Raw genomic sequence first — 135,425 nt, forward strand, 5'->3', positions numbered from 1 at the left:
ACACTGTCTTGCTTATTAATGCCTTTGTGATCAATGATCTGCCTTCACCAGATGGCTGGCCTGGGTTAAGAGTACAATTTGCGCTCACAGAACAAAGCAAAGCTAACTGGCCTTCCCAAGAATTGAACCTGTGACCCTGACCTCATTAACTCTAGAAGACAGTTAACCCATCACAAACTTGCATGGCCAGCTGCATCATAAATAAAGCCAGGAAAGACCACTGCCTCTGTCACAATGACACTCTGGTGGAGAAAAAGTCATTCTAAATGTACTAAAAACTTTTCAAAATGAAGAAAAATCCTGACTGCAATCATTTAGGGCAGCCTGGAATTCAGCAGTGTCTTAACAGCCCTGCTGATCTGTCACAGTCTTCCCTAAGAACATTAGCTGTGGCCCCCACCTGAGACCATAAATGGTATTGGCAATGGCGTTTGGAGTAATGATGCTTCCTCTTTCAAAAATGGTGATCTTGGGACTATGGCCTCTCCTTTTAATTTCTCCCAAGTGAGGAAACAGCCCATTGTTAACAAAGGGTTAACAATTATATACTAGAATTTTCACAGATTATTCCTTGAATCCGGCTTATCCTAGATTTAAATAATAATCAAGTTTTCAGGTAGCCTGTTTCCCCCTCCCTGTCTCCTTATCTTCCTTCTTGCCAGCCAATCCCTCCCCAGGTGAGTGGGGTGAGGCCACTGGGCCTGCAGATAAGGTCGTTCTTACCTTCCCTGGTACAAACCAAAATGCCTTTTTAGCAAGTTGTCCTTCCTTTTTTGAATTCCTCTTAGCAGTCGCTACCTGCTCTTAAATTCCATTCTAACAACCGTTTCTAGTGGACTAAGTATTTACTTCTGATTGAAATATTTTTTACAGTGTTTCAGGGATGCAGTTTCTGTCTTTTCCTCACTTCATATTGAATACAGTACCAGTTTCAAAAGCAAGTTTTTTGACATTTCGTCTTAATCCCCAAAGTACGCCACTTGAAAAACACTAAAAACACCTGAAAGACTTGGTGAAGATGTTAAAATCTGACTGAAATATTTATGTTTCCATTTTTGACATTTTAAATGGTATCACTTTTTCACATATAAAAGCTTTTACATATGGTTGTTCTATTTGGCTTCTTAAATATGTCTGATAACGTGTGACTATAAAAACATCTCTTCAGGGTTGTTACTCAGTTTTTCTTTTCCACAAAGTTACTTAAAATGTATTTTTTTACTTTAGAGAAGAGTTTACAATCTGGTACTTCTCATATATATGTGAAAATTATACATCTATGTAAACCTAAAATATGCATATGCATCTGCCTTAAAGCCACCAGAACAAATTAATATCTACATTGATTTTGTTCTTATTTCTATGAATTTTCACATCAGGATAAAAAGGAGCCCCTGAGTGGCAGCTCATGCTTGCAATCCCAGCACTTTGGGAGGCTGAGGCAAGGTAGGTAGATCACTTGAACCCAAGAGTTCATGACCAGCCTAGGAAACAGAGACCACATCTCTATAAAAAATAATAACCAGATGTGGTGGCATGTGCCTGTGGTCCCAGCTATTCAGGAGGCTGAGCTAGGAGGATCACTTGAGCCCAGGAGGTAGAGGCTGCAGTGAGCCATGGTTACATCACTGCACTCCAGTCTGGGTGACAGAGCAAGACCCTAATAAATAAATTTCAAAAAACACAAATGAATAAAAGAATAAACAGGACACGAAATGTAAAGGTAGCCAAGTTTTGTATCTGCCTGAACATACAAATGACAATGACCATTCAATAGGTGGGCCATGTCCTGATGCTCACAAAAACTGTAACAATCCACTAAGGGTCAAGTGGTAGACAGAATTAATAAAATAAGCATAAAACACAGGCTTGCTGCAACTGTCCACAATATCATTAGCTGCAAAGTAATATTTTGAGGGCCAGCCTAAGGATGAAATCTGATGTTCAAAAATAAATGCAACTATATCTATATTTGTTTACATCACATCTTAATAAAAAATGACTGATGAACAGAAACATATGGCTATTCAAACCACATAAACCATGAAACTGCTGTTCTTTGTCTAACATATCATCATGATCTACACAAATTCAGATTTTTAAATTGTCAGCTTTGAAAACACTAACCTTAATTCAACAAATAAACTGTTTAAATATATGGTTAAAAGTTTAAAGCCCCATGCACATAGGAGTATCCCAAGCTATAATGCAAGAGCAGTGACATATTTATACATTTTTAGGCACCTAACGTGATTAGGGTAATCACGTTATTTATGAGTTACACTCCTACATATAATAGCAATAATGCAAACCAGACACCGTAAGAGTTTTAATCTAGAAGATATAAATGCAAAAAAAAGTGAAATTTGCCTTTATTATATAAAAGCATCTATTTGTGTATTCTAAGTATTATTTATAAAATATATTTCCTTAAAAATACCTTAATTCTTCTTGACAATATGTTTCAAAGAGGGAAGTCCTAGAAATATCAAAATATTAAAATTAAAATACTGCTAGAAATACACATAGGAAACGTGTAAAGAACTGAAAAACCAAACAAAAAATAAATGATAATAGGATAGTTGGTGGTGGTTTCTTAAAGTACTTTACAAAGTAAATACTTTTACTGCCTTGTGATTTTAAGACCAATCAATACACTATAAAGTACTCTTTTGTAGCTCGTAAGGCTTCATTTTGTGCCTTAACAAAAGCTGACATTCATTCGTAATGAAGTCTTTTTATAGTTACACAGCTATTTCATGTCTCTAAGGAAGATATATTAAACCTTTGGGTGCTCAATAAAAATGACCAATTAATTGACTCTATCACAAAAACCTGAGAAGCTATTACAAAATATTTACATCAAAGACCAGCTAAAGCCAGAAAGAATTACATTATGCTTCCTTAACTTCCCCAAGTTGAAAACTGACTTGAAATGAGTCATTTCAAAGGAAACTATAAAAGATGTACCACAATGTAAATTCTCAATATCGACATTCAAATTTATGTTAAGGAAGGAAGGAAACATCTTCAGAAATCACTATAAGGGAACATCAGAAAGCTGTGGGGGTTAAGAGGGCAGACAGGCTTTAGGATCACAGAGAACTCAGTTTGAATCTTTGCTTCATCCCTCTCTAAATTTAGGACCTTGGGCAAGTTAATAAAAAACTCTCTGAGTCTTAATTTCAATTATCAAATGTAAACACAAGGCCTACTTATAGGGCTGTTGTGAGAACTAAATTAGATAACATATATAAATAGACTGCTTAGCACACAGTAACATGACCATGATAAATACTCAATACATGATCGTAATTCCCAAGAAGTGTTTAAGAACCTATTTTTAAGTGTAATTTAGTATTCAAATTCCAACTGATGTTGTAAACCATTCGAAGAAAAAAATATAAAGATTCAACAACAGAGTTTTCTTAAATGCACTTAACCTGCTTATCCTTCATAAGTGCTTTTCAAAGTGTAGTTCCTGACCCATTAATGGGATGTGAAATCATTTAGCGATCTCAACCAGCATTTTTTAAATAAAATAGAATAAAAAAATGAAAGAATGCACTGCACATTCCAAGTCTAAGCATTACTTTATGAATTTTTAAATTACAGATATTTACAATGTATCGTATACTGGGTGGCAAAGCACAATGCATCTCTTACTGTGCAAAAATAAAAGTTTAGGCTGGGCGCAGTGGTTCACACCTGTAATCCTAGTATTTTGGGAGACCAAGGCAGGAAGATTGCTTGAGACCAGCCTGGGCAACACAGTGAGAACTCATCTCTTAAAAAACAAAAACAAAAACAAAAAAAGTTTAAAAGCCATTGCTTTACCTTAAAATAATGAAAATAAAAATTAGCTGACACTGAGTGCTTAGTTTGTACTAAACATTGTGCTATGCCCACATTATTTTATTTGATCCTCACAAAAATGTTCTAAGTAGGATTACTTCCTCCATTTTACAGATGAGGAAACTGAGGCTTAGATTAAATCACTTGTCAAGGATGCAGAGCTAGTAGCTAGTAAAGTCAATGCTCAAATTCAATCACCTACCTCGAGAACTTGTGTATTTAACCACTCCCGTAAGTACTAGGTTGCAAAATGTACCTTTTCTTTAGGTAAAAGTTACCCAAAAGGTAGACTTTCTCATGAGGTCTAATTCCAGTGTGATTTTCTGGGGGTACAGTGTCTCCTGGAGAAGGTTGTGTGATTCATGGGAGAAAGCTCTGGGCGTGAGATCCAGCTTCTGTCCCTGGCATTGTTGCTTTAGTGGCAAGGAGCTGGCAAGTCATTTAATCTCGCCATGTCTGGATTTCCTCACCTACAAAACGGGAATGATAATATCTGCCCTGCCTCCCCACAGGCCATTGTGAGAAACTACATGCACATACAACAAGTGAAATGTTCTATTGTGCTACTCAGTTACCCGAGATGATTAAAAACGATGAAAAAAACCACCCAAGAGGCCCCATTCTTGGAAGAAACACACATCAACTATGACTGAAAAAGGAAGGTCACCAAGCTTTCATAAACTATATGTGGAAAACCTCTGCACAGTTCTCGGCACACAGTAGGCCTTCAGTAAATGTTCATTGAATAAAAAGAAATAAACAAATTCCATCTGTACACATTTTAACCACTTGTATTTTTTTCACCTATTCATTCTTTCTTTCCACGACTACATACTGAACACCTACTGTGTGCCAGATCAGAAATATGGACCACAAAAAAAGACTAAAAGATTGTCTCTTGCCCTGGAGAATTTCAAATTAATGTCAACTAATTGGTCTGAAATTGGGTAAGAGAAAAACTGTAAAACACAGCTTCCTCATCTAGCGATAATAATAACTTCCATTTATTATAGTGCTTTGTAGTTTATGAAGAACTATGAACTATTATGAAGAGCTAGCTTTTGTTTCTCACACCAATTGCCTATTGTCAAGTTGGTGTTAGCTTCCTCCTCCAGATTCAGTGGTCGGTAAGTACTGCTAAGTCTTTAGAGTGAAAGTTTCTCAATGTGTTAGAGATGACTGCAAAATTAAGCTTTTGAATAAAATGCATTTTAAATAATCAACAGTGGAAAGGGCGATCCAGTAGCATGATTTGTTCCCTGCCCACTTCTGAGTTGAAGTGATCTGTAATGCAACCATATTACATTTTTCAAAATGTTTCTTTTTCAAAGCTGCCTTTGAAATTTTTTTCATATAGGCAATTTTCTCTTGAATATACTGAACAAGGATTCCCTTTTCCCAAAGGATAAAGGCGATAGTAGTGAAGGACTCTTTTCTTTGTTGACTTTCTAAAAATTACTCAAAATTGACTGTTTTATTCAGATTCCTGAGTCACAAACAATGCCAAAGAACTGTAAACCATTTTTTATACAATTTCACAATTACTATAGGTGATTTTAAAAGGAAACATTGATTTAACTCACCACTTAATGAATCAAAAATTTGCCACAGGATATTTACTAAGAATCTTTTTCTAAAACTGCCTTATCCTTTGTATTCTAACCACTCCCTCGCCACCACCACCACTTACCACCCCCAATACACACACATACACACACACGCACACACACACACACACACACTCCCTCCCTCCCTCACCTACACCAGATCAGTTTCCCAGCCATTATTCCTAAAACCGTATTAAAATTTCAAAACACATGGTCGTACTTACTAGGTTTTCTTCCCCATCCCCCTCCACTGAATCTGTCTTGAAATATATATCCTCTCTTAAAATTCAGAATTCAGAAAATGATTACGATGTCTCTAACTCAAGAACACATATTATAAAATTCAAAGTCGGCTTCTGTTTACTGATAATCATGAAAAAAAAAAAAAAAGAAAAGCCATACCCCACCCACCGTATCCGTAGGGTTAGGAGGTCCAATCTCGCCACTACAGAGCTCTGCAAGAAAGGACGATTATAGCGCCAGGAAAACCATCGCAACAAGCCCTGGCCGAAGATAAGGAAAACACATTTTACACCACGGGCAGCGCGCAGTCTCCTGGCCCCGGCCCTTGGTAAACAGGGGAAACCTTTGTCTTGCCTCAGCCATCAAACTGGCGGCTCATCAGAATTGGGGCAACAAGAGTTTGTGCGAAACGGTCTGGCAGAGGTTAAACAAAGCAATGCAGCTCTGGGGGCGGTGGGGAGAGGGCTCAGCCCGGACAGCGTCCGCGATCCCGGACGGCGAGGTCTGGCTCTGGCCCCCGCCGCGGTCGGGACCGAGCCAGGGACCCGGGGACAGGATGCCGAGGCGCGGTAAGGGGAGAAGGCAGGCGAGGTCCCATGTTCTCCGCAAGTTCCCGGGGCGCAGCCTGGCGGCAGGTTCCAAAGCGCGCAAGCCGCGCGCAGGTTCCTCGGGGAGGGTCCGCACCTCCCACGCTGGGACGCCGCCCTGAAGTCCACCGCCCGCCCCGCCGAGCCCACGCCCCCGGGGCCAGGTCCCCTGGAGTCCCGGGGCGCCGCGGGGGCCCGGCCCAGAGGGGCGCGAGTGGAGGGCAAAAGCCCGCCCCTGTCCCCATTGTCTGGTTCCGGCCGCGGGCCGAGCAGGCGCTCACCTGAGGTCCCTGCCTGGCGCTCCGGCTGGCAGAGCGGCTGGCCGGCGACCGGCGGTCCCAGGCGGGCGTCGGACTCGGCGGCACTGCGCGCTGCAGCCTCCGCATCAGCAGCCGCCGCGGCAGCAGCACCAGCAGCGCACCCGCCTCTCAGTCGGCAGTGGCCTCCATTGCTCTCCCCACTGCCGCCACCGCGCGGCACTGCGCGCCCGGCCCCGCGAGGCGTGGTCACATGCTCCGCCGGCGCCCCGGGCGCTCGGACCCGCGCCGCCGCCCCGCCCGGCTTAGCCCAAGGACCGCTGAGCGCGAGGCGCCGGCTTCCTTCTCGCGCCCTCCGGGAGTGGCGCGCACCGGATGGCTCCCCTCCCCAGGGGTGCCCAGAAACCCGGAGCGGGCCCGAAGGAGGGGCGTGGGGTTGACCAGTGCCCCCCGGCTTCTGCAAAGCCTGACTCGAGGGAGGGCTGAACGCGTGGGGTCTGAGGTTACAGTGGTGGGCTCACAGCGAGGCTCATCCTGCGTGGGGCAAGAACATTGGACCATCAGTCACCACCCCACCGGATGCGAATTCGGCCCCTGTTACGCGCAGTAGCCACACTAATAAGAGATACCGGGAACCCAGGGGAAGTTTCGCCCTGCGGAGTCCTAACCATAATAAATGGCACTGGGACTCCTGAGAGTTGAGTAAGTTGGAAAATGCCACCTAGAAATAGAAAGGCTAGAAATTGTTTTGCTGAGTCGCTGTACATCTTAACGGAGTGACATTGACATTGGGCATTATTGTCCCCAGCCATAATGAAATTAAATATTGATTATTTATGCTTTAAGCAAAATAATTACTTATCTTCTCCTTTTGTGGGCTAACGAAGAGAACAATACTTTTCCTTCATACTTTTTGCTATCACTATGCCAATGCAACTACTGGAAATCAGTCTCTGGAGATCTCTTTAGTTTACTATATATGCAAGGATGCTAAAAATAATTGAGTATCATTATTAAACAGGAAATTTTAAAGCAAAACTACCAAAGATGCAAAATACGAAATATAGCCCTAAAATATACCCAGTTTTGAGCCAGATGTCCCAAATGCCAAAAACAGCACTAGTGATTTCTTTTTTCTTTTCTTTTTTGAGATGGAGTTTCTCTCATTGCGCAGGCTGGAGTGCAGTGGCGCGATCTCGGCTCACTGCAACCTGCGACTCTCGGGTTCAAGCGATTTTCTTGCCACAGCCTTCTGAGTAGCTGGGATTACAGGCGCCCGCCACCACACCCAGCTAATTTTTGTATTTTTAGTAGAGACGGGGTTTCACCTTGTTGGCCAAGCACTAGTAATTTTACTGCATGACTTAAAAGGAGCAACGTTCCGACTGGGAGAATCTAGGGCATGTTACCTTATCCAACTGGTTTATTCTAGATAAACATTTAAATCAAATATCAGTATAATATATGAAGTTGTATTTTGGTGACTATAGCTATTTAGTTCAGTGTGTACATATCCTAAACTATGTCTGCTTTATTCCAAATTAGAATAATGTAGAGTTTTAGAAAGGGTTGAACAGATTTCTTTTGATTTGATTCTAGTAGCGATAGAAGTTCCCAGAAGCTGACCGGGCGCGGTGGCTCATACCTGTAATCCCAGCACTTTGAGAGGCCAAGGCGGGCGGATCACCTGAGGTCGGGAGTTCAAGACCAGCCTGGACAACTTGGCGAAACCCCGTCTCTACTGAAAATACAAAACTTAGCTGGGTGTAGTGGCGCATCCCTGTAATCCCAGTTACTCAGGAGCAGGAGAATCGCTTGAACCCGGGCCACAGAGGTTGCAGTGAGCTGAGATCGCGCCACTGCACTCCAGCCTGGACAAGAGAGAAACTCCGTCTCAAAATAAAAAGAAAAAAAAAAAAAAAAAAAAAAAGAAGTTCCCAGAAGCCAAAAATCAAATCTACGCAGAACATATAGCTGGGATCATGTTCTTGGTATATATTATGGTCTTGCCATCTACATGAAAACACACACAAATGTTCATATAAAAATTCAAATGTTCATAAGTCAAATGTAGGTCTATCTTTTCATTTTGTAGGACAAGGCACCCCAATTGATATACACCCAAAAAATATTGCCGGAGTTCTGGAGAAATGATGCTCATATTAGAGCATTCTAACAACTAGACTTAGCGTCTCATGGGCCTCAGAAATTGGAATCAATCAGGCACCACTTTTGACAGGTGCTTTTCTCCCTCACTTTTCAAATACATTGGTTCATAGCAACTATATCCAGGGCTATAACAAGATTGCGTGGCACCCTAACCGCAAGTATCAGTCCACTTTTTCGATAGCTAACTGCCCACCAGTGGAAACATTTTTCAGAGGCCATAACACACACACACACACACACACACACAAAGATGCAGAACATCTAGAATTTTTTTTTTAACACTTAACCATTTAACTGCTGTGTGACGGGTTATAGAAAATACGTGGGAAATAAATTTCATAGTTAGACCAGTAGTTTCAGCTCTAGGGATACTTGCACTGTAGGAGACATTTGGCAGTGTCTTGGACACATTTTTGGTAGTCTACACTGGGGATGGCAGGTGCTACTACTGGGCTTCTACTGGGTAGAAGCCAGAGATGCTGCTAAGAATCTTACAATGCCCATAACAGCCCCCACAACCAAGAATTATCCAGCCCCAATTGACAATAGTGCTAAGGTTAAGAAACGCTGAGTTAGACCAAGGACTTCAAAAGCCTCTCCTTTCTGTAATCCACCATGTGTGTGTATCATCCCTTTCCATGACTTTCTGTCCCTCAGCATGAGTCCACTGGATAATTCAATTAACTTCAGATATTTCCTCAAATTAGTAAAATGGGAATAACAGTTCAATTTCACATATATTTTAAATTATCATTATTATTGTGTCTGAAAATTAAGTAATGGAAAAATATAATAGGCAAATACTAACAGAAGAAAACATGGAGACAACTGCAAATCTTTATGCAAAATAATCAATTTGGACCCCTATCTCACTATATAAAAAATTAACTCAAATGGATCATAGATCTAAAGGTAAGAGCTAAAACTATAAAACGCCTAGAAGAAAATACAGGCATAAATCATGTCCTTAAGTTAGACAATGGTTTCTAAGATGTGACATCAAAAACACAAGCAACGCAAGAGAAAAATAAACAATATCAAAATTTATAACTTTATGTTGCACATGGTATCATCAAGTGAGTGAAACTATGATGCTCGGAATTGGACAATACATTTACAAATCATATATTGTATCTAACAAGGGACTTGTATAGAGAATACATAAAGAACTCATAACACTCAATAATAAAAACACAAATAACCCAATTTTATGATGGTCAAAGGATTTGAATGGCCGTTTCTCCAATGAAAATACACAAATGACCAATAAGCAAATGAAAAGATGCTTAACATCATTAACCGTCAGGGAACTGCAAATCCAAATCACAATGAAACACCACTTCACACCTAGGGTGGTCATAATAAAAAAAGACAAATAATCACAAGTGTCGGTGAGGACATAGAGAAACTGGAAACTTCATATATTCTGATGGTAGAATAACCAATGACCCAGCAATTCTACTCCTAGATACATACCCAAGAGAAATGAAAACATATCCACACAAAAACGTATACATGAGTGTTTATAACAGCATTATTTAGAATGGCCAAAAAGTGGAAACAACTCAAATGTCCATCAACTAATGACTGTATTAAACAAAATGTGGATATCCATGCAGTGGAATATTATTTGGCAATAGAAAGGAAGGAAGTACTGACTGATAGATACACGCTACCTGCATGAACCTTGCATGCAACATGGGTGAACCTTGAAAACATTATGCTAAGTGAAAGAAACCAGACTCTAAAGACCACATGTGATATGACTTCATTTGCATCAATGTCCAGACAGTCGAATTTATAGAGATAGTAGTAGATTATGATTGTGGGGAGGAGGAGTTGGGGTAAATGGAGAGTGACTGTTAATGGGTATGGTGGTGTGGCTTATTAGAACCTCTGCCTCCTGGGCTCAAGTGATCCTCCCACCTCCGCCTCCAAGTAGCTGGGACTATAGGCACATGCCACCACACCCAGCTAATTTTTTTTTTTTTTTTTTTTTGTAGACGTGGGGTTTCTCTGTGTTGTCCAAGCTTGTCTTGAAATCCTGGGCTCAAGTGATCCACCTGCCTCAACCTCCCAAAGTGCGGGGACTATAGGCATGAGCCACTGTGCCCTGCCAGTGTGGGACTTCTTTTGGTGATGATGAAAATGTTCTAAAATTGCAATAACAGCTGCACAATTCTGTAAATATACTAAAAGTCATCAAATCATGTAATTTAAGTGGGTGAATTTTATGGCATGTAACTTACATCTCAATAAAGTTGTTACAAAATAGAAGACAGCATAAGTTGCAATATTAGTGTCTGATAAAAGAGATTTCAGGGTAAAAAGTATAAGTGCTAAAAGTTGCAAGCCAACAAAAAATATGTAGCAGTCCTAAAATGTATGTATCTAACAACAGAGCTTTTAAATTACTGGCAGAGTGAAAAATAAATTAATAAAAATAAAATTATTGCTTTAATTAAAATTCCTTAAACAGTGAACAGTAAAATAAAATTCTTGCTTTAATTAAAATTCCTTAAATAGTAAAAAAAGTTAATAAAATTATTGCTTTAATAAACTACAGATAGTTCCCAACTTAGGATGATTTGATTTATGTTGTTTCAACTTTATGATGCTATGAAACCATTCTGTTTTTCACTTTCACTACAGTATTCAATAAACTTCGTGAGATAGCCAACACTTTATTATAAAATAGATTTGTGGTAGATGATTTTGTCCAACTAATGTGAGTGTTCTGAGGATATTTAAGGTAGGCTACACTAAGTTATAATGTTTAGTAGGCTAGAGGTATTAAATGCATTTTCAACTTAGGGATATTTTCATCTTACAATGGGTGTATCAGGACATAATCCCATCATAAGTCAAGGAACATACTATATTTAAGGCAAAAGCTGAAATAAAAGGAAAAGGAAAGAACTCTACTCTCACAGTGAGAGATATTTTTTCTTGGAATTAACTTATCAAGTAGACAAAGATAATTATAGGGAGAATTCACAAACTTGGTATCTTTTAGCTCTTTTGTCCCAGCTGCTCCAGACACTGAGCAGGGAGGATCCCATGAGCCCAGGAGTTTGAGGCTGCAGTGAACTCTAATCACACTTCAACCTGGGCAACCAAGCAGGACCCTGTCTCAAACAACAACAACAACAACAACAAAAAGATAAGAAGTGCATACCCAACAAACGAAAAATATGCATTTTGCACAAAAATTTTTGGAATGATCACAAAAGTTAAGCAAGTGTTAAACCAAAACATAACAAATTTCAAAAAGCAAAATCCATACAGGCCACATTCCTTAATCAAAATTCAATAAGTTAGAAGGTTGTGACAAAATCCTATCTACTTAAAAACTTTAAAACTTCCTTTTAAATAAATAACTTTTTTATTAAAAATAGGGTGAACATACTTTCCAGTTCACCCAGGAGAGCCTCAGTTAACACTTATTTTCCTCACATAACACCTATACTGTCATGCACTGCAAAATGGTATTTTAGCCAATGAAGAACTGTATATACAACAGTGGTCCCATAAGATTACAATACTGTATTTTTACTGTGCCTTTTCTATGTTTAGATACACAAATACCATTATATTATAATTGCCTACAATATTCTGTACAGTAATATGCTGTACAGGTTTGTAACTTAGGAGCAATAGGCTATATCATGTACCTACCCTAGGTGTGTAGTAGGCACCACCTAGGTTTGTGTAAGTACACTCCATGATGTTCACACATGATGAAATCTCCTAATGGCAAATTTCTCAGAACAACAAATTTCCTGTAGTTAAGTGATGCATAACTGTATTTTGCTCTCCAAAGTGTCCCAATTTGGATGATAAGTTACATGGTGACCCCAATAAAGAATAATCCAGAACTGAAGTTGGAATCTACTTAGAAAGTAATGCCAAAAGCTAATGACCAAAAAAATCCTGTGGGGGTACAGTCGAAGAGGTTCTCAGAGGAAATTTTGTAGCCTTTAATGCATTAATTAGAAAATAATGGAGATTAAAAATAAACTGAACATATAACTCAAGAATGTGAACAAAAGACAAAGAAAGCAGAAGGAAGGAAGGAATGAAAGCAGGAGTTAATGAAATAGAAAACAAATCGAACAGTAGATTTTACCAACAAAATTAAAAGTTGATTCTTAGGAAAACAAAACAAAACAAAAAACACAGCCGGGTGCAGTGGCTCATGCCTGTAATCTCAACACTTTGGGAGATTGAGGCAGGAGGATTGCTTGAGCCCAGGAGTTTGAGGCCAGTCTGGGCAACATAGAGAGACCCTGTCTCTACCAAAATTTTTTTTTAAAAACCAGGTGTGGTGGCACATACCTGTAGTCCCAGCTACTGAGGAGGCTGAGGTGGGAGGATCACTTGAGTCCCGAAGTCCAAGGCTGCAGGAGCCATAACCACACCACTGCACTCCGATCTGGGCAACAGCAAGACCAAAAAAGGAAGAAGAGGGAAAGGGGGAGGAAGGGAGGGAGGGAGGAGTGGGGGGTGGAGAGACAGAGAGAGAGAGAGAGAGAGGGGGGGAAGGGAGGGAGGGAGGGGGGGAGGAGGAAGGGAGGGAGGGAGGAAGAAGGGAGGGAGGGAAAGAAAGAGAAAGAAAAAGAAAGAGAAAGGAAGGAGGGAGGGAGGGAGGAAGGAAAAGAAAGAAAGAAAAGAAAGAAAGGTTGACTTATTTCTGATCTATCAGTCAAGAGATACAAGAAATAAACATCTCACAAGAAAAAGATAACTAAAGTATGGATGACCTTTTAAAATGTACATTAGAAAATTTTCCAGAAAAAATTTAATTACCAAGCTGACTTAAGGAGGGGGAGAAAATCTAATTTGTAGAAGAAATTGAAAAGGTAGTCAGATAGTTTCCTCTAAAGAAGACACCCACCCAGGTGATTTTCTGAGTCAGTCCCATGTAATGCAAAGAATTCCAGAACATGGGAAGAGAGAGGTTTTACCATTTGTTCTTGGAAGCTAGGCTACTATGACATCAAAGCCAGACCGTGCTGCTTGCACTGGACGGGAAACTGTAGGTCAGCCCCACTTCTGAGCATAGATTTTTAAATCTCAGTAAAGTACTAGAAAATAAAAACCAGTGGTGCATTAAAAATAATATTATAGTTCGGGCAATGGATAGTGGTGATAGTTGTACAACATTGTGAATGTAGTCAATGCCACAGAATAGTACACTTAAAAATTGTTAAAATGGTAAATTTCATGTATATTTTACCAAAATAAAAAATGTAACATTTTGGGGGGAAATTTTTCTACTAATCCTCTTGTTTCTGCATATCTTTTGAGCAAAGGCTCTGGCAGTTTTTCCTAGACTGTCTTTTCCAGAATATTTGTATAGCAAACAGTTTTAGGAGAAAGAGATAATGTCATCCCCAAGCAGCTGTCTCCTCCCAGGGTAAAGTTGGGGCAGGTTTGCCTGCAGCCCCTTGTAGAAAGAAGGCTGAGTTTTCCTGAGTTCCAGTTCTGTAGCCTGTGATGTATACTCACTACATGGGCAGTATCCATCTAGGCTGACTTGCATTGTCCCTTTGGGATTTGGTGACATGAGGAACTGGTGCAAAACTCATGCTACCCGCTGTGCAGTAGCAAGGAACTTTGTCTCTGACCCAGAAATCTTGGGTCTTCTGCTAGCATCCAGGAAACTGTGGCAGGCTACCTTGCTAGTTTGCAAGCAGGGTAGAATCTCAGATAGTTCTTTACCATTTGGGCAACAAGGATAGGCTGCTGACAGAGTACTTGCTACTGAGAAGAGAAAGGATAAGGTCAGAGGATGTGGGAAGATTGCGCAGGATCTGGTAGTGAGTGCTGTTGCCCAAGTGTTGGGTGAGGGGGAAGAAATAGGAATCCCCGACTGTCCTACCTGTTAATGAATGTTTAGAGAATGAGCAATGAGAGGAAGCATTGAAACAAGCTGCCTCATGGTGCTCTCCTCCTCAGACAGGGTAAGGAGGGGATTTTATCACGACAATGGGCAGCAAGCCCTGTGGCTCCAGTCAAAAGACAATATGGCTGTGTCAAGGGGTTTCCAAAGTGGAAATAAATGGTGCCAACAGTAAGGATATGAAATTTTGGGTTTGTTTGGTTGAGTCTGGACCGTTAACCATTGCCAGCCACTTGAAATTAAAAGTAAACACAGGCTGGACATGGTGGCTCACAACTGTAATCCAAACACTTTGGGAGGCAGAGGTGAGTGGATCCCTTGAGCCCAGGAGTTCGAGACCATCCTGGGCAACATGGCAAAACCCTATCTCTACAAAAAAAACAAAACAACACACACACACACACACACACACACACAAATTAGCCAGGCATGGTAGCACGTACCTGTAGTCCCAACTACTTGGGAACCTGGGATGGGAAGATCACTTGAACCTGGGAGGTTGGGGTTGTAATGAGCCAAGATCACACCACTCACTGCATTCCAGCCTGGGGGACAGTGTGAGACCTTGTCTCAAAAAAAAAGGAAACAAAAAGCTTTGCTTACCAGGAAGGAGCTACCTTCTCCCACTGCACCAGAAAATCTCTCCCTCCTTCTCTTTCCTGAGTTTAGGAAAGTCCTGCTACTTTAAGGAACCAAATGATTGGGTCTAGGTCTTCCTGTCCCCAAAGAGGACATACACTATATGAATATACTGAGGTACTTCAGGGAGGGGAGAGACTCTCATTTCTCTGGCTCTTCTGGATTCAGGCAACTGAATCGCCATCCTACCGGGTCCAGTGGTACTCAGATTTAATTCATGGGACGTGGGTAGGGTTTGAGGTGAGGTAAGGGAGCTAATGTGACCTTATGGGGAGGACCTCTCGAATTCATTCATTCTACTTTTGTTGCTTGTACATCTGAACATATAATAGGAATTGATGTGTTATATATTTATACTTCACATCCCATAAGTGCCCAAGAGGGTTATCCCAAGCAGGGAAGAGATAAAGCAGAGATGTGCTACTGAGACAAACTCCCTGCCGTTTGTCGCCAGCACGTGATCATGAGTGCCTCTACCCTCTGATTTAAAAGTTTTTACCATATAGTTGATGTCCTGTTAGTTGGTAAGTCAGAAGCCTCAGTCTCAGGCCAGGCACAGCTCACACCTGTAATCCCAGCACTTTGGGAGCCTGAGGCGGGAGAATCACTTGAGGCCAGGAGTTTGAGACCAGCCTGGGTAACATAACGAGACCTCATCTCAATAAAAAGAAATTTAAAAATTTGCCAGGCATGGTGATATGAGCCTGTAGTCTTAGCTACTCAGGAGGCTGAGGCGGGAGGATTGCTTAAGCCCAGGAGTACGAGGCCGCACTGAGCTATGATTGGGCTCCAGCGTGGGCAACAGAGTGAGACCCTCTTTTGTTTTTTGACAGAGTCTTGCTCTGTTGCCCAGGCTGGAGTGCAATGGTACAATCTCAGCTCACTGCAACCTCCACCTCCTAGGTTTAAGCAATTCTTGTGCCTCAGTCTCCCCAACAACTGGGACCACAGGCACACACCACCATGCCTGGCTAATTTTTGCATTTTTAGTAGAGACAGGGTTTCACCATTTTGGTCAGGCTGGTCTTGAACTCTTGACCTCAAGTGATCTGCCCACCCTGGCCTCCCAAAGTGCTGGGATTACAGGTGTGAGCCACTATGCCCAGCTAAGACCCTGTCTCTTATCAAATAAAATAAAATAAAATAAAATAAGCCTATCTCAGTGCCCCTGGCTGGGGTGTTGCCATACCTACACCAGCAGAGGTGGCTGGTAGTCCCCAACAATATTCAGAGGGTTGCTTGCCTAGTCAAGTTTCCTGGGATAATGTAGGCAGATTCATGATGCTTCTGACACCCAGGGAACAGTATTGGGGAGACCCTTATCTCTGGGCCCCCAACATCAAAAAGGAGGCTCATCTCTCTGTTGGATGTTTTTGGAGACAGTATGTGTCTCACTTGGGCATTCTATTTGGTCCTTTATATCAGCTAACCCACAAATCAGCATTTTTTGAGCAGGGCACAAACCGGTAGCAATGAATGCTCTCTTTGTCCCCTAGATCCTACATTGCAGTCTGGCAACAAATCATATGGTCTGCCTGAGGCAAGAAACTGCAGTGGCAGGCAATCTGACCTGCTGCCGTATCTGTCATCCCTGTCCACGTGCTATGAAAACAAACTCATGTGGGTGTGGCTGCTCTTGAACCATTTTGCTGTACCTATTGCTGTTAATGGCAGCCCCCAAACATGGACTCCACCTTGTGCACGTACAGACACACAGACTAGCACAGTGTTTTTTCAATCTGATGGATACAAATTCATATGCATCTCCTCTCTGCGGAGCAGCTTTGGGTGGTGCCATGTGTGACTATCAAGGCTGCAACTACTCAGTGACATAGTCCATGTGTCTTTGTCTTTTTTTTTTTTTTTGAAATGGAGTTTCATTCTTGTCATCCAAGCTGGAGTGCAGTGGTATAATCTTGGCTCACTGCAACCTCTGCCTCCTGGTTCAAGCAATTCTCCTGCCTCAGACTCCTGAGCAACTGGAACGACAGGGGTGCACCATCATTCCTGGCTAATATTTGTATTTTTAGTAGAGTCGGGGTTTCACCACATTGGTCAGGCCGGTCTCGAACCCCTGACCTCAGGTGATCCACCCCCCTTGGCCTCCTAAAGTGCTGGGATTACAGGTGTGAGCTACCACACCCAGATAGTCCATGTGTCTTAACCAGCCCATGATCCACAAAACCCAAACTGGAGTGACTGGTGACCTTTTGGGTTATATGTTTGTACGTGGGGGATACAGAGCCATGGACTCTCTCAACTGTGGACGAGTGCTGCTTTCTAGCTCATCTATTGTCTGCTTGTCAATGGCATCCGAGATTCTCAGGTCAGCCTAAACTGCATGTGTTATGATGGGTAACAGATTGGCTTTAGACTACATTCTGGATGAATAAAATAACACCCTCTGCTCTCGCAATGGTGGGTGTTCACAGTTGGCTATGTCTAGGCTCCTGGGAGGCATGAATGAAGCTAATCTTGCTAACTGGCCTCTTCTTGCTGCTTGGAATCCTATTGATATTCACCTTAATTAAATGCTGTATGAGACTGATTGAACAGGTTTGGTTCTAGCCTGTTGTTTGGATTAAGCAGGTGTTGAAGTCTTATCCTTGATGCTGGAGGTGCAGCTGGGTGGGAGGTGATTGGTTCATGGGGGCAAAGTTCTCATTAATGGTCTAGCACTATTTACCCCTTGGTTCTGTATAGTGAGTGAGTTCTCATGAGGTCTGGCTGTTTAAAAGTGTGTATCACCTCTGCTCTCTCTCAGTCCTGCTCCTGCCATGTAAGAGGCCTGCTCTCGCTTTGCCTTCCACCATGAGTACAAGCTCCCTGAAGCCTCCTCAGAAGCAGATGCCAGTGCCATGCTTCCTGCATCTGGCAGAACTGTGGCCAATCAAACCTCTTTTGTTTATAAATTACCCCGTCTCAGGTATTTCTTTATAGCAGTGCGAGAACAGACTAATACAATGGCGGTACAATTCACTTAGCTGTTTAGTGTGACTTTGGGTTATTTAAGTGGAGATATTGCATAGGTACTGATATGGTTTTGCTGTGTCCCCCACCCAAATCTCATCTCGGATTGTAATCCCCATGTATGGAGGGAGAGACCTGGTGGAGGTGATTGGTTCATGGGGGCAGATTTTCCCCATGCTGTTCTCATGATAGTGAGTTCTCACAAGCTGATGGTTTAAGAGTGTGTGGTACTGCCCTCTTTGTGCTCGTGCTCTCGCTCTCTCTCTGTCTCTGCTGCCACCATGTGAGATGTGCCTTGCTTCCCCTTCGCCTTCCGCCATGATTGTAAGTTTCCTGAGGCCTCCCCACCCATGTGGAACTGTGAATCACTTAAATCTCCTTTCTTTATAAACTTTCCAGTCTCAGGTAGTATCTTTAGAGCAATGTAAGAAAGAACTAATGCAAATACTTAGATATATGTGTCTAGAATTCAGAAAAAAAGGCAGAAACCGAAAAGATAAATTCTGAAGTTAACAAGAGAGTAAGTAGAGATGAACTATGTAGGATACTCCTACATTTAAAAGTTGAGAAGATATTTCACAACTATGTGAATAAACCTAACACTACCGAACTGTAGACTTAAAAATGGGTAAAATGATACTCTGTATGGTATTTACCACACACAAAAAAACCTCATCAAATAAAAAAAAAAAAGGAAATGTTAGTGAATATAATAAAATAAACTGAAAAACCAGTAAGAACCACCAGGATGGTTTGGTATTGGGGAGGCAAAATGAAGAATATGGTTTGTTTTGTTTTGTTTTTTTGAGATGGAATCTTGCTCTATCTTGCCCAGGCTGGAATGCAGTGGCGCCATCTCGGCTCACTACGGCCTCTGCCTCCAGGGTTCAAGCAATTCTTCTGTCTTAGCCTCCCGAATAGCTGAGACTACAAGCGTGTGCCACTGCACCCAGCTAATTTTGTATTTTTAGTAGAGATGGGGTTTCACCATGTTGGCCAGGCTGGTCTCAAACTCCTGACCTCAAGTGATCCACCTGCCTCGGACTCCCAAAGTGCTGAGATTACAGGTGTGAGCCACCACATCTGGTCATTATTTTTGTTTGTTTTTATTTTTTTGAGACAGGGTTTTGCTCTTGGTGTGCAGGCTGGAGTGCAATGGTGCGATCTCGGCTCACTGCAACCTCCACCTCCCAGGTTCAAGCAATTCTCCTGCCTCAGCCTCCTGAGTAGCTGGGATTACAGACACCTGCCACCACACCTGGCTACTTTTTGTATTCTTAGTAGAGATGGGGTTTCACTCTGTTGGCTAGGCTGGTCTAGAATGCCTTACTTCAGGTGATCCACCTGCCTTGGCCTCCCAAAGTGTTGGTATTACAAGTGTGAGCCACCACGCCTGGCTAAAGAAATTTTTTTTTTTTAAAAATGGAAAAATCAGTGTGTCAAATGCTGCTGAGAAATGGAGTAAATAGAAGACTGATGATGATCCATCGGATTTGACAACATGGGGATGGTGTCTTGATAAGAACTGTTTCACTGGAGTAATGGGAATGTAAGCATGATTGGAGTAGTTCAAGAAAGAAAGGTGGGTGTTAAGGGGGAGATGACATGAGTTAGATAACTCTTTTCTGGGAATTTTTGCTATAAAGCGTACAAAAATGGAATGGTAGGGCCTTGGAAGGTTTTAAAATGGGAGATTAAAAATGGGAGGTATATATGCAAGTGAGAACAAGCCAATAGAGCAAAAATGACTCAGGAATTTTTTTTTTTTTTTTTTTTTTTTTAAATTTGAGACGGTATCTCACTCTGTGTTCAGGCTGAAGTGCAGTGGAACAATCGCGGCTCACTGCAGCCTCAACTTCCTAGGCTCAAGTGGTCCTCCCACGTCAGCCTCCCAAATAGCTGGGACTACAGGCACACGCCACCATGCCCAGCTAATTTTCAAAAAATTTTCTGGATTAGGTCTCCCTATATTGCCCTGGTCTCGAACTCCTGAGCTCAAGTGATCCTCCTGCCTCAGCCTCCCAAAGTGCTGGAATTATAGGCTAACCCACCATACCTGGCAGAAGTCTTTTTAGTAGAAGAGATGGCTACTGATCACAGCTAGTGATCACAGCTAGAATGGCTAAAGGGTGGAGATGGTTCATGTCTTAATAAGAATAAAGAAAATTAGTTGGATAGAGAACATACTGATAGATTTGGAGAGTGAGAAAGTTCTTTTCTATTGTTTCCATTTTCTCATAGTAAAAAAAGAAACAAAGTGAGAGAATAGAAGATCTGAATAAAGAGGAGAATACTTGTTGGGGAGAGGTTAAGTGTGAATTGACCAGGACAATGTGTAAGGATTGCCACACAGTGCTGTGGGCCTTTGATTTTCTGGGCCATAAATTTAAAGTAAAAAGAGTCAGTGAGTATAGATGCAAGCAGCTGGAGTAACTGGAGATAAACAGTATTTTTCAGATCAGAAGGACAAGAATTTAGGGGATGTGCAAGGACAATGATGTCTATGCTAAAGTAGAAAGTGAGGGTGATGGGCCAGGAGTGGTGGTTCATGCTTGTAATCCCAGCACTTTGGGAGGCTGAGGCGGGTGGATCATGAGGTCAAGAGATTGAGACCATCCTGGCCAACATGGTGAAACCCCATCTCTATTAAAAATACAAAAATTAGCTGGTTGTGGTGGTGCGCATCTGTAGTCCCAGCTCCTTGGGAGGCTGAGGCAGGAGAATGGCTTGAACTCAGGAGGTGGAGGCTGCAGTGAGCCAAGATCATGCCACTGCACTCCAGCCTGGCAACAGAGTGAGACCCCGTCTCTAAATAAATAAATAGACAAACATTAAAAAAGAAAGTGAAGGTGATGAAATTATAGATGAGGGACAGATGATAGAATCAATTGTCTAAAGAACCTAGTGGAGTCAAAGAATTGTTGGTATAGGCATAATCAAAACAGTAACCTAGAAAGAGGGGTGAGTTAAGATGCTAGAAATTGAGACTTTGGAGGTGATGACAAGATCTAAAGCAGTGTTCTTCAAAACTATATGTTAAGTACCATTAGTGGGTCATGAAATCAGTTTGATGGATCAGTCTCTTAAATTAACATTATTAACCCTGCTGAACATTACAGTCTTCTAGAGGACCTTGAAAACACACACACAAAACAAAACCACCATCCTGTCATTCTCAGTCACATGGAAGGTGGAGGACATTGTTAATTAAGTGAAATAAGTGAGAAACAGAAAGTTAAACACTGCATGTTCTCACTCATATGTATAAGCTAAAAAAAAGGAAAAAGTAGAAGAGAGGATACGAGAGGCTAGGAAGTGTAGGGGGAAGGGAGCAATAGGGAGAGCTTTGCTAAAGGATACAAAATTATAGCTAGATAGGAGGAAGAAGTTCCTAGTATTCTCTACCACTGCAGGGTGACTGTAGTTAATATATGGCTTCAAATGTCTAGGAAGAGGATACTGAAATGTTCCCAACACAAAATGATAAATGTTTAAGATGATGGATATACTAATTACAATGATCAGATCACAATACATGTATTGAAATATCACTATGTACCTCATAAATATGTACATTGTATGTCAATTTTTTAAGTTAAAAAAATTTTTAAAGACCACACTTCAATTGCAGATTTTCTGATGTATTTGGTCTGATGTAGGGGTTCAGACATCAGTTTTTTGTTAAAATTCTCCAGATAACTACAATGTGCAGGTATGGTCAATAACCATTGGCCCAAGAAGATAATGACATAAAAAGGTTGATGACAGAACTAATGGTAGATAGTAAGCCACTTGCTAAAATCTTCTAAGAATTAGGGAGAGAAGTATGAGATCACTTGTATGATGAATTACAATAAGGTAGGGTAACAGGTGTCATAGTCTAATGGGAGTCAATGTGCTCAACAAAGAGCATTTGCAAGTGAGAAGAGAGTATATTCATACACACACACGTTTAACCATTTTGTGGACGGATAACGAAAATAAACTTTGACTACATTTCTTATTATTTTGAACTAAATGGAAATAAAAGTCAGTTAAGAAAGGTGCCTGGCACCTACGTTCAGGGATTTGCCTATATCTCACCATGATAAAGTTTGATTTGAATAAATTTAATTTTAGAATTAAGAATATTGCTAATATAAAATTATAAAAACCTTACTTGTAAGAAAGAGAAAATAAATTGACTAGAAAGTTTATTGGCAAATCTAGGTCAAGCTCCATAATTTAAAATTATTTAAAACAAAATTAAAAACATCTATAAAAAGTGAGAACATTCAGTATTTTAAGATAAAACTGTTTTTCAAAAAAAATCATGGTTATGAAAACAACAATTTGGCAGACTATACATTTTTAAATTATAGAAAACATTAAAAATAAAATATCTAACAAAAATGTCTTGGTGTTGTTTTGGGGGAAAAGGTGGGGACAAATATTTTTTATTTTATTTACATATATTTTTTAAAAGATGTCCATATGGTATTGCAAACAGTCCCACGTCTCTTGTATTTTGCTATAATATATGAATTCACACATATGAATTCACACAAAGGAGATGGGATACATAAAATTACAAAGGCGGTAGAAAAGCAAACCAGCCCACATCCTAATACACACTAAAAAGGTCATACTTCAGATATATACGGCATATTAGTTTTAGAAAAAGAGCACTGCCCACCCCCAGGTACACACACACACACACACACTTCACTTTATTAAACCACAAGAGGAAACAAAATATAAATAACTGATCTTTCACTTTCCTATGTTAGTTTTTATGTTTTTCGATCATAATGAAATATATTAAGAACAGATTTTCTGCATGATTGATTTTTGTATCTGACATTCTTTTCTGTACTTCTGTTGTTTCATTAACATAGGTATACACCCAAATTCTTTAAAATTACAACTTTGAAAATTAATTATAAAAAGCTATTTTCCATGTATATGCCACAGTTTGGCGTTAAAACGCCATTTTGGGGAACTGGTAAATTATAACACACAGGTTTAGAAGAAAAAGAGTGGTATCACTGAATGTATACTGGAATTTAACAAAATGTTTTACTGTATTTGCCTCATACACTTTTTTTTTTTTTTTTCTGAGACAGAGTCTTACTCTGTCACCCAGGCTGGAGTGCAATGGTGCAATCTTGGCTCACTGCAACCTCCACCTCCCGGGTTCAAGCAATTCTCCTGCCTCAGTCTCCCAAGAAGCTGGGATTACAGGTGCCCGCCATAAAGCCTGGCTAATTTTTGTATTTTTAGTAGAGACGAGTTTCACCATGTTGCCCAGGCTGGTCTCAAACTCCTGACCTCAGGTAATCTACCCGCCTTGGCCTCCCAAAGTGCTGGGATTACAGGTGTGAGCCACCGCACCCGGCCTACCCATATACTTTTATACTTTGAAACCTTAGATTAATACACTGAGGAATTTTATTTCCTAGAAAAATGCCCCAAATTTCCGTTCTATTGTTTTATACAAAATTCTGCATATAGCTTTTAGTTTGCTTTTGATAGAATCTGTGTTACACAGAGAGTCCATGTGATGATAGTTAAAATAATATTTTACATAATATATAAATGTTTCTTTCTCATCATAGTTCTTCTAGATGGCAATAACACATTATATATGGTAATCATTATTTTACCAAGATCTCTGCTATTATAAGACCAGACCTGAATATATTCCCCTTGACAACAGACAGTATATCTATGAAATAATTTTAAGAAAAAGTTAAGCATGACAGCATAGCATCAAAGTTGATCATTCTTTGTGAATACATTAAGATATGGGCTAAACATAGGCATGAAAACTAAAAACAAGTACTGTAAGAATATTTACATACATATATCATGGGTTATTAAGAAACAGATTATTAAAGAATAATGTGAATACATTATATTAATTCACAGTATAAACATACTTCTAGTAATTTAATTCATGAATAAAAAAACATAGATATAACATTAGGCACTATTAATACATATTCTTGTTCTGTCATATATATGAAAATATACATACAGATATAGTTCTTTTAAACCAAACTTTTTAACATATTCACTGATTTAAATAAAAGTTGACAGAGGTAGAATTTGTGTCCATGTTCATGATTTTCAGCAACAAGTACTTCAAATATTTCATTACTGTTCTGTTCTTCTAAAAATCCACATAGGAACTCATTGAAAACCATTATTCTGAAAGGCGGGAAATTGAAAAGTGGGTTAAGAGAAAAATGATGAAGTTATTCAACATATTCATAAAAAACTGAAATTCAGTAATGTTTTAAATGAAATTATAGAATCTAATAAAACTCTGTGACCAGTTACATTTAAGAAGTACTGTTCTACTTCTTAAAATTCAAGTACTGTTTTATTCATTGTACTTTATTCACTTATTTATTTATTTATTTATTTAGAGACAGGTTCTTGCTGTGTTACCCAGGCTGGAGTGCAGTGGCATGATCATAGCTCACTGCAGTCTTGATCTTCTGTGCTCAAGTGATCCTTCTGCCTCAGCCTCCAAAGTAGCGGGAACAACAGGTGCACATCACCATACCTGGCTTCTTTTTTTGGTATTTAGTAGAGACAAGGTCTTACTATGTTGTTTAGGCTAGTCTCAAACTCCTGAGCTCAAGTGATCCTCTCACTTTGGCCTACCAAAATGCTGGGATTACAGGTGTGAGCTACTCTGCCTGGCTTATACTTTTGTTTAAAAAAGTGATTTTTGTTTATTTATATGTCTCTGTATTTTATGTTTCCTCCATGAATCTGTGTGATACTGCATTATAATAAGAAATACAAACTGGGTGCAGTGGCTCATGCCTGTAATCCCAGCACTTTGGGAGGCTGAGGCAGGAGGATCGCTTGAACCCAAGAGTTCAGGACCAGTCTGGACAACATAGTGAGACCCAATATCTATTTAAAAAAATACAAAAATTAGCTGGGTGTGGTGGCACACACCTGTAGTCCCAGCTACTCAGGAGGCCAAGGTGGGAAACTGCTTGAGCCCAGGAGTTCAAGGCTACAGTGAGCTCTGATGGCACACTGCACCACTCCAGTCTGGGCAACAGAGCGAGACCGCGAGACCTTGTCTCTTAAAACAAAAAAAAAATACACACAGAAATATGGTCATATGTTCCATAATGATATTCTGGTCAATGACAGACTGCATAAAAGGCTGTGGTCCCAAAAGATTATAACAGAACCAAAAATTTCCTATTGCTTAGTATTTAGTATGCTATGCTTTTAATCATTATTTTAGAGTGTACTCTTACTCATTAAAAAATAAAAGTGAACTATAAAACAGCCTCAGGCAGGTCCTTCAGGAAGTATTGCAGAAGAAGGCACTGTTATCACAGGGGAGGACAGCTCCGTAAACATTATGTCCCTTGAATACCTTTCAGTGGGGCACCATGTAGAGGAAGGAGACAGTGATATTGATGATCCTGACTCTTTGTGGGCCTAAGATAATGTGTGTGTTTGTGTCATTGCTTTTAGCAAAAAACTTTAAAAAGTAAAACAAAAGATTAATTTCATAAATAGAAAAAAAGCTTATATAATAAGAATATAAAGAAAAAAACATTTCTGTACAGCTATGAAATCTGTTTGTGTTTTAAGCTAAGTGTCACTATAAAAGGGTCAAAAAGTTAAAAAAAATTAAAAAGTTTATAAAGGAAAAAAGTTATAGTAAGCCAAGTTTAATTTATTATTGGAGAAAATTAAAACAATAAATTTAGTATAGCTAAGTATACAGTGTTTATAAAGTCTATAGCAGTGAACAGGAATGTCCTAGGCCTTCACATTCACTCACCACTCACTCACTGACTGACCCAGAGCAACTTCCAGTCCTGCAAGCTCCATCTGTGGTAAGTCCCCATATAGGTGTACCATTGGTTATCTTTTAAACTGTATTTTTACTGTACGTTTTCTATGTTTAGATGCACAAATACCACCGTGTTACAACTGCCTACAGTATTCAGTACAGTAACATGCTGTACAGATTTATCGCCTAGGAGCAAGAGGCTATACGATACAGCCTGGGTATGCAGTTGGCTATATACCGTCTAGGTTTGTGTAAGTACATACATTCTATGACATTTGCGCAATGAAAACACCTAAAACAAATTTCTCAGAACATATCCCTTGTTGTTAAGCAATGCGTGACTGTATATATTGGGTCTCTGCCCCTGGTTCTTGGTCCACAGCTCCTTGTAATCTCCACAGTGATAACTGTGTCTTTTGCAAGCAAATGAGATGACTGGTGGCTAGGGGCCCCTAGACAGCTTCAGGACAGGAGCTGATCACCACAAAGTCCAAAGCATGATTAGAGAATTGGGCCACTGACCCCACACCTCAACCTCCAAAAAGAGGAGAAGGGCTGAAGGTTGAGTTTATCACCAATGGCTAATGATTTAATCGATCATGCCTACTTAGTGATACCTGCATAAAACCTCCAAAAACTGGGTTCAGGAATCTTTCAGATAGCTGAACACTTGGTGATGCTTAGAGGGTGGTGCGCCATGAGAAGGCACAGAAGCTTTGAGCTGGTTTCCTAATAATTTGCCCTATGCATCCCTTCCATTTGCCTGTTAATTTGTATCCTTTGTAATAGCCTTTTCAATGAGCAGGTAAATGTAAAATGTTTCCCTGAGTTCTGTGAGCTGCTCTAGCAAATTAATAGAATGTGATGAGGGGGTTGTGGAAACTTCATCAGTCAGAAGCACAGATCACAACCTGGGACTTGATTGGCATCTGAAGTCAAGGGGAAGGGATTTGTGGGACTGAGCTCTTAATCTGTGGGATCTGACACTATCTCCAGGCAGATAATGTCAGAATTGAGTTAAATGTTGAAACTGAGATCAGTTGGTGTCTGCTGGAGAATACGGTGCCTGAAGTGGTGTGCTGAGTGGTGTACGAGAATTGGAAAAACAGTTTTGTTGGTTTTTCCTACTCAAATAGCATGCATTAGATATGATAGTCAAAAAAGAAAGAATAAAAGTTGGATTATATATTTTAAGTATTAAGAGACACTAATCTGAGATGCCATTTTATAGTTGAGCAATTCATTTTTTTTTTCCTTGAGCAATTCATTTCTGAGTGCTTGGGGAAATCCCTTAAAATTAGTTTTGGTGACAATATTTAGAAAATATGAGTGGAAATGGATTAGTAAATAACAATCTCAACATACCTCAAAAATTAATTGCAAATTATTACAAAGTTATAAATTACGAGTTTGTTAATGGTTATAGAAGTTTTCTAATCCGCATGTACTAGAATCATTGAAATTTTAAAAAATGGAAAATAACAAGTGTTGGTGACGATGTGGAGAACAGGAACCCTCATGCATTGTTGGTGGAAATATAAAATGGTGCAGCATGTGGAAAACAGTTTGGCAGTCCCTCAGAAAGTTTAACAGAATTGCCACATGACCCAGCAATTCTAGTCTTAGGTATATACCAAAAGATTTGAAAACAAGGACTAAAACAGATACTTATACACCAATGCTCACAGTAGCATTATTCACAATAACCATATGGTAGAAACAACCCAAGTGTCTTTAACTGATGAAAGGATTTTTAAAATGTGGTATATCCTACATCTGGATGAACCTGGAAAATATTATTCTAAGTGAAATAAGCCAGACACAAAAGAACAAATGTATGATTTCACTTATATGAAAATGTAAAATAGGCAAATTCATAGAGACCAGAAAAGTAGATTTGAAGTTACTAGGAGCTGGGAAGGTGAGGTCTGGGGATTGGAGAGTGATTGTTTAATGGGTACAGAATTTCTGTTTGGGGAGATAAAAAAATCTTAGAATTAGATAGTGGTGATGGGTGTGGTGCCTCTAGTCCCAGCCACTCCCGAGGCTGAGGCAGGAGGATTACTTGAGCCCAGAAGTTTGAGGTTTCAGTGAGCTATGATCATGCCACATCCTTCCAGTGGCAGAGTGAGACCCTGGCTCAAAAAACAAAACAAAACAAAAATGCAATGTCTAATTCATCACAGTTTTAGGGATTGCAGGAATCTACGTTCCACATCAGTAGTTCTTACAGTGCAGTCTGGGGATCCCTGAGAGTCCCCAGTACTCTTTCAGGGACTCTACAAAGTCAAGCTTATTTTCAAAAACCAAGGAATTATTTGCCTTTCACTCTTATTTTCTTACAGGTCTACAGTTGAGTTTTTCCAGAGCTACATGACGTGAAGAGACAGAAGTAAATATTTTAGATTTGTGGGCCACAGGGTCTGTCAAAAGTACTCAACTCAGCCACTGCAGTAAAGCAGTCTTAGACAATCTGTTAACAAATGGGTGTGGTTGTGCTCCAATAAAGCTTAATTTACACAAATAGGCAGTGGTATGGATTTGGCTTGCAGATCCTAGTTTACCAACCAACCCCTGATCTAAACTGCAGCTATGAATCAAACATGAGAAAATGTCTGTGTCACACTCTTACAAGGCTTTGTAACAAGAAGGTGAACCAACACTGGATCACATGAAAATAACACAGCAATTCAAGAAGGACACAGTGACTACAGTGAACACTGAGAAGTGGTCCTCAAGGTGAAAGAGAAAAATAAATGCCTTAATCAAACACAAAAGCAAAAGCAGAGCAATCAGGAATCATTTAAACCTAGGTTCTACAAACATGAGGGCATCAGTATATTAAAGAACAGCACATAACTAATGTTCACAATGAGGATTCTGAGTCAGAGGAAATGTTTAATTATCTTCTATATATTTCTATCAAAAGAGGCAAAGAAATGTATCAATTTAAACAAGACTGGGATAACTATTTCTGTCAATGAGTATGCATTTTCACAGTCACTACCTGTCAAAGCCTGGGTCTGACTCACGTTTCTTTCCCATTCATTCCCATCTCCAGTGAATCAGCACGTCCCTTTGATCCTTCCTCAGTCAAATGCGTCCTAGCACTTTACAACTACTCTGGAAAACAGTTTTGCCATATCTACTAGAGCTTGAACATACATATATCCAATGATCCATCAATTTCACTTCTAAGTATAACCATAGCACTATTTGTAATAGTCCAAACTGGAAACTACCAAATGATTATCAAGAGAAGGAGGAGTAACTGAATTGTAGTAAGTTTCCATAATGGCATTCCATACACAGCAACAAGACTGAACAATCTACAAGTACACACAACAATACGTACTGCTGAGAAAAAGAAGCCAGGAACATGATTTCATTTACAAAATGTCTAAAAGTAAGCAAAGAGAAATCTACACTTTTAACAGTCAGGACAGTTACTTTTAGACCAGGGCTTATGACTGACACCCAAGAGAGGTTAGTTTGTTTTGTTTTATTTTGTTTTTTTTGAGATGGGGTTTTTCTTTGTTGTCCAGGCTGGATTTGAACTGGGCTCAAGTAGTCCTCCGACCTCAGTCTCCTGTGCCAGGCTTTATATTTTATTTTATTTTTTTGAATGGAGTCTCACTTTGTCATCCAAACTGGAGTGCAGTGGCGCGATCTGGGCTCACTGCCACCTCTGCCTCCTGGGTTCAAGCAATTTTCCTGCCTCAGCATCCCGAGTAGCTGGGACTACAGGCGTGCGCCACCATGCCCAGCTAATTTTTCTATTTTTAGTAAAGACAGGGTTTCACCATGTTGGCCAGGCTGGTCTTGAACTCCTGACCTCAAGTGATCCACCCACCTCAGCCTCCCAAAGTGCTGGGATTACAGAGGTGTGAGCTACCACGCCTGGCTTGTTGTTTTTTCGATTTTCATGCAGGTTACCTGGATGTGTTCAATTTGTTCATTGAAAAACTTCATTGAACTATGTATCTATGATACGGTACCTTTCTGTATATATATCATAGTTTACTTTAAAAATTCAGTCCTAGTTTTCAATATTATGATACTAATCCTGAACTACTATACTGCTTATTTCATACCACTTACTGGACTCTCTACCTCTAGTTCCTATCCTTTCCAATATGGTTGAAAGACAGGTGTGAAATTAATCTACCAGAAACAGCTCTTTCATCTTGACCCTTCCCTTGTACCCATCCTATACGTAGAAGGACTGACCTTCATGGTTTCCCTTGACTTACAGAATAAAGTCTATAATCTCTAATTTAGCTTCACATTCAATATAATACTCTATATATTCCACTCTAAGTTCCAAACCTTTCTCCCTCATTATTGCCCCACAGCCTGCCCTTCCTGCCAGGTTGGGACTACTGTGCCATGTGTACTCCTGTTTCTATGCTTTGTCTACATTTTTACTACCTATTATTTGTAGCTTGAATTTAGCCCTTCATCAAAGAATATCCTGTGATAGCTCATATTGTCATTTAACGTTATGCTGTAGATGTCTTCTCTTTTTAAATTCGGGTATAATTTACATACGATAAAATGCATGGGCCAGCCTGTAGTCCCAGCTACTCAAGAGGCTGAGGTGCGAGGACTGCTTGAGCCTGGGAGTTTGAGGCCAGCCCAGGCAAGATAGTGAGAACCCTTTTTTTTTTGGAGATAGTGGCTTGCTTTGTCATGCAGACTGGACTGTAATGGTGCAATCGTAGTTCACCGCAGCCTCAGCCTTCTGAGTTCAAGCCATCCTCCTGCCTCAGTATCCTCCCCCACCCCCTAGCAGCTGGTAGCTGGGACTACAGGCGTGTGTCACCATGCCTGGCTAAGTTTCGTATTTTTTGTAGAGATGGGGATCTCACTATGTTACCCAGGCTTGTCTCAAACTCCTAGCCTCAGGTGATCCTCCAGCCTCAGCCTCCCCAAAGTGCTGGGATAACAGGTGTGGGCCACTGTGTCTGGCCGAGACCCCATCTCTTCAAGAAAAAAAAAAAAAAAAGCACACACTGTAAATGGTCAGTTTTATGAATTTTTACAATTGTATATCCCCACATAACTACTATGACCAAGATACAGAACTTTTCCATTACTCCAGGAAGTTCTCCTGGACGCCTTTCCAGGCAATCTCCCCTCTCCCGATGAAGAAAACAACTTTCTGAATTTTTACAACCGCAGATTAGTTTTGCCTGTCCTTGGTGTTACATACATACCTTTCTGATAATTACGCATTTATATGTTCAGGAGAATGTGAAGGAGACCTCAGAGTGGAACTAAGGGGTGGTGTAGGAAGACCATGTCGACGCATCTCTTGGATTGCTCGTTCTCTATTAGTAAAGATCAAACAAGAGAGAGAGAAACGCAAGCACAAGGAAAAATAAAATAGTAGTATACAAATATAATAGTTATTAGCAAATTTGTAATAAATTATTTAATTAGTATTATTATTAAATTTAAATCCTATGTTTTTGTACAATTTTTAAGTAGTGGATAAAAGATTTCAATTAAAAAATTAAATATTATATGTACAGTGAGGAGCATTTTGCTTCTAAGGTATTATTTTAATGACAGCCTGCTATTCTGACATGGTTATAACATAATTGCTTTGAACAATCTCTTATAGTACATATTCTTTAAATTGAAATCTTTTATCCACTACTTAAAAATCATACAAAGACATAGGATTTAAATTTAATAGTAATGCTAATATACTAGTTACACTAATTATATATATACTAATATACTTATTCTATATACACCATATACTATAACACTAATGTACTAATTACATATAATATATAAGATAATATATAATATATAATACATATATGTAAATACATTATAAAATATATAATACAATATATATTATAAAATATATAATACAATATATAATATATTATAAAATATATAATATGCAATATATATTTTATAAATATATATTATAAAATTGCTTTGAACAATCTCACAGTACATATTTTAATTGAAATTTTTTATCTACTATTTATATATTATATGAGATATATTCTATATATTTATGTATTACGTAATATATATTAGTATATTATATGTTATGTATTATAATATGTATCTCATATATATAATATAGATTAGTATATATTTTAATTATAATACATATTATATATAGTGAAAATAAATAGGATACCAACTGAACACACAGATAGACACACACAAACACTAGATGATGAGATGTTAAACTCAAAAAGGCTAATGGTGAGTATGGAGGGCAAAAATTTACAGATAAATTTTCTTCTTTATACTTAAAAAAATTATAACAAACCTGTTTAATGTGTTCTTAAAAATTAAATGCCTACATGCTAGGCCCTTCTGTGGGATTTGGTTCTGGTAACCACCCTTGGCTTTCATGACACTACATTTCCTGGTTCTCTTTCTACCTAGATGATCTTTCCTTAGCTGTGTTACTGGATCCTTTTCTCCTGCCTATACTTTGATGTTCCCCATAACTAGGTTTACTCGTTCTTCTTTTGTTTTTTTTTTTTTTGTGTGTGACAGTCACTTGCTCTGTTGCCCAGACTCAAGCACAGTGGTACAATTATACCTCAAACTCCTAGGCTCAAGTGATCCTCCCACCTCATCCTCCTGAGGAGCTGGGACTACAGGTGCACACCTTCATGCCCAGCTAATTTAAAAAATGTTTATAAAGATAGGGGTCACACTATGTTGCCCAGGCTGGGCTTGAACTCCTGGCCTCAAGCGATCCTCCTGCCTCAGCCTCCTGAGGAGCTGGGACTACAGGTGTGCACCTTCATGCCCAGCTAATTTTTTAAATGTTTTTAGAGATAGGGGTCACACTATGTTGCTCAGGCTGGTCTTGAACTCCTGGCCACAAGTGATCCTCCTGCCTCAGCCTCCCAAAGTGCTGGGATTACAGGCACGAACCACCATGCCAGGCCTACCATATCATCTTGCACATATAGCTAGCCTTCTCCCATCTTCCTGCCTCAAAATTCCCAAAAGTCAGATTGGAAAGAATCTATTGTCTCTATTATGCTTGCCTTCCCTGTGTCTGGGTCTGTCCCCACCAAGAATGGGGATTATGTTGCCATCTCCTTTGTGGGCTATTTATAGTCTCTGGACTAGACTCTTTCTGCCTTGAGCTCTTCAGTGTCTGAGATTTCTAATTAGTTCGGTGCTTCTCAAGATTTCTTCATTATTACTCTCCCAAAGGAACTTTTCTAGACTTTTTCCTCCCCAGATTATCCCTCCACCCCATGAAATTTTAATACACTGCTTATGTCCTGGCCCTTTGGAGGGACATAAACCATTCTACTAACTTATACTACCTAAAATTTTTTTGCTACCTCTATCCCCTACCCCCAAGAAACAATTTCTTCCTTTGGAGGACGGGAGGTAATATTGCACCCATGAGAATGTATGATGTAGGTGGATAGTAAAGAGCAAGAAAGACATGGTCATGAGGCTCAAGGTTTCATTGAGGCCTAGAGGCAAAGAAAAAGGGGAGGAACTGTGGGGAGGTCTATAACCCTGGACAATAGAAAGCTTGATTTAGGACTTCTGATTTGCAGAGAATTTAAGTTATCACTAAGAAATGGAAATCATTATATATGTATAGTTTAGTACATTCAGAAACTAGATCTTCTAAATTACAAGAAATTATCAATCCTGCTTTCCTGTCTCTGCTGCTACCTAAGGCCTAATTTTTTGTTGGCTGGTTTGTTTTCTGAGACAGGGTCTCACTGTTACCCAAGCTGGAGGGCAGTGGCACGATCACAGCTCATTGCAGCCTCAACCTCCTGAGCTCAATCAACCTTTCCACTTCAGCTTCCTGAGTAGCTGGGACTACAGGCACCCATCATCATGCCCCAGCTAATTTTCAAAAATTTTTTTGTAGAGATGGTGTTTTGCCATGTTGCTCACGCTGATTTCAAATTCGTGGGCTCAAGTAAATCCACCTGCCTTGGCCTCCCAAAGTGCTGGGATTGCACAAGTCCTTTATGAAATTGTAAATATTGATTTCATAGCACACACTTCAAATAGCAAATCACCATAAAGTTTTGATGTAAATAGGTAAGAATAACTCAAAAACTGATCTAACAAGCAACTTGGCCACTATTTGAGAATGAAATCTCAGGAATGCAGACATCTATGGTGTTAACATAGTAGGAAAGAGTAATGGAAGAAAAGTAACGTGGCAATTGATTTGCAAGTTAGACTTTGATTTAAAGCAGGTCTCTTTCAGGGTTTGTAACACCTGGGGATTAAATTTTTCCTGGGGATTAAATTTTTCAACATAAAGCAAATGAACCAAATTATGAGTGAATATGAAAATTACTAAGCTGTAGGGAATACATTGGAGAGGTTAAGGGTACAGGTTTTAGAATTAAAACCTGTTTGGTTTTACTCTTGGTCCTACCATTTACTATTTATGTGATCTCAGTTTCCTTTATGTAGGCATAATAATAGATTGTTGGTGGGATTAATCAGACACTTATATAGTGTCTGGCCCACATCTGTTAACTGCTGTTACTATCTTCAATATCATTACCTTTATTATGATTTGTATGTGGAACATCCTACTTGAACCATGCATTTCGGAGCTCTTGTACGGATTGTTGTTCCTACTCTACACTCTCTGAAATAACTGTGGGCTCTAATTTTTCCCTACAGAATGCTACAGGAAATATTTATACAACACTTGCTATTTTACCTTATTTTTCAGATTAAACAATTTTATTCAATAAATATTTATAAAGCATCTGCTATGTAATACTTGCTATTTTAGTTACTGTAGAGCTGTTATCGTCCCCAGTACTTGTTGCCTTTTTTAAAAGGAAGAATTGCCAAAGAAATGTACTTTATGTATTAGCAAGTTTGCTATTTGTAAGCCATATTAAATACTTTCTGAAGTACGATAGAGAACACATAAAAACACTGTCAAATGTTTAAAAAATTTGTCTTACCGTTCATATCTTTCAGTTGAGATCTGCCTTTTCAGGGCATCATAATCTGTTTGTAACTGTGCCACTTTAGCTCGAAGCATGGTGTTTTCCCGGCTTTGACTAGTTCTTAAAAACAAATTTAAAAATCCAGAAATGAATGTTCTGTTTTGTAAAGTCAAGTGCTGTGGTTTTTTAAATTAATAAAGAGAAGATCAAGACCTTTCAACAAGAATTCTCTAAACTTGTAGAGCTTTTATCACATTTTCTTTTTCATTCCTTTATTTATGAAACATTTACTGAACATCTATTACATACTAAGCACTAAAGCAATGCTAGGGATACAAATTTGAATGGGACATAAACTGTAATATCAAGATGTAAAGTGTCGTCAATGGCTCTTTCTTGACGCTTGCCTTGGAAAGAGAAATATTAATATTTTTAATACCTTTCAAAAGCTCATTCTTCCATGCGTACTCTACCCTGGGTTTCCTTCCCTCTTCCTACAAATACGTCTAAATCCTTCTATTGTAAAAGTATGACATCATCAATCTCTCCCAAAGTAATCAATACACGTAATGTGGGTCAAATCTCATAGCCTTTTTAGAGTCCTTTTTCCTAATCTACAGCATAAAACACAGCCACCTCTTCTTCTCCTGAGAATGCTGTCTTCACTGACTCCTCTGTCCATTCCTCAAATGTAGGTGTTTTCCTAATGTTTTCTCTTCTCATTACTCTGCCACAGTACCACCTCTGTAGTGAAGATATACAGGTCTGCACCTCCCAACACGATGTTTCTCCTGAGCCAGTCTCCTAAATTTCCAAAAGCAGCAGACATATAAGCCAAATATTTTGGTTTTGTACACCCTTCATATGCTTTTTGTTTGTTTGAGACAGAGTCTCGCTCTGTCGCTCAGGCTGGAGTGTAGTGGTGTAATCTCGGCTCACTGCAACCTCCACCTCCTGGGTTCGAGTGATTCTCGCGCCTCAGCCTCCTGAGTAGCTGGGACTACAGGTGTGCACCACCACACCTGGCTAATTTTTTTTTTTTTTTGTATTTTTAGTAGAGATGGGGTTTCACCATGTTGCCCAGGCTGGTCTCAAGCTCCTGAGCCCAGGCAATCCACCAGCCGTGGCCTCCCAAAGTGCTGGGATTACAGGTGTGAGCCACTGCACCCGGCCTATCCTTCATACTCTTAACCTTTCCTCCACTTCAAAAAAATTAAAAAATTATCCTTCACAAGCAATTGTCTTTGCATAAATTGACTTGAGACACTTACAATTTGCTTTCAGAAAGGGTTAACTTCTCCTTAAGTAGCTGGATTTCTGTATCCTTCTCATGGGAGGTTAAGTGAGAATGAAATTCTTTATCTCTGTTTGTAGCCAACAATGATTCGAGGTTTTTAACTGTATGTCTCTCATTTGACAGTTGTTTTTTCAATAGGTCTGACTCTGACTTTACATTTTCTAATTCCACTACAACCTACATGAAAAACAAAGTGAGATTACTTCAGTACAATTTAAATTTACTCTGAAAAAATTACGTATATGACAATATAGCTCTGTGGAACTAGTCATCCATCACTTGTTTCATTTTGGGTATTAGTTAAAGACTATGAACCATTTCTTTAAGTATAAGAAAGACACTTTATTTTCAAAATAATCTTTGTTACTATGGGCTTATTTGGCTATAGGATCTACTCCAATCCTCAAATAGTTTTCAGTCATGGTACCTCGTCAAGAGAGGGTTATTAAGATAAAATCATAAGGGCAATGAGATCCTTCTGGTTGAATATGCTTACTCTGACTACATGATCAAGTCAGTATTGCAGCTTCTCAGTACTTGAAAATAAGGATACTACTAGATGAGTGAAAATTGAAAACAACCATGTTTGAAAACAAACACTAGGTTATTTAAAGTAATGCCTCTGTTTGGGAGTGGCAAATTCTAGCTAAATAGACTTGTTTAATTAAGATTTAAACACCTTGAGATTTTTATCGGGAAAAATATTCTATTTTGGAAGCACTGAACCGTTCAATCCTTCATTCAAGTCTTACTTTTTTTTTTTTTTTTTTTTTTGAGACAGGGTCTCACTCTGTTGCCCAAGCTGGAGCGCAGTGGCACAATCTCTGCTTACTGCAGCCTCAACATCCTGGGCTCAAGTGAACCTTCCCCGCCTCAGCCTCCCAAGTAGCTGGGACTACAGGCACATGCCACATTCCTGACTAATTCTTTGTATTTTTTGTAGAGATGGGATTCTGCCATGCTACCCAGGCTGGTTTCAAACTCCGGAGCTCAAGCAATCTGCCTGACTTGGCTTCCCAAAGTGTTGGGATTACAGGTATAAGCCTTCGTACCTGGCCTCAAGTCTTACTTTTAAACAGAGAAAGAATGTAGTAGGATATGCTCCTAATTTATAATCAGAAAATTCATAATTTCCTAAATAGCCATCTATTCCAAAACAGCACCCACTTTCATCACTACGTTTGCCTGAGAAATCTTGCAAAGAATCAAGCAGTCAAATCTGGTTGTCAAAATCCTGTAGTCAAAAGTAACTACTGTAGGCCGGGCACAGCGGCTCACGCCTATAATCCCAAAACTTTGGGAGGCCGAGGCCAGCAGATCACTCGAGGTTGGGAGTTTGAGACCAGCCTGGCCAACATAGTGAAACCCCATCTCTACTAAAAATACAAAAATTAGCCAGATGTGTCAGCAGATGCCTGTAATCCCTGCTACTCAGGATGCTGAGGCAGAAGAACTGGTTGAACCCAGGAGGCGGAGGTTGTGGTGAGTCGAGATCGCGCCACTGCACTCCACCCTGAACGACAGAGCAAAACTCCATCTCAAAAAAAAAAGTAACTACTCTAAAAGGAAACAAATATATGCATGGTGTGGTGAATGCTAAAGTAAAACAATTAGAGTAGGGTTCAATAAAACAATTTGCCAAGACAATTTCTCTTTCTTACCCTCTCAAACTCAAGGTTTTTGGAATTCAGTTGCTGGGTCATAATATCTTTGCCTGAATCAAGTTTAATGCAAAGTTCTCTAAGAGATGACAAGTCATTTAATACTGTTGCTTTCTCATCTTCTTGATGTCTCAGCTCTTCTTCTAATCGAGACATGGCTTTTGCCATTGATGAGATCTGAGATTCATAAGCATGATGGGCATTTATGTGCTGAAAAAAGAAAAAGAAACAAGTAAAAAGTTAAAATAACCCAAACATTTTAAGAACCTGAATGTGTACAGCCAACAATCTCACTTTAGAAAAATATGACAGTCAATTTTTGCTTATTTTAAAATACTCTCAGGAAGCTGCCTACTATTTAAAGATGACCTATTTAATGCTTAACAAAAGGAATTGTGTATAATTATTAATCATGGTAACTGTGTACCTCATATGTATATTTATATATTTGGAAGATGTAAAAAAGAAAGTTATTGTGTCAGGGGGTTGTGGATATGAGGAATTTTTGAAATTGCATTAAATTTTTCCTTTATACATTATCTTTGTTATAATAATGCCATTTCAAGAAAAAGTAACATATATACATATCACTCCTCAACTGTCTTCAGTTAAATTCTAAATTCCAAAAATGGGGTTTATTTCAAAACTAAATACCCGAAGAAATTTAAATTTAACTTAAATAATAGTAAGTAACTTTTTAATATTTTAATAACTGAAATAATGAAAAAAATTTCAAATACTGATACATTTTTTTAAGAAGAATCCACAGTTGAAATTTCTCACAATTTGAATTATGAGTAATAAATACAAACTGATATAAACTCTACTTCTGGGTTTTGGGAAGAATTCTGCATTTGAAAAATAAAATTATTGCAACAGGCTATTAAAATGGTCGGGTACAGTGGCTCACGTCTGCAACCCCAACACTCTGGGAGGCTGAGGCGGGAGGATCACTTGAACCCAGGAATCTGAAACCAGCCCGGCCAACATAGTGAGAACCTGTCTACAAAAAAATACAAAAATTAGCTGTGTGGTGGCACATGCCTACAGTCCTTGCTACGTGGGAGTCTGAGGCGGGAGATCACCTGAGCCCAGGAGTTCAAGGCTGCAGTGAGCTATGGTCAAGCCATTCCACTCCAGCCTGGCCGACGGTGCAAGACTCTGTCTCTTAAAAAAAAACTCCACGAATCCACACTGAAAATCTAATATTGTGCTGTGAAGATTCAATCAACTTCAACAATCGCAGAAAAGTATTTAGATTTTTTAATGCATTACTAAAAGCTCCCCTAAACAAATACTTTATTGTGAAATTGGCTTATACTTTAGTAAAAGCTAATTTCATATACTACATAAGAACACGAACAATAATAAAAAACAAAATAATTGAAGATTAGTTGAGAATAGTTGCTGAAAAACTCTTCTGAAGGTTGAAAAGGATTCCTTTAACTAGTTATTATACTCTTCTTAACAGAAAAACTTTTAGAGACAGTGTATTAGTTCCCTAGGGCTGCTGTAACAAACTACCACAAATGAGGTGTTTAAAAAAAAAAACAGAAATTTATCCTTTCACAGTTCTGGAGGCTGGAAGTCCAAAATGTGGGTGTTGGCAGGGCTGGCTCCTTCCAGAGCTTCTGTGGGGGAATCTGTCCCATGCCTCTCTCCTAGCAACTGGTGGATACTGCCAGGGCTTGGGGTTCACTGACTTGTAGACATATCACTCCAATCTCCGCCTCAATCTTCACACAGCCTTCTCTGTATATACGTATCTAAATTTCCCTCATCTTTGAAGGACACCCATCATTCTCTGGGTTAAGGCCTGCCTTAACCCAGCACAACCTCATCTTAACTTGTTCATATTTGCAAAAACCCAGTTTCCAAATAAGGTCATGTTGACAGATACGGGGGGTTAGGATTTCAACGTATCTTTCTGGTGAACACAATTCTCCTACCCTCTGGTCCCCCAAAATTCATGTCCTTTCCATATACAAAATACATTCACTCCATCCCAACATTCTAGCATCAACTCTAAACCCAAAATCTCATCTAAGCACCATCTGAATCACATATGGGTGAGACTCTGAATATGGACCACATTGGGACAAAATTCTCCTCCATGTACAGACCTATCACACTGGAAAACAAGTAAACTGCTTCCAAAATAAAATGGCGGGATAGGCATACAATAGACAGTCCCACTGTAAAAGGGAGAAAATAAAGGAATAAAGGAGTTACTAGTCCAAAGTCAGTCTGCAACCAAGCAGGCCGAATCCATTAGATTTCAAAACCCAATAATAATCATTTGTGCCTTGTTTATCTGGTGCTCTGTCCTCTGAGCCAGCCAGGGTGGCCCCACCCTGTGTCCCACAGGGGCAGTGGCCTTGCCCTCTGAAACCAAGGAGACAGACAGTAGCTCCATCATCTGGACCTGTCTGGGCTTGTGGTGGTAGCCACAGCCCCACCAGACTCTGAGCTGCCCTTGGTGGCCTTGCTGGTCTCTGAGCTACCCTTAGAGTCATTCTGTCCTTTTTTTGAAGGTGAACTAGCAGCCAACTAGCTCTGTTGGTCTGTTTTCTGCTAGTAGGATCCCAGAAGTCCAATAGCCTTCCTTCATTTCATCCCATTTCTGCTTCTTTCAGTCAAAGCTGGCAGTGATTCTGCTGAGATGACTGATTGGATTCATGAGTCACATATCTAATCTCTTCACCAAGAGGTTTTCTAGTCACACTCTACAGCATACTGTCTGGATAGGCTAAGAATTTTCAAAATCATCAAGTTCTGGTTTCTTTCCTTTTTGTTTTATTGAGACAGGGTCTCACTTTGTCACCCAGGCTAGAGTGCAGTGCCACAATCTCGGCTCACTGCAGCCTTGACCTCCTGGGCTCGGTCCCCCAAGTAGCTGGGACTACAGTCACGTGCCACCAGGTTCAGCTAATTTTTTTGTATTTTTTGTAGAGACGGGGTTCTGCCATGTTGTCCAGGCTGGTCTCGAACTCCTGAGTGTAGTTTTTTGGTGGATACAGGTGGATTGCTTGAGCGATCTGCCTGCCCTGACCTTCTAAAGTAGTAGGATTACAGGTGTCAGCTACCACGCCCGGCTTCATGTCTTGGTTTCCTTTTTGCTTTTTAGTTCCTTCCTCCATTTCTCTCTTTCCTCTCACATTTTACTACAAGTAACAAGGAGAAACCAGGCTGTCTCTTCTGCACTTTGCTTGGAAATCTTCTCAGCTAAATATCTGAGTTCATCCCTTATAAATTCTACTTTTCTCCCAACAGTAGACCATAACTTAGCCAAGTTCTCTGTCACTTTATAACAAGTAACATCTTTTCTCAACTCTTTCTGAGACATCACCAGAGGAAACATTCATATTTCTGGCAAAATTCATCCATGACAACATATGTATTCTGTAAATAACAGAAGTTTTCTTTACAGCTCTCACTTCTTCTGAGTCTTCATCACAATTGCCTTTAATGTCCATATTTCTACCAATGATCTCTTCAAGGCAATCTGGGCTTTTTCTGTCAAGCACTTCAAAACTCTTTCAGTCTCTACTCATTACCCAGTTCTAAAGCCACTTTAATATTTTCAGGTGTTTGTTGCAGCAGCAAACCACTTTCTGGTGCCATAATCTGTGTTAGTTTCCTAGGGCAGCTATAACAAACTGCCACAAATTGTGTGGCCTAGAAAAATAGAAATTATTCTCTCATAATTCTGGAAGCTAGAAGTCCAAAATTCAGGTGTTGGCAGGTATGGTTCCTTCTGGAGATTCTGAGGCAGAATCTGTTCTTTGCTTCTCTCCTAGTTTCTGATGGCTACTGGCAGTCCTTGACATTCCTTGACTTTTACACATATCACTCTAATCTTTGCCTCCATCTTCATGTGGTGTTCTCTCCTATGTCCAAACATCCATTGTCCTATCCACTATGACCTCATTTTAACTTGACTCCATCTGCAGAAACACTTTTTCCAAATAAGAGACTGGGGGTTGGTACCTCAATATATCTTTTTGGAGACTATAATTCTATCCGCTACAGATAGTCAATACTTTCTCCTGAAAGATAAAAATTATAAGACTACACAAATAAAACAAAAATGATAATAATGGCCAACTATTGTATATCAATCTAACCCTGGGTCCCTATACTTTAACTGAACTCACATTTTTTATTATGAGATTTTTATAGACTGTCTTTATGACAAAATCTTATTTAAATCTACATGCAAAAAAAAAATGGTGGGCTCTTACCTTATATCATTTGTAAAACTTAACTCAAAATAGATCAAAGACCTGAGTATATGAGCTAAAACTATAAAACTCTTTTTAGAAAACATAGGGGAAAAGCTTTATGACACTGGAGTTAGCAATGATTTCTTGGATATGACACCACAAGTATAGGCATCAAAAGAAAAAAATAAATTGGACTTCATTTAAATTGAAAACTTCTGTACATCAAAAACTGTTCAAAAGGCAACCCACACAATGGGAGAAAGTATTTGCAAACCACATATACACTAAGGTATTAATATCCAGAATATATAAAGAACTTCTACAACAATTTAAAACAATCTGATTATAAAAAATGAACAAAGGATTTGAATAAGCATTTCTCCAAAGAAGATACAAAAATCGTTAATAAATAAATGAAAAGATGCTCAACATCACTAACCATTACGGAAATGCAAACCAGAAGCACGAGATACTGCTCCACTCCCATTACGATGGCTCTTATAAAACAAAAAATTAAAAAATTACAAGTATTGGCGAGGATGTGGAGCAACTGGAACCCTCATGCGTTGCTGGTAGAAATATAAAATGGTGTAGCACCATGGAAAAACCACATGGCTATTCTTAAAAAAATTAAATACAGAATTATCATATGATTCAGTAATTCCACTTCTGGGTATACACCCAAAAGAACTAAAAGCAAGCACCTGAACGGATATATTTGTATACCCATGTTCACAGCAGCATTATTCACAACAGCCAAAAGGTGGAACCAAATCAAATGTCTATTGACAGACGAATGGCTAAACAAAAACGTGGTACATACATACAATGAAATGTTACTCAGCCTTAAAAAAGGATGAAATTCTGATACATGCTACACAATACGGATGAACCCTGAGGTAAAGTAAACCATAAGGCTAAGTGAAATCAGTCACAAAAGGACAAATATTGTGTGATTCCACTATATGAGTTACCTAGAGTAATCAAATTCACAGAGATAGAAAGCAGGGTGACAAATAATGGTGACAGTTACATAACATTGTGAATGTACTACTACCATAGAACTGTCTACTTAAAAATGGTTAAAATGTGAAATTTGATGTATGTATCTTTTACTACAAAAAAAGTAATGGGGCTTGTATGAAAATTAAGAGAATGACAGAAATTTACCACTGAACTTGATTTTATCAATGTTTACAACCTCAGGTCAATAAAGTATCTTTGAGGCCGGGCGCGGTGGCTCATGCCTGTAATCCTAGCACTTTGGGAGGCTGAGGTGGGTGGACCATTCAAGGTCAGGAGTTTGAGACCAGCCTGGCCAACATGGTGAAACCCCATCTCTACTAAAAATACAAAAAATTGGCCAGGCGTGGTGGCGCGTGCCTGTAATCCCAGCTACTCAGGAGGCTGAGACAGAAGAATCACTTGAACCCAGGAGGTGGAGGTTGCAGTGAACCGAGATTGTGCCATTGCACTCCAGCCTGGGTGACAGAGTGGGACTCTGTCTCAAAAAAAAAATAAATAAATAAAAAAATAAAAATAAAAATAAAGTATCTTTGAATGTTTTCTGTTTCACCAAATAACATCTTTACAAAACAAATAAATATATTACCTCTTGAATTTCTTTTTCTAATAGCTCCACTCTTTCTCGAAGATGTCTCCTCTCAGTGTCAATAGAAAGAAGTTCCAGTCGAACTGAGCTGCTTTCTCCCTCCGCTTGATGGGCTTTGACCTCCCAGTCTTCAGCACGGTTATGAAGCATCTGAAATCTATCTAACAAATCTTGATTTTCTTTTTCCTGGTTTAATCATAATAAAATTGTTTCTAAATTAGTAACTGTCACTTACTGGAACACCCATGTCATAAACACATACACACACAGAGCATTCTGTTCTAATTTAGGGAGCATTAGTTATCTGTGCAGGTACCACACTAAAATCTATGGGAAAAATAAAGGCAGTAGGCAGGATCTCTACTTTAAAATGTTTAATATCTAATTGTAGAGGCAGAATAAACCAACATGAAAAAGTTAAAAAAAGAAAAACCCTCAGTCTTAAATCCAACCTAAATAGCATTTTTCACCTTGGCAGCCATTAAGCTCTCCCATCGTGACACCTCTGTTATGTATTTATGAACTCTGCTCTTCATTTCTTCTTTTTCTTGCACTGCTGCTTCCAATTCCAATGAGATTTCCTACAAATAAAATAAATTAAAGACAATCTAAAATGAACACACCACCAAATAAATTTTATTTATATTCAAATAATTCCTTTGGAATTGGAGAATAAGATAGAGTAGGACAAAAGGAAAACTGTTCCTAAGTGTTATTTTCACATATTTTTCCTGGCAGATCTCATCTTTTTAAAACTTTTCAGACAGAGTCTCATTCTATCACTCAGGCTGGAGTGCAATGGCGTGATCACAGCTCACTGCAGCCTTGACCTTCTGGGCTCAAGCAATCCTTCCACTTCAGTCCTCCGAGTAGCTGAGACCCCAGGCAAATGTCACCATGCCAGCTAATTTTCTTTTAATTTTCTGAGATGAGATCTCACTATGATGTCCAGCCTGGTCTCAAACTCCTGGGCTCAAACAATCCTCCTACTTTGGTCTCCGAAAGTGCTGGGATTATAGGCGTGAGCTACCACGCCTGGTCTGATCTTGATTTTTTAACCAAACCTTATCACACATTTCCCATAATAGTCCTGATCATGTATCTGGTATTTACACTAAGGGCTAGCTATGGTCAGGGGCTGACATTAAAAAAATTCATATTTCATCAATATGCTTTATGCTGAATAATACTGAAAACAATTTTTTTAAAACATAAAATATTTAAAACAGGAAAATCACTGGTCTTCTCACTATAATCTGTTAGGAAACCAGCACAAACAAAACTAATACCTTTCAGTATTTGTCATTCTAAAACACTCATTCATTTAACTACAGGTATATTTCAGAGCAGACAGAAGTAAGCACAAATAATTAAAACCTATCCTGAGTCTTTAAAACACAGAAACTTTGCTCTGGGAGTGATGCTGATGTCCTCACCCATTGGGTGACAATGATTTCTGACATACAGAATTTCATGCTCTCAGCTTTAGGTTTCCTTGCAACAAAGACCAAAATGGTGAGAAGATCAGTTGCACCCATTAGACACCCTGTGATATATAGCAGCATTCCAAGAAACTTTATTTTTTTAGATGGAGTCTCACTCTGTTGCTCAGGCTGGAGTGCAGTGGCGCGATCTCGGGTCACTGCAACCTCCACCTCCAGGTTCAGGTGATTCTCCTGCCTCAGCCTTCCGAGCAGCTTGGATTACAGGCGCGTACCACCACGCCTGGCTAATTTTTGTATTTTTAGTAGAGATGGGGTTTCACCATGTTGGCCAGGCTGGTCTCAAACTCCTGATCTCAAGTGATCCACCCACCTCAGCCTCCAAAAGTGCTAAGATTACAGGTGTGAGCCACTGCGCCCAGCCTAAGCTACATTTTTTAATACCCTGATAAACACCATTGTCCTTAATGAATTATTTATATCACTTATTTTTATGTAATTAAATTTTAGAAAAAAAATTTAGAGCTTTAATGTTTAGCAAACAATGGATAGTATAAAACTATCAAAATTTATGCATTGTGTTCGTACTTGGTTTTCTCTTGCTATTGTAGCCAGGTCATCTTGCAATCTTCTGTTTTCCTTAAAAGCAATTTCTCTAGATCTTCCTACTTCATCGAGTTCTTTGTGAGCTGCATCAAGCTGGCGCCGGAGGCTGTTTATCTCACGATCTCGATTAACTAATGTTTCTTTTAGCTGGCTGTTAAATGAGTGATGTGAAAATAATAAAGAAAACTTATAAAAACTGTAGTTCATTTAAAAGAAAACTTATGGTCTAAGTATACTTAGAATACAAATATACTGTGATTATAAGAAATTATAACTGCTGCATTAAGATACCTATTAATTAGGTAGAACAGATATTTTAGAGCTCTAACCAATAATTACCTGCAAATGAAGTAAAAAAAAATAAATGTATTAATCCAACAATCAAGTAAACACAGAACACTTTCAAGTGTTAAAAGTTGAATAGCTTGAGCCCAAGAGTTCGAGACCAGACTGGGCAATATAGGGAGACCCCGCTTCTACAAAAAAATTTTTTTAAATTAGCTGAGCGTGGTGGCACATGCCTGTAGTCTCAACTACTCAGAAGGCTGAGGTGGGAGGATCACCTGAGCCTGGGGAGGCCAAGGTTGCCGTGAGTGGAGATCATACCACTACACTCCAGCCTGGGCAACAGAGCGAGACCTTGTTTCAAAAACAAACAAAAAGTAAAGCATAGATTGAATTGGCAAATACTTATTAAATGTCTATATCCCCACTATTATATAAAATGTTAAGGATATGTAAAATAAATAAGCAACTTTTTTCTTGAAGTGGCTTACAATCTGCCTGGAGAGACTAGACATAAAACGTAAAATTTTGTGACAGCGCTCAAGATAGGTTTAGATGGAGAATAAATTCAAGATTGGCTACTAAGTAATTTAAGTTTTAATGATTAGGCTCCAAGTGGCATAATTACAGTAAAAATAAGGAACAAGTAGATATATAGGAGAATAGTTAATAAGACGTAAGTGTTTATATGTGGATGACAGAAAAGGAGAGGTTAAAGAGGATAACATATTTTCAAGCTGGAGACTGAGAAAATGATGCTACCATTGACAAAAATGGGGAAATTGAAAGAGAAATTCTTCTATTGCTACATTGCTACTGAATAGATAAAGCTGTATTCACTGAAAATCTCCTAAAAAGCTGGATGTAATTTCATTAATGACTTACTTCACAGCTGATTCACACTCTGAGATCATTAGCTTCATTTGAGCAACAGTTTTCTCCTATAGAAATTACAAAAATGTGTAAGATTTTAAACCAAAATGTCTTTAGCTAAATTTATATAACTTGTCATACTCATATAGTTCAAATATGCAGCTCAATTATATAAAGTATGCCTAAAACAAAGCTCCAAGTGAACATATCTCCATGTCCCAATCGTACTTCACATACTGGCGTGTTTTGACCTACCCTTGGATAGTTTTCTTGAGTTTGCTTTAATGAGATCTGATAAAATCACATTCTAGAAATAGATAAAATTACATTTTGAAGATTAACATTATTTGAAAAAAATGATATTTAAACATTAGAAAACATGGTCCTGGGTCTTAGAAACTTCTACATGGCCAATAATAATTGCATATTTGGGAAACTTCTGGTTCTAAGATGGTGGTGTAGTCACAAGCTGACTTCATTCCTCACAAAAAAAATCAAAAATAAATATACAATGTTAACATTATCATCAGCACTATCCCAGGACTCAAATACGAGGACAAGTCAGTTCCCGGGCCACAGAGACGTAAAAAACCTCTGAGCACACAATGACAGAATCGAATTTGCACATCTGTGATGTCCGTTCCCTCAATCTGCCTGGCACCAAGTACAAAGGAAAATCTCCTCTAATTCATGGTTTCTACACTGGAAAAAGTGAGATTGAGGTGGACAACCAGCTTTTCTACTATTTTGCGTAATTTGGCAGGAGACCTGTTCCATGCCTCAACACACAGGAAACATCATGGATACCTGAAGGGAGACATGTCCCTGAGGAAACCCAGAGACAAAGTGGTGAGGTAGGACTAACTCCTCATCCCTGGAAACTCTTCTCTGTTACTCGGCCAAAGACAGCAAATCAGAGTGGTAGTTCAGTAACACCATGCTGTAGGAGGTACATTCCACAGGTCCCCTGGGCACAAACCCTTAGCCAGCCCTTCGACACTGCTGGGACATCCCCTTTGGGACCTCCCCCATCCCAGATAGGTAGGGGTCTGAGCATTCACTAAAGCCAAGGCAAACTTGGGCTTTAGCCACCATCTAGTGACAAAAAGGAGGCAGTAACCTATGAAAAAAAGTATAAGAAATTCAATAAAGTTTGAAGAATCTCTAAGCAAACATAACCAATGAAAACCAAAACAAGCCAGGCTGGGTGTGGTGGTTCAGGCCTGTAATCCCAGTACTTTGGGAGGCTGAGGCAGGTGGATCACCCGAGATCAGGAGTTCGAGACCAGCCTGGCCAACATGGTGAAATGCCATCTCTACTAAAAATACAAAAATTAGCCGGGTGTGGTGTTGCATGCCTGTAATTCCAGCTACTTGGGAGGCTGAGGCAGGAGAATCGCTTGAACTCGGGAGACAGAGGTTACAGTGAGTTGAGATCATGCCACTGCACTCCAGTCTAGGTGACAGAGCAAGACTCTGTCTCAAAAAACACAAACAAAAACAACAACAAAAAAACAAGCCAGATAGAGAAGACTGGAGTAAATAACTAATCCTTCGAAGACACAGACATACATCCACAAGAAACAACAGCAAAGAGGGAACCATGAACTCTTCAAATGGACAAAGCAAGGAACCAGTGATTGATCCTGACAAGACAATGACACCTGAGCTCTCTGGCCAAGAATTCAAAATTGAGGTATCAAGGAAATTCAGTGATCTCTAGGATAACACAGAAAATTCAGAAATTTATCAGAAAAAAATTTTTAACATATTTTTTTTGAGACAGGTCTCATTCTGTTGACCAGGCTGGAGTGTTTGGAGTGCAGTGTGTAATCACGACTCACTGCAGACTCAACCACCTAGGCTGAAGGGATCCTCCTGCCTCAGCCTCCCATGCAGTTGGAACCACAGGTGCACACCACTATACTTGGCTCATATCAGAGAAATTTAACCAAGAGATTGAAATAATAAAAAATGGCAAACAAATCTTAGAATTGAGAAATACATTTCCTGAACTGAAAAATTCATTGGAGGATCTCAACAGGAGAATGGATCAAGCAAAGGCAAGAATCAGTGAGCTTGAAGACAAGCTATTTGAAATTACACAGTGAAAGGAGAACAACAACAACAAAAGAATAAAAAGGAACAAAAATTGCCTACAAGATAGAGAAAAATACAAAACCGAAGGATTACTGGTGTTCAAGAGGGAGTTTAGCAAGATCAAGGGGTAGAAAGCTTACTCAAAGAAATAACAGAACACTTTCCAAAACTTGAGAAAGACAAATTTCCTGGTGTAGGAAGGTCAGAGAACACGAAAGAGATTCAACCCAAAAAAGACTGCCCCAGGCCGGGCGTGGTGGCTCAAGCCTGTAATCCCAGCACTTTTGGGAGACGGGCGGATCACGAGGTCAGGAGATCGAGACCATCCTGGCTAACACGGTGAAACCCCGTCTCTACTAAAAAATACAAAAAACTAGCTGGGCGTGGTGGCGGGCGCCTGTAGTCCCAGCTACTCGGGAGGCTGAGGCAGGAGAATGGCGTAAACCTGGGAGGCGGAGCTTGCAGTGAGCTGAGATCCGGCCACTGCACTCCAGCCCGGGCGACAGAGCAAGACTCCGTCTCAAAAAAAAAAAGACTGCCCCAAACATGTAATAAACTCTCCAAGGTCAAGGACAAAGATAGGATCCTAAAAGCAGGAAGAGAAAAGCAAATAATATATAAAGGAACTCCAATTCATCTAGAAACAGACTTCTCAAAAGAAACCATACAGGCCAAGAGGAAGTAGACTATCATTTTCAAAGTGCTAAAAGAAAAAAACTGCCATACAAGAATATGTTATCCAACAAAAGTGCCCTTCAATAAAGTCCTTCCCAGATAAACAAAAGCTAAGAGAATTCACCACGAACAGGCACATCTTAAAAGAAATGCTAAGGGAGTTCTTCAATTAGAAAGAAAAAAACTAATGTGCAAAAAGAAAACATTTAAAGGTATAAAACCCACTGGTAAAATTAAATACAGAGACAATCCCAGAACACTCTAATACTGTAGTTGTGGTATACAATCCACTTATAATTCTAGTCTGAAGCCTAAAAAACTAATCTATCAAAAACGATAGCTACAGCAACCTGTTAAGAGACAGGCAATACACAAATCTGCAAATTAAGACAACCATAGGTCAAAATGCAAGGGAGATAAAGTGTAGAATTTTTTTTAGTTATTTCTTTGTGGGTTTTTTGTTTTGTCTTTTTGTTCGTTGTTTGTTTTTTAGAGACTGGGTCTTGTTCTGTCACCCAGACTTGAAGTGCAATGGTGTGATCATAGATCACTACAGCCTTAAACTCCTGGGCTCAAGTGATCCTCCTGCCTCAGGCTCCTGAATATCTGGGACTACAGGTACCACCATGCCCAGCTAATTTTTTTATTTTGGTAGAGATGGGGTCTCATTATGTTGCCCAGGCTAGTGTTAAACTTGTGGCCTCAAGCAATCTTCCCATCTTGGTCTCCCAAAGTGTCCGGATTAAGGTGTGAGCCAACATGCCTGGCCTTCTTTGTTTTAATTCTGTGTGTGTAATCTAAGATAAGTTGTCAGTTCTTTAAAATAACTTGTTATAAGATATGTTTTGTAAGCTTCATGGTAACCACAGTGTAAAAAGCTATAAAAAGCAATTAATTAAAACATACCACCAGAGAAAATCACTTAACCACGAAGGATGACAATAAGAAGTGAAGAAAGAGAAGAGTTATAAAACAACTAGAAAAAAAGCAAAAAAAAAAAAAAAAAAAAAAAAAAAAGGCGGCGTTAAGTCCTTACATATCATTTACAACACTGAATGGAAACTGACTCCATTCTCCAATTAAAAGACTGAGTGTTTGAATGGTTAAAAATAAGACCCAACTATATACTGCCTATAGGAAGCCCATCTCACCTATAAAGACACAAATAAGACTGAAAGTGAATGGATGGAAAAAGATATGTCATGCAAACAAAAACAGAAGGAGTAGCTTTACTCACATCAGACAAAGTAAACTAGAAGTCAAAGGCTATAAAAAGAGACAACAAAGATCACTACATAGAATTATAAAGGGGTCAATACAGAAAGACGGTATAATAATTATACATATTTATGCATCCAACACCAGAGTTCCCAAGTATATAAAGCAAACATAAATAGATCTAAAAAGAGAGACACACTGCAATACGATAATGGTAGGGGACTTCAGCACCCCACTATCAGTAATGGACAGATCATGTTGACATAAAATCAACAAAGAAACATTGGAGTTAATCTGTACACTAGACAAATATGCCCAACTGACATTTGCAGAACATTTCACCCAAATGCTACAGAATAAATTCTTTTTATCAGCACATGGAACGTTCTACAGAATAGACCATAGTTCACACCATAAAACAAGTTTCAACAAATTCAAGAAAGTAGAAAGCATATCAAGTATCTTTTCTGAACAAAACGGAATAAAACTAGAAATCAGTAAGAGAAACACTGGAAACTACACAAACACATCAAAATTAAACAACAGTTGCTCTCGAATGACCAATGGGTCAATGAAGAAATGAAAAAGGCAATAAAAAAGTATTGAAACAAATGAAAAGGGAAATATAATGTACCAAAATCTATGAAATACTGCAAAAACAGAGCTAAGAGGGAAGTTTATAGCAATAAATGTCTGTATCAAAAAAGCTGAGGCTGAGCATGGTGGCTCATGCCTGTAATCCCAGCACTTGGGGAGGCTTAGCCAGAGGACTGCTTGAGCCTAGGAGTTGGAGACCAGCCTCGGAAACATGGTAAGACACCGTCTCTACAAAAAAATTAAAAATTAGCTGGGCATGGTGGCACATGTCTGTAGCACAAGCTAATTGGGAGGCTGAAGTAGGAGGATTGCTTGTGTCTGAAAGGTCAAGGCTGCAATGAGCCATGATCTTGCTACTGCACTTGCCCGGGCAATAGAGTGAGACCCTGTCTCAAAAAAAAAAACAAAACAAAAAAACCAACAAGAAAAATCAAGACTTCAAATAAACAACCTAGTGATGATGTACCTCAACTAGAAAGACTTCAAATAAACAAACTAGTGATGATGTACGTCAACCAGAAACTAGAAAGGAACTAGAAAAGCAGGAACAAACCAAACTCCAAATTAGTAGAAGGTCAGAAAGAATAAAGATCAGAGCAAAAATAAATGAAATTGAGATGAAAATATAAAAGATCTGCTGGGCACAGTGGCTCACGCCTGTAATCCCAGCACTTTGGGAGGCCGAGGTGGATGGATCACGAGGTCAGGAGATCGAGACCATCCTGGCTAACATGGTGAAACTCCATCTCTACTAAAAATACAAAAAGAAATTAGCCAGGCGTGGTGGCGGTCGCCTGTAGTCCCAGTTACTCGGGAGGCTGAGGCAGGAGAACGGCATGAACCCGGGAGGTGGAGTATGCAGTGAGCCGAGATTGCGCCACTGCACTCCAGCCTGGGTGACAGAGCGAGACTCCATCTCAGAAAAAAAGAAAAAGAAAATACAAAAGATCAATGAAATGAAAAGTTGGGTTTTTAAAAAGATAAACAAAAATCAACAAACCTTTAAGGCTAAGAAAAAAAGAGACAAGACCCAATAAATAAAATCAGAAACAAAAAAGGGGACATAACTGTGACCATAGAAATACAAGGAATCATGAAAGACAATTACAATCACATGCCAAAAAACTGGAAAACCTAGAAGAAATGGATAAATTCCTGGACACTTATAAGCTACCAAGTTTGAACCATGAAGAAACAGAAAACTTCAACAAACCAATAACAAGTAATAAGATAGAAGCTGTAATAAGAAGTCTTCCACAAAAGAAAAGTCCAGGACCTAATGGCTGTACTGCTGAGCTCTACCGAACATCTAAAGAAGAACTAATACCAATTCCTGCTCAAACTCTTCAAGAAAATTGAAGAGGGTGGAATACTTCGAAATTCATTCTACAAGGCCAGCATTATCCTGATACCAAAACCAGACAAAGACACAACAAAAAAAGAAAACTACAGGCCAATATCACTGATGCACATAGGTGCAAAAATCCTCAACAAAATACTAGCAAACTAAATTCAACAATACTTTTTAAATAAATCAAAAAGATCATTCACCGTGATCAAGTGGGATTCATCCCAAGGATGCAAGGATGGTTTGACATGCACAATCAATAAATGTGATACATTAACAGAAGAACAGAAGCCATATAAATCATTTCAATAGATGTTGAAAAAGCATTCAATAAGTTGCAACATCCCTTTACTGTAAAAACCCTCAACAAAGGGTACAAAAAAAAATACCTCAAAATAACAAAGGCCATATATGACAAACCCTAGAGTCAACATAATATTGAATGGGGAAAACTTGAAAGCCTCTCCTATAAGATCTGGAACAAGCCAAAGATGCCCACTTTCACACTTTTATTCAACATAATCCTAGAAATCCTGGCCAGGGCAAATAGTCAAGAGAAAGACATAAAGGGCATCCAAATTGAAAAGAAGAAGTCAAATTAGCCTTGTATGCAGACTACATGATCTTGTATTTAGAAAAACTTTAACACTCCACTAAAAAACTGCTGGAACTGATAAGAAAATTCAGTAAAGCTGCACAATACAAAATCAAGATTACAAAAATCAACAGCATTTTTATACTCCAACAGCAATCTGAAAAAGAAATCAAGAAAAAAATTCCATTTACAATAGCTGCAAAGAATAGAAAACACCTAGAAATCAATTTAACCAAATACATGAAAGAGCTATACATGGAAAACTACAAAACACTGATGAAAGAAATAGAAGAGACCATAAAAAAATGGAAGGATATTCCATACTCATGGATTGATGGAATTAATGTTGCTAAAATGATAATAACACGCAAAGCAATTTACAGATTCAACGTAATCCCTATTGGAACACAATCAACATTCTTCACAGATACAGAAAAAAAAAAAATCCTCAAATAAATTGGAAAGACCCCAAATAGCCAAAGCAATCCTGAGCAAAAAAACAAAGCTGGAGATCACACTAACTGACTTCAAAATATACTATATAGCTAGCCAATCAGCATGGCACTGGCATAAAAACAAGACACACAGACCAACAGAACATACTAGAGGACCCAGATATAAATCCACACATTTAAAGCCAACTCATTTTCAACAAGATGCCAAGAACATACAATGGGAAAAGGGCAGTCTTTTCAATAAGTGGTGCTGGGAAAACTGGATAACCACATACAGAATAATGAAACTGGACCCCTATCTCTCACCACATACAACACTCAAATCAAAGTGGATTAAAGACTAGAATCTATGACCTGAAACTATGGAACTACTAGAAGAAAATGTTGGGGAAATGCTCTGGGACATTGGTGTGGACAAATATTGTTTGTGTAAGACTTTAAAAGCACAGGCAACAAAAGTAAAAACAGACAAATGGGATTACATTAAGCCAAAAAGCTTCTGCATAGCAATGGAAACAATTAACAAAGTGAAGAGACAACCTACAGAATGGGAGAAAATATCTGCAAACTATCCATCTGACAAGGGATTAATAAACAGAACATACAAGGAGCTCAAACAACTCAACAGCAAAAAAAACCAAATAATCCAATTTTAAAATGGGCAAAGATTTTCATAGACAGTTCTCAAAAGAAAATATACAGATGGCCAAAAAGCATGTGAAAAAATGCTCAACATGACTAATTATCAGAGAAATGCAAATTAAAACTACAATGAGATATCATCTCACCCCAGTTAGAATGCCTTTTATCAAAAAGATGGGGAATAACAGATGCTGGCAAGGATGTGGAGAAACAGGAACTCTTGGACACTGTTGGTGGGAATGTAAATTAGTACAGCCACTATGGAAAACAGTGTATGAAGGTTCCTCAAAAAACTAAAAATAGAACTACCATATGATCCTGCAATTCCATTATTGAGTAAATATCTGAAAGAGAGGAAATCAATATATCGAAGAAATATCTGCCCCTGGTATATATACACAGGAAATATTATTCAGCCATGAAAATGAATGAAATGCTGTCATTTGCAGCAACACGGAAGGACCTGGAGGTCATGATGTTAAGTGAACCATGTCAAGCACAGAAACACAAATATTGTTTGTTCTCACCCATATGTGGGTGATAAAAAGTGGATCTCATGAAGGCAGAGAGTAGACTGGTGGTTACTAAAGGCCAGTAAAAGGATGAGGGAGGAGGCGTGAAGAGAGGTTGATTAATGAGCACAAATACACACTTAGAAGTAAGACCTGGTGTTCGAGAGATATCAGTAGGGTGATTCTAGTTAACACTAATCCAGCACACATTTCAAAACAGCTAAAAGAGAATAATTCACACATTCCTAGCATAAAGAAAAAAATAAAGTGATAAATATCCCAATTACCCTGACTTGATTATATGAATGTCTCAAATTATCACATGTAACCCAAAAATATGTACATCTCATATGTACCAATAAAAGCACATAAACTTTTTATTCATTCATTCATTCATTCATTCACTCATTCATTCATTTAGAGGCAGAGTCTTGCTCTGTCACCCAGGCTGGAGTGCAGTGGCATGATCTCAGCTCAGTGCAATCTCCGCCCTTGGGCTCAAGTGATCCTCCCACCTCACCTTCCTGAGCAACTGGGACCACAGGTGCACACTATCACGCCTAGCTATTTTTTTTTATTTTTGGCAAAGATGGGGTCTCACCATGTGGCACAGGCTTGTCTTGAACTCCTGAGCTCAAGCAATCCTCCCGCCTCAGCCTCCCAAAGTGCTGAGATTACAGGTATGAGCCACCATATCCTGCCAAAAGTAAATAAACCTTTAAAAAAAGAAATGCATACGTGAAAATACAATAATCTTTTCGGGCTAAGGGTAGTGGCCCATGCCTGTAACTCCAATTGCTGAGGTGGGAGGATTCCTTGAGCCCAAGAGGTAGAGGCTGCAGTGAGCTGTGATCATGCCACTGCGCTGCAGCCTGGGCAACGGAGTGAGATCCCATCTCAAAAACAAAACAAAAAAATCTGTTCTGTTTGGATGCTGGAGAATTATATTAAATGATCACATACTTTATTAGCTAGGTTTTCTTGCAAATTTGCAATCTTTTCTGTCTTCTCATCTACAGTCTCCTGGAGAAAGTCTTTTTCTTTATCAATAACACCAATGGTCTTTTTCATTACATGAGCCTCCTCATCCTGTGAAGTCATCTTAAGGTTTAATTCATCTGCAAATGAAAAGAAACGTTTGTTAGACAAAGTATATTAGGATTAGCAGAAACAAAATTTAAAACATTTACCTATTTTTTCCTCCAGTATTTTAATTTGTGCTTGGGCTGATTCAAGTTCACCTCTTTTAATGGAAAGTCGGTGCTGATAGTCATCAACTGACCGCTGTAGCTGCTCAATTACTATCCTAAAGAATCAACAGACAAAAACACATGGTATTCTTTCTCTCTCATGGAAATACTTTTAAAAAATGAGATTTCTTAAAAATATTTTGACGTCTTATTTTTAAAGTTTTTGTTATTTTTTATTTTAAAGCTCTTCCAGTATAATCTATGGCATTATATATTATTTCTAGCTGTCCACTATTCTCTAAAACGGTTCCATCTTCCTAAAAATAATATAGTATAAAAATCAAATTAATTGTGTGTTCTTTTCTAGAAGCTTCTTGGTAGTTTTAAAGCTCTTCTTAGTTTCCTAATGTTAACCCCTTTTCCTTTAAATCTTTTTCTAATAGTGGAGGCAAAGGAAAAATCCTGTTCTTACAGTATGACCTGGCATTTCAAAGCACTATCCATAAATTCTAACCATCCCAACCAGTGAGTTATTTTTTTTGTTTGTTTGAGACAGGGTCTCCCTCTGACACACAGGCTGGAGTACAGTGGTAAGATCTCAGCTCACTGCAACCTCTGCCTCCTGGGCTCAGGTGATCCTCCTACCTCAGCATCCCTAGAGGCTGGGACTACAGACGTAGACCACCAGACCTATCTAATTTTTCTATTTTTAGTAGAGATGGGGTTTTACCATGTTGCCCAGGTTGGTCTCAAACTCCTGAGCTCAAGCAATCCATCTGCCTCAGTCTCCCAAAGTGCTGGGATTACAGGCATAAGCCACCATTCCCAGCCCTGACCTGTCAGCTTTTAATATTGCTTCTTATTCTGACTTTTTGGCTGAGTAGTCAAATGGAGTCACAGAAAGCAGGGAAAGTAGGCATTTCCCGCAGTACAATGGGGATTTAAGATTAAAGACTTCGTTCAGGGAGCAAAAGAAAGGATGTACAGAGGCCTATGTGGTTAACAATAAAGACGGTTTCAGAGAAATCTGTTACTGATCAGTAGGATTATTTTTCAGAAGTACTGTTCCTGGAAGGTTTAACAGTAAAAAATCGCTTTCATGTCATGCAGTCTTCAGAACACTTTTAGCCCTGATCTGGGAGTTCACAATCCTGCCTTGCTGAAAAGACATGGCTCTCATCTCAGAGTATTTATCAGGAATTTCCATGGATTCCTTTTAGGTTTCCTTTGAGGAATAAGACATGGAAAAAGATACTGAGGAGAGCTTAGCTTAGAATCGCCTAAAGGAAAGGAGGTTTGAATTCCAAAACCACTAATAAGATGGGATATCTTTATAGAAATGAAGTTTTACTTGGCAGTATTGAGGTATTCTGAAAGACAAAACACATGACCTGACTGTTCTAATAGCAAGTGAATGATGATCAAGAGGTAGGGAGGAGAGTCAAGTTGGGACTGATTTATTTAGACTTGCAAAACTAAACCAAACCAAATTAGAAAGACACTAGGTTCAAGCAATCTTCCTAAAATTATGTGTGAGGTTCGGGTTCAGGTGACTGCACTGTATTCAAGCTATTCCTAAAAGCTAGAACTGCTGTTCCATGGGATATAACAACAGAGAGTGGTACTTTGTACACATTAGCTCATTTATTCCTAGAACAGTACCATAATTAGGACGGTTCCATAATTAGAACTATTATCCCAATTTAATACAAACAACAAAAAACTTGTCCAAGGTCACCAAGCAAGTAAGGGCAAAGAAAAGATGCAAATTAAGGCTACTCTAACACTATAACGATGTTCTTCTACTACATCGTAATGCCTTATCTGCAGAATATAGGAAGGCCAACATCCTCTATGTGAAAGAGAAAACGCCTGCCAGGAAGCTATACAGAGTCCTTTCAAAAATAGAATGGCCCGCAGAATCCCTAATGAAGGACACTGAGCAGTTGGCAGTGCTTGAAATTCCAGGTAGAAATGTAAAGACTGCTTTATATCTAACTTCATAAAGCGGGGTGACTTCCTAATGAAAGTGGGGTTGACAAAGGCAGGATCACATCTTGATATACATACATATAAAGGAAGCCCTTGGGTGAGTCCTAAAAATAGCTTTGTTTTTTTATATTCTAGCGTAGAAAGAAAAGAAGACGAGACTCGATACCAGACCTTGAATTTAACTTTTCTGACCAAAGTTTTGCAAAGATAAAGGTTCTCTCAACGAAACAGTTGAGGTGTAAAAGTCACAGGAAAGAAGAGTTGAGTGACTGCCGTTATTAGTTGTTCATAAAGGTGTTTGGAAAGGAAATTTTGAGAATCAAGTTAGGAAAAATGAGCCAGTTTCTTAGCTTCGAAAATGCTATAAACGTAGCAAAGGGAAGTAACAACTTTTCACCAGAGAGTGAAGCAATAAAAATGAACTTAAGTTCTGGCTCTCCACTTAGCAGATGTGACTGGGTAGAGGTCCATCTCTTTGAGCTTCAAATTCCTCAGTTATATTACATTACACGGAGCTATGCATGATCTCATTTTAGGGGACAAAAGTAATTATTTCCATCATGATGCAGTAAATTTTAAACAAAGACAGCATCTTAAAGGATCCTCTGTTCCTAAGAAGTGTTCAAGTTCTAAAATGGAGCTAAAGCACCATCTAAGGTAGGTTTGGAATTTTAACGACCTATTAGAAAAAAAAAAAAAGAGAGAGAGAGAGACTGATGTGGTACCCCTGTTTTTATTTTAGATTTCTCCCAGTAGTCTATAGTTATAGCCCACCACTAAGAAAGATGAGTAAGTATCATCTCTTGATCAGTCAGAGAGGGAAAAGAAATTAGGCATGGATTTTCTTTTAGATTTCTTCATGGGGATGATGGTTGTAACTGGTGGCCCTAGATCCCTTGACCCTTTCAATTCTAGATCCACAAACTCAGCTATCCTCACTCAGGGTTCTGGTTCCTCTTTCTTTCCTGGTAGAAAAAAAATGTTAGGAATGCCCAGAAGACAGTTCTTAAGCATCCCATGTGACTTATGAGTCTTCTTTCCCTTATCTAAAATGGTTCTCTTGAGCCCAAGAGTTCAAGAACAGCCTGGGCAACATTGTGAGATCCTGTCTCCAAAGAAATTTTTAAAACTTAGCTGAGTGTGGTGGTGCATGCCTATAGTCCCAGCTACTCAGGAGGCTGAGATGGGAGGATTACTTGAGCCAGGAGGTCAAGGTTTCAGTGAACCATGATTGTGCCACTACACTCCAGCCTGACAGAGTGAGACCCTGTCTCAAAATAAGTAAAATAAAATAAAATGGTTATAAATTACCTTAACAAATAAATACTTCTCATGGGAGACTAGTTACATTTGGTTTTCTGAATACAGCTAAAGAAATCCTAATAAAACAACTAATATATATGGGCTAGAGTTTATGGGTCATTTCCAGGAAAATCTGCTACAGCATCTATTTGATACTAGATAAGAGTATACCCTCTGGTTTTGGACAAATGCAGATAAAGACTAAGGTGAACTGAGAACAGTCTGACAGTATTTTCAGCTGCAGGATTCTCATTGTGTAGAGCCTCACAGCTGGCAGTTGTGAGGCTTAAGGATGTTTACTAGGGGGTTGACTGAGAAAAGTGAGTTGTCTAACTGGGCTGGAAACAATTTTTCCTTGAGCAGGGGTTGACAAACTACAGCCGGATGCCAATTTCTGCAAGGCCTGAGTGGTATTCATGGTTTTTACATGTTTAAATGACTAAAAAAATTTTTCAACAGAAAATTATTATTTAGCGACATATGAAAATTATATGAAATCCAAATTTCAGTGTCCATAATAAAGTATCCAAATACAACCACACTACTTTGTTTTATATATTGTCTAGGGCTACTTTCAAGCTACAAGGGCAGTGTTAAGCAGGTGTGACATAAACTATGTAGCCCACACAGTCTAACAGGGTGTCCAAGCGAGATAATAACAGTCACGGGTTCTTAGGTTCTGTTTCTGATTGGGCCAGTAAAGTCTCTTCCTCATCCCTGTTTTGCTTATTACTAGAGACAGACTAAAAACCATGGCTTCAGGCTGCTGAAAGCCTAAAACAAAACAAAAGAGACAACAACAAAATATGGTGGGTTGGATAAGCTTGGTCTAAAATACTGACTCTTGTCTATTTACAAAAAAAAAAAAAAAGACTGTTGACCTCAGCTCTAAAGACTGGCTAGCATGCTCTGGGAGACTATCCTTCCTGGGTAGACAAAAGTTCCTTTACAGCATTCTGTAGCTTTGATCTAGGGTATAAAATGCCAGATCTATTAAATGCTGCAATTAAAGGGAGATGACAGTAATTTAACTTTAAAATGTGGTTAAAAAGTAAGATTTTATATTATGCGCTCTGAAAATAGACAAAGAAACTAGACAAAAGATTCTCCATTTGGACAACTAAACTGTGCTTAGGCCAGACGTGGTGGCTCACACCTATAATCCCAGCACTTCAGGAGGCTAAGGCGGGTGGATCACCTGAGGTCAGGTGTTTGAGACCAGCCTGGCCAACATGGTGAAACCCTGTCTCTACTAAAAATACAAAAATTAGCCGGGCATGGTGGCAGGCACCTGTAATCCCAGCTACTCGGAAGGCTGAGGCAGGAGAATTGCTTGAACCCAGGAGGTGGAGGCTGCAGTGAGCCAAGATCGTGCCACTGCGCTCCAGCCTGGGTGACAGAGCAAGACTTTGTCTCAAAAAAAAAAAACAAAAAAACAAACAAAAAAAAACATGATTATGCTTGATATAGAAAAGCCTGTTTGTTGGTAATAAAATTTGGTGGAAAAGGCCTGACACAGGAAGGGAAAAAGAAGATGGGTATCTCAGGGGGATGGAAAGGAACATATGCCTTATCTATCTGAGACAGTCTCACTCTGTCACCCAGGCTAGAATACAGTGGCATGAGCATAGCTCACTGTAGCCTTGAACTCCTAGGCTCAAGCAATCCTCCTACCTCAGCCTCTCGGGTAGCTGGGAATATAGGCACACGCTACCATGCCTGGCTGACTTTTGTATTTTTTGCAGAGATAAGGTTTTACCACATTTCCCAGGCTGCTCTTGAATTCCTGGGCTCAAGTGATCCTCCCACCTTGGCCTCCCAAGTGTTGAAACTATAATCCCAAAGTGTTGAAATTACAGGCACGAGCCACCATGCCTGGCCCTGACTCTCAGCTTCTACAATGTCTTCATGTCAAGGAAAAGAGAACATAATGTGATCAAAGGAGTAGCAAGAGCTCTATTAATCATATTGAAAGTGGCAAAAGGTTTGGATAACGTGGTTTTACTTCCCAAGAGTGCTGGGTATGATGGTTTGTATTTGGTTTTGCTTTGGACTTGGATTCAATGGTTTCAACTCATGGTTCTACCAATACTCACTGATACGGAGAATACGATTGATACACTTTCCTAAGAGACAAGATAAGTTATATTTTTCTGTTACAGTGAAACGAAGTTATGAAATAATGTCATATCCCCAGGTTATACAAGGTAACCTGGTAGAAAGGTAGACAAAAATTCTCACTATGGGCCAGGGACTGAATTACTCCTAGGTGAGGGAAGAGGCAGATTGAGCTCATAAGAGAAAAGGATATTAGTATTAGTACAAGAAGTAAAACTCCAAAGGAGCTATAGGCTAGGTTATCCAAGAGACGGCACTGAGAGCTCTGCCTTCTAAGACTGGAAAAAGCCTCCTATGAGGAAAAGAGGTGTTTCAGCTATAACCTCAAGGAAAAACAAAATGGATTAAATGCTAGATCCAGTCAGCTGGACACAAAAGTGAAAAGTAAAATTCTGGATGACAAGAATATACCATGTTATCTGTACTTTGGAGCTGAATCCAGACATGAGCCAGAGGGCATACTGGTCCATTCAGCTCTCCTCTTACAGAAAAAAGCAAAGAAAAAAGCAGTATCTACTTTAGTTCTTCCTGAGGTCTAACCTATCAAAACTATCGTCAGAGAAGCAAAAGAGCAAAACTGGAGATGTTCTGTATGAGTCACTAATATAGTATTCCTTAATTAACTAGACACACCCAATTCTTGGTCTTATTTCATTAAGTCATTAGATAATCAGAGAACCCTTATGAACTACAGTCACAGACTTTTCCTAATTCCTTTGATTCTCATATTTGCTCTGTTTACTATATACTTCTGTGATTCCTAGTTTTTTGTGTATTGGATCTGCGTCTTTTTTCTCATCATTTATTTTTGTTCTTTAGAGTTCTGGGTGACTTTCACGAGTTTGTTTTTTTCTATTTCACCAACTCAGTTTTCTGCAATATCCAATGCCATTCACTAACTTTTCAGTTTTAATTTGTTAAATCTTTTTTTAAAAGTGTCATTACTATATCCTTTCTGATCTCAAGTTGTCACTGTTTCATGACTAAGTGTTTCACAGATGTAATGTCTTGCTGACATGTGAAAATCTTTTCCTGATTCTGACTGCAAATGTAATTTAGAGAGAAGTGTTTCCTCAGATTCTTCAGAGTGGTCCCCTTTTCCCGACCTTCAGTATCTTTTTAGTTATTGCAGCTACCCTGACCAGAAAAAAAGCTTTGTTTGCCTTTTGTTTCCTTGAGTCTTCTGTATTCTAAATTAATTAATGACTAACAAACAACCTAGTATGCTAAGGTAATACTTATTGTATTTCTCAGCCCCATATTAGTCATCTAAACTTTTTGATTTTATGTAAAAAGTGTTTCTTAAATTTGGTCTCTGTTCTCTGAGTTCATTACCACTGCTTCAGTCCAGATCCTTGGTCTCCTTTCTTTGCCATCAATCTCTAAGACTTGAAATCCATGTTCCATATTTCCACCAGAGTTAGCTTCCTAAAAGGAATACTATTCATATGTCTTACCTCCCTACTTAAAAATTTCTGTTTCTAAGTCAGAAAAGGCTAAAAATAGGAGATAAATTCTCTGACTTTACATTTCACTGAAACAGGCAAGAAAGAGAAAGAAAATGGCATAGGTAGTAAACAATTCTGTAATTTCTAGTAATCTTACACTATGGAATACAAATGATCTGAAGTATTTAATAGGATTTCAAAAGGAAGGAGGTTGAAAAACTTTGCCTGCAATCATAATAATCTGTGAAATTTCTTTTAAAAAACACAGATACCCAAAACCTACCCAAGTAGATTCTCAGTGAATTAGAACCTCCCAAAATCAGCCCCTTAAATTCATACTTTTCAAAAGCTCCCAGGTGAGTCTGCTGCAAAGCCAACTTCTAAAACTACTGCTCAAAGGCCCAGTCCAAAATGCTATGGTTATAAACTTTACATAACCACAAACACGTTCCCAAAAATGAAATCAGAAAATTTTGAATAAACTTACCTAAGTGAGTTCACCTCTGTCTTCTGATGAGATGAGTCACCAGCCATATGGCTAAATTTTTGAGCTTGGACTTTTAATTTGTTCTCTAACGACTCTATTGTTTCTTTCATTATTAACACTTTAGACTTTAATTCATATTTTTCGCTTTCAAGCTATAATTTAAATTAAAAAAATAATAGGTATACATCTTAATATGTTAATTGTATTTTTCTTAGGCACTCTTTAATAATATTTCTGGAAGAAAACTAAGAACATAGATTTAGTTTTAAAAAAATTTTAGAAGTCACATGTACAGTTTAGGTTCTAGGAGTCAGAATGGGTGTAAACTTTCTCTCTCCTCACTATCACTAAAGATACAAACAAAATATAAAAAGCATGAAGAGAAAAGAATGTATCTATAACAGCAATGAAACAGGAAGGGAAACCACTGGTAGCGTGAAAATTTTGGGGCATTTCTAAAACACAGTAAGTAAATAGGACTGAATTGAGGGGAAAAAAACACAGCACAAAACATTGTAACCCAAACACAAAGTGGGCAAGATTTATGTGAAGAAACAGTATAATTTTCCTGAAGAGCACAGAACATAACCTGACATAATGTAAAGGCACACAATGTTTCTTGATGGGAGCACAATATTGTAAATATAATAAAATGTCCTCAAATAATTGTAAATTCAATGGAATTCCAATACAAATTCTAACACATCCTTTTTAAAAACAGGGATGGCTTAGATTTGATTCCAAATTCATTTACCAAAAAAAAAAAAAAGAAAGAAAAAAACCGGAAAAATTTTTGGAAAAAATACAAGTACACTTGCTTTTTGAGATATCAAAACAAACTATAAAGTTACTATATGGGAGGCTGAGGTGGGCGGATCACGAGGTCAGGAGATGGTGACCACCCTGGCTAGCACGGTGAAACCCCATCTCTATGAAAAAATACAAAACATTAGCTGGGCATGGTGGTACATGCCTATAGTCCTAGCCACTCGGGAGGCCGAGGCAGGAGAATCGCTTGAACCCGGGTGGCAGAGGTTGCAATGAGCCGAGACCGCGCCACTGCACTCCTGCCTGGGCGACAGAGCGAGACTCTTTCTCCAAAAAAAAAAAAAAAAGTTATTATAATTAGAACAGTGACGATTTAACATACAAATGCACAAGCAAATTTATGAAAGTGAAAACAGTAAAAAAAAAAAAATGTACAGATGTAAATTTAGAAAAGATAGCATTTTTGTGAAGTAGGAAAAGGATATACTTTAAAAATAAGAGTAGTGGGCTGGGCATGGTGGCTCACACCTTTAATCCTAGTACTTTGGGAGGCCAATGCATGAGGATCACTTGAGGCCAAGAATACTGCTTGAGACCAGGAGCTCGAGACCAGCCTGGGAAACATAGTGAGACCCTGTCTCTACAATAACATTTTTTTAAAAATTAGCCGGGCATGATGGTATACCTGTAGTCCTAGCTACTAGGGAGGCTGAGGTGAGAGGATCGCTTGAGCCCAGGAGTTGGAGGAGGCAGTGAGCTGTGATCATACAACAGCACTCCAGCCTGAGCAACAGAGCAAGACTCTGTCTCTTTAAAATAAATAAGTGTAGGGACAAATACTCATTGGAAAAAAAACTTAGCTGGATTTCTTCTTTATTTTACATACAAAAATAAATTCTAGATGGGAAAATGATCTATATTTAAATATTAAAACCAGTAAATATTAGTAATAAATGTAAGTCTTCCAGTTAAAACTGTGGACTGATCACACGTACTTTATCTCACCTCCCTCTGTAACCACTGCTAAAATGACAGTAAAGGAATAAGAATACACAGCTCTAGAAGCGAGGTTTTTAGAAGAAAAAAACTGAAACTGATGTTTGTATATTCAAAACATATTTAAAGGCGTAAGCCAGAGACACTGGAGCTCTTGACAAAAATTAGCAATAGGGTCAAAGAAAATCGGTAACAAAAAGCAAAGCAAACCAAAACAAAGTCAATTACTAACTAAAGGAAAAAAATTTACAAGAAAAAAGGCAGTTTTGCCGGCCTTATGATCAGTCCCCACTACACCATCTTAGCACGCACGAAAGCAGCCACAGACAATATATAAATAAATAAGCAAAACCGTGCTGCAAAAAGAGACTTGAGGCTGCATTTGCCCTGGGGATTGTATTTTGCTGAGCTCCATCATATCCAGCACATATCTAGAAAGGGAATTGCTGGCTCATAGGGTATGCCTTTGCTAGATAATACCAATTTTTTTGGAACAGATATGAAGTTTGCACTCCCAGGAGCTACACATATTTGCTAATACATGTTACAACTTGTTAATTTCTCATGCCTTGATGTAAAATTATTTTACTGTTTTAATTTACATTTCCCCCATTATTGAGGTAGAATTATCTTTTATTAGCCATTTGTATTTCTTCCTCCGTGAAGAGTTTATTCATTCACACCTTCTGTTGAGGCTTTTTCAGGGGAGGGGGATTAAATGTGTAACAAATTGTTCTATCAGTGGCTTGTCTTTTCGATTTATAGTTAAGTAGAGAAACAAAGATGTTTTTGTCAATGTGGTCCCACTTATCAGTGTTTTCCTTTAAGGAATAAACTTATTCGTGTTTGTGTCTTGTTTAGGGGCACACATGCTGGCACCAGACACCTGCTAGCTGTGTGATCTTAGGCAAGGTTCCCCTCTGCCTCAGTTTCCTTATTTGTGAAATGAGGACAATATTAGCATTTACTTTATGACTGTTGTGAAAATTAAAATAATTGGGTATAAAATGTTGAGAAAAGTATCTGAAACATAGTGAATGCTATATAAATGACTGATATTATTATTTCTCCAAGGTCAAAAAGATCTCCTGTACTTCTTTTAAAAATGTAGTAATATCTTGAACATTCAAGGCTGCAAGTAACCTTTAACTGATTTTTGGGTATGGCACATTTGAGTTAGGATCCAATTTTTTCCTTCTAAAATATGAATAGCCAACAGTTTGAGAATCAGTGAATAATCATTCCTTTTCCCATTGATCTGAGTTACTTCACAGATCAAATTCTTAAATTTGTGGGTTTGCTCTCTACTGGGTTTGATCAGTTTCTCTCAATCCCTGTTGTTTTATTATTTCTTCTTTTTTTTTTTTTTTTGACACGGAGTCTCGCTCTGTAGGCTGGAGTGCAGTGGCGCCATCTTGGCTCACAGCAAGCTCCGCCTCCCGGGTTCCCGCCATTCTCCTGCCTCAGCCTCCCGAGTAGCTGGGACTACAGGCGCCCGCCATCATGCCTGGCTAATTTTTGTATTATTTTTAGTAGAGACGCGGTTTCACCGTGTTAGCCAGAATGGTCTTGATCTCCTGACCTCGTGATCCGCCAGCCTCAGCCTCCCAAAGTGCTGGGATTTCAGGCGTGAGCCACGGCGCCCGGCCTTTTTTTTTTTTCCTGAGGCATGGTCTTGCTCTGTCACCCAGGCTGAAGTGCAGTGGCATGATCTCAGCTCACTGCAACCTCTACCTCCTGGGTTCAAGTGATTCTCCTGCCTCTGCCTCCCAAGTAGCTGGGACTACAGGCATGTGCCACCTCACCTGGCTAATTTTCATATTTTTAGTAGAGATGGAGTTTCACCATGTTGGCCAGGCTGATCTTGAACTCCTAACCTCAAGTGATCCTCCCGCCTCAGGCTCCCAAAGAGCTAGGATTACAAGTGTGAGCCATAGAACCCAGCCTATTATATATTACTATGACTCTAAAGGCTTCACATCTGGGAGGGCAAGTCTAGCACCATGTTCTTTAAAATTTCTGTGATTCTTGGCTTTTTGCTTCCAAGTAAATTTTAAGATCTATTGTCAATTCTTCCCCCTCACCTCCCACACAATCTTACTGGGATTTCAACTAGAGCTACCTGAACTCTATAGATCAAGTTGGGGAAAATTTATGTTATTTTTATAACCTTTTTTATAAACCTGATATAATCCTCCACTTACTTAGGTTTTATTCAATGACTTTCAATATGGTTGCATAATGTTTCCTATAAAGATTCTGTAAATTTATCCATAGATAAATTGTATTATTCATGACTACTAAAATTGTATGCATTTTCCTTTTATTTATCTTGCTTGGGATGTGTCATGCTTTTGGAATTCATTTTGAATCAGAGGGTTCCTGTGTTTTCATATCTACAAAATCATCAATCATTATCTCTTCAAATACTGTCTCTCCTACATTCTATTATATCCTCCTTGAGTTCTAACTAAATATTAGTCTGAATATTAGATCATCTCAGGCTATTCTCCAACATTTTAACTTTTAAAATATTTTCTTATTTGTTCCTTTCCAATGACTTCTAGTAATTTCTTCAGATACATTTTCCAGTAATTAATATTACTGTTTTTAGCTTCTGGTCAAGCTGGAGTGATAGGGACCAGATTTACTCTACTGCCTGAAATAACTAAAAAGTTGGATGAGATATATGAAACAATGGTTTTCAGGGCACTAGGCATCAGGTAATGATGACCAGTGACCCCTGAGAGACAGGAAACAAATGTGATGATCTTTACATTTGCCCCAGCTTATTGCCTGAAAAATTTCCAGACTGTGACACAGGGAAAGGAACCAACATGGAACCCAGTGGTCTGCCCTAAGTTCAGAAGACAGGCATGAGGGTCAAAGAAGGCCAAAGCAGCTAAAGTTTGCAGGACAGGTATTAGAGGAGAAGTGCAAAGAGTGAGAGCTACACAGATCTATAAAGGGTACCCTTTAAGTTTTTGGCTGAGTAGAGCTCAGCATAGAGAAGACTACCCAAGGCCAGGGAAAGAACCAGGAACAAACTAGAGAGAACAATACTCAGAGCTCATGCAGGGCCAGGAAAAGTTCATGTGCCCATCAGTCATTTGGAAACCTCATAATTCACAGGATAACAGGCAGTGTACTCAAAAGGGTTTTATCTCAGTAGTGAAACAAAATTATTCCAAGACTAAACGCTACTTTGATCCCACCTAACAAAGCTTAAAGGCAAGACTGAAAAAGATCAGGCTACTTCCATATAGTTTAACTGCATCCCAGAAAAAACCTCAAGAGTATTTCATAGTAATACAAACTATCTAGCAACCAAGAAGGTAAGAGTCACAATGTCTGGCATCCAATCTAAAATTAAATTACCAGGCACACAAAGATACAGGAAAATATAAACCATGATGAGGTGACACTTCAACCAACTCAGATGACAGAATTAGAAGGCAAATAAATTAAGACAGTGAAGGCATAGTAATAGAAGCTAGCCAAAACAAAACACATCAAAGGTTGACAAACTATTGGGTACTATGCTCACTACCTGGGTGATGGGATCAACTGTACCCCAAATCTCAGCATCACACAGTATACCCATATAACAAACTGTACATGTACCCCTGAATCTAAAATAAAAGTTGAAATTATAAAAACAAAAACATACCAAATTGTTAAAAATCCTATCTCTAGAGAGAGTAATAAGGAATGGAAGTGAATTTCTCTTTTTACTCTACGTTGGTATTATATAATTTTTTTTTTTCTTATTTTGGAAACAGGGTCTTGCTCTGTCACCCAGACTGGAGTGCAGTGGTGTGATCACAGCTCACTGCAGCCTTGAACTCCTAGGTTCCAGTGATCCTCTTACTTCAGCCTCCCAAGTAGCTGGGACCACAGGTGCCTGCCACCATGCCTGGCCAATTTGTAAATTTTTTGTAGAGATGGGGTATCACTATCTTACCCAGGCTGGTCTCAAAATCCTGGGCTCAACTGATCCACCTGCTTCACCTTGGCCTCCCAAAGTGCTGGGATTATAGGCATGAGCCACTATGCCTGGCCTATATGATTTTTTTTATAACAGCAAAATAGCAATAATTATAGCTAATACCTACTAAGAGCTTACAATATGCCGGGCATGCTTCTAAGTTCTTTATATGCATTAACTCATTTAATTTTCACAAAAACCCTAATGAGTAAGTACTAGCACTATTCTTATTTTACAAATAAAGAAATCAGGGAACAGAAAGGTCAAGCAACTTGCCTGCAGGTAATAGGAGGCAAAGATGGATCTGAACCCAAGTAATCAGCCTTCAGAGTAAACACTCATAACTGCTGTTATACAGCTTTTCTAGTATACTATTGTGTGATTTTTTTTTAAGGAGTTGTAGTCTTGCTCTGTCGCCCAGGCTGGAGTGCAGTGTCGTCATCATGGCTCACTGCAGCCTCTAACTCTTGGGGTCCAGTGATCCTCCCACCTCAGCCACCCAAGTAGCTGGGACTACAGGTGTGCACCACCATGCCCAGCTATTGTATTGTGTAAAACAGTGTATTAGGCCGGGCGTGGTGGCTCACGCTGTAATCCCAGCACTTTGGGAGGCCAAGGTGGGCAGATCACAATGTCAGGTCAGGAGTTCGAGACCAGCCTCGCCAACATGGTGAAACCCCATCTCTACTAAAAATACAAAAAAAAATGAGCCAGGCATGGTAGCACGCAACTGTAGTCCCAGCTACTCGGGAGGCTGAGGCAGGAAAATTGCTTGAAGCCGGGAGGTGGAGGTTGCAGTGAGCTGGATTGCACCACTGCACTCCAACTGGGGCAACAGAGAGAGACTCCATCTCAAAAAATAAATAAAAAAAAATTAAATTAAAAAAATAGTGTATTAAAACTATAATTGACATAATTATTCATATAACACAAGATACCCCCAAATCCAGTTTGATACATTACCTGATGATTAACACATGTCAAATGTTCAATAGTTTTCTCTAATTCTGATTTTCCAAAAAGACTCATTTCTTCAATATGCTGAAAAAGAATGTTAAAGAAATGTTCATTTATATCAGATAACAAAACAAAATCACAACAGTAAGCAATGTAAGTCTACAGTTCTATTATATTGTATTTGTGCTTTCATAAAACACAAATAATTTAGAAAGAAAATCACTAGACATTTTACAAAAATGATGGTTTGTGGTTTAAAAAAGGTACAATAGGTTCTCATCCTTTACACTCTCCACCTCCATATGTGATTGTAGTGGAAGACACAGATTAGTAACTATTCATTTATAAAGATTTATATAGATTAATCCATAATAGGACAACTATAAAAGGACAAAACTAGCAGGTTAAATAAAAAGCTCAGGAGTATGCCCTCACAAGAGGTGATGTAAGAGAAACAAAATGCAAAGGAAGACAAGATCAGGAAGACACAGGAAACAGAATACTACAAGGCCATGCAAGAGATGCAAGTTTCAATAAGGGGCTGGTCAACAGTATAAACACAGGGACTATTTTTCTGGTTACATTACTTTATCCAACTTACTGCTGCTAAGTCTAGGATAAGCAATATAACTTAATGTTCACTGAGAGTTTTTCTAGCATGGATTCATATTTCCATCCATGTTATTCATTAAAAAAGAAACAGACACATCTGATGTTCGGATTATATATTTGGTTGAGTCACTGTATTGTATGTATTTATTGAATCACTCAACTAGTATTGAATACATACTCTATACCAAGCACCAAGCAACGTATCAGGAATATAGTAGTGAGTACAGCAGATAAAGTCTCTGACATCATAGATACTGTAGCTTAGTAGAAAAGACAAAACCTAAATAAGAGCTCAAAATAAAATCCATGAATATTCTGCTAGGAAAAGGAACTTTATGCCAAAATATCAAAAGGGAATCTAGATTCTAGGGTTCATTTCCCATTAAATGACATGATGTTTGACCTGGACTTAAAGGATAAATAGGAATTAGCTAGACAAGAAGAGCGGAAGATGTGACGGAATCTTTCAATAGTCTATGTAGAAGGCTGGCGGCAAGAAAAAGTCCATTAAGCACGGAGTCTTGTGAACAGGGGAGATGAGTTTAGGGGAAAAAGGCTAGACCTTGAGGTAGGCGAAGGCCAATCACTGAAGTCCTCAAAAAGTTAATGGATTTTAAATAGGAAGTGATATGATCAGATTTATATCTTTGAAAGATAACTCTGACTTCAATGTGAAATATCGATTTAAAAGAGGAAAGACTAGTACAGGGGCCAATAATACAATAATGCAGGTAAGGGAGAACAATGACCAGAACAGGATGGTAGCAGGGGAACAGAAAGAAGTAAACAAATTCAAGAGACAGTAACATGAGCTCAGAAGCCAGATTCCTTGTAACTCATAGCTGGATGACCTTGGGCAAGTTATTTAAACTCACTGTAACTCGGAGACCTCATCTGTAAGCAGTACCTATTTAAAAAGGCTATTATTATAGGTCAGGTGTGGTGGCTCATTCCTATAATTCCAGCACTTTGGGAGGCCAAGGTGGACCCCACCTGAGGTCAGGGGTTTGAGACCAGCTGGCCAATATGATGAAACCCTGTCTCTACTAAATCGCTTGAACCTGGGAGGCAGAGGTTGCAGTGAGCGAGACTCCCCCTCAAAAAAAAAAAAAAAAAAAAAAAGAGGCTATTGTGAAGATTTACTGAGACAACCCATGTAAAAAGCACTTAATAGAACACGACCTCTCACATGGGAAGGGCTTAATACATGTTAAATATTTTTCAAGAGATAGCACTGATAGGACTTGGTGATTGAGAGATACGAGCTTTCAGGGAGATCTTAGTGATGGATGATGCTTGGATTCGACAACTGGTTAGATAGTGGAATAATGGGAAACACTGGAAAAGGTTTAAGGATTGAGATAAGTTACTTTTTTAAGTAAAAGATCTGTTGTAAACTCACAAAATCCTGCCTCCTACAACCCAGAAGGATTCTGGTAATACGAATGTTGCTTTTTCCAAGTTTTCAGTACTACTGTATTTAAAAAATCCTATTTTTACATTCTTTGGTGATTTCAAAAGATATGGAAAAGGGTAAGTCAGTAGCTTGCGCTAAAAGCTGCCATACAGCACAGAAGTTTCCCATTTGGCAATTTTAACACTTATTTTTATAAGAAAACACTTTCTGGAAGGCAGTATTCCAAAAGATTCCAATTAAAAGTATTCTTAAACTGTTATATTTAGGGTGAAACTTTAACTGAACATTGTGACATAAAGACTTGCTTATAATGCTTAAATGTTTTTATTTCTAATTTTAGGTGCTACTTTCAAAGCATTAATTCAGTAATATTGACTGCAATTAAACTATGGACTCCATAATATTAGGATTTAGTACTTATGTGCTAATCATTGTTAAGTGCTTTATATGTATTAATAAACTTATATTTTTGGAGATTATAAAAGAAACTATAAAGTACTGACCCTAGATATGGCACCAAATGTACAAGCAACAAAGAAAAAAATAAATTGGACTTCATCCAAATTTAAAAATTTTGTTTTTCAAAGACATCACTGAGAAAGTGAAAAAATGACCCACGGAATGGGGGAAAGTATTTGCAAATCACATATCTAATAAGGGACTGTATTTAGAATATATAAAGAACTCTTACAACTCAATAATAATGAGATAACCCAATTTAAAAATTGGCAAAGAATCTGAACAGACATTTCTCTAAAAAAGGATTTAAAAATGGCCAATAAGAATATGAAAAGTTGCTCAACCTCATTAGCTCCAAGGCAATGCAAATCAAAGTCACAATGGAGACTACTTCACACCCACCAGAATGACTATAATACAAAAGGCAGATAGTAATGGTGACAGAAATTAGAACTTTTATTCACTACTGGTGGGTATAAAAACAGTTTGGCTTCAATGGTTAAAGACAGACTTACCATATGACCAGGAATATACCCAAGAGAAATGAAAATATATATCCAGACAAAAAGTTGTATACAAGTTCCTAGCAACACTATGGATGAATCTTGAAAACATTATGCTAATGAGAGAAGACATTTTAAAATCACGTATCAAATGATTCCATTTATATGAAATATCCAGAGTAGGCAGATCCATAGAGACACAGGTGGCTGCCTGTGGCTAAGAGGGGATGGGAGAAATGGGGAGTGACGCTAATGTTCTTCAGAGTTTCTTTTTGTGGTGATGAAAATGCTCTAAAATTGACTGTGGTGATGGTTACACAAGTCTATGAATATACAGACAGTCCCTGGTTTACATTTTTGACTTTGCTGTGGGTTTATCGGGACGTAACCCCAGTACAAGTTGAGGAGCATGTGGACTTAACAATGGCTTAAGATTTTTCAGTGTAAGACTTTACAATGTGTTTACTGGGGTAATAAATGCGTTTTTTCCAAGTTACATTTTTTACTTACGATGGGTTTATTGGAATGTAATCCCATTGTAAGTCAAAAAGCATCTATGCTAAAACGAATGAATTGGTATACTTTAAGTGGGTGAATTGTATAGTGTGTGAATATCTCCGTAAAGCTGTTACAAAAACAAACAAAGATAATGTCTTCCCATATGAGAAACTTCCGATTAAGTTCAGGGATTGGTGAACTTTCTCTGTAAAAAACAGTAAATATGTTAGGTTTTGTGGGCCATACTACAAAAGAAGCTACAGACAATACAGAAACAAATGAGCAAGGTAATCCAATAACGTTTTCTCAACAAGAAAATCTTCTTCTTAATCCATTCTTAGCTCACAGGCCATACATAAACAAAGTGGTCTGGATTTGGCCAATAGTAACTTCACAGGAAAATCCATACAAAGACCTCTTTTTCTCAACAAATTACTTTTCAAAAACGTGTCAATCTTCTTACCTCTAATTTTTCTCTTAAAGCTTCCTTTTCTGCCATAATTCTTCTTAAGTCAGATAACGCAAGTTCTTTTTCCTTTTCCATAAGACTAACAATATTATGGGGTGCTGTGGTTTGGGTGGATTCCTTTCTTAGGGCAGATAATTCTTCTTGAGCCTTAAAGAATGAAAAGATATAAATTAAAAAGGCACTTTGGTAAAAGATATAAATAAAAAATACTTTGGATATGTTTTCAGTTAAAAAAGGCATACTGAACAAATGCTACCTTTACTCTCTTCCCAAATCCCAACAAAATGAGAGTAGAAGGATAATAGTAAGAATGAGAGTAGAAGGATAATAGTAAGAATAATAAAACGAAAAAGACAAGGGGATTGAGGGAGGCACCAGCCACAAAATGTGGAAGCTAGACAGCAGACAAGCAGGAATTAACTAGGCAGACCCAAGAAAGCTGCTAGCGATGGGGAAAACTCAGAAGTGGATCAATTTACACTGCAGAATCCCCCCCAAAAAACTCAGTAAGTGACTCTTTCAACTTGACCTTTAACTTGCATGCCTCCTCCCCTTCTCAAAATAGCAGTAGGATTTCATGGGAGATGGGTATGTGAACAAATTTAGGTAACAGACACCATGCTCTGCTCAGACTTACCTTGCCCTCTAACAACTGAGGCTTTGTTAATGCGGCCAAGCTGAATACCAATTCCCTCTTCCTAGAGAACAGTATTTAGAGACTAAGTCCTAAATAGCCAATATATCCAAATAGTGGGTGCTACCTACTGTTTTGACAGACATTTCCCCACATGTCTGAATTCCAAGCATAAATTTGGCTCAGAGTCAGGCTGAGACCTGTTCCAGGTAGTTTTAGAAAAAGGAGACTATCTCTAACTGATCTGACACATTGATAGGCTAGAAAAGGGAAAGGATAAATATGAAAAAATAAGAGAAATCTGTGTTTTAGAAATAGAATGATAGTAGAAACTACTACTGCTAATTTTAATTATGAAGAAATATCACAGGTCCATATATTATAGTAATGTGAAGGATATATACGGGCTCCATTATAGTTAACTGGTTCTATACAATCTGTTGGCTTAATTATAATAAATTTCTTACTTCATTATATAAGACACTTAGTTTATCTCTTTCTGCTGTCAGTAATTTAACATTTGACTGTATATCCTCCATATATTTTTCAAATCTTTCCAGCATACGCTGAAGTTCATCTCTTTCTCTTGTGATCTGATGAATTTCTGAATTGTAATCACCCTGAAACATAATTAAAAAACAAAAGTTATCATGTTATAATCATCACCACATGGTTGTCACAAGAATACTGACGATGAGATTAACTGAAAGATGCTACCAGACAAAAAGAACACAAGTGCCTTTAATTAATTAAGGAACACGGTTTTAAAAATCTATGATGAGAGCAGATGAGAGCACTGGCAGTACTGGGCAAATTTCCTGACCTTCAAGTTCCCAGAAGAGACTTTGATGCCAATGATGGGACTTGATCGGATCCCATGAGATGCTTCAACTTTTATTCTCCCAAAGTTGTTTATACTAGTGGTACTTAAAGTATAATCCCCAGACCAGAAGCATTAGCAGTATCTAAAAGCTTGTTAGATATGCAAATTTTGGAGTTTGAAGCCCAACCCAGGCCTACTTAGTCAAGAAACTTCGGGGTAGGGCCAAGTAACTGTATTTTATCAAGCCCTCTAAGTGATTCTGATGCCTGGTAATTTTTTAGAGCCACTAGTTAGTTTATCTTCTCCAGAGAAGGGGCCAGCAGGGCATTTGTGTGCCTGCTCACCCAGTACAGGTAACTGTAACAGCCTAGCACGTTCCTCAGTGTTTTCTATGATTGAATCTAAGATCAATATGCCAGGCATACAAACCCCCAACTGTCTCAGCTTCAGACCTACAGGAGGTCTTTTTATACAGTCGAATGAATGCAAATATTTCTACCAGGCAATATATATTAAGAATATTCACTGAATAAGCAACTACTACCAACATTTCTACAATTCAGTACAATTTAAAAGGTGCCTACAATTCAGTACAATTCAAAAGATTCACTGTCTTCATCACTATGGTAGAAAATAAAGATGAGAGCACTCTGATTCTCCCCCTGCACATGTAAATGAATTTGTATGCCCTTTTCCTATTGAAAAAAAAAGAAACATAATAAATGTAGACTTGGGATCTCTGGTATCTTAATGTTACCAGTACTAAATGCAGAAGTGCCAAGAAGGGGTAATTTGACAATATGATACACTGAAAAGAGTCCTGGCCTATATTATTCAACATCTGTTGTGCCAATACCACATACAATGTAGATTTGGTAAATGATAGATATTTGTGAGGTACCTCTCACCTGTACTTGGAAATAATTAATCTCTTGGTTAAATAAGCAAAACCACGGCATGATGGATGGGATTAGTTATCTGAACACTTTAAAGGATAAGACGTTTTATAGTACAAAAGCAGATGTTTTGGGACTTAACCAATGTAACTATAAAAGAAGCTATGTAACCTAACCATATCTAAATTTAAGAAGTCTGGACCAGGTGTAGTGGTTCACATTGGTAATCCTAGCACTCTGGGAGGCCAAGGCAGGAGGACTGCTTGAGGCCAGGAGTTCATGACTAGCCCGGACAAAAGAGCAAGACCCTGCCTCTGCAAAACATTAAAAAATTAGCCAGGCATAGTGCCGCACCCTTGTAGTCCTAGCTACTTGGGAGGCTGAGGGAAGAGGATTACTTCAGCCCAGGAGTTCAAGGTTACAGTGAGCTACGATTGCACTACTGCACTCCAGCCTGAGGGACAGAGTGAGACTTTCTCTCAAACAAAAACAAAATAATCTTCCAGAAAGAGGCAGTCTGTACAGAGTCTAGAAAAGGAGAGCTCAATAAATAAAGATTTGACAATCTATTTTTATTACTCTTTAGGTGTCAGCTTAAATGTCACTTTCTCCAAGGAATTCCTTCAGATTCTTCAATCTAATTTGGATCTCCTCTATATATTCTTAAAATATTTTGAACTTTTTCTGTACTTTCTTCATAAACACATTATAAATGAGGTTATAAGGTTATTTACACGATTGTGCGTTTAATGTGTATCTATCTGTACTACTAAAATTTAAGCTCTATGAGGGCCACAGTAGGAACCTGGTCTTTTTAATTATGTCTTCAGTGTCTAGTATGGTACCCAGTAAAACATGAGTTCCCTGAACATTTACTGACTGACTTTCCTAAGCAGAAACTCTCCTCTTCTTTAAATATCTGGTGTACATATTTGTTAGTGTTAATGTATAATTGTGAATAACGCCCTTTCACTACTCCATTGTCCCCTAAACACACACATGCACGTGCACACATATGCACAATGCTGAAGGCTGTAAGGGCAGGAACTGTCTTCTTCATCTCTGTATTCTATGCCTCATTCAGAGCAGGCACTCAGTATTTATCTTCTGAAGTGACCCTAACTTTCTACCAGAACTGATTTGCTTTGAACCAGCAAATAATAAGGAAATAAACCATTCACCGGTAACTAGGTGTTATGCTGGGTCCTTATACAAATTATTTCATGATCAATTAACGAGCTATTGTGTTGAATGGTGACCAGTTAATAATAATGTATTGTATACTTCAAAATTGCTAAAAGAATAGATTAACATTCTCACCACAAAAAAGTAGTAAGTTGGTGAGGAAACAGACATGTTAACTGCTTTGACTGAATCTTTCTATAATGTATACATAGATCAAAACATCCAACTATACTCTATAAATATGCATACTATTTATCAATTAAAAATAAGACCAACAAATTAGCTCAATTAATCTTCATGAGAAACTGTAGTCTCGTTGTGTTGACCAGACTGGTCTCGAACTCCTGGCCTCAAGTGATCTTCCCACCTTGGCTTCCCAAAGTGCTGGAATTACAGGTGTGAGCCACCCCACCTGGCCTTATTCTTATAATAGATAACATAGTATAGTGTTTATACTGACAACTGTAAATCAAAATTCAGCCATTAGCCTATGAGGTTAAAAAATGAAGTCTAATCAGAAGACAAAACTGTTTGACAATGGACACAAGATCTTCAGGAAAAACATGACAAAATTAGTAAATTTGGTCAAGTCTGAAATAAAATGTTTTGAGTTTTAATGAGTACTCCCCACTCCCAGACTTCCCCTAATTTTACCTAGTGTAAAGTCACATAAGCCTTCAAGACTCCTGAACTCCAAAGCTTAAAAGAAGAAAAACCTGAAGAACTCAAATGATACTCATAAAACACTAAAAATAATTGAGACCTAAAATAGAGACACATGATTTTAATCTCTCATGAATCATGGTCAACTTTAAATACATACAATGGGAGATGCAATTAGAAAATGACATAAAGTGAACATCTTTGGATCATCAGCTTACAAATATGGTTGTGGTGGACAAACAAAACAACTTGCCCCGCAATCACTTGCCATTTCTATCTATCTCCCATAGCATGGTTAATAGAGAAGATGCTTGGTCAGTAGAATGTGACAGACTTTCCTAACTGGTCCAAGGCTGGAAATGACATGAAACCATGTTGCCTGCCATGCATACAAAGCTACTCTGCCATGAAAGAGAAAATGCAGCTGATACAGAAAGTAAATTCTAAAAAGAGAGGGAATGTCTAATAGGAGTCCTGGAAGCCCAGGTGCCATTACACTTCTATAACTCAGCTATTCAACCTTCCCTCTAATTTCCAGTCATCTATATGTTATAGTTTGTTCTTAAGTAATTTTCCTAATTAATGCAGTGTTCCTATAGTACAGGCCATAAAATAAAACAAAAATCAAAATCAGGATTTTTTCAAAGCACGTATGAATAAAGTTATATTTAATATAATAATAAACCAGAACAATTTATTCATAAAGATACTTTTCTGGCCTTATCACTTACTCTTATAAAGGGACATTACCTTTTCTGGTGTTCTAAACATTGAATTTTTTTCACGTGCACCATAATTTGTAGAGCAAGATCTTCGCTGTATTATATGTTGGAGTCTCTCTAGCTCTTTCTTATAATAATCTCGTTCTTCTTCTATACCTTTCAGAAATGTATCTAAACGAGAAGGTGACCTGTCTCGACGTTTTATTCCATGTTCTAGTCTCATCCTCTCAACTTCCAGAGTAAGTTCTCTTTCTGCAAATTAAAGTGGTTAACTCTTAAAATAATGTTGCATACGTAATGTTGATTAGTCAAGTAAATTATATTAATAACTTTTAGAAAGAAAGCCACTAGAAATCATGAACTGTTCTAAATAACACCTGTAAGTACCAAATCTATTGAAGAGGTAAATATTGAGAGGAAAAAAGGAAAAAAAAGCAAAAATTAAAAGTTTAAATAAAGTCCAATAGGTCCAAGTCCCCTGCTTTTGTCTTATTATAAGATGGGTACTATTCAGTACTACAAAATAAAGCAATAAATTACCACATAGTACTTTCCCAGGACCTGAAAATGCACTAAAAGAAAATATATCTATAAACAACCATAACATGCACAAACTTAACATTAAGCTTGAATTTAATACAGTATACACATATACAAAGAGAGCAAAATAACTCAAATAAATATAATTATTAGCTGTTACCATAGAAATTGCCTCTTCATGAGTCAAAAGTAACCAAATACTGGCAATTTCATATAGCTGAACCTAATTTAATTTATGTTCATTACAACTCTTGAGGCATGCAATGATTTTCCTGATGTATTTTGATTTACTCTCATCTCTTCTTTCATTCGTTCAACAGATATGTATTAAGCATTTACTGTATACCCAGCACCAGCTAAGGATACAGTATAAAAAAACATAGCCAAGGCTGAACAACTATTCTAATTGTAGTAGGATAAAAGTTACAAAAGGATAGTGTACAATGCAAACTAGAGGATGAATTGGCAAATTTGCCCCAAGAAGGAATGACCAGAGAAGTAAGAAGAAAGTAGGAGAGTGGGAAAGAATGGGCAACTGGGTTAAATGCAGTCAAATAAGCAAATGAATGAAAAGCAGCCACTGCATTTAGCACAACAGAGGTGAATGACTTTAACAAGAGCAGTTTTGTTGAAGGGGTGGCAACAGAAGCCAACTGGAGTGGACTGAGGAGCTAAGGGGTAGTGGATGATCAAGCAGAACAGCAAGTATGGATGACCTTTCAAGATGCTGATGCTATGAAGAGAAGAAATGAGTGGCTGCATAGGAATGAGTCAAAGTTTTTGTATTGGAATGGGTGAAGAGTAAGCATGTTTGAATGCCAATGCGAAAAAATAGTACAAAGATTAAAATTATGGAGAGGAGATCACTAATTTGCAAGGCTTTTAAAATTAGAGAAGTTAGGGCCCACAGAATAGATGGAGCCACTGGTCCTTCATAAGAGGGACATTCTTGCATTGAACAGGAAGGAACAAGATGCACAGGTTTTTAATCTGAGGCCAGAAGACTGAGTGAATCCCTGCCATGGCTTCCCTTCTCTAGGAAAACCGGAGGTAGGATCATCCACTCAGGATGAAGGTGGGAAATGGGACTCACGGGTTTATTGACAGTGCAAAACATTTTAAATATCCCCCGTGGAGAATGGAAGATCAAACTCTAAGAGAAAAAGGGTAAGATTTCCATACAGAGCTGAGCAGCCTGCTGAGGTTCAGGACCATCTAATTTGCCGCACTCTCAATGTGCCTGGTGCACACTCAAACAGCTGACCATGTGTAAAAGTGTAGAAGGCAAATTGTTTGGCTCATCCATGGCTGGGTATCTGGCAGGGGGATGCACCCAAAACACAGGGAAACAAGAGAGTTTGAGACAGCTGAAAGATTACGCTGAAATGATAGGCCACACATAGCTATCAAAAGAAATATAAACTTTTTTTTTTTAATTTTTTGAGATGGAGTTTCACTATTTTTCCCCAGGCTGGAATACAATGGTGCGATCCTGGCTCACTGCAACCTCCGCCTCCAGGTTCAAGTGATTCTCCTGCCTCAGCCTCCTGAGTAGCTGGGATTACAGGCACCCACCACCAGGCCCAGCTAATTTTTTTATTTTTAGTAGAGATGGGGTTTCTCCACATGGGTCAGGCTGGTCTTGAACTCCTGACCTCAGGTGATCTGCCCGCCTCAGCCTCCCAAAGTGCTGAGATTACAGGCATGAGCCACCGCACCCAGCCTATTTTAAATTTTTATACATGGTTCTAAGCACTTTAACATAACTAAGCACTTTAACATAAGCAGTTAACATAACTAAGCACTTTAACATAAGCAGTTATAACATAACTCATTTAATTATCACAACAACTTTTCAGGATAGGTGTCATCATTAGCCCCATAGATAGGGAAACTGAGACACAGAGAGCTTAAATAACATGCTCAAGTTACACAGCTAATAAGTAGAAAGGAGGTTAAATAGATTATCCACATGGGCCTAGGATAAAGACTCTTCTTAATACAGTACACTGGCTTCCTTTCACTTCCTAAGACACACAGTTTGATGGCACCAAGCTTCTGCACTTGCCATTTCCTCTGCATAGAAAACTAGACCCCAGATCTTCATATTGCTGGTGTCTTGTCATTGAGCACTTCATTCAATCTCTAGCACATCCTCCCAATCTAATTTAATATCTCTTATCAACTAAAATTAACTTCTTCACTTATCTGCCACTAGTTTGTTTCCGTAACAAGAAAAAAGGCTCTGCAAGAGCAGGGCCCTTATGTATTTTGTTTGCCACTATATACCCCAGCACTCAAAAACAGGGCCTGGCACCCACACAGCAGATGATTCATAAACATTGGTCAAATTAATGAATGAATAAATTCTTTATTTTTTTTGGAGATGGAGTCTCATTCTGTCACCCAGGCTGGAGTGCAGTGGCACGATACAGTCTCACTGCAACCTCCGCTTCCGGGGTTAAAATGATTCTCTTGCCTCAGCCTCCCGAGTAGCTGGGATTACAGGCACGTGCCACCATGCCCAGTTAATTTTGTATTTTTAGTAGAGACGGGGTTTCACCATGTTAGCCAGGCTGATCTTGAACTCCCGACCTCAGGTGATCCACCTGCCTCAGCCTCCCAAAGTGCTGGCATTACAGGTGTGAGCCACCGCGCCCGGCCAAATGAATTCTTATGTTCTTTATGCCAAGTCATTTAGAACTGGTACCTGCAGAAAGTTAGCCTATTTCTATTTGTGTGTGTGTGTATGTGTATGTATTTTAAGATAATATAACTGCATTTCCTTGAAAAGATTCTGTACTTCAATTTTCCACTATCAAAATAGCCTTCCCTTTAGTCTTACTTAATTCTGTTATTAGTGTGTCTCAAAGGAGGACACATTTCTATTGCAAAATATTCAAGCAGGGTTCCCTGTATAAACTAGTCAAACATAAAAATTCTAAGGTCCTTGAGGGAGAGATTTCTACTGTATCTACAGTACCTACTATGGTTTCTGACTAATGGTAAGCACTCAACAAATATTTATTGAATGAATGAATGAATGATTATCTACTAAGAAAAACAATACATCAAGAGGAAATCACAATCATTTTTCAAGCTATCAAAATTTGACATCTTACCTGTAACTACAAAACTTTCAACTTTTTTGCTAAGTCTTTGCTTTTCTTGTTCAAGCTGATGAACAACAGTTTCAAGGTCTGATTTTACAAGGAGTTCATCACTCAGTCTCTCCTTTTCTTTATGGCATAAGTTCAACTCCTGCAAATTTTAATACTATAATTAAGACTTCTAACAACTTTATAAAATACTATCGCACTTAAAAGGAAAATAGATTTTTATAAGCATATTTATATAATAGCAATTTACATATATGTGTGTGTACATACACTTAATTAGTCAAATATAAGGTTTCAATTAAACTTAATTATCATTTGTGGCTGAAAGTACCATAAAACATGCATCAACAAAGTTTCTTTGTGGGTGGGAGAATTATTTTCTACTTAGTTTAGCATATTCTTATTTTTTTCTAAATGAATATGTATTTATATGATTAAAAAATATAAAACTTTTTCATGTTTAAGAAAGCAGTAGTAAGACAAAGTCTTCTAAGACCACCACATACAGTGTATCTATAACTATACTGGTTATTCTCTCAGCCTCATATGCACAACAAGGATAACAAGACCAGGACACTAAGGATTCACTGGCGAGGATGAATCTATGGTTACGAAGTACTTTACATGGTATCCAGCATGTCCACCACGGTAAGTACTTAAAAAATGTTAGCTATCAATATTATCATTCTTATCTTAAAAATACATAGAATCTTGCATTACTGGAAAAAATATTAATGGTAAGAAAGTAACTACGGCAACATCTTACTGTCAGCCAACACTACTAAAACTTGGTCACAGTTCTGAGACAAGTATTATTAATCACATCCAACATTTAGTGCACATACAACTAGCAGTGAACAAACAGCAAAAATCTCTTGCTCTCATGCTTCCTTTTTAATTGACTTATGCCACCAGGACACTGCAGCTAGACTGTATAAAAAGTATACATAATGAAAGAACTTGGAAATTAGTATTTACCTTTGTTTCCAATCTTAGAGAAAACTCTTCTAATTCAACAGGTTATTTTTTTAAATCCTCAATCATTTGGGTGACTACCCGGTTTCTACCTTATAAGCAAGACACTCTTTCTGCTAGTTCCAGACTATAGGACCATATGCTTTTCTGTATGCTATATTTAGGTTTCTGTTGGGATGATTACTTCCTTTGTTATTTGAAGACTACCAGAACAAGAAATGTGACCAGGAAAATTGTTTGTATTACCAAACAAAGCTATTAAAAGAGGACTGGGCTGGGTGCAGTGGCTCATGCCTGTAGTCCTAGCACTTTAGGAGACTGGGGCGGGAGAATCACTTGAGTTCAGGAGTTTGAGACCATCCTGGGCAACATAGCAAGACCTCATTTCTACTACAAAAAAAGAAAAAAAAAATGCTAGGCATGGTGGCACATGCCTGTAGTCTTAAACTACACAAAAGGCTGAGGTGGGAGGATCACTTGAGCACAGGGGGTCAAGGCTGCAGTGAGCTATGATCATGCCATTGCACTCCAGCCTAGGTGACAAGGGAAGACCCTGTCTCTAATAAATAAATAAATAAAAGAGGATGGAGTACCTTTTGTAATAATCAACAAATATTTTAAGTTAATCAACAAATATTTCAAGTAATTAACTTCTGGTTTTAATATTAGTCAACTCACAAGTCATAAGGTAGTTAAAAGAAGGTAAAATTTCTAACAGCTACCTACTATACATAAGATTAAGGAATTATAAAAATATAAACTTGCATGTCCATGCAGTGGAATATTACTCAGACATAAGAAGAAATGAAGTACTCATAAATGCTACCACATGCATGAACCTGGTAAACATTTTGCTTAGGAAAAGAATCCAGACACAAAATATATGATTCCCTTTATATGGAATGGCCAGAATAGACAAATCTACAGAAACAGAAAGTAGATCAGTGGTTGTCAGGAGCTGAGCAATAAAATAAAGCATACATATTTTCTTTTCCTTTCTTTTTTTTTTAAAGATGGAGTTTCGCTCTTGTTGCCCAGGCTGGAGTGCAATAGCACAACCTTGACTCACTGCAACTTCTGCCTCCCAGGTTCAAGCAATTCTCCTGCCTCAGCCTCCCAAGTAGCTGGGATTACAGGCATGCGCCACCACACCCAGCTAAGTTTTGCATTTTTAGTAGAGACGGGGTTCACCATGTTGATCAGGCTGGATGGCCTCGAACTCCTGACCTTGGGTGATCCACACATCTCAGCCTCCCAGCCTCCCATAAAAATTTTCTTACTGAAAATGCTGGCAATTCAATGTGACGTCAACTTACCAGTTGAAGTTTTGCCATTGTTTCTTCAAGATCCTGCATTTCAGACAGCTTTCTTTTAATCTCTTTCTAGGAATAAAAAGCCTATTAGGTATATACTTAAAAGTCTAAGAATACTTATCACTAAGTCACATGCAAATAGATGAAGTAATTTTGCAAGTACTTCACATTCCCTCTTACCACTGAGATCTGAGGCTTCATCTCCATCCATTTCAATGAAGAGGCAAAATTGAGCTTCTCTTTAACCTTTTGGTATCCCGAAATGTTTACAGGAGCCTACTAGTAACATCTGAAGAAGGCAACTTGAACGTCTTGTAGGATCTTCCTTGGGCCTTAAATTTGGGGGCAATCCTATGGCATTGTCATTTCCTGATCTTCCTATCCTATTGGCTTTCTCCACACCTGCTTTTACCAACCTGGATCCTCTCTATAGAGAGCCGAATGCCAAGATCAAAATATTATGATCCAATAGGAATATTTTGTTGAGCCAACTTGTCATTTCTGAGCATTTGCAATGTGACATGGAAAGCTGTGTTTAGCATGCTGTGTGCACAAGGATAGAAGATGCAAAAGGTGGTGGAAAAAGACAGGGATGAGATACAGGAGTGTTGCAATGAAACTAAAACCACAAAAACAGAATTAAAACTGTGCTCATTATATCCTTTTTCAAGATTGTGTTGGTGGCCTGGGGTCCTTTGAGATTCCATACACATCTTAGAAAGTTTTTTCTATTTTTGCAAAAACAAACAAACAAACAAACAAAAACAAAAAAAAAACCACCACTGGGATTTTGATAGGGATTGCACTGATTTTGAGTTGCATGGACACTTTAACAATACTGAGTCTTCCAATCCATGGACACGGAATGTCTTTCTATTTATTTGTGTCTTCTTTAACTTCTTTAGCAATGCTGTATAGTTTTTCAAGTGTAACGGTTTTTCATCTCATTGGTTAAGTTTATTTCTAAGTATTTTATTCCTTTTGATGCTATTGCAGATGGGATTACTTTCTTAATTTCCTTTTTGGAAGTTTATTCTTAGTGTATAGAAAAACATCTGATTTTTGTGTGCTGATTTTCTACTCTGCAATTCTGCTGAATTAGTTTATTAGGTCTGATTTTTGTGGAATGTTGAAGGCTTTCTACATGTAAAATTATGTTATCTGTAAACAGAGATAATTTTACTCTTTCTTTGCAATTTGTATGCCTTTCCTTGCCTAACTGCTCTGGCTAGGACTTCTAGTACTATGTTGAGTAGTAGTGACAAGAGTGGGAATCCTTTCCTGTTCTTCATCTTAGAGGAAAAGCTTCCAGTTTTTTACCACTGAGTATGATTGTCTGCTGTGGGCCTTTCATACATGGTTTTTAAAATACTGAGGTAATTTCCTTTTATTCCACTAATTAGTAGAGGTGGCACTGTATAAAATCAATTCGGTGATGTAGAGCAGTGGTCTTCAAACTGGATTATACTTACTCCTGGGATAAAATGAACACTTTCCAAGTATTATATAAAACTATGGTATGCATATAGTTCTAAGGAATCAGCATCTGAATCCTTAATGTGCATATTCAGTGCTTCTTAAAAATGATCTACCTAATAACTTGTTTGTGGCCCGGCTACCATGTGAGTTCTGCATTCCTACCCTCCCTTTTATAGCTGCCTTTCTCTCAATGTTCAAAGAAGGGCATGTATCTCATTCATACCCCAATAGTGCACTGTCTCAAGATATAAAAAACTTTTAGAGTACCAGATCAAAAGATAATCTGAAATGTTGGGGCTGGCCAAAGGCTTTAAATAAGACACTATTTTCTCCTATTATCTCCCATTAAGAGATGTATTTCCAATACAATTTTACTTTTTTATTTCATAAATATCAACATTTGTGGTGTATTTGTCACTTTAACCCACTGATAATTAAAAATTGTAACGATAACACTATTTCAGATAAAAATGTTAACACCTTGAACCTTAACAGTTACAGGAAATTTTTAAAAATAAAAAACTCTTGTTTTCCCATCAGATAGGCTGTCAGAAATTTTTTAAATAAAAAAAAAAATCATTCTTTTTAAATTTGTTCTTTTTATTGTACAGATGTATGATAGTGTGATCACGAAAAGGTTTTCAAGCATAAAACTGGTTGAAATAGGATAAAATTCTGTGGAAATTTCAAAGAGAAAGGATCATTTAGATTTTACTGGCTATAATTAAAAGAACAATGAAACAGTTTTATTTTAAGACATTGTATTTAAAATAGACTGGAAATATCATCCTTTCCATTTAAACTTAAAAGATGAAAAACGTTATTATAATTACCAACTTAAAAATGTGCAAGGACATACATAGTTTTAAAAACACTTTTAAAGAATTCTTGGTGGCCAGGCATGGCTGCTCATGCCTGTAATCTGAGCACTTAGGGAGGCTGAGGCAGGAGGATTGCTTAACCCAGGAGTTTGAGACGAACCTGGGCAACAGAGTGAGATCCCGTCTCTGCAAAAAATTAAAAAATTAGCTGGGCCTTGTGGCATGCACCTGCAGTCCCAGCTACTCAGGAGGCTGAGATGGGAGGATTGCTTGAGCCTGAGGAGGTTGAGGCTGCAGCAAGCTATGATTGTCCCACCACACTCCAGCCTGGGCAACGGAGCAAGACCATGTCTCAAAAACCACAAGCTGAGTGCAGTGGCTCATGCCTGTAATCCCAGAATTTTGGGAGGCTGAGGTGGATGGATCACCTGAGGTCAGGAGTTCAACCAGGCTGGCCCACATGGTGAAACCCCATCTGTACTAAAAGTACAAAAAAAAAGTACAAAAATTAGCTGGGCATGGCGAGCACCTTAATTCCAGCTATTTGGAGGCTGAGGCAGGAGAACTGCTTGAACCTGGGAGACGGAGGTTGCAGTGAGCCGAGATCACACCACTGCACTCCAGCCTGGGAGACAGAGATTCTGTCTCAAAAAGAATTATAGAGCAAAAATGACATAGAGGGGAAACTTCAAAAGCTCTCTCACAATGCACAAAGAGGCAGAGATAAAAATCTTGAAGGAAAACAAGTCCTTGGAGATCCATCCTAAGAATAGGTGTGCTTCAGAGAGACATTCAAACAACTAAAACAAATACAATCATTTACAGGTGTAAACAACACTTCAGAAAACCCTGCATTACCAAAGCAAAAAAACAAAAACAGACACACAAACCAAAAACCTGAATTGCAGATATCAAAAGGGCTCAAGCTCACTGTGTGTTGGAGAATTCATGAACACTCTCACAACCCACACATATCATTCATTACCTTTGCTTCCCCAAGTTCTTTATCAGCAGTCTCAAGCACTTCTTCTTTATGTCTTTCCAACTGCTGTGCTAACTGATCTATTTCAGTTAATTCTTGGCAGAGTTTTTCATTTTTGTTACTTAAATTAACAACTTCAGATGTCACCGTTTCCTTGGTTTCCATAAGCTCTCGTATACGCTTCTCCAGGTCTTTATTAGCTTGCTGAAGAAAGTCAACCTGAATTGGAGTTGTAATTTATGAGGTATATGAATTGGAAAATTATCCTAAACACTGACTTTCCAAATAATATTTCAAAAAACTGTATTTTAAAACTTCTTGAAGATTAAAACTACAGCTATTCTGTATTTGCAAATTTATATTGTTATTTACAAAACTGACCATGTGAAGTGTAATGAAAGTACATATCCATTGGCTTTGATTTTCAAGCACAGAAAGCACAAGAAATTTGTGTGAACTTTTTCCCAGTACAGAGTTCTATATGACAAGAATATCATGATGATAATAGAATGTGTTGTTCAATATAGTAGCCACTAGCAACTGCATGTGGCTACTGAACATCTGAAATGTGGCTAGTGTAAACTGATATGTGCTATAACTATAAAATATACACAGGATTTCAAAGATAATACAAAGAAAAAAATAGGTAAGTAAAAACATTACTGGTTGAAATGACAATATTTTGGACATATTGGGGTAAACACATTATTACAATTAATTTCACCTCTTTTTTTTAAATTGAGCTGCTACTAGAAAAATTTAAATTACATTTATGGCTCATATCATATTTGTATGGGACAGCACTCCTCTAGAGCTACTGTTGATATTTTTTACCTACTACATTCTGTTTGTAGCCCAAGCAGCTCTGTCATACCAAAATTTCTAAAGTTCATGTGTCATGCTATATGGAACTCTCCTGCTCTTTCAGCCTTAGGTCAAATGCATGCCAAAGGAATCCACTACGTAAGTAGCTAAAACCTAGATATTTAATTTTTATATACATTTTTAATTTTTTAGGTTATAAAAGATATACTCACGAATTTTTTTTTTTTTTTAAAAGAGAAAACCATAAAGGAGAATATTCCACCACACAAAGATAAGCTTTGTTAGTATACTTTGGTACATTCTCTTTGTTTTCTCTTTCCAAGTCCATATATACATTTTCTTAAAAGCAAATTGACAATCATGTGCCCAGAGTTTATTCTCTTCCTTTAAATTGTTAATGTGTTGGTGTATGTTAATTACTCCTCATTCAATAGTCTTTAGAAACATGATTTTTCAATAACTCCACCCTATTCCTGGATACTATGATTCTATCAAATTTTTCCCATTGCAAATAATACCTCAGTGAACAACTCCTGCCACTTTTACAAACCCGTAGACCATTATAAACATATAGTGTTTATTATAAACACCATTATATACACTCAGTGAAATAATTATAAAAGCCATTACCTGAATATTTAAATGAGCAATAAGCTTTTCATTGGTTTTATTTCTAGACTCCAGAGAGAGGACATCAGGGGACCTACCACCATCCAAAGCAACTGACAGTCGTTCTATCTCTCGTTCTCTTAGCTCAATCTGAAGATACAAAGACATGCTGTCATTTTAAAAAATCTGGTTTTCAGCCAAATGATTAACACTGAACAAACATTTATTTGGACATATTTTCTTTCGTCCCAATGTATACAAGAGATTAACACTTATATTTGTGTGATATATTATATGCATAAATGCAGAACAAAAATAAATTATATAGAAAATGTCAACAGACATACTGTCAATATATCTTTCATATGTATTTTTACTACAGATTCTTCCTTATTTAATTTTTGTATTTTTTTCCCTCTTTTAAGATTTAACAATGTTTATATAAAAACAAACTTGTTAGCAGATTACACACATGCTCAAGTACTAGAACTGAATCAAAACTACTTCAGTCCCTAGTAGAATAAATAAATGAGTGTAACACACTAAGAAAAGTAAGTTGCTACTGAACCTCAATATTAGAAAGAATAGGAAACTGGGGTGAATTTAATTATCTGTTATTTATGTAAGAATTTGGAAAAGCTCACACTTTCAAGCTTTGGCTTTCTTTTTTTCTTCTTCTTGAGACGGAGTTTCACTCTGTCACCCAGTCTGGAGTGCAGTGGCATGATCTCGGGTCACTGCAACCTCTGCCTCCCGGGTTCGAGCGATTCTCCTGCCTCAGCCTCCTGAGTAGCTGGGACTACAGGCATGTGCCACCATGCCTAGCTAATTTTTGTATTTTTAGTAGAGTTGGGGTTTTACCATGTTGGCCAGGCTGGTCTTGAACTCCTGACCTTGGGTGATCTGCCCAAATCAGCCTCCTAAAGTGCTGGGATTGTAGGCGTGAGCCACTGTTCCTTGCCCAAGCTTTGGTTTTCTTAAAATAAATAAATAACCAAACACTCCAAACATACCAAAAAGTAACAACAATATGGAATGTTTGAGACACCAGAAATAGCTTGGTATGACTGGATGTAATGTGCATGGGATCTAGTAGTTGGGGATGTCTGAAGAATTAGGATGAAACTAATTATGATTATCCTGCACTAAAGGATGAAATTGACAGGAATAAAAACAGAGGCAAGGAAACCTACTGCAGGAATGCATAAGAAACAATTAATGACTAAAATAAAACAGTGGTAGAGGATAGAACAGAAGAAATAAGTTTAAGAAGCACTTAGCCAGTAGAAATGACAGAACTTGGTGAGTGGTACGTGAAGGCAAAAGAAAGAGATCTAGAAAGACTACAGAATGTGCAGTTGGGCAAACGTTGATGCTACCAACCAAAGTAGAGAATATAGGAGTTGAAACCAGAAGAGAACAAGTCCAGTACAAGGCATATGAGTACAAAAAGACTACATTCAAGTGGAAATGCCCAGTGTGAAGGTGGGTATATAGGTGTGGAGTTCAGCAGAGAAGTTTGAGCCAGAGAGAGATGGAGGAGTCATCAATACACAGGCAATATTTTAAACCAAGAGAGTGATGAGGACACTTGAGAAAAGATACGGAAGAGAAGAAGGGTCAAAGACAGAATTCAGGAAAACAGTAATATTTCAGGGAGTGGACAGGTGAAACAAAGCAAAAAAAAAAAAAAAATTATAATAGGCTTAAAAAAAAGAAAACTGGAAAAAAATGAAGTCATGGAAAAGTTTCAAAGAGCAATTATCAATACTACCAACTACCACAGAGTAGGTCAAGAAAATAGACTCTTAAGTATCCTTTTGGATCTAGCAATTAATGTTACTGATATAATTAACTAGACTAGTTCACGTAGTGAGTGCAGAAGACAGACTACAATAGGTTAAGGAGTGAGCAGGAGGTGGAGAAGCAGAGACAGAAATGGAGCTATCAAGTAAGACAGTCTTTGGAGAAGTATGCATAGAGAGGGAGAAGGAATCCTCAAGAGGAAGAGGTAGTTAAAAGAGTTTTTTGGCTGGGCGCGGTGGCTCACACCTGTAATCCCAGCACTTTGGGAGGCCGAGGTGGGAGGATCATGAGGTCAGGAGATCGATACCATTCTGGCTAACACGGTGAAACCCTGTCTCTACTAAAAAATAATAATAAAAAATTAGCCAGGCGCGGTAGTGGGTGCCTGTAGTCCCAGCTACTCAGGAGGCTGAGGCAGGAGAATGGCATGAACCCACGAGGCAGAGCTTGCAATGAGCCGAGATCATGCCACTGCACTCCAGACTGGGCGACAGAGCGAGACTCCATTTAAAAAAAAAAGAGTTTTTGAAAAGGGATGTTAGCTATGACAATAGAAGTATGTCTTCACAGGATTGTTATGAAGATTAAATTAATCGTTGTAAAGTGGTTATGCAAGTACTTATTAAAGAAAAAAGAATAATTGATTAAAGTAAGGTCCTAAGGAAAAAAGAGGAAATGGGGTCAAGAGCACAGGCAACTCAGCCTTAAATAGGATGAACAATACCCTGCCCCCTAAATCTTAAGACAGCCTGAGTGCAAATATGACTAATTTTAAAGGTAGAGATAGAAAGTTGAGACAAGGTGACATTCTCAGAAGATGGAATTTTTTTTTTTTTTTTTTAGACCAAGTTTTCGCTCTTGTTGCCCAGGCTGGAGTGCAATGGCATGATCTCGGCTCACCACAACCTCTGCCTCCCAGGGTCAAGCGATTCTCCTTCCTCAGCCTCCCGAGTAGTTGGGATTACAGGCATGCGCCACCACGCCCAGCTAATTTTGTATTTTTAGTAGAGATGGGGTTTCTCCATGTTGATCAGGCTGGCCGCCAACTCCCGACCTCAAGTGATCCACTCACCTCGGCCTCTCAGAGTTCTAGGATTACAGGCATGAGCCACCACGCCTAGTCGATTTTCTTTAACTCCATTTTAATCCAACTAATCTTCAAAACACTTTAAAGACGTAGTCATACCAACACCTAAGTTACATCTATATTTGTGTGTGCAGATCACTCAAAAAAAAAAAAATGCAGGCCAGGCACGGTGGCTCAAGCCTGTAATCCCAGCACTTTGGGAGGCCGAGACGGGCGGATCACGAGGTCAGGAGATCGAGACCATCGTGGCTAACACGGTGAAACCCCGTCTCTACTAAAAAATACAAAAAACTAGCTGGGCGAAGTGGCGGGCGCCTGTAGTCCCAGCTACTCGGGAGTCTGAGGCAGGAAAATGGCGTAAACCCGGGAGGCGGAGCTTGCAGTGAGCCGAGATCCGGCCACTGCACTCCAGCCTGGGCGACACAGCAGTCCGTCTCAAAAAAAAAAAAAAAAAAAAAAAAAAAAATGCAGTCAATGCAGAAAATGAAAAACGTGTTACCCAATTTAACCTCAAGACGCATATTAAGAAAACAAGCCAGTAATTACCCAAATCAGAATTTAGCCAAGACATCAATAGAAATTATGAAAAGACAAAGCTTGCTATGGTTATAATACAACTCTGCATCTACTAATTCTCCTGATTCTTCAGAAAACTGTTGTATGAGGACTAGTGCTTGTAGAGAAAACAAACAAACAAAAAAACATGGCAACACAAAAGAGTAACTTTCTAAGAGACTGGTGTTCAATATGACAAAATCTATAAAAAGAGTAGAAAAATCACAAAAGTACAATTGTAAAACATAGCACACTTCAATGAAAACAGTAATATGGTTATAAAATTATATTTGGGGAGATAAATGATTCAGCTAAAAGAAAAACCAAACAAAAACTACTATTCACCTCAATGAATAGTGAAGGGAATGGAGTAAATAAGTGCTCTTCAATCCATCAATCCTCCGACCTCAGCCTCCCAAGTACCTGGACCATAGGCACATGCCACCACACTTGGCTAATTTTTAAATTTTTTGAAGAGACAGACTAAGTAAGTAAAGCCACCTAAGCTATTCCAGCTATTAACTCTATTAACAAACCTGATGAAAAAGATAAAAGCTATATAAAAACTCAGTATCAGTAATTTCAAATATAACCCAATTCTATTTACAATCACAGCATACCTATCTCAATCTCTACTATGCAAGTAAATAAAAATCCTACCTGCTTGCTATAATCGCTCACCCCACTTTCCATCACTGCTAACTTTTCTTGTAGCTGGTGGACTTCCTGTTGAAGTTCTTGAATCCTGAAAAGCACTTTAAATTAATGCCAACATACTTTTGTTAAGAAATACAAAATAAGAAACGAAGCTAGATGTGTTATTTCATAAATTCTATACTTTCAGCTTCTCAAAGAGGTAGGATGTACTGTGCCAAAGGGTCCCCAAATCAACAAAAAATATAGTACATCATGGAGAGTTGGTTTGTAAGAATAGATTTAAAACTGAGTAGAAAATAATTTGTAACTCAGATACACTGTGCAAGAAACACCTCACTACTGCATTTTGATCCCCAGGAAAATTCTTTGAGGTACTGCTGCCAATTCTTAGGTTTAGAAAACTCAGGTTTACTCCAAAATTCACAGGCTTAGTAAGTGAAATAAGAAACTAAAATGTGTTTTCTGCCCCTAACCCTGTATTGTCTAAATACTACTTTGAAACTCTGGAGAGAAAGATCATATGTAACTATAGCAAAAAACCTATTCCTTCTGGAACTTGTTAATTCTAACAGAATCAAGATTTTGTCCAAATTACCTGAATTGTTCAGGTACATTATGACATAATCTATTTTCATATTGGAAAGACAAAGCCTGAAACCAGGTCTGCTTTTTTCTCTTTTTTGAGTCAGGGCCTTCCTTTGTTACCCAGGCTAGAATCCAGTGGCCCGATCACAGCTCACTGTAGCCTCAACCTCCACAGCTCCATCAATCCTCCCACCTCAGCCTCCCAAGTACCTGGGACCACAGGCACATGCCACCACACTTGGGTAATCTTAAAATTTTTTGTAGAGAGAGAGTTTTTCCACATTGCCGAAGCCGGTCTTGAACTCCTGGGCTTAAGCAATCCTCCTGCCTCGGCCTACCGAAATGTTGGGATTACAGGCATGAGCCACAGTGCTTCCAGCCCCAGGTCTGTTTTTAAAAGAGATTTTCCATGGGGTGGAGTAAATGAGGCTGGATACGGCTTGTACTTGATGTTAACTGGAACCAACATTTTCTACCAATCTAGGTTTAGGAGAAGAGTATGCATGCAGCTGCACTCATATAAATGCATGAATGACTCTGAATACAAACAAAATGTGCATATATAAATTAAATAGGACAATTAAAAGAGACGAATGTCACTTATGCAGCCCAAATAATTCCCTAAATAATACTAACACATTGTCTGAAAAGTCCTACATTATAAAAACAAAACACTTCCCAGTTAAGGTCAAATAACTATATAAAAATATTGTGTGACAATTGAGTGAAGAGATCCTAATCAGTAGCTCAAAGGGTCTTGCTCTGTGTCCCAGGCTGGAGTGCAGTGGTTCAATCTCAGCTCATTGCAACCTCTGCCTCCTAGGTTCAAGCAATCTGCCTACCTCAGCCTCCTCAGTAGCTGGGACTACAGGTGCATGCCACCATGCTTGGTTAATTTTTATTTTTTTTTGTAGAGACAAGGTCTCACTATATTGCCCAGGCTGGTCTCGAATTCATGGGTTCAAGCAATCCTCCTGCCTCGGCCTCCCAAAGTGCTGGGATTAACAGTTGTGAGCCATTGCACGTGGTCCCAGTGATCTCTTTTAGATTGATCAACTGAGATTAATAAAATCCCCCACATTCTCTGCATAATCTACAAAATAAAAAGCTACCTGCATGAACTATTTCCATTAGTGTATTCTATACTTTGAAATGCTTCTCCAGCTGTTATCATGGAGACTAGTGCTCATCCTTTGAGTCTCTTATAATTTTCTTTTTTTCCCGATGGAGTCTCGCTCTGTCGCCCAGGCTGGAGTGCAGTGGCGCGACCTCGGCTCACTGCAAGCTCTGCCTCCCGGGTTCACGCCATTCTCCTGCCTCAGCCTCCTGAGTAGCTTGGACTACAGGTGCCCGCCACCATGCCCGGCTAGTTTTTTGTATTTTTTAGTAGAGACGGGGTTTCACCGTGTTAGCCAGGATGGTCTCCATCTCCTGACCTTGTGATCCGCCCGTCTCGGCCTCCCAAAGTGCTGGGATTATAGGCTTGAGCCACCGCGCCCGGCTGAGTCTCTTATAATTTTCTTAATGGTGTTTTGTGAATTTATAATTTGAGCCTCTTAGAATTTTCTTAATGATGCTTTGTGAATTTCTCGTCTCATCTCTAGTACTGGACTACAAACTTCTCAAAAGCAGAAACACCATCTTCTTCATCTTTATATCCTCAGAACACTTACACAGTGCCTTGCCCAGGAAGTTTAATAACGTTTCAATCAAATGGAATTTATATATAATTCAAATGTAAGGAAATATAAACACAGAGCTAGAGAAACCATTAAAAAGGAATTTCAAATCCAGTTACAAATCTCTTCATATTTAACTGGCAGTTGACATAAATCTGAAGTAATAAAGATTCCTGCAAAAAGGATACCTCTTACTTGGAGATGACACAAAATGTCAAAGCAGCTCTACTTAAACAGGTTCTTGATGGCACTAAACTATTTTTAAACCAGTGTGAACAGAAACCTTAGACATACAATCTACTTGATCAAAGTTTCAAAACAAGTAAAAACATTTTATATCAATCTGAAAGTATTTACCGAGTGCCTGTGCAAAGTTCTGTGCTAGACACTGGAGAGACAACAGTTAACAAGACAAAAAGCCCTCCTATCAAGAAACTTAGAGCTAACTGAGTGCTCAATTAACTCAAGCCAAGAAAGAATTATTTAATGCACCTGTTATCAGCCACTTGTAGGAGGTCTGCAATGTAAGGGTCGTCTGGTTGAGGAACCGGATATGAACTGACTTCAGAGGGAGGAACCGGTTCATCAATTTGCATACGCTGGCGCCTGAAAGCAATACTTCTTTTCTTGCCACCTAAAAAGAATGAGTGTCTTAAAAAATTAAGAAGAAACAAAACCATGTCTTAGAATTAAATATTCCAGGTTAGCCTTTTGGTTATAAAGTGTGCTGCAGTTCATAATACATATTGATAAAATATTTTCTCCATCAATATGTAAATATCCACCCTGATCTTTAACTAAACAATGCATTCCTAAAAACTTCAACAAGACATGGTTATCAAACAAGTTTTATATGCTTGCATGCTTGGCATATATGCCCAGGTTTAATATGTTTGTCCACTAGATGGGGATAAGACTTTGGCAAGTTTAAAAGCTGAATATGGCCGGGTACGGTGGCTCATGCCTGTAATCCCAACACTTTGGAAGGCAGAGGCTGGTGGATCACCTGAGATTGGGAGTTCGAGACCAAGCCTGGCCAACATGGTGAAACCCCCCTCTCTACTAAAAATACAAAAAAATTAGCTGGGCGTGGTGGCGGGCACCTGTAATCCCAGCTACTTGGGAGGCTGAGGCAGGAGAATCGCTTGAACCCGGGAGGCAAGAGTTGCGGTGAGCCAAGATCATGCCACTGCACTCCAGCCTGGGCAACAAGAATGAAACTCCATCTCAAAAAAAAAAAAAAAAAAAAAAAAAAGCTGAATGTGCCTGTGGTGTTCACTATTATGAGCTCAAGAAATTATCACTAGCAGAAAACTGGCAGTGAGAACTAAAATATGCATGCTTATTAAGTAATATCAACATAGCAGATAACTGAAATTGTAAGTAGCAAACTTAGAATGAACGGAATGTCATCTGTAATATAAAGCCAAGCTATAACCTGAATTAGGAGGGAATGTTTTCTTAATCTTTACAAGTAGTAGGACTAAATTTTCTTACAGCTAGATATATCTTGTCTTGGTCAAAAATACATAGACAATTTATCTTTTTAAGGATTTTGCCAAGATTAGAAGTGTATTTGAAAAACTAGAAGATCCTCGTGAAGAAGAAACATAATTCACAATTTTGTCTCATTAGAATTCTAACAAATTTTGTATACTCCTACAAAAGTAGGAGTATACAAAAGGAGTTTTAAGGATAAGAAAACTGGGCCAAGAGTATTTAAATGACCTGCTTGTTCACACACCTGAACAAAGCTAACCATTCCTTCTTTCTTTACCTCCTGGTTTTCCTCCTTGGTGGCTCCTCAGTTCCTTTCAGAAGCTGTCTTCTTCCACCTGTCCCTTAAATACCAACTTCCCTAGCATCTGACTCTGGGTCTCCTCTCTTTCCAGTCTACATAATTTCACCAGATAATTCTTACTACACCCATAGCTTCAATTACCGTGAGACTCCAATGACTCTCAAATTTGCATCTCCACCAGGGCCCACACTTTTGAGAACAGATCTACATATCCCATTGTTTGCCAAAAATTTAGACATGCATGTTTTCTGGGTATAGCACACTCCACACATCCAAAAGTGGACTCCTGCTCTGCTTCCCACATTCTCTAACTTAAGAAATAGTATCACCCTCCACCTACTCATTCACTCGAAAGAGAAGTCTGAGAATTCCTCTGCTTCCCAAATCTACACTTAGTCACTATATTGATTACACATCTTGAATCTCTCTGGAGTCTATCCCATTCTTTCCTCAGGAAACCTGATTATCCTCTTTTTAGGCTTAATCTTCTAGTTACTTTCAAGGTTGACTTCCACTTTTCTCCATCTCTTCTGCCTTTGGCTCACAGTCCCCGTGTCCATCTATCTCATTTACTAAACTATCTCACGGTCCACTGAGTCTTCCCCCACCCTGCCTTCACAGTTCTAATCTGTCCACTCTCAGGAGTTTCCTCTCCCCTCAACCTCAGGCACACAATAAAATGACTACACTTTGGCCTTTGTCATCACTCAGAACTCTGCTGGCTTCTAGTTCTTCAACTCCAAAATTCCATTCTGACTGTAATCTTCATAGCAAACAAATCACTTTTGGTACTCACCATGCTCTTTAATCTGTCTTGACCTAGTCCCATAAACCAGCAGCCACCTGTTACTCACTTAATTTCATAATCTTGATCCCATGGTTCAGCTATCTTAATGATTTTGTCACTAATATTGTAGATTCTTCCACCAACCCATACCTGCTGAACAATCACCAACTCTGGATGTGGCCCATTGTTTCGTTTTTTTGAGACAGGGTCTCACTCTATCACCCAAGCTGGAGTGCAGTGGTACACTCTCAGCTCACTGCAACCTCCGCCTCCCAGGCTCAAGCAATCCTCCCACGTCAGCCTCCCAAGTAGCTGCAACTATAGGCTTGCGCCACCATGCCCAGCTAATTTTTGTATTTTTGGTAGAGATGGGGTTTCACCATGTTCCTACACTGGTCTCGAACTGGGCTCAAATGATCTGCCCACTTCAGCCTCCCAAAGTGTTGGGATTACAGGTGTGAGCCACCGCACCTGGACCCATCATTTCTTTTTCTTGCTCTATAACTGCTGAGCATAATGCTAAAAATAGTAAAATAAACTAAGAAAGTACATAATTTCCGAATTCTTTAATGAGTATGGGTTACTTTTACAACTAAAATAATAATGATAATAATAATAGAAAAAAGAATTTAAAATATTGATTAGAGAAAGCTCTGGGCATTAAAGTTAGACTACTTATATCTCAGTAACTAACACTACATACATTTCTAAGCACACATATAAATTACTACCCAGATCATTAGAAATAAATAAGAAGTTTATGGTCTATTCAATATATATTTTCAAACACTAAAGTCTAAGCATGAAAATACAATCCAAAGTCCTATTTTAGTCAATGATGTTAACATCGTTAAAAGATTAAATATGTCCAATTTGTCTTGAGAAGGAATCGATTTACCTGGAGTTTGTACTACGGCATGCAAATTCTTTTCTTGAAGTTGTTGAATTCTTTCATTCTTAGCTTTGCTCTCTTTCTCCAACAGCTTGAGTTTATGAACATATTGGTTATTTAGAAATTTCAGATCATCTGTTTCACGTGCACACTTCTTCAATGAAGTTTTCAACTCTTAAAATGAAAAAGATTCAAAGACCATTTTAAAGATCAAGAAATCCAATGAAGGTTTTCCATTTCACAAAATACAAAAAGTCGTATCAATTTAAAAGTTTCCACCTGCTTCTTACGCATGCTTTAGTAGAAACGTATTCCTTCTTCTACTATTATTAACAAAACTGCAAATAACTCACTAAGCACAAAAGGGAATCTTCATTTTGCAGCTATTGTATGAGCCTAATGTACATCGTAGCTTTTGATCCAGTAAATTGGGTCTGAAGCTAAAGGATTACCAATTCATACCATGGATTAGATAAAGTTTTCCACTTAATATAAGAATAATTCATACTAAGATAACCATATAATCATCTTTTCCCTAGTACTTTTGAAATCATCCTATTCTACTCCACAGCTCAAAGACTGACTATAAAACAGTCAGCGTGATACATGGCTTTCACCTTATTTACTACTTTTATTTTCAGTAAGGGAAAAACAAAAGTTGTTTCAAGAACATTTCTTCAAATCCAGCATTTAATATTTCCTATGGCAATTTTAATTCTAAAATTTTAATTCTAAAAATGTAATCCACATATAGTGATTACCATAGCTATATAATGCACATTTATTTTCCTTCTCAGGAACTCTTCAACATACCTTATAGTCTTTCAGGGGCTATTAGCAGAAGGACTACCATATTTTCTTTTCTTTTTTTGAAACAAGTTCTCACTATGTTGCCTAGGCTGGTCTCAAACTTCTGGACTCAAACAATCCTCCCACCTTAGACTCCCGAGTAGCTGGGATTATAGGCACACACCATCCAGCTGTAGGACTACTATATTTTCTAATCGATAGTTTTAAAATTAGACATTAGCCTTTCCTTCTAAAACAAAAAGGACAAAGACATTGCATTTTAAAAATTTTCAAATTTTCGCTTACCTTTAACATGTTGGTCCGAATGTTCTCTCAGTTTCATTAACTCTAGGTATAATTCATTATTTTCTCTACTCAATCTTGCATTTTCAAGTTTATAGGGTTCCAAAACAAAATCAAAATTGGCACTTTCTTTTTCAGCTTTCACAGTAGATAATTTTGATTGCCGAAGGCTCTCTGTTGTATGAACTAAGTCGCTAAAAGAACAGAAAATTTAAATACCAGGAAATATTTCATTAACTTTCTAATAACTAAAAACATATTTCTAAAGAGGCTTAAAATACAGTCATGCACCACATAATGACATTTTGGTCAATGACAGACCACATATAGAAAGGAGAGTAGTTCTGTAAGATTTATAATGGGGGGAGCTGAAAAATTCCTATTGTCTCATGAGATCCTGGTCACTGTAACACTGTAGCACAATACAATACCTTTTCTATGTTTACATATGTTCAGATACACAAATAGGCACCATTGTGTTACAACTGCCTATAGTATTCAGTATAGTAACATGCTGTCCAGGTTTGTAGCCTAAGAGCCATAGGATATAGATCATATAGCCTAGGTTTGTGGTAGGCTATACCATCTAGATTTGTGTAAGCACACCCTATGATGTCGGTACAACGACAAAATCACCTAATGAATGACATGTTTCTCAGAACGTGTCACTGTCATGAAACTATCCATGACTGTATTTGAAGACCAGTGAAGCAGACAAAGAACTTCACGGGGAAAAAAAAGAGCTTAAGGGAGAAGTGTCTCTCAATTATATCATATACCCAAAAAACTGTAATTCTGTTCACAGAGAAAACCCTCAGAAATGTTGACTTTGAACAGTACAGCAGGGAAAAAACAGATGAGCTTCATGATTGAAAGACTTTCCGAAAAGCTACCCTTTTCTTTACCGAAGCATGAAGTTTAATCAGAAATGAGTTAAGTGGATTAGGTTTAAAACTGTATTTTTGTCTTTACCTGAAAAGTTTTTCTACCAAAGGTAAACACTCCACTGTCAGAGTCTGGCGGTATCCCAGCTGATCCAGTCTTTTCCTAATATTAATATACTTTCTTTCTACAGCTGTAGTCATCTTGTACTTCCAAAACAAGTTTTATTCACTTCCAAAAATTAAAGTCCTGAGAGAAAAGAATGAAACATCGTTATCTTCTTATAGCTATGACCGTTGTTTCACAATAAGAAGAAAAAATTATTTTAATATGAAGCAATTATTTTTTGTTTTTCTTCAGGTAGGTAGCCTTCTGGAAAATTCAGATTTAAAGTCAATGCTTATGATATTCCTGTTGCTGCATTAAAATAAATACTTCTTCATACAACTAAATGTAAAAGTTAAAATACTAAAGCTTCTAGGAGAAAACAAAGATTTTTCCTAAGCCTGAAGTAGGCAGAGACTTCTTAGAGAGGCCTCTTTTAAAAGCACTAAACATAAAAGATAAATTTGATAAACTGGACTTCATCAAAATTTAAAATGTCTCCTCATCAAAATACTCAAGAAAATAGAGAAGGCAAACCAAAGAGTGGGAGAAAATATTCACAATATCTGACAAAGGATTTGTATAGGGAATATAAAAGGAATGCTTACAGCTCAATAGTAAGACAAACATCTCAATAAGAACATTAATTTGGGCTAAAACTAAAATTTAGTTGCGCTAAAGACTCAGACAGACACCTCGCATAGGTGTCTGAATGGGAATAATGATATGAAATGGTGCTCAACAGTAGTCAACATGGAAATACAAATTAAAACAACAAGGTACAATTTATCCCAAACTAGAATGACTAACATTACAAGGACCGACAATAGCAAATGTCGACAAAGATCTGGAGCAACTAGAATCTTCACACACTGCTGACAGGAGTGTAAAATCACTTTGGAAAAAGTCTGGCAGCTTTTTATAAAGTTAAACATACTTCTAGACTATAACCCTGTGATTCTATTCCCAGGTATTTATATAAATAAAAAATATCCACAAAAAGACTCTACAAGAACGTTCACAGGAGCTTTACTCATAGTAGTCCCAAATTGGAAACAACCTAAACCCCCATCAACAGCAGAAGGCATAAACTATGATATATTTATACAATGCAATATTAAGGGATTAAAGAAACTACTGATATACATCAACAGCATGGATGAATCTCAGAAACATTATTTGAGCAAAAGAAACCAGACATACACTGTATGACTCCATTTATACCCAGTTGATGAACAAGTAAAATTAAACCATGGGGTCAGAAATCAAAACAGATGTCTGGGGAGGTGAGGCGGGCTGCAGATTGCCTGTTAGAGTTAAGAGACAACTTTTTAGGGTAATGAAAATATTACATTGATTGGGGTAGTGGTTACACAAGTGTATACATTTAGAGAATGTACTTTTCAAATAGTACACTTAAGCTCTGTGCATTTCACCATGTAAATTTCACTTCAGTTAAAAAAAAAGACACACATAAGTACCTCTGTTCAAGTTCTTATCTTTGTCTTTTTAAATATTTATAAATATACTCCTATCAATCTGTCCTAAAATGGAGTTATCCAAAGATCATTTCTTTTTTTCAATTTTAATTTTTACCTTTTTTAGAGAGAGGGTCTTGCTATGTTGCCCAGGCTGGTCTCCAACTCCTGAGCTCAAGGTATTCTCCCACCTCTACCTCCCAAAGTGCTAGGTTTACAGGTGTGAGCCAATACGCTCAGCCCAAAGATCATTTCTTTAGAAACTTTGCTCTTTTCTAACCTTTGCTAACTAACTGCAGTCATGGTACTCACATTTCTAAGCCAAATAAAAATTTTGTTTTACATCTGTTGTTCTTCACAATGTATTAAAAATGCATTACATGCATGAGCATACATGTAAAAGCCGATCCTCACAACCACCCTGTGAGGGAGAAAGACCAATGATAACATCCCTACTTAAACATGAGGAAAGGCTGCCTCAAGAAAGTAACTCTTCCAAAACCACGGGGCCACAAAGTAGGTGGGCAGTCATCAGAGACCAGGTCTCCTGAGTCCTGGTCCAGCACTCTGGTTTCTGTACCATGCTTCCTCAACTTACCAAATCATTTCTAAATCAGTCACTCTCCTTGGTGACTCCTTTCTGTGTATCTTTCTCTTTGCTCTTGTTAACTTTTCTTGAATCGCTTCCTAATGGATTTCCTAGGTTCCTTCCACAAGAGACACCTAAGTGATGCAGGGTTTTTAGGGAAATTCCTGCAGACATCAGAAATAGACCTGACAAATCCAGGTGTATTGCTAGCAAGGTGTAAACTTAAAGGGGTGCACCACTCAAAACATTTCCCCTCTTTGCTACCAACTCCAGTTACCCAGAGATAATACCTCCTCACATCCTGCTTTGGAAGGGAGGGAATGAGAATGAATACGAATCAATAAATCATGGGCAGGGCCTCAATACACAGGACAGATTAAAATCCTCCCAGACAGAAACATGTTAGGCCATCCCCACCCATGAACTGTTGCCTTCCCCGCCTTCCCCCGTAACCCCCATCCAAATATGGCGGCTATACTCTAAGTTTCTAGCAAAGCAACATAAAAGGTTCGGTTTGGGAGTCACCCATACATATATGTGTAGAAGTATCTGGGGGTTGGCGTTTGAAAACCAGTACATTTAATGCTGTATGTACGTGTGCACAGGGGTTAAAAAAACAAAACCGCAAACAACAAAGAAACCCGTTAGCTGTGGTTATCTCGGAGTCCCTTCGTATTGAACTCAAAGTAGTAAAGGCTGGAAAGCAGTGGAGAGGCTTCAAAGGAGCTGGGTGAAGGTTAATTAAAGGGTGTCGTCCTACGCTTTGGGACATTTTTGTTACAAAGAGCATGGATGATTGTGACACTGAGACGGCATTTTAATGTTTAAATCGAACCATTGGTCAACAGCAAGCCTGTCTGCACGGCCTACACTGACGCTCCGTGACAAGTCGGCCCAAGCTCTCCTCCGGCCAATCTCCGGTTTGCAACTTTACCGTCGGGTGTTGACAGGAAGGAGGTGTGGGGGCGGGGTGGGTGGGAAGAGTCCCCGCACCCCTCCCCACCCGGTCCCACCCGGTCCGACCCGGCCCGGCCTCACTTCCTCCCGCGGCCGCGCGACCTCCCGGCAGCTCCCGAGCCCGGCCCCCGGGTACCGCCCAGAAGGCGAAGGCGCCACCACCGCCGCAGCTGGACCCCTCGCTCCCACGGCCGGACTCACCGGCAGCTTCAGCCGCATTGCCCTCGGGCCTCGATTTCCCCCACTAGCTCCTTCCCCCCAAGCACGGGCTCCGGTGCTAGGGCAGTTTGAAAATGGCGCGGAGGGACTATCCGGGCCGACACGGAGGAGGCGCCGCGGTTGCCCCGGTAACGGGAGCGGCGGACTATGCGCGGCTCGCGGCGGGGACGCGCTTGGAGATGGCGGCGCCCCAGTGCCCGGAAATGCAACGGCCCGGACAGCGCGAGGCCACGGCGCCCCCTGGAGGTCGGCGCCCGCGGCCGTCAAATGCCAAACCTCAGCTAGTGCCTGAGCTGGCATCCTCTTCCTCCTGTCGGCGGGAGGTTTGGATCACCTACTGCGTATGCGGCGAAAACGCCGCCCCAGTACCGGACCCTGCAGCGGAGTAGTCTTCACTTGCAAGGTGAACGCCTGCTCACCACGTAATCCCCAAACGCAGATAACACGTTGTCTCTGCAACTTTTCCTGACAACCACCCAATGCAATTAATTGTCCCACAATAGTATCTCCCTGAGGCGCTGTGTAGATCCATAGAATTCATCCATCAAAATACAATCATTTGTTGATCTGTCTCTCCCTGCCGCCACCAACTGTGAATTCCTTGAGTCGGAGACTATTTTACTCAGCAAAACATTTGTGAGTGAGTGGAATTAAATTGAAATAAACTGTTACAGTCCACTCCCAGATGGAAAACACATAGTAAAATCCTAGAATTCCATTTCTCCCCTGAAAATTTCCCAGACGATCAGAGGGAGTTTCATTCTTTACTGTTTACTTTTCTCCCAAATAGGCCTTCTGAGGGAGCAGAATAGGGAAGGAAGTCAGAAGACTGACCAGCTCATACATATGGAATGCATATCGTACATACACTTAAAATCATGGCAAACTCACGCAGGCGCACTAAGAGAGAAAAACAACAAGAAAACGGATATGACAATTATAGGAAATCCCCTCCCTAGAGTTAAGGAAGAGTAGGAAGTGGGCATAAAAGAACAAAGGCTATTTTAATCCAGGGCTGATACCACTTGAAAATCAGCCCGTTCCTCTCTCTGGAACATTCTTGGCTTAATAAATTTTGTGGAGTGGTTATTTGTGAGTCTCATCCAATTCTTTGTTCACAGCACCAAGAACCTGGAACTCCCAACTTCCAATCTGGTAACATATTTTGGTGAGCCAGCCAGTAGGTAAGCCCAAAAGAACTGGGACTTTTTATTTTCTTTCCTTTTTGCTTCAGCTCTTTCACTTTGATTTAAAGCTGCCTTTTGCTGGCACAGATTGGGCAGTTAAGAGCCAAAAAGGCACCGGCCACTTGAAGACTCCCATTGTTGTGGGAAAGCAGAGGATCAGAGAGACCAATGGGTGGAGCAGGAAGACTTTATTAAGGTGTGCACTGGCTCAGTGGATTTGCATCCAAAAAGCTGAGCCCTGAACAAAGACAGAGCTTGGCTTATATAGGCTAAACTACAGAAGCAGAACCAAGGCAGTAAATCATACAGTGACAGGTTTAGTAATGTATAGCATAACTGCTGACTTCGCATAACTTGTGGCTTTGTTTAGCTCGTGGCCTTGCAGCTGTGTCAAAAGAAAAACAGGAACCTACAAATCTTGCTAAACACAGGCAAAAATAGTCATAATTAATGGTCTAAAGAAAGAGAAACAGTAAAGGAATTTGTTTTTCTTAACCATTGCTCGGGGGTGTTTGGAGCTCATTCCTGGCTTCTTAGACTAGGTCACCATGACTTTCCTATAGCCTTGCTTGTTACTATTCTTAGAATGAGTAAATGCAGTACAAAACTTATTTCTTTCTTTAAATTCCTGCCTCAACGTGACAGGATAACCTGATTGGGGAATGGAACAGATAAGTCCCACCAGGTACAAGATCAATCCCTGCAACAGTGAGATACATGTTTGTGCGGCTATAATTATTACATTATTTGCTGCTTGTTTTTTTTGTTTTTTGTTTATTTGTTTGTTTTTGAGATGGCGTCTCACTCTGTCGCCCAGGCTGGAGTGCAGTGGTGTGATCTCGGCTCACTGCAAACTTTGCCTCCTGGGATCAAGCAATTCTCCTGCCTTAGCCTCCTGAGTAGCTGGGATTACAGGCACCCGCCACCAAGCCTGGCTAATTTTTGTATTTTTAGTAGAGACAGGGTTTCACCATGTTGGCCAGGCTAGTCTCGAACTCCTGACCTCAGGTGATCCGCCCACCTCGGCCTCCCAAAGTGCTGGTATTTACAGGTATGAGCTACCATGCCCGGTCAGCCACCATGCCCGGCCTTGCTGTCTGTTTTAATTTTTTTTCTTTTCTTCATTTGTGTTGGGATATCATGTTTAGACCAATTAGAGATATCCCCCAAACCCAAAGGGCCAGGGCAATAGGTAACTGTCTGTGGGAAGCCGAAGGGTTAGCATCAGCCCGAAGATTAGGGCCAACCACCTGGATAATGAGAGTACCCTGCTTCTTCTGTGAGGGATCAGATCTAGATTGGTTTAGTTTAGTACATCTGGTGCTAAAAGAAAACTCCTGGTGGAGATTCTTGGATCATTGCATAAATTGTGCAGTGGATCCATGGGGAAATTGCTGTGCCTGGTTTATCTCATATAGCTAGAGCACACTCTACTACGTTATTGAGAGGCCAGTCTCTAATAACAAATTTAAACTAGGCAGTCTGCAATTCCTTGCCCTTCAAAGTAGAGTTACTACTAAATAGTTAAGGAAACCATTTGGGAAGAAACCCTTTTGGCCAGCTACCGGGATATTAGAAGCCAAAGGTTACACCCAGGAACTAAAGGGAAATTTATCATAGGTGACCAATTATGGCAGGATCCTTCTTCAAATGGCACTGGTGCCCACCTATGGCTAGACACATTTGGCACTCAGAGGACAGGTCCATTTGGGGGATGCCCCAATGGACCAAAATTACAGTCCAGATCCTTCAGTAGGGGACACCCTTAAGGGAGACTCTAGATGTAAACTCATGACCTATGAGACTCCCTTCTTCTTTTCCACAGATTAGTCATGGGAAACACTCCGTCAGTCCTGTCTGACTCCCCTCTTGGCTGCATCTTCAATCATTGCAATCAGTTTGACCCTGAAAACCTGTGAAAGAAATGCCTAATATTTTATTGTAACACCTTTTGGCCTCAATTTCAGCTAGGGAGTCAAGAGCAATGGCCAGTCAATGGAGTCTCAATTATGACACCATCCTCCAATTAGATCTATTTTGTAAGAGACAAGGCAAATGGTCAGAAATACCATATGTGCAAGCCTTCATGGCCCTATACTAAAAGCCTACCATTTTCAAAGCCCCCAACACTTCTCCACAGAAAGAAACTCCTAAAACTAAGCTGGATACTGTAGATAACTCCCTCTTGCAAGGAGTACATATGTATCAGGGTGAACAACAGCCACCTTCCTATAATCCAGGTCCAAGTCCACTCAAAGCTTCAAAAGAAGGACAAGAGTCATGGGTCCTAGCGAGCCCTCCCCATACTAGCTTAGGAACACCATATTCAATGACACCACCTGCCCTGCTACCTCTCAGAGAGGTGGCAGGAACTGAGGGTCCCATCAGGGTACAGGTCCCCTTCTTAATTACTGATATCCAACAATGTAAGGAAAAACTGGGCAGTTACTCAGAAATTTGTTGATGGGTTCCAGACTTTGACTTTGGCTTTCAACCTTTCTTGGAGAAACATGCAATTCATTTTGGCCACCTGTTACATACCTCTGGAAAAGGAATGAATTTTTGAGGCTGCTCGCCAGGACACTGATGAACATTTTGCATGTAGCCTGCAGGGCAAGACAGACCAGGAGCAGATACAGTCCGTACTACTGAACCCAACTGGAAATATAATACCCCCATGAGAATGAATAATCAAACTAAATTTCTTGAGGCACCACTGAGGGGAATGAAAAAAGGGGTAACAAAGACAGTAAACTATGATAAGTTTAGGGAGATCACTCAGGGGAAAGAAGAGAATCCAGCCATGTTTTATAGTAGACTAGAAGAAGCCTTTAAAATATATACAAACTTAGATCCTGCTTCTCCTGAAGGCAAGATATTAATGGCACAACATTTCATTAGTCAGTCTACCCCAGACATTAGACATAAGCTCCAGAAGCTGCAAATGGGGCCACAGACAAAACCAGTTCCTTGACTCCACCTTTATGGTGTACAGCAATCATGAACTGGAGGAAGGGAAAGGGGAACAGAATTAAAAAAACCCGCAAGCCAGAATTATGGCAGCCATCATTAGTGATGCCCTGAATGCCCAAAGAGCATCCAAGGGAAACACAAAGGGCTAAAAAGATAATGCTAGCAAAGGGTCTTCCTTCAAGTGCAAAAAAAGATGGGCACTGGGCAAAGGACCATACTAAGCCCCCACTGGGCCCCTGCCATCAATGTGAAGGCACCAGTCATGACCCTTGGCACTGGCCAATTGACTGCCCCTGCTCCCACTGAGGGGCTCGGTCAGTCAAAACTCTGGCAGTGTAAAAGGAGGAGTTAGATGAAGACTGAAGTGGCCTGGGGTCTTTCTCACTGTCCCTGTCCAGGAACATCATCATTACTATTGAGGAGCCCTGGGTAACTCTGGACATCATGGGCACCCAAATTTAGTTTCTTTTTGATACAGAGGCAAATTACTCTGTCCTTACTGCTTATGCAGGAAAACTTTCCTCCCAGTCCATGAATGTTATGGGAATGGAGGGGAAGCCAAAAATGAGATGCTTTGCTCCTCCTTTAACTTGTCAATTTGAGAAGCAAATTTTCCAGTAGGAGTTTCTAGTAATATCAAGCTCCCAGCCCTCTTGTTGGGGGCAGATATCATGGTTAAAACAGGTGAATTACTACAATATAAACACTGCCCAGCAGGACTGATGACGGTTGGGGAAATAAACAGTGTCCTAGACCCCATTAACAAACAGGTCAACCTACTAGCTTGGTGTACTGGGAAACCAGGGAACACCAAAATGGCAAAGCCAGTCAAAATACAGCTTTAAAAGACTCCAGCTATTTTCCCAACCAAAAGTCATATCCAATCAAGCTGGAGGCCCATAATTCGGGAATTGCTAACTCATGAACTTTTAAAGCCTTGCAAATTCACCTTGTAATACTCCCATTTTATCCATCTTAAAAACTTCAGGGGAATATCAGCTAGTACAAGATCTCAGATTCTAATCAATGAAGCTGTTATCCCTATCCATCCATTGGTGGCAGATCCATACACGGTCTCGGCTCAGGTGCCACGGGATGCAAAATGGTTCTTGGTCCTAAAACTGAAAGATGCTTTCTTTTCCATTCCTCTGGCCCCAGAGTCTCAACATCTTTTTGCCTTTGAATGGCAAAATCCAGATACCAAAGAAAAACAATACACTTGGACAGTGCTCCCTCAGGGCTTTTGGGATAGCACCCATTTCTTTGCTCAAACCCTGTAAAGGGATCTAAGAGATTTATTATTGGAAAATGGAAACATACTTCAATATATAGATGACCTTCTTGTGTGTAGCCCAACCCAGGAAGCATCTGACTAAAATACTGTAAAAGTTTTGAATTTCCTGGCAGACAGGGGATACAAAATGTCAAAGAAAAAAGTTGAAATCACCCTCCAACAAGTCCAGTATATGGGTTATATGCTAAACTCTTGGGCCCAGCGGATATCCCCAGAACAGCTATAAGTCATATGCAGTCTGGACCCCCTTATACCAAACAACAGCTCTGTTGCCTTTTAGGAATAGTGGGATTCTGCAGGATATGGGTATCAATTTTTGGGCTCATAGCAAAACCCCTTTATGAAGCAACAAGGGGGTCATAAAATGAGTTAGTAGAATGGATGGACTTCAGAAGTGAGGAAAGCCTTTGTCAAGTTAAAACAGGCATTTGGTCAAGCCCCCATTCTTGGCATCCCAAACCTCACTAAGCCCTTTTCCTTGTATGTAGCAGAAAAGAAGGGCAGAAAAGAAGGGCACAGCTATAGGTGTGCTAACCCAAAAATTGGGTTCAGAACCAGACCAACTGCCTATTTTTCCAAGAAATTGAACATGTGACCTTTGGGTGGCCAAGCTGCCTGTAAGCAATAACAGTTACTGCTATTTTAGTGGAAGAAGACACTAAAATCACCCTAGGTCAACCACTGGAAGTTTTAACATCACATCAGGTGAAGTCAGTCTTGGAAATAAAAGGGTGTATTTGGATAATGAGGAAAAGGTTAACCAAGTACCAGGCTATACTCCTAGACAATCCAGAAGTAATTCTTAAAACCTGTAATACTCTGAATCCAGCTCCATTGCTGCCCACAGGCCCAATAATTGGTCATTCATGTGAGCAGGTCATCACACATACATATTTAAGCCGACCTGATTTAAAAGATTGGCCACTCCCAGACTCAGAGGATGACTGGTTCACAGATGGCAGCAGTTTTGTGTCAAATGGGAAATGCCAGGCTGGATATACAATAGTAAATGACAACACCATCACTGAAGTCCAACTGCTGTCCCCAGGGCATGTCAGCACAAAAAGCTGAAATAATTGCTCTTATCTGAGTCCTGATATTGGGGAAAGGAAAAAAGCAGAATATCTATACAGACTCCAAATACGCATTTCTTGTGGTTAAGGCTCATGCTGCGATTTGGAAAGAAAAAGGACTACTAACTAGGAACCACTCACCCACAGAGCATGGGCCTGAAATTCTCCAGTTGTTGGAGGCAATACATTTGCCAAAAGCCATGGCTATAATCCCTTGTAGAGGATATCAAAAGGCCTTAGCTCCTACAGCACAAGGGAACAAAAGGTGGACAGGCAAGCAAAAGCAGCGGACCTCAACGTGCAATCTCAAAAAATCTTAGCATTGCTTCCCTTCTGTGATTCCTGAGTAGAACCTGAATACACATCATAGGAGGAATGGGTTATAAGGGAGCAAGGAGGACAGAAACAAGGACCTTGGTGGTATATGGGATCAAAAATACATATCCCTCAAATAGCCCAATGGAAGGTTATTAGAAACTCTTTCCAGATGGGGAGAGATGCCATGCTGGCCATGGCAAACAGGGTCTTTATTGGGTCTAACTTAGCCTCAGTAGTTAAGCAGGTCTGTCAAGACTGCTTACTGTGTGCATTTAACAACCCAGGAAACAAAATGCCTCTACTAATGGAACCAGTCCAAAGAAGGGGAACTTACCCTGGGGAAGACTGGCATCTGGACTTTACTCATGAGCCTGCTTGCAGATGATACAAGTTTTTTGCTAATACTGATAGATACCTTTACAGGCTAGGTTGAAGCTTACCCTACTAGAACAGAAAAGGCTAATGAAATTGTAAAAGTCCTCTTAAAATAAATAATTGCACAGTTTGAGTTATCCCGAAGCCTCCAAAATGATAATGGCCCATCCTTTGCCTCCCAGATAACTCAAGGGGTGGTTAAGGTGTTCAGAATTAAATACTATTTGCGTTCAGCATGGAGACCTCAATCCTCCAGGAAAGTAGAAAGTTTTCCTGGAGGTTTCTACTTTCCTGGAGGTTTCCTGGAGTTTGATAGTGCCCATCAAACTTTAAAATGGGCACTAGCTAAGCTATGCCAGGAAATGTCAGAAACTTTGGTCAGTTTACTACCTATACCCCTTTTGAGATTCCGTAACTCCCCAAGGGCAAAAGTAAAGATGAGCCAATAGGAAATGCTGTATGGGAGACCCTTCTTAAGTAATGATCTAATAACTAATCCAGAAACAGCTGGGCTAATAAAATACCTAATTAATCTGGGATAATTTCAACAAGCATTACAAAGGTTCTGGACTGAAAGGCTTCCCATACCAGGAACTAACCAGCAACCCAAGATTAGGTCAGGAGATAGAATACTTAAAGAGGGGTCACCCACTCAACAGCTACAACCCAATGGAAGGGACCTTTTTCAGTTATAATAACCACACCCTCTGCAATTAATGTGTTAGGATTAAATAGTTGGATACATCTTTCCAGGCTTTCAAACCTGCAATACCTAAAGCTCCAGACCTAGAACCTGAAGCTCCCATCAATCGCTACCCTGGGAACCTGTGGAGGATCTGAAGTACCTGTTTAAAGGGCATCCAAAAGGTAAGTAAATTCCTACTGACTTTGCTGGTGTCTGTGTTTATAGTTACTGTGGGATAAGTAATCCTAGTTATTTATATATATTTGTCATTTAACTGCTTGCTTCCCCCACAAGGGAACCACTTTTTATGTCCATAATCCTATTTTCACCAATATTGGGGGTCCAGCCTCAATACCAAGTGTTTAAACAGATTCAACGGTTAGCCACGCTAACTTAACTTCCTGTTACATTTGTACCTCAGGCTCACTATCAGCTGAAGTTTTACCTTTACTGTTAGAAGATATAGTCAAGGTCAATGCAAGAGTCACTGTTGCCACCCAGTCAGAAGCTACATATCCCAGTCCAGCTGTGGAAAGCTTATTCCTAACAGTCTTATCTCAGATCATAAGAAACAAGCCAAATTTAAATTTTACAAATGCCCCAAATCCTGTAAGGGTTTTTCACAACCTGACCTCAGAGAGCCAATTCCCAATTTGTTTCACTTCCCACCGAATGAATGGGACCTTTCTGGGATCCCTAAACAATTGTTTATATGAGGTTGTCCTCAGTTGGACAAATCAAGACAAACATTATAATTCCTCAGAAACAAAAATCAATTCATATCGCAAACTAGGAAAACAAAACCAATTCCTCCTCCTTAAGTATCCTGATCCAAGGTGACCTCAATATACAAGTAATACCAATACTTCCAGTATTTCCACTGGTTGGACCACAGTGTTAATCAACAATTCATCTTTGCCTCTAGCTCAAGCTTTGGCTTGGGGGGTCCAAAGATCATTCGTAAAATTCCACCCCAGCTTATTTTTCCACTCTAGGCTTAATGAACAACTTGCTGTGGCTGGAATACTTTTATGGGAACAACTCACTGGAACTTCCTCTAGTGGCTCAGACACACCTTTGGAACTAGCATCATGGGGATATGAAGTATCTTTGGACCCTGGGCAAGGGTTGTATTTCATATGTGGAAATTCAGGGTACATGAGTCTTCCGAGTCAATGGAAAGGGACTTGCGGCATCGCTGCTTTACTTCCAAGACTGTTTTATGCAAATGCTAGTACATATAAGACACAGCCATGCATTTGTAAAAAGGGCAGCTCCAGTGGTATTACATCCTTTAGCAACTGCAATAACAGGACTTTTAGGAACCACACTTGGGCCCATTTCTCTTCACTTGTCTTCACAACAAACACAGGCTTTGGCAGAAATTATAGCAGCTATCCAAGAACAACGACATATAGATTCCCTGGCAGGCATTGTCTTACAAAACAGGAGGGGGCTAGATCTCCTCGCAGCTAATCGGAAGGGATGCGTTTTTCGAAAAGAAGAATGTTGTTTCTATATTAACTCCTCAGGCAAGGTACTGGGACATCTGACTAAGGCAATTAATGTAACCAATTTAAGACCTGCACACAACACCCTAAATTCTGTTTAAATAACTGCAAAAAGTTGGATAGCCCCTTTTAACAGGACCTTAACTGTAATTCTTCTGTTGTTCATTTTTGGCCCTTACACTGTAAATTTGCTAACCAGATTTATTTCTTCCTGTTTAGAGTCTACCAAGCTACAAATGGCTGTATTGCCTGAAGCCCCATATATCATCATACAAGAAATAAGTCCAGACTTCATAATTTCCCCCTGGATAGAGCAGGGTGAGAGTTCTGTGGTCCCCCGTTAGGTAGGGTCAACAGTCCTACTCAGCCGGAAGCAGCTATAGAAGAAAGAACTTCGACCCTCAGCAAGCTATAGAGATTTATGGGGATCACATCTCTCAGAGGGAACTGAGGCAGGAGAATAGGGAAGGAAGTCAGAAAATCAACCAGCAGCCCGTTCTCAGCAAAACAAGCATAAGGCACCATCTGATAAGGAAGCTGAAGCAATGAACCAGTGCTTTCTGCAGTAAACAAATCTGGTATGAACTGGAACAGGAGAGTCACTGAAAGAAGAGCATGCGCATTAGGGGCAAAATGTGTCCTCAGGATAACCTTTTATTATAATAAGTTACTTAAAGCCCATACATATGGAATGCATATCATACATACGCTTAAAATTATGGAATGGCAAGCACACACAGGCACACTGAGAGAGAAAAACAACAAGAAAACTGATACGTCAATTATAGGCAACCTCCTCCCTAAAAGTTAAGCAAGAGTAGTAAGGGGGTATAAAAGAACAAAGGCTGTGTTAACCCAGGGCTAATACCACTCGCAGATCAGCCTGTTCCTCTCTCTGGAACATTCTTTGCTGAATAAATCTTGTGGTGTCATTATTTGTGTGTCTCCTCCAATTCTTTGTTTGCAACACCAAGAACCTGGAACTCCAACTTCCAATCTGGTAACACTTTCACTCTAAAAATGTGCTTATTCTTTGTATATCATGTAACTGCTCTATTGGTTGTACCCATGCATATATTAATGTTTCCACTTTTTATCCCTCCCCTGTTTTTCCCATGCCTTAATGAGTTGTTTTATGGAATTTCTAGGAGGCAATGAGTTGAGTTCTATAGACTTTTGTACATCTTGCACATGTACAATTTAACACTTTTTTGTGAACAACAGATATCTTTTTTGAAAAGAGGTAGTCTTGCCAAGACAATCCTAAGCCAAAAGAGCAAAGCTGGAGGCATCATGCTACCTGACTTCAAACTATACTACAAGGCTACAGTAACCAAAACATCATGGTACTGGTACCAAAACAGAGATATAGACCAATGGAACAGAACAGAGCCCTCAGAAATAATACCACACATCTACAGCCATCTAATCTTTGACAAACCTGACAAAAACAAGAAATGGGGAAAGGATTCCCTATTTAATAAATGGTGCTGGGAAAATTGGCTAGCCATAAGTAGAAAACTGAAACTGTATCCTTTCCTTACTCCTTATACGAAAATTAATTCAAGATGGATTAGAGACTTAAATGTTAGACCTAAAACCATAAAAACCCTAGAAGAAAACCTAGGTAATACCATTCAGGGCATAGGCATGGGCAAGGACTTCATGTCTAAAACACCAAAAGCAACGGCAACAAAAGCCAAAATTGACAAATGAGATGTAATTAAACTAAAGAGCTTCTGCACAGCAAAAGAAACTACCATCAGACTGATCAGGCAACCTACAGAATGGGAGAAAATTTTTGCAATCTACTCATCTGACAAAGGGCTAATATCCAGAACCTACAAAGAACTCAAACAAATTTACAAGGAAAAAAAAAAAACATCAAAAAGTGGGCAAAGGATATGAACAGACATTTCTCAAGACATTTACACAGTCAACAGACATGTGAAAAAATGCTCATCATCACTCACCATCAGAGAAATGCAAATCAAAACCACAATGAGATACCATCTCACACCAGTTAGAATGGCAATCATTAAAAAGTCAGGAAACAACAGGTGCTGAAGAGGATGTGGAGAAATAGGAACACTTTTACACTGTTGGTGGGACTGTAAACTAGTTCAACCATTGTGGAAAACAGTGTGGCAATTCCTCAAGGATCTAGAACTAGAAATACCATTTGACCCAGCCATCCCATTACTGGGGATATACCCAAAGGATTATAAATCATACTACTATAAAGACATGCACATGTATGTTTATTGCGGCACTATTCACAGTAGCAAAGACTTGGAATCAACCCAAATGTCCATCAGTGATAGACTGGATTAAGAAAATGTGGCAAATATACACCATGGAATACTATGCAGCCATAAAAAAGGATGAGTTCAGGTCCTTTGTAGGGACATGGATGCAGCTGGAAACCATCATTCTCAGCAAACTATCACAAGAACAGAAAACCAAACACCATATGTTCTCACTCATAGGTGGGAATTGAACAATGAGATCAGTTGGACACAGAAAGGGGAACATCACACACCAGGGCGTATTGTTGGGCGGGGGGGAAGGATAGCATTAGGAGATATACCTAATGTAAATGACGAGTTAATGGGTGCAGCACACCAACATGGCACATGTATATGTATGTAACAAACCTGCACATTGTGCACATGTACCCTAGAACTTAAAGTATAATAAATAAATAAATACAAAAGGAAAAGAGGTAGTCATAAATAGATTAATATCATAGCAAAATGGCTGTGCAACCGCCATCCAGTCAAGATTACTCTTTAGCTTCCCTTTGCCCCAAACACATACCAATTAGAAAATGTAAAAATGAAACCCAAAAAAGAAAAAAAGGTGAGTAGGACAAAAGGCATTAGTGAGCTTTGCTCCAAGTGACATGGAAGACCAGAGTCAGGGTCACTGCTGAACTTAAAGGCCTGAGGTCAGGGTCCCTGAATGTTTTAGGCAGTTCTCACATTGCTATAAAGAAATACCTGAGACTGGGTAATTTATAAAGAAAAGAGGTTTAATTGACTTATTAGCAAACCAAATTCAACGATACATTTAAAAGATGATTATGACAAAATGGCATTTACCCCAGGGATGCAAGGATGGTTCAACATATGCAAATCAATGTGATACATCACATTAACAGAATGAAGGACAAAAACCATATGATTATTTCACTTGATGATGAAAAAGCATTTGATAAAATTCAAAATCCCTTCATGATAAAATTCAATATCCCTCAAAGGGCCAGGCACAGTGGCTCACACCTGTAATCCCAGCACTTTGGGAGGCTGAGGTGGGCAGATTGCTTGAGCCCAAGAGTTGGAGACCAGCCTGGACAACAAGGTGAAATCCCATCTCTACAAAAAAATACAAAAGTTAGCCAGGCGTGGTGGTACACACCTGTAGTCCCAGCTACTTAGGAAACTGAGGTTGGAGGATTGCCTCAGCCTGGGAGGTCGAGGCTTCAGTGAGGAGATTACACCACTGCATTCCAGCCTGGGCAATGAAGTAAGACCCTTTCTCAAAAAAGAATCTCAAAAAACTGGGTATAGAAGGAACTACCTCTATGTAACAAAAGCCACAGCTTGCATCATACTAAAAGAGAGAAAACCGAAAGCCTTTCCTGTAAGATCTAGAACATGACAGGGATGCCAACTTTCACCACTGTTGTTCAACATAGTGCTGGAAGTCTTAGCTAGAGAATTTCAGAGAAGAGAACAAAATAAAGAGCATTCAAATTGGAAATGAAGAGGTCAAATTATCCTTGTTTGCAGATAATATGATCTTATATTTGGAAAAACCTAAAGACTCCACCAAAACATTATTAGAACTGATAAATTCAGTAAAGTTGTGCAATAAAAATCAACTTATGAAATCAGTAGCATTTTCATATGCCAACAGTGAACAATCTAAAAAAGAATTTTAAAAGTTATCCCACTTACAATAGCTACAGATAAAATTAGATACCTAGGAATTACCTTAACCAAAGAAGTGAAAGATCTCTACAATTAAAACTTAGAACATATTATGAAAGAAATTGAAGAGGACACACAAAAATGGAAAGATATTCCATGTTCATGAATTAGAAGAATAAATATTGTTAAAATGTCCATAATACTTAAAGTAATCTACAGATTCAATACAATCCCTGTCAAAATATCAATAACATTCTGCACAGAAATTTTAAAAAATCCTAAAATTTATATGGAACCACAAAAGACCCAGAGTAGCCAAAGCTATCCTGAGCAAAAAGAACAAAACTGGAGGAATCACATTACTTGATTTCAGATAATACTACAGAGGTATAGTAACCAAAATGGCATGGTCCTGGCATAAAAATAGACCAATGGAACAGAATAGAGAATGCAGAAATAAATCCATACATCCAGAGTGAACTCATTTTTGACAAAGGTGCCCATAACATGCACTGGGGAAACGACAGTCTCTTCAGTAAATGGTGCTGGGAAAACTGGATATCCATATGCAGAATGAAACTAGACCACTATCTCTCCTCATATACAAAAATCAAATCAAAATGGATTAAAGACATATCTAACTCCTCAAACTATGAAACTGCTATAAGAAAACATTGGGGAAACTCTCCAGGACATTGAACTAGGCAAAGATTTCTTGAGTAATACTCCAAAAACACAGGCAACCAAAGCAAAAATGTAAAATAGGTTCACATCAAGTTAAAAAACTTATGCACAGCAAAAGAAACAATCGACAAAGAGGCAACCTGCAGAATGGGAGAAAATATTTGCAAACTACCATCTGACAAGGGATTAATAACAGAAACTATAAGGAGCTCAAACAACTCTAAAGGAAAAAATATAATAATCCAATTTAAAAAATGAGCAAAAGATCTGAATAGACACTTCTCCAAAGATGACGTATGAATGGCAGACAGGTATATGAGAAGGTGCTCAACATCATTGATCATCAGAGAAATGCAAATCAAAGCTACAATGAGATATCATCTCACTCCAATTAAAATGATTTATATCCAAAAATGGGACAATACTAAATGCTGCATAGGATATGGAGAAAAGGGACCCTTGTACACAATTGTCGGGAATGTAAATCAGTACAACCACTATGGAGAAAAGTTTGGAGATGCCTCCAAAAACTAAAAATAGAGCGACCATATGATCTAGCAACCCCACTGCCAGGTATATTCCTAAAAGAAAGGAAATCAGTATATCAAAGAGATATCTGCACTCCTATGCTTATTGCAGCACTATTCATAGTAGCCAAGATTTGAAAGTAACCTAAATGTTCATCAGCAGATGAATGGATAAAGAAAATGTGGTACATATATACAATGGAATACTATTCAGCCATAAAAAAGAATGAGAGTCTGTCATTTGCAACAACATGGATGGAACTGGAGGCCACTGTGTTAAGATAAGCCAGACAGAGAAAGACAAACTTTGTATGTTCTCACTTATTTGTGGGAGCTAAAACTTAAAACCACTGAACTCAGAAGCTGTTATCAGAAGCTGAAACAAATAGTGTGTTTTGCGGGGTGAAGTGAGGATGGTTAATGGGTACTAAAAAAATAATTAGAATGAATAAGATCTAGTATTTGCTAGCATAATGTGGTGACTGTAGTCAAAAATAATTTAACTGTACATTTTTTTAAAGTGAAAGAGTATAATTAGATTGTTTGTAACATAAAGGATAAATGCTTGAGGAGATGGATGCCTCATTTACCAGATGTGATTATTACATATTCTATGCCTGTATCAGAATCTCTCATGTACTCCACAAATACATACACCTACCATGCACCCACGAAAATAAAAACTTTCAAAAGGAACAGGTGGGTATGAATGAGAACTAACCAGAAAACTTTGAAATTAAAAATATAGTCATCAAAATTTTAAAAAATTTGTTAAATGGCATAAACACACAGCTAAAAGAAAACACACAGCTAAAAGAATTAGACATATTTACCTGGACCCCAGTGCAGACAAAACAATCAACTATATGAAAAAGTAATTAAGAAATATAAATAATAACTTGAGAGACTCCAAGAAGGCCCTAGAGGGATAGCAGCTATCGTAGGTTGAATGGCCTCCTAACGGTGTCTACACTCTCATCTGTGGAACCTGGGACTAGTGTACTACATGGCAGGAGGGAGTTGGCAGATGTAATTATGATTAAAGGCCTTAAAATAGGGGGCATTGTCTTCAATTCTACAGGTGGGCCCAATATACTCACACGAGGCCTTAAAAACAGTGACGTGGGCTGGGCGTGGTGGCTCAAGCCTGTAATCCCAGCACTTTTGGGAGGCTGAGGCGGGTGGATCACTTGAAGCCAGGAGTTGGAGACCAGCCTGGCCAATATGGCAAAACCCTGTCTCTACTAAAAATAAAAAAATTACCTCGGCATGGTGTCACACACCTATAATCCCAGCTACTTGGGAGGCTGAGGCCAGAGGATCACTTGAGCCCAGGAGGTGGAGGCTGCAGTGAGCTGAGATCATGCCACTGCACTCCAGCCTGGGCGACAGAGCAAGACTCCGTCTCCAAAAAAGAAAGAAAGGAAAAAAAAGCAGTGAAGTATAAGAAGGACTTCATGGGAAAAGACATAACAAGCTGACATACTGGCTCAAAAATGGAAGGGGCAGGCTGAGAGGAATGCAAGCATCCTAGAAGGGCTGAGAGAGAGCCTGTTCACAGCCAGCAACTGTTAACTGAACCCTAGCCCTACAGCTGTAGGAAACGGAATTCCTTACACCAATCTGAATGAGTGGACCCTACCCCAGATTCTCTTATCTCTAGATAAGAGCCCAGGCACTTTGATTTGGGGAGCAGAGCCCACCTACAGAGTTCTGACCTGCAGAACTATGAGATAATACCTGTGAGTTGTTCTAAACTGCTAAGGTTGGGGTGAATTTTTTTTTTTTTTGGTAGCAACAGAAAAACAAATATAGCTGAGAAGTCAGGCGTGAAGAGATAACAGGTAAAAATTATCCAGAACTGAATCAAGGCACAAATATTCAGATAAAAAAGTTTGCACCATCTAACTAAGGAAAGCAGGTTAAACATACGCAGTTATTTCAGCTCTCTCCCTCTTTCGCTCCCCTAAAATTACAATAAAGGGCTTATTTATTTATTTGACAGAGTCTTGCTCTGTCGCTCAGGCTGCAGTGCAGTGGCACAATCTTTGCAACCTGCCTGCTCCTGGGCTCAAGTGACTCTCCTGCCTCAGCCTCCCGAGTGGCTGGGACCACAGGCATGCGCCACCATGCCTGGCTCATTTTTGTATTTTTTGTAGAGATGGGGTTTCACCAGGTTGCCCAAGCTAGTCTCCACCTCCTGGGCTCCAGTGATTCTCCTGCCTCAGCCTCCAAAAGTGCTGGGATTACAGGCATGAGACACCACACCCAGCCAATAAAGGAATTTTTAAGGTGCTCTTTAAAAACCATTAGGACAAAGAGATGGTAGAGGAGACAATATCAATACAATGTGGGGATTGAATAGCAGAAGGACAGCTGGAAATTGACTTAGCTCTGAAAATTTTGAATCTCATCCAGCAGTGGGAAAAGCTCAGGAGCAACCTAACTACTCTGTAGAAACCTCAAAAGGCCCAGGCGACACCAGGTAACTCTGGAAGTGGAAATGAAGTGGGGCTAAAAGCAGCAGGATTGTCTTCGGTGGAGTGTTTCCCACCGTCTTTTGCTGTAGAGAGTCATGAGCTGGTTCCATGCAGTTTCACCTTAGGCAGGGGTGGATGCTTTCCTTCCCCACCTTCATGATTTCTGCAGGTGCCCCAGCAGGAAGGATCCATGGCAGGCTGAGCAAACTCTCTGGGCACAGACAGGCATTATTCATGCTGGACATCAACAAGCTCTCTTCTGGCCGCTATCAATGTGGTCTTCTCTAGGGAGCAATAAGAAAGACAGATGACAACGCCCCTAGACACTGTGATAGAAATGCACAGGCTAACTTGTCTCCCCAGACTAACCTGTCTTCCAGCAGCTCCTTGGCATTTGCTTGCTCAGGGTGTGGGGTGTGAAAGGCAGGAATTTCCTGGGCCAGAGCTGATTCCATCAGTGCATGGCCCAGCTGATTCCATCCTGACTTACACTGATTCCATCAGTGTATCTGGTCCCTTCCCTACTTTTCCTCCTTGTATTAGTTTCCTCAAGCTGCTGTTAACAATGATCACAAATGGGCCGAGCACACTGGTTCACGCCTGGAATCCCAGCAGTTTGGGAGGCTGAGGTGGGAGGACTGCTTAAGCCCAAGATTTCGAGACCAGCCTGGGCAATAAAATAGGAACCTGTCTCTACGAAATAAAAAAGAATTAGCCAGGCATGGTGGCACATGCCTGTAGTCCCAGCTACTCAAGAGGCTTAGGCAGGAGGAGAGCTTGAGCCCAGGAGGTTGAGGCTGCAGTGAGCTGTGATCAAGCCACTGCACCCCACCCTGAGTGACAGAGTAAGACCTTGTCTCAGAAAAAAGAAAAAAAAAAAAAATCACAAACTAGGCATCTTAATGCAACAGAAACGCATCTTGTCACAGTTCTGGAGGCCAGATTCCATAATCAAAGTGTCATCAGGGCTGCACTCCCTTCCAGGCTCTGGGGGAGGAGACTTCCTTGCCTCTTCCAGCTTCTGGCGGCTATTAGCAATCCTCAGCTTGCTTGGCATGTGACCCCATCACTCTGATCTCTGCCTTTGTCTCCATGTTGCCTTCTTGTCTGTATGCCAAATCTCCTCTATATGTCTCTGGTAAGGGCACTCGTCAGTGGATTTAGGGCCCACAGGGATAATCCAGATGATCTGGATTATCCTTGTAACAAGACCCTTAATTGTATCTGCAGAGATCCTTTTTCCAGGTAAAGTGACATTTGTAGGTTCCAGAGATTAGGACGTAGACATATCTCTTGGGAGACCATTGTTCAACTCAGCACACTCGCCTAGGTCTTGATATTCTTATTTAGTCAGGGGGAGCAGGAAGACAAAACCCTTACACTTGCATAAAGGTTTTTCATCTTTTGTTTTCTTCTCTCCTTCCCTTCTTTCTGCACCTCTCTTCTTCTCTCCTTTCCCTCCCTCCCTCCCTCCCTTCCTTCCTTCATTCCTTCCTTCCTTCCTTCTTTCCTTCCTTCTTCCTTCCTTCCTTCCTGTTCTTCATTTTTCCCTCCCTCCTCTCTTGCTTTTTCATTTCACTTAAAAGCTAAGAATTTCCCATCTTTGTTTATCTGTTTAGTTTGTGGCTAGGATTGGAGAAAGGATGGAAAGGCTGTCCAAGTACAAGGGAAAGAATTCAATGAGGTGTAAAAGCATTACTTTGCTACCGCTGTGCGTTGAAATAGAGTACTGTGACAAAATATGAAATATTGTCTTATTCGAAGTGAAATTACAAGACTGGCCAGTAAGACAAATATCACATATTATCAAATACATATTTTTATACACAAGTCACATTCTAAGTGACTAGATGCCCACTTCCAAGAGGCACAAAGAAATTGCAACTGATTAAATAGCAGAATCACATCTTCTGCCACAATTTCACTGGTGGGCATAAAGTTAAAAAGTAGGCAAAGGACAGGGTTCAGTGGCTCACACCTGTAATCCCAGTACTTTGGGAAGCCGAGGCAGGCAGATCACTTGAGGTCAGGAGTTCAAGACCAGCCTGGCTAACATGGTGAAACCCCATCTCTAATAAAAATACAAAATAATTAGCTGGGCATGGTGGTGCATGCCTGTAAACCCAGCTACCTGGGAAGGGAAGCTGAGGTGGGAGGATTGTTGGAACAGAAGGTGAAAGTTGCAGTGAACCGAGATTGCGCCACTGCCCTTCAACCTGGGCAACAGAGCAAGACACTGACAAAAAAAAAAAAAAAAAAAGAAGACAAAGATTCCCAAATTATTCAAATTATGTTTTTCCTGTCTTCTCATTTTTATGTTTCTCAGCTGGGAGCATTTTGTTGAACTTGTGTAAGTAAATGCTTATGTGATAGAACTCCATTATATATTGTGATGGATTGACTTGTGTCTGCCCCAAAATTAATAGGTTAATGTTCTATCTCTAAATACCTCCAAATATCACCTCATTTGGAAATAAGGTCATTGCAGATTTATTTGTTAAGATGAGGTCATACTGGAGTAGAGTGGGCTCCTAATCCAATATGACTGGTATCCTTACAAAAAGAACACCATGTGAAGAGATAGAGAGAAGATCATACAAACACAGGGAGAATGACATCTACTAGGAATGCCAACATTGCCAGCAAACCACCAGAAGCCAAGAGAAAGGCATGGAACAGATTCTCCCTCACAGCCCTCAGAAAGAATCAACCCTGATAACCTCAAGCCTCCAGAAATGTATTGTGAAACAAATGTATTGTGAAACAATACATTTCTGTTGGTTAAGCCGCCCTGGCAATCTGACACATATATGTTTAAGTACCAGTTAAGGCCACAGAATAAATATCTTAGGAATTCAGAAAAGAAAAACAATGCTCTGAAGACCTTCAGAGGAAGGTCTGATATGAAGACCTCAGCATAAAACTGAGCTACTTCTCAGTTTTATGGAGTAGATAAGACTTGGAGTTGGACCTTGAAATGACTAGAACTTGGATGCATAAAGAAGAAGAAGCAAGAGATGTGGGGATGGAAGAAAGGGAGGAGAGGAGATAACAGGATGGGAAAATTGATGGGGAAGAATGTTTTTCTCAATAATAAATACAGCCATCTGATGGGGCCAGGGACAAGAAGAATGGCATAGATAATGACAAGACTGGAAATAAAAAGTGAAGTCAGATGACTAAAGGACCCACCAAATATTAGATTTCAGAGCTTGAATTTTATCCAATATGTAATGGAGAATTATTGACCTTTTAAAGCTGGAAAATCACATGATGAAATTAGTTTGCGGGAAATAGATCTGGGTAGTAGAAGGATGGAATGGTGAATGGTGACTGGTGCAGAAAACAATGTGATCTAGGACAAGAGTCAGAAGATTGTTTTAATAACATGATAAAGGTCTGAAGGAAATGTGTGAAATATTACAAAGGAAGAATGGACAGGGCTTAGTGAGGGAAGGGCCTCTGTGAGTGGAGGGGAAGGAATCCAGATAAACATCAAGGTTTTGAGTTTCAGAGACCGAAGACCCTGAGATGGCATAATCAGGAAGCCATCTTGGTGTGGCGGAGGGACTGGATAGGGACAGGGGACCAATAGTAAGTTTGGTTTGTGATATAAGGGGCTGAAAGTAATATAACAGCAATGTCTGGGATATAGTTGGGTGTGTGCACATAATATGTAAGAGAAACTTAACAGAGAGAAATTGAAGTTCCTTTTTTTTAGGTTTCTTCTTTGTATTTTTAAGACAGAGTCTGTGTATTTGGATGTAGTCACCGATGATCCTGCTTCTCCCACTAGACTGTGAGCTCTTTAAGGGGTGAAACAGCTTCTTTGTACCCATAACCCAAGCAGACTATCTTGTTCTTAATAGGAGATCAGGAAATGTGAATTGAATTGAATCGTGCTGCACTGAAGTGAATGAATCAAGCCTTCTGACACCAAGCCCAGTATTCTCTCCAGTATAACACAGTTGCTTCCCTGTACTGACTAGGCCAGAGATGGATCTAAAATGTCAATGTTACTGCCAGCTAATTCAGGGTCTTTTATTTAAGGAGCAGGGACTCAATTTCCCTATTCCACAGGTGTATGGTTTGACTGGCAACTTGATTACTTGTCAGGTAAAGATAATGGTTACAATAGTTCCAGCCTGTCTGGAGCCTTGTAGTGGAGCCTCTGTAGTACCTTGGCTACAAAAGAAATTCAAGCTGTGTAAATGATCAGATGTTATGAGAAGCTATTCTTTAGTAGCAGAGACACTGGAAAATTGTATCAAGAAAGGGTCCCTTTTAAAAGCAGAGTGCTGAAGCATCTTGATGATGTAGCAGTTTGTGTGTCTACAATGACATCAGACATTTTCATTTCATAATGATAGCACAAGGAATTATACCTTTTAATCACTTTTTGGTGTTAGTAAGAAATAGAGATAGAGATTCACGGCCTCTGTATGAATGAAAGACTAGATAAACACTGCTATATTAAAAACAACAGACTGGGCATGGTGTCTTAGACATGTAATATCAGCATTTTGGGAGGCCGAGACAGGTAGATTGCTTGAGCCCCGAGACAAGCCTGGGCAACATAGAGAGATTCCATCCCTACATTAAATACAAAAATTAATTAGGTTGGTGCAAAAGTAATTGCTGTTTTGCTATTTTAATGGCAAAAATCGCAATTACTTTTGCACCAATCTAAGAGCTGTGTGCAGCTTCTTGGGAGGCTGAGGTGGGAGGATCACCTGACCCTGGGGAGGTTGAGGCTACAGTGAGCCAGGATTGTGCCACTGCGCTTCAGCCTGGGCAATAGAGTGTGACCCTATGTAAAAAAAAAATAAAATCAATAATAAAATTAGAACAACAAATCTGCTTCACGTCAAAAGGTCTATGATCAAAAGACAAAGAATAAACCAGGAAAATATTTACAACTAATATCATAAACCTAATATAGAAAGAGATCCTATAAATTGACAGTAAAATGACTAACAAATAGTAGAACAAATTAGAAAAATAATTTAACAGTAGGCACAAGTATGAAAATATAATTTGCCAAATGGTTCTTTACCATAAGAAGAGACTCAAACTCACTGGACATAAGAGGCATATAAATGAAAACTAAGTGAGATGTGAAGGGTGAGTAGGTAGCCAAGTGAAAGAAGGATGGAGACAGACAAGAAGCTAAGAGACTAATAAACTAATCATAACCATTGTGTATTACTGGGTTCTAGTGAGTGCTGCTTTACACAATTCATGTTTTACAAGTACCATTTCATTTAATCTCCATAATAAGCCTAAAAGTAGGAAGTATTGGTTTCACAAGGTTACAGATGGGATTAAGTAATTTACCAAAAATCACAAAGTAAATCATAGAGCCTTGACTTGAACTCTGGAAGTTAAAACAACTCTGAGAATATAGCAGACTGCCAAGAAACGGAGCTCCATAGGACAATGACCAAAAATGAAAATGTTCAGACAAAGATCAATTAAACTTTGTGGAGACATAGAGTTGCCAGAGTCCTAAAAGTTCAATTAGACCAACCTCCAACATAGAACCCAGACCTCCTCTGCAACCTGTCCAACAGATGGCCATCCCAGCTGCCACCTAAACACATCCAATGACAAAAGAGAGCTCTCTACTTGTTAGAGCAGCTCATTGCATTGCTGAACATCTTTGCTGGAAAAATTCTTCTTTATATGAAGCCAAAATCTGTCTCTCCATAAGTATGAGCAATTTGTTCCAAGCAATCAAAAGAAAATGAATTTTTTCTCTTATGCATGTGATAATTCTTCAGAATAAACCCAGATCCTTCCATTTTTGCTCACTTGACATGGTCTCCAAGCCCATCCCTTATCTGGCTAACTCCTCTGGAGTAGAAACACTCTAGTTTCTCAGTTTTCTTATTAAAATGTATTCTCAGAAATGATTGTGTTAGATTATGGCTGAGTATTGAGATATACTTATTTCTTTTAATATGCCTGCACAGCACACTCAATGTATATCAGTCTATTACTGTAATCGCCCAATGGGTTCTTCCTGTTCACTGCACAGGCAAAACCAATTCACTGAGACCAGGGTATTGCAGTAAAGAAAGAGTTTACATAATGCAAGGCAGCTGAGTGAAGGACTGCAGTTATCACTCAAATCAGTCTCTCTCTGAGAGAACTCAGAGGCTAGGATTTTTATGGAAAATTTCATGGGCAAGGGCCTAGGGAATTGGTGCTGCTGATTGGTTGGGGACAAAGTCATAGGGGTGTGGAAACAGTCCTCATGTGCTGATTCTGCCTCTGATTGGGGACCACAAGACCAGCTGAGTAATAATTCATGGGTCTGAGTGGGGTCATTTGGTTTGCAGAATGCAAAAGTCTGAGAAATATCTCAAAAGACCAATCTTAGGCTCTATAATAGTGATGTTATCTATAGGAGCAAATGGGGAAGTGACAAACCTTCTGACCTCTGGCCACATGACTCCTGAGCAGTAAGGGATTATAGAAACTATGTCTATACTTTAGCAGAATGTAGGCCCTTCCCAAAATTCTAATCTTGTGGCCTTTCATTAGTCTTATAAAGGCAGTTTCAGCCCCCCAACAAGGAGGGAATCAGTTTTAGAGGGGACTATTATCATCCTTGTTTCATAGTTAAGCTGTAAACTAAATTCATCACATGGTTAGCCTCACCTATGCCCAGGAGTGAGTGAGTACAGCTAGCCCGTAAGTCTGGAAGCAAGATAGAGTCAGCCATGCTAAATTTCTCTTGCTGTCATAGTCATTGTAAGGGCAGTTTCAGTATTACATTAACCTTTTTAGCATAAGAATCACATATGTTCCAGTGAAGAACTGTTACTGGAAAGGGGTCCCGATCAAAACCCCAAGAGAGGGTTCTTGGGTCTCATGCAAGAAAGAATTCAGGGTGAGTCCATAGAGTAAAGCGAAGTCAAGTTTATTAAGAAAGTAGAGGAATAAAAGAATGGCTACTCCATAGGCAGAGCAGGCCCAAGGGCTGCTGGTTGCCCATTTTTCTGGTTATTTCTTGATGATATGCTAAACAAGGGGTGGATTATTCATGCCTCCCCTTTTTAAATCATGTAAGATAACTTCCTGATGTTGCTGTGGCATTTGTAAACTGTCATGACACTGGTGGGAGTGTAGCAGTGAGGACGACGACCAGAGGTCACTCTTGTGGTCATTTTGGTTTTGGTGGTTTTTGGCTGGCTTCTTTACTGCAACCTGTTTTATCAGCAAGGTCTTAATGACCTGTATCTTCTGCTGACCTCCTGTCTCATCCTGTGACTTACATGCCTGAACCATCTGGGAATGCAGGCCAGTAGGTTTCAGCCTCATTTTACCCAGTTCCTATTTAAGATGGAGTTGCTCTGGTTCACAAACCTCTGACAGAACCATGCACAGTCCTCTTTCAATGGCTGATACGTTTTTAAGACCTGTATTTATTTATGTTATCCTGAATGCAAATATAAAGTTTCTGGATCAAAGTTATTATAATTCATGTCAAAAACGATCCATTCCCTTGCCCCAACCCCCTAGAGTGATATGATGAAAGCCAGATGTCATCTTATATGTACTAGGTTCTATACTGCAGGAGAGAATAATTATGAATCTCAAATTTATGAATCTGAGAGCTTATATGTGAGAGGGTCAGCTTTCTCTTTTCCCCTTCTGAGAAAGGGAGAGAAACCTTTGCTTTCTAGTGTACACCAATTTTCCTGGGGAAGAAAAGGGAAAGGTCTGGGCTTCTTACCTTTTGGAATGCAAATAAGTGTCTCGTGGGAAGATAAGAGAAGTTTCTCCTGGTTTACAACTCTTGGGATGTTTTCTTGGTTGCAGGTTTTACCCCCTCGCACCCTGCTCCTCTGAAGTGTAAACACAGACCTCTGGGGAGACAAATCTCTCTAGAGTTATCTCATTACCTATTCAGTCATAGTCATAATTTAACTTCTAAGCCTTGTTCTTTAATCTGGACTCCAGAAAAACTTGCTCAGAAAGTCCTAACTGTGCGGAAACATGAAAATACTCACTTGTTGACTTGGGCTTGATACTGGTCTATTTCCTAGGTCCAGAGTGACTTGCCCACTTGTTTCCTGTCTCTCCCTTTCATCTCACTCTCTCTCTCTTTCTCTCTATCTCTCTCTCTCTCTCACTCTCTCTCTCAAGGGAGGGGGATCCCCAAAGAACCCACAGCAAAAAAGACAGAGTCAGGTTTAAACACCTGGTAGGGCCAGAGGGCAGAGGCTGGATCATAGCAATACTGGTCAAGTGAGAGCTCTCCTTCTCTCTTTCCCTCCATCAGTAATTCAGGGAGGGGAAGAATGGAAGTGGACATGATGAGAGTGAAGAACGTGACCGTGACCACCTCCCTTTTCTTCTCTGCTGGCAGCAGTCCCGAGCTGGAGAAGGATGAAAATATTGATTATAAGCTGTGTTTAAAGATTTGGTTATAAAATGGAACTAGATATTTTAATTACTGATAAAGGACTTGCTTTACAACAGAGAGACCAGAAAAGTCATGGATTTTGCCTGAGTTATTATCCAGGAGCAAGGGGAAGAATTGGATGTGAGGATATAAAATTTATGTTTTGAGCCATTCTGAGTGAAACAATACTTGTCAAAGGCGTTCGAAGCAGAGCAACCCCATCTTGAACAGGGATTGAGTAAAATAAGGCTGAGACCTACTGGGCTGCATTCACAGGAGGCTGGGTATTCTACGTCCCAGGGTGAGATGAGAGGTTGGCACAAGATACAGGTCACAAAGACCCTGCTGACACAATAGTTTGCAGTAAAGAAGCCCACTGAATCCCACCAAAACCAAGATAGCAATGAGAATGACCTCTGATGATCTTTACTGCTCATCATACGCTAATTAGAATACATTAGCAGGCTAAAAGACATTCTCACCAGCATCATGACAGTTTACAAACACCATGGCAATATTAGGAAGTCATCCCATATGGTCTGAAAAGGGGAGGAACCCTTGGTTCCAGGAATTGCCTACCCTTTTCCTGGAAAACTGATGAATAATCCACCCCTTGTTTACCATATGATCAAGAAGGAACTAACAATAAGTACAAGCAGCTGAGCAGTCCATGGTGCTGCTCTGCCTATGGAGTAGCCATTCTTTATTCCTTTACTTTCTTAATAAACTTGCTTTTGCTTTTCTCTATGGATTTGCCTCAAATTCTTTCTTGCATGAGATCCAAGAACCCTTTCTTGGGTCTGGATTGGGACCCCTTTCCAGTAACATGCTATCTAAACCTTGCACATAAATAGAGTATATTTATTTTTCTTCTTAAGGGAAAAATGCATCGGAAGAGGAATATTCTGATACACAGACAGGGCCTGTTTCACCTCTCTTTCTAATACTCCAAAATTGGATGCTAACAAACAGAACTTTCAGAAATATTCTCTACAGATGCCTGAAGCATCCAAGAGGTAGTACAGATGTATTAAAATATTCAAGAAGAGTTGGATAAATCAATGGATGCCAAATAGAGAATGGGATTTTCAGAGAATCTGGTCATACTTCAAGGAATGCTCTTAATTTTCCACTTGACAAAATGGGATCAACCATGCTCCCTTGCTCCAACCCTCGGCGAATGTGCAGAGGTTTCACTGGAAGACCAGATCCCAGGCTGGGTACTTCATGGGTCCGATCCAATACAGCAATTACTTTTGCAGCCTAGAGGTCCCATAGCACCCTATGCTTCTTTTCATAGCATTTAACAATCTGTATTGTCATTGATTTTTAAATTTATTTAGCAGGATTGTGAATTCAACTCACATCGCATCTCAGGAGTATAGAGACATTGTATAGTCCCTTTGTTAATGAGTCCAGCCTTCTTCCTTGAATCCCACCTGCTGGTGAGGAGTAAAAACAATTAACTTTTAAATCCTTACTTGTTTAAACTTAATCTGATCTACTCACTTAGAAATCCCTTAAGTGAAGTTAGTCTGTGTAGGAAAAGAAAAGTTCAGCTGTCAGATTTCTCACCTTTTCAGTCCCAAGATGATGACTAGGTATTTTGTATGTGGGGAGGAATGGGGTTGCCTGACCCGGAGGTCTTGGGAACAGTGTCCTCCACCTTGTCGACTGTTATCCCCTTGGTAGCTCTCAGCATGGCTGGCAATGCAGCTGATGTCTGGGGCTGGAGCGATTCCTTATCAACTCTCTCTGATGATCCTCTCTGACTCCCTCGGCTTCCCCTGGGGCCTCCCTGCAGGACACCTCTGACTTCTGACTGTGACTCCCGTTTAGTCCTGGCCCACCTGGTAGTCCTTCACCCGCCTCACCTGCACTATGGATCCCAGCCAGATTCTCATAGACTTCTGGGTCACAGGGCCCCCTGTGGAAACTTTAGAAGACTCTAAAGTTAAACCTCATAACCTCCCCCTGCTTGGCCATGCTGGCCCCACTAGAGTTGAGATGAGGTAGCCTGCAGTAAAGTCTCTTCTCAGTGTCTCAGATGGGGAGCTGGGGAGAACGATGCCCTTTTGTCCTTGGTGTTTCCCCCAGTCACCTCTTGCACAGTCAGCACACACATCTGACTGCGTTGCTTCTTTGTCTCTGTCCCTGGCTCTGTCTGTCTCTCCTTTTCCTTCCCCCAATTCTGGGACAGAAGAGGAAAGACTTCCTTCTCTTCTTCTGTAACCCGTCACCCTTCTACTTAGAGGAGTTAAACCCATGGCCCTGCTGTTCTCCCTATAACAGGAGGGTGTCTTCTCTGCAGTATGAGAGAATGCTCTGAGCTAAGTCTCCAGGCTCAGTGCAATGGTTAATTTTATGTATTGACTTGACTGGGCTGAGAATGCCCGGATAGCTGGTGAAACATTATTTCCAGGTGTGTCTGTGAGGGTGTTTCTGGAAGAGAGTAACATCTGAATAGGTAGAGAAGATCTACCCTCACTAATATGGGTGTCATCACCCAATCCATTGAGGGCCTGAATAGAATGAAAAGGTTGAGGAAGGGCAAATCCTCTCTCTCCTTGAGCTGGGACATTCATCTTCTTCTGCCCTTCACATTGAAGTGCCCAGTTCTGGGGCCTTCAGACTCAGACTGAATCACACCACCAGCTTTCCTGGTTTTCTAGCTTGCAGATGGCAGATGGTGGGACTTCTGGGCCTCCATAATTACATGAGCCAATTCTTATATGTATCTATAGTGTGTACAATATATGTGGGAAATATATTAATGTAAGTATACATATGAGAGGTGTGTGTGTGTGTGTGTGTGTGTGTGTGTGTGTATCCTATTGGTTCCATTCCTCTGGAGAACCTTGATTAATACACTTGATTTCTAATAGATAGGGGATGAAGGTTAATAAAATAATTTGAAAAGTCCTCTCCTAATACAATAGCTTGAGGCCAGGTGCGGTGGCTCACCCCTGTAATTCCAGCACTTTGGAAGGTCAAGGTGGAAGGATCACTTGAGCCCAGAATTTCAAGACAAACCTAGGCAACTTAGTGAGACCTCATATCTACCCCTCCTCAAAAAAAAAAAAAAAAATTACCTGGGCATGGTGGCACATACCTGTAGTTCCCACTAGTCAGGAGGCTGAGGATCCATTGAGCCCAGGAGGTTGAAGCTTCAGTGAGCCATTATTCTGTCATTTCACTCCAGCCTGGGTGACAGAGTGAGACGCTGTCTAAAAAAAAATAAAATAAAATAAAAAAAATTATAGTAGCCTGGTTTTTAAGGCTACTGTTTGGTTGCACAATTTTATTTTGAAGGTCAGAAATTGAATATTAATTCTGTCTCTTTGCATTGCATGTAAATTGCTTAAAAGAGTGACAGGGACACAGTAAGTGACAAATGTTGTTATTGCATAACAAATTAGTTAATCTCCTTCTGAGGCTGGTTAGTGTCTTGGGCCCACTAAGAAAAATATGTTCCAGCAAAAGCAAAAGAGAAAAATCATATTAATAATTTCTAAGATATCAACCTCATTAATATTTACATTTTACCATATTTCAAAATTATCAACTCATATATGCTAGGAGAGAATTCAAACAATATACAAGTGTCGCGATTGCAAAGTAAAAGTCCTTGCTTAACTTTGTGTTTTTTATTTTTTGAGATAGAGTCTCGCTCTGTTGCCCAGGCTGAAGTGCAGTGGTGGGATCTCGGCTAGCTGCAGCCTCTGCCTCCTAGGCTCAAGCGATTCTCATGCCTCAGCCTCCCGAGTAGCTGGGATTACAGGCATGCACCACCACACCTCACTAATTTTTGCATTGTTAGTAGAGATGGGGTTTTGCCATGTTGGCCAGTCTGGTCTTAAACTCCTGACCTCAAGTAATCAGCTTGCCTCAGCCTGCCAAAGTGCTAGGATTACAGGTGTGAGCCACCATGCTTGGCCCCTCACTTAACTTTGAACATTTTCCCTGTTCTGGCCCCTATTTTACTCTTTTCCTTAAAGATGAAGACTAAATATTTTGGTTGAATTTTTTCACTCATCCGTCTCCTCCATTACACTATGAGTTTTTGAAGTAAGTAACCTAAAGAGGTAGTTCCATAAGCCATCAATAAATGTTTGATGAATGAATAAATTATTGAATAGTTACTGGACACAATTATCAAGTAATACAGAGTAAATTAAGTATCTTTTAAAAAAATGCTATTATATAAGCTTGCTGGGATGCCTAGTTATTTTTTTAGCTTTCTTGATAGGATTATATCTGATTAAAATTGTTTAAATAGAACAGAGATTAAATTGTGAGGGTTTATTTTTAATTTTATTTATTTATTTATTTTTGGGGATAGGGTCTTGCTCTGTCACCCAGGCTGGCATGCAGTGGCACAATCACAGCTCATTGCAGCCTTGATTTCTCCAGCTCAAGTGTTCCTCCCACCTCAGCTTCTTGAGTAGCTGGGACCACAGGCGCCTGCCGCCAAGCCCGGCTAATTAAACAATTTTTTTTTTTGGTAGAAATGAGGTCTTATGTGCTGCCCAGGCTGATCTTGAACTCCTGGGCTCAAGCAATCCTCCCACCTCAGCCTCCTAAAGTGCTGGGATTACAGGTGTGAGCCACTGTGCCTGGTCTATGAGGCTTTATTTACAGGTTTCTTTTAATTGCTTCCTATAAAAGTGCTTCATATATAAGTGACCTTACACTGAGTAATAGAATGAAGATAGATGATGACAAGGCATTTTATCATGACTTTCCTGTTTTCATGTGACTGATACCATAGCAGGAATGTTCAAAGCTTTCATGTCTTATTTTATTTTTGATGTGTCATAAAGCATAGCCAATACAGCTCTGCTCTCTAATGTGATAGAG

The 135,425-nt window shown here is 39.3% G+C and overlaps 1 protein-coding gene across 1 annotated transcript; it reads right to left on the reverse strand.

The window, feature by feature from the left end:
- Positions 1-22,410: 22,410 nt before the first annotated feature.
- Positions 22,411-105,317, reverse strand: CEP135 (centrosomal protein 135). Its single transcript, XM_025385585.1, has 26 exons — positions 105,051-105,317; positions 101,850-102,008; positions 100,881-101,071; positions 99,792-99,959; positions 96,798-96,939; positions 94,045-94,129; positions 89,958-90,086; positions 88,506-88,721; positions 85,224-85,289; positions 82,936-83,074; positions 79,302-79,525; positions 75,452-75,604; positions 74,345-74,497; positions 70,399-70,476; positions 63,684-63,835; positions 56,337-56,452; positions 56,110-56,264; positions 47,017-47,072; positions 45,829-45,997; positions 44,269-44,379; positions 43,799-43,984; positions 37,961-38,170; positions 36,274-36,476; positions 35,018-35,122; positions 31,271-31,384; positions 22,411-24,424 (listed from the first exon to the last, which is right to left on the reverse strand). The coding sequence occupies exons 2-25, from the start codon at positions 101,960-101,962 to the stop codon at positions 31,282-31,284; spliced, it is 3,423 nt and encodes a 1,140-aa protein (XP_025241370.1). The 5' UTR covers positions 101,963-102,008; positions 105,051-105,317; the 3' UTR covers positions 22,411-24,424; positions 31,271-31,281.
- Positions 105,318-135,425: the final 30,108 nt, after the last annotated feature.

Source organism: Theropithecus gelada, chromosome 5 (genome assembly GCF_003255815.1).
Source record: "Theropithecus gelada isolate Dixy chromosome 5, Tgel_1.0, whole genome shotgun sequence".
Taxonomy (NCBI): domain Eukaryota; kingdom Metazoa; phylum Chordata; class Mammalia; order Primates; family Cercopithecidae; genus Theropithecus; species Theropithecus gelada.

Excerpts from the sequence above, each read along its gene's own strand:
- CEP135 (XM_025385585.1), bottom strand. The coding sequence starts at position 101,962 with ATGACTACAGCTGTAGAAAGAAAGTATATTAATATTAGGAAAAGACTG. Across the intron at positions 74,498-75,451 it reads TAAGTGTCTTATATAATGAA|GCTCAAGAAGAATTATCTGC; the intron begins GTAAGAAATTTA and ends TCATTCTTTAAG. Across the intron at positions 44,380-45,828 it reads CAATAGCAAGAGAAAACCAA|GAAATCTCATTGGAATTGGA; the intron begins GTACGAACACAA and ends TTTTATTTGTAG.